General features: G+C 40.5%; 1 protein-coding gene, 1 non-coding gene and 1 pseudogene across 5 annotated transcripts; 2 read left to right on the plus strand and 1 right to left on the minus strand.

Annotated features, from left to right (window-relative positions):
• The first annotated feature begins 227 nt into the window (after positions 1–227).
• On the plus strand, positions 228–79,176 carry YIPF6 (Yip1 domain family member 6). 4 transcript variants are annotated; one of them, XM_055106095.2, is made up of 7 exons: positions 228–2,317; positions 17,208–17,336; positions 18,690–18,768; positions 23,840–23,882; positions 26,445–26,570; positions 27,840–27,997; positions 51,709–55,502. In XM_055106095.2, the coding sequence occupies exons 1-7, from the start codon at positions 2,261–2,263 to the stop codon at positions 52,095–52,097; spliced, it is 981 nt and encodes a 326-aa protein (XP_054962070.1). In that variant the 5' UTR covers positions 228–2,260; the 3' UTR covers positions 52,098–55,502. The 4 variants fall into 4 exon arrangements, with proteins under 4 accessions (XP_054962070.1, XP_014198958.1, XP_003816951.1 ...); XM_014343472.5 differs by lacking the exon at positions 51,709–55,502 and adding an exon at positions 76,173–79,176 and having other exon boundaries at positions 281–2,317; XM_003816903.7 differs by lacking the exon at positions 51,709–55,502 and adding an exon at positions 36,996–42,407 and having other exon boundaries at positions 1,024–2,317.
• On the minus strand, positions 44,568–44,674 carry LOC112438524 (U6 spliceosomal RNA). Its single transcript, XR_003026939.2, has one exon. It is a non-coding gene; the product is annotated as a U6 spliceosomal RNA (small nuclear RNA).
• Positions 79,177–105,279: 26,103 nt separating the features above from the next.
• On the plus strand, positions 105,280–110,016 carry LOC129395280 (large ribosomal subunit protein eL31-like; annotated as a pseudogene).
• The last annotated feature ends 18,271 nt before the right edge of the window (positions 110,017–128,287 follow it).

A 128,287-nucleotide genomic window follows, 5' to 3' on the forward strand; every position in this document is an offset into this window, starting at 1 on the left:
GTCAATTCTGATCATTTTTCTGGGAAATTATTTCCTTAATATTTCCTGGTTATTTTCATAGAGTTGTATGTTATAGCGTCCTGAAACACAGATTAGCCAACAAAGTTCTCCATACCTATTGACTTAAATATTAATTCCACTTCTACCACTTACAAAGGTTCTAAGTAACTTTGGGCAAGTCATGCAAGTCCTGCTGCATTGTAAATATCCATGATCTGGCAAACAGTAATGACTGTAGGTGTATTAAAGAACTCTGAGTTAGTCTGGCAATTTTTTGAGATACACTTGCAACTAAAAACATAGAATAATTCCTATTTTTGGGAGCTTGTTCCTATGCAGCCCCTTCCTTCACAACCTTCCTTCCTGATTTTCTTTCTACAAAGCATATTGTCTCACACCCAACCAGTACCCTATTAGTTAAATGGGGAGAACAGGCATTGGTAGCCTGAAATAATGCCCAACTAACCTGAGCACTGCCTGCCTCAATTGTCCTATGGCCCGTCCTCTTTTTTTTTTTTTTTAAGACGGAGTCTCGCTCTTTCGCCCAGGCTGGAGTGCAGTGGCGTGATCTCGGCTCACTGCAAGCTCCGCCTTCCGGGTTCATGCCATTCTCCTGCCTCACCCTCCGAGTAGCTGGGACTACAGGCGCCCGCCACCACGCCCAGCTAATTTTTTGTATTTTTAGTAGAGACGGGGTTTCACCGTGTTAGCCAGGATGGTCTCGATCTCCTGACCTCTTGATCCGCCCGCCTCGGCCTCCCAAAGTGCTGGGATTACAGGCGTGAGCCACCGCGCCCGGCCGGCCTGTCCTCCTCTTAACCTATCACCAAGGCTACCTTGAAATAAGTGGCCAAGAGGGCCAATAGATGAGGTTAGAAGGGGTAGAAGCGAGGGGCTTGTGGCTAGGGAGAAATAGCTAATTTTGGAGGTTGGCAAGGAAATAGCAGACGTTATCAATGGCCTCAGGGAAGTGGGACGGGAGGTAGTGATCTGGTAATCATGGGGTGGGAGGATGAGGCGAGAAGCTCAGGCTGGGGTTGGGGCATTTGTACATGATATTCCCTTGCAATTACAAAAAGATTTCATGTCTACTGGCTTAAATTTTAATATCACTTCCACCAGTATTTGTGCAAGTACTAAAATTGTGCTTGGTCTGAAGGGGAATTATCGTAAACAAAACAAAACAACAAACACCAAAAACAAAACAAAACAAAAAAACACCTCCATTCGTTTGGAATTTTGTCCCTCCACATTCCACATTCTTCCTCCTTAAATTTACTACTTGGATTGCCTATCCAAAAATATAAAACATTTTTATTTCACAGCCATCCCCTGCCTTGTTGGTTAAATGCTTAACACCACCAAAGGGCACCCAGGTATCCTGGATGCTGATGCTGTCAACAATGGCTGCCCTGTCTGACTACATTTTAGCCTGGGGCCAACGTAAACTGGGACCAGAAATACCTTGAAAGCCCAAAAGGATGAGATAAGGAAAACAGGTTGGGACATGAAGATTATCTTTTGTTTAAGTTATTGTCACAATAGTTACTCTCTTTTAGACCCTGAACATTTTCAGTACTTGCTCCAAATGGTTTAGCAACTTTTGAAGTGGGATTAACAAGTTTGGCCAATGAAGCTTCTTCCCTGCCCACCCCCAGAGGTGCCGGAGAAAAGTAATCCTGGAGGGTCGGCGTGGAGGCAGTAGAGAGGTTTATAAAAGTCAAGGAAGTGGGAAGAGGCTTGCGAGCAGCAGGAGAGGCGCAGAGTCAGAGGGGCAGGGACGGCGGCGGAGGGAGCAGGAGGTTGGGGCTTGAGCCCGTCATTCCGGCGCACGGAAACTTGAAGTCGCTCGGTAGCCGGGGAAGGGAAGGAAGAGGCAGGCTCTTTCCTAGAGGTGCCGTGATCGAGGGTCTGGCACTCCAAGCCAACTCCTGAGAACGGGAAATGGGCGGGGGTCGGTGGGGTGGAGAGGGCAGCCGTGGTCGCGAGAGCGAAGGAGCGGTCTGAGAATCCGGCTTGAGTGTTAAAGGCTAAGCGTGTCTAGCTGGACCCATGGCCCCGAAGAAGCGAGACAAGGCGACGCGGAGCTGTCCCTGACACCCCGAGGACCGAGGGACAGCGAAGGGCCGGGGCCGCCGGCCATTGCCAGGCGCCATTAGGTGACGCGGCCGTCACGCGATGACGCGCTGACCGGCAGTGGCCTCCACGTCGCAGGTTCCGCAAAGACCTGTGGGAGCGACCCGGGAGAAGGAGGGCCAAAATGGCGGAAGCGGAGGAGTCTCCAGGAGACCCGGGGACAGCATCGCCCAGGCCCCTGGTGAGCTTGGGATCTGCGACAAAAGGGACCGAGGGTGAGGCAGAGTGCCCCCTAAAGAAGTCGGGGGACGGGCTCGTGGCCTGAGAGCCGGAGCTCCTTCCGCCCGGCAGGCCCTTCCTGTACCCGATGCCAGAACCAGTCCCAACACTGCACCTGTTCTTTGCGCTAACCGCTTTGCCCCCTGCCCTCGTGGTTCCTTCCAGGTCTTTTTGTGAAACTCCGATCTTTCCTTTCCCATCCTCCCAGGTCTCGTCATCGTCCCCTACATTGTGTTAAATGGCGAACTTTAGGTGATTTCTTAAGTTATCTTTTCTTCTGCTGTCCCCTCATTTTATCAAAACCTGTCACCAGCCTTTGTTGAAGGAATAATGAGAGATTGCTTCCCGTGGGACATTAACGTTTTGTTGCTTATAACTTTAGTATTGACTTGTTCAGTGACCCCAGTAGGCCAGGTTTAACCCCTGTCGCAGCTCCTTGCCATTCTCTTCACCATACTTGTTCTCCTTTCTTATTTTTTACTTTTTTAAAAATCGAGACAAGGTCTCACTCTGTCACCCAGGCTGGAGGGCAGTGGCGCGGTCTCTGCTCACTGCAACCTCTGCCTCCCAGGCTCACGTGATCCTCCCACCCCAGCCTCCCTAGTAGCTAGGACCACAGGTGCGTGCCACCACACCAGGCTAATTTTTAGTATTTTTTTGTAGAGACGGGGTTTTACCATGTTGCCCAGGCTGGTCTCGAACTCCTGGGCTCAAGCTATCCTCCTGCCTCGGCCTTCCAAAGTGTTGGGATTACAGGCGTGAGCCACTGTGCCCGGCCATCTTCACTATACTCTCTTGCTCCTGTCTCTGCAAGGGATAGAATTTCCACTGCAAGCCCAAAGTGTGGACAAGTATTTTAAGAACACAGGCTTTGGAGTTAAACTTTACCTGGGATGGAATCCACCCACTTTGTGAGTTTGGGCAAGTCATTTTAGGGAGGGTGTTTCTTCATCTGTAAAATGGAGATAAAAATACCTGCCTCAAAACAGTTTTTAGAAAGATCAAATGGCATAATTTATGTAACGTGTCTAATACTATCAGTACCATGAACTGAGGAGTATAATGAGGTCAATATTCTGCTCCTGTCCCTCTTCTCAATGTGTTTAGTTATATAGTAGTTGCTCAGTAAATGGTTCTTCCCTTTCCTCTTTTTTTTTCTTTTTCTTTTTTTGAGACGGAGTTTTGCTCTTGTCACCCAGGTTGGAGCACAATGGCACAATCTCAGCTCACTGCAACCTCCACCTCTGGGGTTTAAGTGATTCTCCTGCCTCAGACTCCTGAGTAGCTGGGATTACAGGCGCCTGCCACTACGTCCAGCTAATTTTTGTATTTTTGTAGAGACGGGCTTTCACCACGTTGGCCAGGCTAGTCTCGAACTCCTGACGTCAGGTGATCTGCCCGCCTCGGCCTCCCAAAGTGCTGGGACACAGGTGTGAGCCACCGTGCCTGGCCCCCTTTCCTCTGTTTTGAATTAGCAACTTAACATAGTGAACTGAGCTGGGAGATCAGTGAACTTAATTCTAGTCCTAGCTCTGCTGCTTACTAGCTCCATTTGTTCACCTCTTCACTCACTCAACAAATATTTATTGAGCATCTGCTACTATGTTCCAGGCACTCCTTTAGGCACTGGGGATATGGCAATAAGAGTGAGTTGTGTTAAGTTCTATCGTGACCTTGAGTAAAATCAGGCTGAACCCCAGTTTCCTCATTTGGAAAATGGTGATAGGAACACATCACTGAATTAGAGTACTAAATGAGATAATATATACATTGTGCCTACTATGACATTGTCATAGGTGCTTAGTAGTTTTTAGTTTCTATCTTTCATTTAAACTTCTCCACCCCTCTTCTGTGAAGCTTTCCCCAGTTAACTTCAGTGGTTCTGATCACTCATTACTCAATATGCAATCCGCTTCCATTCAACAAATGTTTAGTGAACTCCCACAATGGGTAATGCACTGTGCTAGTTGCTGTAGGGAATGCAAAGGGCCTGCCTCTATGGTGCTACCAGTCTTAAGTTTTAGGGATAAGACAAGTATACAATGCTAAAATAAGGCAGTATATAAGAGAAAGTTACACAAAGAATATTACAGAAATTTAAAGGAAAATGCTATCATGTCCAGTTGGGGTGACCAAGCTACATGGTGGAAGTTATATTTGAAAGGACTTCAAAGGATGGGTAGGATTTGAAATTGCAAGTGAGTATAAGAGCTATCAATAACTGAGCACCTGCTACATGCCAGGTATTGTGCTAGACATCCTCTGCGTATTTGCTACTAAACTTTACAGCAATCATTTCAGTTAGGTGGCTTTTAACTACATTTTATGTGCAGATGAGGATATGACATGCAGGGAGGTTTGATGATTTCCCTAGGGTCTACATCCAGTTAGTGCCATGCATGAAATTTGAACCTAGATCTGACTCTGAAGCCCAGACTTATATATCCATTTATATATAAGTGGATATATCCATTCTTATATATATATGAAGCGCAGACTTATATATATCCATTTGTGCTACACAGCCTCTTGTGAACAAAGGCACAGAAGTTGGAAGGTGCTAGTATATTTATAGAACAACACTGGCTGAAGCACAGAGAATTATTAGGAGATAAGCCTTCAGAGGTAAGCCTACTGAGTTAGGGAGGCAGTATGGAACAGTGGTGGTTTGGAATGTGTACTCTGGAGTCAGCTTGCTTAGGTTTGATTCTAAGCACTGTCACTTAACTAGTGGGATATTGGGGAAATTACCAAACCCCTCCTTGCCTCAGTTTCCCCATCTGTAAAATAGAGATATAACAATACTTAGTTCATAGGGTTATTAGGTGGAATGAGTTAACACATTGGATAAATTAACACACTTAATAGAATGCCTGGCATATAATAATGCAATAAGTGTTATTTCTTATTATTGGCTGCTAACCTGGGAGGCTTAATGGGCTACAAAGAGCCAGTGGAAATTTTTGAGGAGGGAAGAATTTGAAATCATGAATTGGACAACATAATAGAGGGTAAGTTACAGTGGGGGAATATCTGGAATCTAGAGGGCCAGTGAAGCTGTTACAGTAGTTCTGGGAAGAAATGATAAGGATCTGGACAACAGCAGTGGCAGGAGACAAGAGGATTTGAGACAAGGCAGAATCCACGAGGGTTTGTAGCGTGTGAAGGAGGATTTGTCTTAGATCAGTATTTTCCAAACTTTAGTGTGCTAGCAGTCATCTGGGGAATCTTGTTAATTTGCAGGTTCTGATTCAGTTGGTCTGGGATAGGGCCCGAGATTTTGCATTTCTTACAGACTCCCTGGAGATGCTGCTGCTGCTGCTCCCAGTACCACATTTTGAAGAGCATGGCTATAGACACCCAAGAGTATAGTGACACTCTGAACAAAAATAGATAATATATAAGGAGGGTTAGCTGGATGAGGGCCTTAAAAGTTGACTAATTCAGTTTGGGACATGTTTAGTTTGAGATACTGGCAGGCCATTCAATAGATATCCAACAGGCAGTTGGACTTTAAAACATGCACTTCAGGGCGCAGAAGAGGTCTTGCCTAGAGTTGTTGATTTAGGAGTCATCTGCACAGGGTTAAAAAGACAGAATCTTGGGTAATGCCTGTATTTAGGGGGCAGGAAGAAGAGGTAGGCTGTAATAATGGCTGCAGTCTGGGGTCTTTTTTTTTTTTTTTTTGAGCTGGAGTTTTGCTCTTGTTGCCCAGGGTTGGAGTGCAATGGTGCCACCTCGGCTCACTGCAACCTCTGCCTCCCAGGTTCAAGTGATTCTCCTGCCTCAGCCTCCCCAAGTAGCTGGGATCACAGGCATGCACCACCATGTGCAGCAAATTTTTGTATTTTTAGTAGAGACAGGGTTTCACAGTGTTGGCCAGGCTGGTCTTGAACTATAGTCTGGGATCTTTGGAAGATCTCAGGCTATGAGGAAGCTGGCCCCAGGTGAAGGGGCTGGCTGGAGACCATGCCACTGGCTACCCCGTCATCCACTCCTGGGAGCCAGGCCTCTTTGAGCTGATTCCTGCTTCATGCTTCCCCGTGTTGATTCCTTTTTCCAGGATTTTGGTCAATAGTATAACCCATTTGCTCCCAGCTATTTTTTTTAGGGTTGCAGTCCCTGCTTTTATTGTGTGTTTTTTGGCCCTGCCTCTACCTGTTCCCCTTACTGGCCCAAGCCAGGCAGAGCAATGTGCATGTGTGTTTCTGTGAGCACATCTATATATGTGCAAGAGCCTGCCTGCAGATGGGAAAGGGGAGGGACATGGATCCAAGTCGCCTTTCCCGCTGAGGGCTAGACAGAGAGCAGGATCCATTAGCTGAGGTCCTGGAAGTCCTGTCTTTTATACATGGAGCTGGAGGGCCATAGTTCCTGACTCAGCTCATGGAACACTGTTGCTGATTCTTGAAGAGACAAAGGGGAGAGAGTAGGAGATCACATGGGACTTCAGTGACTACAGAGACTTCTGATACCAACTACCTGGAGTTAGGCCAAACTGCACAGGTTAAAAGCACAGTCCTCTACAAGACTGCTCTTCAGACACCAGCCACAATTTTGAGGGTTCCCAGGACCATCCTCACTTCAGAGCAAGTAGCTACAAATTCACGGGTTCCCACGTTCCGCTCAGGTTTATTTCTTTTTTGGCACAATCTCAGCTCACTGCAGCCTCTGCCTTAGCCTCCTGAGTATCTGGGACTACAGGTACATGCCACAATGCCCGGCTAACTTTTGTATTTTGGGTAGAGATGGGGTTTCACCCTGTTGGCCAGGCTGGTCTCGAACTCCTGACCTCAAGTTATCCGCCCATCTTGGCCTCCCAAATTGCTGGGATTATAGGCGTGAGCCACGGCACCTGGCCCTCCCCTCAGGTTTCATAATTCACTAGAATGACTCATAGGACTCAGAACAGCACTCTACTTAAAATTACAGTTTTATTATAGCAAAGGGATACAAATCCAAATGCGCAAAAGAGAGAGATACACAGGGCGAGGTCTGACAGGGTCCCAAACACAAAGATTCCTTGTCTTGTCCCTGTGGATTCAAGACATGTTACCCTCCTGGTTTGCTGGTATGTGACAATATGCAGAGTATTGCCAATCAGGGAAGTTCACTCATGTGTCTATAGTTTTTATTGGGGTTTCATTATGTAGGCATGATTAATTGGACCATTGCTCACATAATGGAACTCAATCTCCAGGGCCTCACCACTCCCGAAAGTTTGGGCTTATATGTTGTGACTTAAAGCCCCAAACCTCTAGTCATATGTGCAGTGTTTCTGACGTGGTTAGCCCCCATCCTGAGTCATCACCAGAGTACAAACTACGTAAGGGCCTACTGTGACTCACCTGTAAGCATAAACTACCAGAGCCCCTGTGAATATCAAAAATACTCCTCTGTCATTCAGGAAATTCTAAGTTTAGAGGCTAACTCTCAAGTACAGGGGACAAAGGCCAGCTAAATTCTTTATTATACAGTAGTGACAGAACTGGAATTGACTCCATGGGAATCTTGAACTTGAGCTAACATTTATCCAGCCCCTATTGTGTTCTGTATTAATACATTTCTTCCTCACAATAACCCTGTGATGATGGTACCATTATCTCAATTTTACAGAGGAGGAAACTGAAGCACAGAGAGGCTAAGTAACCTGCTCAGTGTCACATGGATAGTACAAGATGGAACTGGGATTTGAACTCAGGCTATTTGGCCTGCACTCTTAACCAGTATTCTCCAAATACCATGTTGAGCATTGAGTATGTGCTAGGTGCTGTGCAGTGTTATTTAGCTTTATAGCAGTATTGTTTCCATGTGAGATCCCTGTTTGACTTTAAAGCCTGTTTTTTTCCTACTGTACTACAATGCTTCTCCTAGCAGTAGCAGGCAACAGGGAAACTGAAAACAAGCAATCCTGGCACTTGAAAGGGCAGTGTTATAGTAGTGAGGAGAAAATATGGCTTCAAAAAGTGTTGGTTTTGGCTGGGCATGGTGCCTCACGCCTGTAATCCCAGCATTTTGTGAGGCCAAGGCGGGCGGGTCACTTGAGGTCAGGAGTTTGAGACCAGCCTGGCCAACATGGCAAAACCCTGTCTGTACTAAAAATACAAAAATTACCCGGGCATGGTGGTGGGTGCCTGTAATCCCAACTACTAGGGGGGCTGAGACAGGAGACTCGCTTGAATCCAGGAAACAGAGGTTGCAGTGAGCCGAGATCACGCCACTGCACTCCAGCCTGGGTGACAGAGCAAGACTCTGTCTCAAAACAAACAAAATGGGTTGGTTTACGCATTACATGCTGCAGAGTATTCAAAGAGAGTGAGGCTTGAATGCAGATCCTTGTATTTCTTGATTATGTGAGGCTACTTTTGGAGAGCACAATGTCAGTAAAGTGGTAAGAAGGCCAATGCCAGATTACAGAGGATTAAGTGCGAAAGTAAAGTTTGATCAAGCAAGAGAAGGAGAGTAGTTTGAGAGAATGGCAGAAACAAGGGAGTGATGTATTTTTAAATTTTATTACAGAAGCTTTCAAATGTGTAAATAAAATGAAGAGTAGCATAATGAACCTCATATACCTATCAACATTCTATTATTTTATTGGTCTCACCACATTTTTTTTGGCCTTTTTATTTAAAACTAATTTTAGACATATAGAAAAGTGCAAAAATAGTAGAGAGAGTGCCTGTATTCCCTTCGCCCAGATTCCTCTAATGCTAACATTGTACATAAGCATAGTACACTGATAAGAACCAAGAAATTAACATTAGTAAAACACTATTACCTATAGACCATATTTGAATTTTAGCAGGTTTTCCACTTATGGCCTTTTTTGTTCCAAGATCTTATCTAGGATCCCACATTGCATTTAGTTGTTATTTTTCCTTCATTTCTTCCAGTCTGTAATGGTTCTTCAGTCTTTTCTTATCTTTCATAATCTTTTCTGAGTATTTTAAAGCAAAGCCCAGACATATCATCTTCATTTGTAAATACTTCCCTACGTTTCTCTAACAGGTAAGGACTTTTTCTTTGTTATCATACATAACAAAACTAATAATAACTGCACTCCAGCCTGGGCAACAGAGTGAGACTCCATTTCAAAAAAAAAAAGAAAAGGTAAATTGGATCCCCATATACACCTTCAACAATTATCTACTTACGATGAATCTTCTTTCTTCTACAGCCCTACCTACTTTCTTTATTATTTTGAAGCAAATCCCAGGCATCATTACATTAGTAAATATTTGGTATGTATCTCTAAAAGATAAGGATTCTGGCTGGGCACGGTGGCTCATACCTGTAATCTCAGCACTTTGGGAGGCCGAGATGGACAGATTGCTTGAGCCCAGAGGTTCGAGATCAGCCTGGGCAACATGACAAAACCCTGTCTTTACTAAAAATTTAAAAAGTAGCCTGGTGTGGTGGCACATGCTTACAGTCCCAGCTACTTGAAAGGCTGAGATGGGAGGATTGCTTGAGCCTGGGAGATTGAGGCTGCTGTGAGCTATGATCATGTTATTGCAATCCTGCCTATGTGACAGAGCAAGACCTTGTCTCTAAAAAATAAAAATAAATAAATAAATAAGAATTTTTTTTTTGATTTTGTATTATTTTAGAGTTGCCTTCTTGCTATGTTGCCCAGGCTGGAGTGCAGTGGCTGTTCACAGTCGTGATCATAGCACCCGCAGCCTTCAACTTCTGGCCTGAAGGGACACTCTCACCTCAGTCTCCCAACTAGCTGGAACTATAGGTGTGTGCCACAGTTCCCAAATTAGAATTCTGCTTTTAAAGAGAACATAACCACAATAACATTAATGCATGTAAAAAATTAATAACTTCTTAATATATCTCAGGGTTCAAATTTCCAATTATCTCCTAAATTATATTTTTATAATTTAAAAATTGGCCCACTGCCTGTTTTTCTAAGTATAGTTTTCTGGGAACAGAGCTACACTTATTTATTTATGTGTTATCTTTAGCTGCTTTCATGCTACAATGGCAGAGTTCAGCAGTTGCAACAGAAACCATATGGCTCTCAAAACCTGAAATGTTTACTGTTTGACCCTTTACAGAAAGTTGGGTGACCCCTGCTTTAGGCAATTATCTTTTAGAATAATTAAAAATAGGAAGAAATGTCATATTTACCTTCATTTTAACTACTTTGGGAGATCATTTATTTATGTAAATCCAAGTTTCCTTCTGATATCATATTCCTTCTTCCAGAGGAACTTCCTTTAGCATTTCTTGTAGAATATATTTTAGCTTTTTCTTGTCTGAAAAATGTTTTTACTTTGACTTTATTTTTAATAGTTATTGCTGGGTTTAGAATTCAGTGTTGATAGTTTTATTCTTTTAGCACTCTAAAAGTGTCCCTCCATTTTCTTTTGGTTTGCATAGTTTCTGGTGAGATGTCTTTCTTTGTTTATTTGTTTGTTTATATTTTGTTAGAGATGTCTATTATAATTTTTTTTTTTTTTTGAGATGGAGTCTCGCCCTGTCACTTAGGCTGGAGTGCTGTGGCATGATCTTGGCTCACTGCAACCTCCGCCTCCCGAGTTCAAGCGATTCTCCTGTCTCAGCCTCCCAAGTAGCTGGGATTACAGGCACCTGCCACCATGCCCAGCTAATTTTTTGTATTTTTAGTAGAGATGGGGTTTCACCATGTTGGCCAGGCTGGTGTTGAACTCCTGATCTCAGGTGATCCACCTGCCTCGGCCTCCCAAAGTGCTCAGATTACAGGCATGAGCCACCATGCCGGCCTTTTATTGTGATTCTTATCTTTGTTCCTGTAAATGCAATGCCTTTCTCTTTGGCTACTTTCAAGATTTTCTCTTTATCTTTGGTTTTCAGTAGTTTGTGTCTAGGTTTGTGGATTTTTTCATTTTGTCCTTTGGTATTCATCTTGATTGGGGTTCTCTTGGCTTGCATCTGTCATTTGATGTCTCATTATTTTTGGAAAATTCTCAGCTATTCTTTTTTTTTTTTTTTGAGACAGAGTCTCACTCTGGAGTTCAGTGGCGTGATCTTGGGCTCTGCAAGCCTCGACCTCCTGGGCTCAGGTGATCCTCCCACCATAGCCTTCTGAGTAGCTGGGACTACAGGTGTGTGCCACCACTCCTGGCTAATTTTTAAATATTTTTTTGTAGAGATGGGGTTTCGCCATGTTGCCCAGGCTGGTCTGGAACTCCCTGGCTCAAGCAATCTGTCTGCCTTGGCCTCCCAAAGTGCTAGGATTACAGGCGTCAGCCACTGCGGTTAGCCTATATCTCTTCAGAGCCATTATCTTTCTATTCTTCTGGGATTCCAATTATTTACATAATAAGACCATTTAATGTTTTCCCATAGTTCCTAGATACTCTATTCTTTTTTCTTTTCTTCTTTTACTCTTCTCCTTTTGTTTTAGTTTGCATAATTTTGACTGACCTAGCTCTGAATTCTTTCTTTGGTATTGAGGTAACTGATAAGGCTGGCAAAGGCATTCTTTATCTGTTACTATGTTCATGTATTTCTAGCATTGCCATCTGATTCTTACAGTTTCCATCTCTTTGCAGAAATTCATCATCATTCATGCATGTACCTTTTCTACTAGAGCCTTTTGCATATTAAACATAGTAATCTTAAATTTCTTTTCTGATAATTCTAACATCTTGGTCATCTCAGAGCCTGGTTTTGTTAATTGCTTTGTCTCATAGTGGGTTGTTTTTTCATGTGAGTATGGGGGAGATAATTTGTTATTGATATTGAACGCTGGACATCATGTACACACTGCTAGAAGTGGCACATCTCTGCTGCTGAGTTGTCAGTCAGTAGGGGTTAAGTCAGTCTAGTCAGGGTTGAGCTTTGTTTGTTTTTTTGTTGTCGTTGTTGCTATGGTTACCTTCAGTGCATCACCAGCTTCAGATTCCTCTGTTGTTACCTTGAGTTTAGGGGTGGGGGTGCTATGTTGTCCCAGTGTTTTGTTTTTTGTTGTTGTTTTTTTTTTTTGAGACAGCATCTCACTTTGTTGCCCAGGCTGGATTGCAATGGCGTGATCATAGCTTACTGCAGCCTTGACCTCCTGGGCTCAAGTGATCCTCCCACTTTAGCCTCCTCAGTAGCTGGGACCACAGTTAGTTGCATGCCACCATGCCCAACTAATTTTTTAAAAACATTTTTTGTAGAGATGGGGGTCTCACTGTGTTACCCAGACTAGTCTCAAACTCCTAGCATCAAGCGATTCTCCTACCTCAGCTACCCAGAGTTGGGGTTACAGGCATGAGCCACTGCACCCAGCCCCAATGTTTTTATTAATGTTCATGTTCTGTACTCAGCTTCTGTCTTTGCCCTTGCATCTCATGGTGAGTCTCTTTCTAAGCTCTATCGCTTCCTCCAGCAGTAGACTGCTGTTGTTTATTACTCCATACTTGCTAGCCTGGTGATAGGGGCCAGGGAAAGGGGATTCTTTGTTGTCATAGTCTAGTCTCTGCCTTAGGCAGACCATGTGTCCCTGGGTCTCCTGGGTAGCACTTTCTTAGTGATCCTGTCCCCCTCCTAGCTGAAGGAAACTCTTAATGGTCTGGGCCCAGGATGGTTTCCTGTCCATCCCTTAGTAGTAGAGAGCTTTTCCTTTTCCCTTTCTCCAGCTTCAGTGAGTTGTCACCTGTGTTCTGAAGGCAACTTGTTTTTGTCTAAGTGGCTTTAAGGCTCTTTCCTTTAGGGGGCTTTTTTTTAGAGAAGAGCCTGTAAGTGGGTGTGAACTCCCCTTGCGTCTATTGCTTCCAGGGATTCTGTACTCTTGTGCTGATCCATACTTGGACTGTAGCAATTTATTTAAAATTTTATTTGAATTCTTACCCATCTGTGTGGTGTGGTGTGCAGCATTGTCTTCCCCTCATGCTTTGCTACTGTTGAGCCAGTGCTGATGTCTCTTCGTGGAAGCACCTGGCTTTCTTTAGATTTCATCCAGGCTACTTGGTCTCCCTACAACTCAGTTCTCAGATGAATTCAGGGAAAGTTATGATTCAGTAAGGTATCTAGCCTTTTCTCATTATTCTACTTGGGGAATGGTCTTTCCAGCTTCCTATATCTTAATCAGAAGTCAAATTACAGTGTTATATAGTCACTTGAAATAGGTGCTATCTTTGTGGTTGTGTGTTTATTTCAATACATGGTAGTTTCATTGGTTTAATTTTTTCTCTCAGTTTCAGGGATTGCTTCCTTCAAATTTTAATTTTGTTTAATAATTGTGTGAAGTGTTTATATGATTGCAAGTCATTTATATGGACAACATATATTGAAAAAAGCCTAGTTTCTCTCCCTGTCTGCTCTATCCTATTCCTTTCTTTCCTCTATAAGAAACCTTTAAAAAAAAATTCTATGGCATGTTTCTTATATGTAAGAAATATGAGTGTGGTTAAGAAATTGTTTTTGTTTTTACATTTTCAAATACCATGTTAAGAGTAAATCACGGTTCTTGAGAGCTCCCTCTCCCCTCTCCCCTCTCCCCTCCCCCCTCTCCCCTCCCCCCTCTCCCCTCTCCCCTCTCCCCTCTCCTCTCTCCCCTCTCCCCTCTCCCCTCTCCCCTCTTTCCACGGTCTCCCTCTGATGCCGAGCCGAAGCTGGACGGTACTGCTGCCATCTCAGCAACCTCCCTGCCCGATTCTCCTGCCTCAGCCTGCCGAGTGCCTGCGATTGCAGGCGCGCGCCGCCACGCCTGACTGGTTTTCGTATTTTTTTGGTGGAGACGGGGTTTCGATGTGTCGGCTGGGCTGGTCTCCAGCTCCTAACCGCGAGTGATCCGCCAGCCTCGGCCTCCCGAGGTGCCGGGATTGCGGACGGAGTCTCGTTAACTCAGTGCTCAATGGCGCCCAGACTGGAGTGCAGTGGCGTGATCTCGGCTCGCTACAACCACCTCCCAGCCGCCTGCCTTGGCCTCCCTAAGTGCCGAGATTGCAGCCTCTGCCTGGCAGCCACCCCGTCTGGGAAGTGAGGAGCCTCTCTGCCTGGCCGTCCATCGTCTGGGATGTGAGGAGCCCCTCTGCCTGGCTGCCCAGTCTGGAAAGTGAGGAGCGTCTCTGCCCGGCCGCCATCCCATCTAGGAAGTGAGGAGCGCCTCTTCCCGGCCGCCATCACATCTGGGAAGTGAGGAGCGTCTCTGCCCGGCCGCCCATCGTCTGAGATGTGGGGAGCACCTCTGCCCTGCCGCCCCGTCCGGGATGTGAGGAGTGTCTCTGCCCGGCCGCCCTGTCTGAGAAGTGAGGAGACCCTCTGCCTGGCAACCACCCCGTCTGAGAAGTGAGGAGCCCCTCTGCCCGGCAGCCACCCCGTCTGAGAAGTGAGGAGCGTCCTCCCTCCTCGTCCGGGAGGGAGGTGGGGGGGTCAGCCCCCCGCCTGGCCAGCCGCCCCGTCCGGGAGGGAGGTTGGGGGGTCAGCCCCCCGCCCGGCCAGCCGCCCCATCCGGGAGGGAGGTGGGGGTGTCAGCCCCCCGCCCGGCCAGCCGCCCCGTCCGGGAGGGAGGTGGGGGGATCAGCCCCCCGCCCGGCCAGCCGCCCTGTCCGGGAGGTGAGGGGCGCCTCTGCCCGGCCGCCCCTACCGGGAAGTGAGGAGCCCCTCTGCCCGGCCAGCCGCCCCGTCCGGGAGGGAGGTGGGGGTGTCAGCCCCCCGCCCGGCCAGCCGCCCCATCCGGGAGGGAGGTGGGGGGATCAGCCCCCCGCCCGGCCAGCCGCCCTGTCCGGGAGGTGAGGGGCGCCTCTGCCCGGCCGCCCCTACCGGGAAGTGAGGAGCCCCTCTGCCCGGCCAGCCGCCCCGTCCGGGAGGGAGGTGGGGGGGCCAGCCGCCCCGTCAGGGAAGTGAGGGGCACCTCTGCCCGGCCGCCCCTACTGGGAAGTGAGGAGCCCCTCTGCCCGGCCAGCTGCCCTGTCCGGGAGGGAGGTGGGGGGTCAGCCCCCCGCCCGGCCAGCCGCCCCGTCTGGGAGGTGAGGGGCGCTTCTGCCCAGCCACCCCTACTGGGAAGTGAGGAGCTCCTCTGCCCGGCCACCACCCCATCTGGGAGGTGTACTCAACAGCTCATTGAGAACGGGCCATGAAGACAATGGCGGTTTTGTGGAATAGAAAGGGGGGAAAGGTGGGGAAAAGATTGAGAAATCGGATGGTTGCCGTGTCTGTGTAGAAAGAGGTAGACATGGGAGACTTTTCATTTTGTTCTGTACTAAGAAAAATTCTTCTGCCTTGGGATCCTGTTGATCTGTGACCTTACCCCCAACCCTGTGCTCTCTGAAACATGTGCTGTATCCACTCAGGGTTGAATGGATTAAGGGCGGTGCAAGATGTGCTTTGTTAAACAGATGCTTGAAGGCAGCATGTTCGTTAAGAGTCATCACCACTCCCTAATCTCAAGTACCCAGGGACACAAACACTGCGGAAGGCCGCAGGGTCCTCTGCCTAGGAAAACCAGAGAACTTTGTTCACTTGTTTATCTGCTGACCTTCCCTCCACTATTGTCCTGTGACCCTGCCAAATCCCCCTCTGCGAGAAACACCCAAGAATGATCAATAAAAAAGAAAAAAAAAAAAAAAGAAATTGTTTTTGTTTTATTTTATTTTATTTTATATTTTATATTTTATTTATTTTATTTATTTATTTATTTGTTTATTTTTTGTATTTTTTTGTATTTTATTTTATTATAACGGAGTTTTGTTCTTGTTGCCCAGGCTGGAGTGCAATGGCGTGATCTCGGCTCACCGCAACCTTCACCTCCCGGGTTCAAGCGATTCTCCTGCCTCAGCCTCCCGAGTAGCTGGGATTACAGGCATGCACCACCACGCCCAGCTAATTTTGTATTTTTAGTAGAGATGGGATATCTCCATGTTGGTCAGGCTGGTCTCAAACTCCCGACCTCAGGTGATCTGCCCGCCTTGGCCTCCCAAAGTGCTGGGATTACGGGCATGAGCCACCACGCCCAGCCTTTTACAAATTCTTTGAACATCCTCATTCCTTCTAAAATTTCAGTATACTGTCTGCATTTCATTTATCTGCAACTGTTGCCCATTAAAAATTGTGCCTACTGGGCCAAAAACTGTATGAGAAGTCATTGCCTCTATTTTCTTAGGAATTTGTAGATTTGAGTTTTGGTTGTAATAAAATTTGACGGATGTGAACATCCTCATTCTTTCTAAAATTTCAGTATACTGTCTTGTGTTTCCTTTATCTGCAACTGTTGCCCACTAAAAATTGTGCCTACTGGCCCAAAAACTGTATGAGAAGGCATTGCCTCTATTTTCTTAGGAATTTGTAGATTTGAGTTTCGGTTGTAATAACATTTGGCAGATGAGTATGAATTTAAAAGTTCACATTCTTTATTCACTTTGAAAATTTTATTTGCTCTGTGATTGCCAGGTAACCTGTAAAGATTGTAATCAAGGTATATTTTGCTATTTCCCTGTTTCCCGCACTTGCCTTTATGGTTCATGTAATGCTCATTTTTAGCCAGCAGAGGCCACTAGAGCCTGCTAGGGAGCAGAAGTGCAACAGAAACGTGGCCATTCTAAGACAGTGATTGCTAAAAGGTCACTTTTTAATAACTTTACAATTATTATCTCAGTCTTGCTAGCTTGTGCCATGTGAAGATTTTATGCTAAATGTTGGTGGGCAAGAAGGTGTCTATGACATTTACTTTAGTTTTTTCATTATGTTTAATCTTTAAAGAAATAAATTTGAGGATTATTGTTAACTGCATTGTGTAATGTCTGTTGAGCTAACACCTACTTTCCTATGTAAAACCCTACAAAATACATGGTCCCAACTCTCTAGGAAATTATGATATATATGAGGAATGTTACAGTTTATTACAGGCTTACTTTTTTTCCCCTGACTCTTCTCAGTTTGCAGGCCTTTCAGATATATCCATCTCACAAGACATCCCCGTAGAAGGAGAAATCACCATTCCTATGAGATCTCGCATCCGGGAGTTTGACAGCTCCACATTAAATGAATCTGTTCGCAATACCATCGTAAGTTAGACTAGTTGAGAGAACTTCTGTTCAGTATCATGGGACTAAGTAACTAATGGTACTTCGCAATATTTTCATTTGGTTCACTGATTTTGAATATATTTTATATACTGAAGTTTAATATTTTATCCTAGAGATTAATTTGGTACAGCCTTTTTGGAGAGCAGTTTGGTTATAATGCATATTAATAATCTTAAAACAGCAAGGTGCGGTGGCTCGCGCCTGTAATCTCAGCCCTTTGGGAGGCCGAGGCAGGCGGATCACCTGAGCTCAGGAGTTCGAGACCAACCTGGCCCAGATGGTGAAACCCCATCTCTACTAAAAATACAAAGATTAGCCAGACATGGTGGCATATGCCTGAAATCCCAGCTGCTTGGGAGATTGAATCGCTTGTCTCCGGGAGGCTGAGGTTGCAGTGAGCCAAGATCGCACCACTGCACTCTGGTCTGGGCGACAGAGCAAGACTCCATCTCAAAAAAAAAAAAAAAAAAGTCTTAAAATGTCCAAATCTTTTTAAACCAATATATTATCATACTTCTCCAAATATAGTATAAGGAAAGTTTTAAAATGTAAAACAAAAATTTTCAACATTAAAGTATCAATATACAAAGATGTTTATTATAGCATTCTTTGTAATAGGGGAAAGCTAGAAATAAATGAACCACAGATGAGGTATTGGTTAGGTAAATTATGTTATATCTTTGTGGTGGGATGCTAAGCAACTATTATAAATTATGTTTACAAAGTGTTTAATAACATGGGTAAAATTCTAGGTGAAAAAATTAAAACAGAATTAGCTCAGTGGTGCTTTGAGAGGTTGTATTTGTATTACTGAACCCTTCTTCCAGTTTCTTGATTTTTTTTTTTTTTTTTGTATCTGGCATCTAGGATTCATTTACCAATTAAATTGGGAATGTTAAAAATTTATTTCATATATTGCAAAGAATGTAGTAGCTAGAGAGCAGGCTAATTGGTCCTTGGGACCTCATCTTCTATGAACTGAATGTCACATACTGTGTTTTGTAGAGCAGCTTTTTATAGTACAATTGTTTTAGTTTCTTTAAGCAGCCTATTGGGAGGGCTGTGTTTCTTTTTTATGGATTTTTTCAACATCAAAACAGAACAGATCAAAACAGATGTGGAAAGGTGTTAAAAGTTGGCTTAAGAAGTTAATAGAAAAAGCATACCCTACCTCTCTGGTTTGTTTGTGTAGTGAAGGAGTTGAACTGGAATTATCTGCAAAATTCAGTGAAGAGTTCACAGGAGATTGAAATGAAAGAAATTTTAGCAAATTAAGTAAGGCTGCTGACAACCTTGGTCATCACAATACAACAAGTTGTTTCTGTCTTTCAGATGCGTGATCTAAAAGCTGTTGGGAAAAAATTCATGCATGTTTTGTACCCAAGGAAAAGTAATACTCTTTTGAGAGATTGTAAGTATATGAGGTTTTTAAGGGTTTGCTTAATCTATCTCACTGTACCTTATCGTAAGTACTTTATAAGGCAAAGTCTCTGTGGTAATAAAACTGACATCATTTTGTAGGATAAAAAAATATGTAAACGAATATGTAAATCAAACTTCTGGCAGAAATTAAAAATTGATTTTATTTTATTTTTATTTTCATTTTTTTTTTGACACAGAGTCTCACTCTGACTTCCAGGCTGGAGTGCAATGGTATGATCTTGGCTCACTGCAACCTCCGCCTCCTGTGTTCAAGTAATTTCCATGCCTCAGCCTCCTGAGTAGCTGGGATTAAAGGCGCCCACCACCATGCCCAGCTAATTTTTTTGTATTTTTAGTAGAGACGGATTTCACCAGGTTGGTCAGGCTGGTCTCCAACTCCCCATCTCAGGTGATCCACCCACCTCGGCCTCCCAAAGTGCTAGGATTACAGGCAGACATTAAAAATTTAGATTGGAATCTCAGAGATTGAAAGATTTTGCTTATTATATTGTCCTCATCAATAAATATACACTGGCCAGGCATGGTGGCTCATACATGTAATACCAGCACTTTGGGAGGCCGAGGCAGGAGAATTGTTTGAACTCAGGAGTTTGAGACCAGCCTGGGCAACATGGCGAGACCTCATTTCTACTAAAAATAAAAAAACTAGCCAGGCCTGGTAGCGCATGCCTGTAGTCCTAGCTACTTGGGAGGCTGAGGTGGGAGGATTGCTTGAGCCCAGGAGATCAAGGCTGTAGTGCCGTGACCGTGCCACTGCACCCTAGCCTGGGTGACAGAGCGAGACCTGTCTCAAAAAAAAATATATATGTATACATATATATATATATATATATATATTTTAAAAAATGCTCTAGTGGTTACTACAAAATACATTTCTGGAGGCTGCTAATTTACAATATTTACATATATTACATAATATTCCTGGAAGCTGCTGACACATAAAGAGTTAATGATCTCCAAGGGAAAGGCAAATGTTTAAATTTTTGTTTGTTAGTTTTTTGAGATGGAGTCTCGCTCTGTTGCCCAGGCTGGAGTGCAATGGCACAATCTCAGCTTACTGCAACCTCTGCCTCCAGGGTTCAAGAGATTCTTCTGCCTCAGCCTCTGGAACAGCTGGGATTACAGGTGCCCCACCACCACATCCAGCTAATTTTTGTGTTGTTAGTAGAGATGGGTTTTGCCATGTTGGCCAGGCTGGTCTCGGACTGCTGACCTGAAGTGATCCACCTGCCTTGGCCTCCCAGAGTGCTGGGATTACAGGCGAGAGCCACCACCCCGGCCTAAATGTTAAATTAATATGATAGTAAATACCCGTAAACATTTAACAAATTAATAGTACCTTTATTGACAGTTTGATTTTCAAGCCTATCATTTAGTCTGATGACTGCTTTCTTTATTAGAGTTCTGTCAAAACAGACAGCATCTCATTCTGTTACCCAGGCTCAAATGCAATGGCGTAATCATAGCTCACTGCAGTCTCAAACTCCTGGGCTCAAGCAGTCCTTCTGCCAGTCTCCTGAGTAGCTGGGACTGTAGGCACACCTGGCTAGTTTTTAAATATTTTGTAGAGATGGGGGTCTCCCTATGTTGCCCAGGCTTGTCTAAAACTCCTGGCCTCAAGCAGTCTGCCCACCTCAGCCTCCTAAAGTGCTGGGATTACAGGCAAGAGCCACTGCCCAGCCAATGTTTTATTTTTTCAACTTTTTGTTAAAAACTAAGACAAAAGCACACACTTTGGTCTAGGCCTTCACAGGGTCAGAATTGGATCATTAGTACAATTGTCTTCCACCTCTGTATCTGTCCTATTGGAAGGTCTTCTGGGGCATTAACACGCATGAAACTGCCATCTTTGATGATAACAATGCCTTCTTCTGGAATATCTCCTGAAGGACCTGCCTGAGACTGTGTTATGGTTAACTTTTTTTTTTTTTTTTTTTTTTTTAGAGACATGATCTTGTTCTGTCACTCAGGCTGGAATGCAGTGGTGTGATTATAGCTCACTGTGGCCTCAAACTTCTAGGCTCAAGCCATTCTCCCACCTCAGGCTCCCATGCCCAGAGCCTGTGCCACCATGCCCAGCTAATTTTTAAATTTTTTTGTCTGGGCACGATGGCTCATGCTTCTAATCCCAGCGCTTTGGCAGGCCGAGGTGGGTGGAACACCTGAGGTCAGGAGTTCCAGGCTAGCCTGGCCAACATGGTGAAACCCTGTCTCATTACAAATACAAAAATTAGCTAAGCGTGGTGGCAGGCGCCTGTAGTCCCAGCTACTCCGGAGGCTGAGGCGGAAGAATCGCTTGAACCCGGGAGGTGGAGGTTGCAGTGAGCCAAGATTGCACCATTGCACTCCAGCCTGGGTGAAAAGAGGGAAACTCTGTCTCAAAAAAACAAAAAACAAAAAACAAACCACATTTTTTTTAGAGACAGGGTCTTGCTATGTTACCCAGGCTGAACTTTTTAAGTAGAAGTATACTCCAACATAACAATGAAAAGTATAATATAGTAAACACGTAAACCACAGTAACATAGTCATTTTTTGTCATTATCAAGTAGAGTATTATGTAGTGTACATAATTGTTCTATATTTTTATATGACTGTCAACATACTAGGTTTGTTTATACCAGCATCACCACAGACACGTGAGTAATGTGTTGTACTAGATGTCACTAGGTGATAGGAATTTTTCAGCTCCATTATAATTTTATGGGACCACTATCATTGACCGAAATGTCATTATGTGGCACATGACAGTACACTTGAATTCAGTTTTTAAGTTGAGCAGTTAAAAAAAAATTAATGAAATTAGCAGCAGTTTTATTAGAAGTGGTAGGATTATGGTTTTTTATGTCTTTTCCAAACTTTCCACAATGGTGTCAAAATTACTTATACAATTAAAAAATAAACAATATTAAGTATATAAATTTGCGTACCTCTCTTGGGTAAGGTTATATACATGTGAGGTTAAAGTTAGATGTGGAATATTTGCCTTTTTGGAATGAATTGAGGAAGGTAATTGTGCTCTAAGCTATGTGCTACTGAACTGTTGGCATACAAATCACTCAGCAGCTTTTTTTGTTTGTTTTTTTGAGACAGAGTCTTGCTCTGTCACCCAGGCTGGAGAGTAGTGAGTGGAGGTTGCGATCTTGGCTCACTGCAACCTTTGCCTCCTGGGTTTAAGGGATTCTCCTGCCTCAGCCTCCCTAGTAGGTGAGATTACAGGTATGTGCCACCACACCTGGCTAATTTTTTTGTATTTTTAGTTAGAGACGGGATTTCACCATGTTGGCCAGGCTCATCTCAAACTCCTGACCTTAAGTGATCTTCCCGCCTCAGCTTCCCAAAGTGCTGGGATTACAGGCATGAGCTACCGAACCTGACCAAATCACTCAGCAGCTGTTTTTGTTTGTTTGTTTGTTTGTTTTTGAGACGGAGTCTTGCACTGTCACCCAGGCTGGAGTGCAGTGGCACAATCTTGGCTCACTGCAACCTCTGCCACCCGGGTTCAAGCAATTCCCATGCCTCAGCCTCCCAAGTAGCTGGTATTACAGGCACGTGCCACCATGCCCAGCGAATATTTTGTATTTAATAGAGATGGGATTTCATCATGTTGCCCAGGCAGGTCTCAAACTCCTGAGCTCAGGCCATCCGCCCGCCTCAGCCTCCCAAAGTGCTAGGATTACAGGCATGAGCCACCGCATCCAGCCTGCAGCTTTTGATTGAGGACCATGTTTGCTAGACCTGATGTTGGCAGAGCCTGCAGAGCCTTTTGCAGTTTTCAGAAAGCTTTCATATGTTATTAAAGTTTAACCTTGTGAAATTACCAATACTGGGCTGTTTTTTCACCTAGAAGAATAGCAACTCTATATTAATTCAATATACTAATTATAAAAGGGAAGCAGTATGACAGAGTGGCAAGAACTTTGGTCTAAGAATCAAAAGACCAGGCTGGGTGTGGTGGCTTATGCCTGTAATCCCAGCACTTTGCGAGGCTGAGGCAGGTGGATCGCTTGAGGCCAGGAGTTTGAGACCAGCCTGGGCAACATGGTGAAACTCCATCTGTACAAAAAATACAAGTTAGCTGGGTGTGGTGGCGTGTGCCTGTAGTCCCAATTATTCAGGAGGCTGAGGTAGGAGGATCACCTGAGCCTGGGAGGTTGAGGCTGCAGTGAGCCATGATCGCACCACTGCACTCTAGCCTGGGCAACAGAGTGAGACCCTGTTTCAAAAAAAAAAAAAAAAAAAAAAAGAATCAGGCCAGGTGCGGTGGTTCATGCCTGTAACCCCAGCACTTTGGGAGGCCAGGGTAGGCAGATCACCTGAGGTCAGTTCGAAATCATGCTGGCCAACATGGTGAAACCCCGTCTCTACTAAAAACACAAAAATTAGCCAAGTATGGTAGCGGGTGCCTGTAATCCCAGCTACTCGGGAGGCTGAGGCAGGAGAATTGCTTGAACCCAGGAGGCAGAGGATGCTATGAGCTGAGATTGCGCCATTGCACTCCAGCCTGGGCAACAAAAGCCAAACTCCATCTCAAAAAAAAAAAAAAAAAAAAAAAAAAATCAATAGCCCTAGGTTCTGGTCCCACCTCCACATATAAAGCTAGGCAAGTCATTTCCTTCTCAGCTTCATTTTTTGTATTTGTGAACTGAGCATGATTATACTTGCCTTGTCTAATGCAGTCTCTGACTGGTAAAGTGCCTTGGCTATAGTCTTTTTTTCTTAGAATACGGGGTAGGGAACCTAGGTCTGCTGATTGTTTGTCCATTGGTCTTTAATTATAGCGTGCCAGCATGTGTCTTAGTAGATGGGGAGAAGGAAAGGGTGATTTGTGGGATATGAAATAAGCGAAACTGGAAGTCTATGTAAAGAAGTGCATTCAGGATTAGGGGACAGGGAGGGCAGGTGGTGGGAGAGGAGAGGTAGGAAGGCTTGGGCAGCCAAAGAGAGCCTTGATGTCTGAATTCTAGGAGGGAGAGAGGTAGATATTAGAATAAAGACAGAAAATATTACCTTCGCTTCTGTCTTTTCTTGTCTTGTAGGGGATTTGTGGGGCCCTTTGATCCTTTGTGTGACACTCGCATTGTAAGTACTTGCATTTTCTTTCTTTGTCATTTGAGCTAGACTAGACTTTTTTGTGGATTTCCAAAATTGTGGGGGATTTTGATTGAATATTTCATTTAGGACTTATATGACATGTTGTACATGTTATACTCCTTAGGTATTTAAGCCTCTAAAGTCACTTTCCAAATCAATTAAAATATGATGAAATTAGGCTCACCTTCCTTAACCAATGACATTTTAGTCTGTTTTAGCCATGTCTATTCAACAAACATTTATTTACTTATTTACTCTCCTGTTCCTCCCCATTATTAAACTAAGTGAATTAAGGTTTAAGCACCCTTTGTTTGCAAACATAATTCTCTGTAATCTTACTAAAAATATGAATGAGAATGAGAATAAATTAGGAGAGTTAAAAGCAAGATCATGTTTCAGAGTGTTGTACTTTTCCATACACATTGTAGGTGAAGGAAGAGGACGGGGAAGGAGAAGAAGGTTACACTAGAGAGATGAATATAACCATTGATAGAGCGGGAAAAAATACTGCCCTGGAATTCAGTTCTGAGTTCACATTCTGACTCTGCTGTCAGCTAGCTATGTGACTTTGGGCTACTAATAACCAATGTTTGTATAATTTTTCCCAGTTTGCAGAAAACTTTAAAATACTTTCTCTTATTTTAACCTCATTGCAAGAATTAAAATTATTTTCTTTTTCTTTTTTTTTTTTGACAAACAAGCTCAGGTTCAAAAAGGTTGAGGATTTAACCAAGATCACATAATCAGTGGTAGACCTGAGATTCAACCTCAGGTTTCCTCACTACCTATTTTGTACCTCTAGGGTTCATTACACATCTCTTCCCACCTGGTCACTCTGGGTCGCCTCTTCCGTATCTGTAAAGGGAGTGGTTGAGGGTCCTTTCCAGGCTTAACCCTTTATGGGTCTAAATTCACTAAGTTTCTTGCTGACCTCTCTAATTTTTTAAATTTAAATTGAGCATATATTAATTTAGGTAATAATGTAGAGTACTATTTCTTATGCTTTTAGTAACCATGTTAAGGGATGCAGCCTAATGCCTTGATGGAGGGGTTTATATTAGATGTCCCGAGCATATATATTTTTTTTACTTTTGAAAGATTAACCTTATAGATTATGTAGTTTAACCCCACTTAGTTGCAGAGAAAACTGGAGTCCCAGGACATCAAGTGACATATCTAGTGACAGAATTAGGATCAGTATCTGGGTCTCTTGCCTTCCAGGCTAGTTAATATTCTTTCCATCATACCATGCTGAAGCAACAGGGATTCCAGACAACAAGTGATGAGTGCTGGCCATTCTTTGCATCTGGTTGTCACGACTTGGAATGGAATATGCATATCATAGAATACAAAAGCCTGTGCATACTGCCAAGTAGCATAGCAGGGCAAGAAAGACTTACAGTGTGACTTCTCTATACTGTTTAATAAGAAGAGGTTGTGAGCTTACAGTTATTATTTTTCTTGGTAATAACACCAAGTCCAAATATTCAAAACAGTTTACATCTGTAAAATTCTTAGACAAAGAAAGGATATTTAAGTGGTTGTTCAACTACTCAATTCCAAAGCAAAACCCTTTAGTAATAATCTGTATGTTTTGATTTTTTAAAAATCAACAACTAAAAAGGTTTATAGACTGTTTCCATTTTTATTTATTATTTTTATTTTGTTTTGAGGCAGTCTCACTCGGTTACCCAGGCTGAGTTGGTGGTGTGAGATTACAGCTCACTGCAGCCTCAACCTCCCAGGCTCAAGCGATTCTCCCAACTCAGCCTTTCTAGTAGCTAGGACTATAGGCGTGTACCACCACGGCCAGCTAATTTTTTATTTTTTGTAGAGACGGGGGTTTCGTCATGTTGCCCAGGCTGGTATCGAACTCCTGGCCTCAAGCGATCTGCCTGTCGTGGCCTCCCAAAGTGCTGAGATTCCAGGCTAAGCCACCATACCTGGCCTATTTCCATTTTTAAATATCTCAACTGAAATCTTAACCCAAGAACTACAAATTCTGATGTGTCTAAAGGCTAGAATAGTAACCTAAATGCATGTAGTAGTGATATGGTGACTGTAAGCCCCTTGTACTTATGTCAGTTACACTTGATTGTTGCAGTGTTGGAATGCAGGCTCAATGTTAGAAAGTCTAACAGTTTTTTCAAGAAAATCTAGAAATTCATATTCTTATGTGAAATAAAATAGTGTCAACTTAAATTCAAAATCATCTTAAATATTATATAAGCCCAAGGCCTCATTATATATGAGCCACATTTGACCCTTCAGTTTATAACCTCTGCTTAAAAAAAAGGTCTTCAATAATTCATTTAAACATTTCAACAAGGTCAAATGGAGCACCCCTTGTAGTCCTGAGGCATTTGGAATTTGCAGTAAGGGAGCCTTGCCAAATGCTTGTGTCATTTTCCTTTTAGCACAACCTACATATTACAGATCTTCAGGTGAGGTATGGCACAGCAATCTGATTCAAAGTTTGAGAACCCATGCCTTAACTTTGTTGCCCTAAGTAAAAGATTAAGCAATTCTTACGCTGTTTCCTTTTCTCAGAATGCTGCAAAGAGACTCTGCAGATAGTGAAAAAGATGGAGGGCCCCAATTTGCAGAGGTGTTTGTCATTGTCTGGTTTGGTGCAGTTACCATCACCCTCAACTCAAAACTTCTTGGAGGGAACATGTGAGTATTATTAAAATGCATTCTTTTTTTCCTCTTGCCAGGTAGTATATCTTAGATTAAGGAAGACAGGCTAGTTAGAATTTTTTTTTTTTTTTTTTTTTGAGACAGGGTGTCACTCTGTCACCCAGGCTCGAGTGCATTGGTGTGATCATGGCTTACTGCAGCCTCTATCTCCCAGGCTCAGCGTCCCAAGTAGCTGGGATCCTCCTGCCCCAGCATCCCGAGTAGCTGGGACTACAGGCATGTGCTACTATGCCTGGCTAATTAAAAAAAAATTTTTTTTTGTAGAGATGGGGTCCCAGTGTATTGCCTAGGCTGGTTTTGAACTCCTGGGTTCAAGTGATCCTCCCACCTTGGCCTCCCAAAACGCTGGGATTACAAGCATGAGCCACCATACCTGGCCTGATATTTTGTTTTAAAGAAAAATCAAACTAAATAAGGGCCAAAGAGAAGTGTTCTTAAAACCACTACCACTGTACAGAGATAACCTTGTTAAGTTAAATTATCTTAAATTATCGGAGGTCCTTTGATAAGCTTCAGATGCCCTTTCCAGGCCCTGAAATCATAGGCAGACTTTTTTGTGTAAGAAGAGTATGTACGTTTTGGGGGGCAAGTGGTCCCTAGCTTTTAACAAATTCTCAAGTATAATAGGTCTATAAACTAGAAAGGATTAAGAACCACCATCTTAGAGGTTCAGAGAAAGATATCTGTAGGAACTAGAGCAGATCATCTGGTGTTAGATGATTGACTTTTAAGGAATTTGAGAGGAGAGGAGGAAGAGTATGGGGAAAGAAAATTAAAGCATGTACTTAATTTTTTTTTTTTTTTTTGAGATGGAGTCTCGCTCTGTCTAGGATGGAGTGCAGTGGCACAAACTCAGCTCACTGCAACCTCCACCTCCCAGGTTCAAGCGATTTTCCTGCCTCAGCCTCCTGAATAGCTGGGATTACAGGTGCCTGCCACAATGCCCGGCTAATTTTTTTTTGTATTTTTAGTAGAGACGGGGTTTCACCATGTTGGCCAGGCTGGTCTTGAACTTCTGACCTCAGGTGATCCACCCCCCCCTTGGCCTCCCAAAGTGTTGGTATTACAGGCGTGAGCCATCCCACCCAGCCAAAAGCATGTACTTAATAATTAATGTTAGGATGTAGATGTTATGTACCAAGAAGGAGGCAACATTCCGTTACATAGAGAAATCTATGTAATAAGCTGTGTCATAACACCCATCAGTTGTATTTATGATCTTTATTAATGTATTTTGTTTTTAAGATCTTTTTTTCAGAGCCTCTGTGTGCTGGGTTACTGTATACTTCCCTTGACAGTAGCAATGCTGATTTGCCGGCTGGTACTTTTGGCTGATCCAGGACCTGTAAACTTCATGGTTCGGCTTTTTGTGGTGATTGTGATGTTTGCCTGGTCTATAGTTGGTAAGTATGTACTTATTTCCACAATAACAGAACAGACAAAAACATGATTTAATGATGAAGACCAGATGAGGAGCAGTATAAGTCCAAAGTTAGATGTGAGTGATATGATTCTTGATAGTATTATCCATAGAACCCTCTTCCCTGAGTAGGCAATGATGGGGCTTATCTGAGTTGGATATCTGGACTTATAAGATGTGGAGAGTCACATCTTTTTTCTTCCTTTAAAAAAAAAAAAAAAGGTTGGGAAAGTGGATTACACTACATTTAGCCCAGTCCTGGTATATACAAGGCATTAGGTGACTTGTGGAATGACTGGGATCTTTTCCTGATAAACTAATTAAAATAAAAATAATAACATTTACAGATTGCTTATCAAAGGCCAGGCACTGTTTAAGTGCTTTATATATATTATCCCATTTAAGCCTCACAGCAACTCTAATAGAGAAATACTGTTATTAGTCCCATCTTATAGATGAAGAACAGTTACAGAGAAGTTGAGCAGCTTGCCCTAGGTTGCATTACTAGTGAGTAAGAGAGTCAAATTGCAAACCAGGCAGTCATGAACCTTTAAGAACTATACTATACCACCTTCCAGTGTAGATTGTAAGTATCATTATATAGCACTTTTCTGCTTCAGTAGAACATTTTGCTAAAGACTAGGAAGGGCCTATAGCAATGATAATGAATGCTATGTGCTCATTGTTTTTATATTCCTAAAGTTCTCTTAAGATTCCAGCTTAAATTTAGAAGTGTTCACTAGCTTCTGCTTTAATGGATAGGCAGACTGCTTAATATTTTTAAGTGTAGTAACATCTCATTGCTCTGGAACATGGTTGAAAGCTAAGAAGTAATCCAACGAAGGTCTGAGAGAGCCAGAACTGATATTCCAAAGACTGTATATTAAGCTTGGGTGCTTTTCCCATGGGGAGAGCCCCTCATTCTCTCGCTGAGAATCTCATAATTACCATAAATGTAATTATACTTACTTAGTTATCCAGTGTCCAGGCTCACAGGTGATCACGAAGTAGAATCATAGGAGAGAGAAACTTTAATTCAGCAAACATTAATCACAAACTATGCGTCAGGCATAATTTTAGGCATGGTCTTTGTCCTTGGAGTTCACAATCTAACAGAGCAGCCCGACATGAAAACATTTAAAGGCAATAGGTGTTCTAAGTGGGAAATGGAGATTTATACACAGTACAGTGGGACAGACATGATTATTCAGGAAAGATTTCCCAGAGATGTGATGATGATGATGATGATGATGATTAGTATTTGAGACAGAGTCTCACTCTGTCACCCAGGCTGGAGTGCAGTGGCACTATCTCGGCTCACTGTAACCTCCACCTCCTGGATTCAAGCAGTTCTCCTGCCTCAGCCTCCCGAGTAGCTGGGATTACAGCTATGTGCCACCACACCCGATTAATGTTTGTGTTTTTAGTAGAGATGGGGTTTCACCATGTTGGCCAGGCTGGTCTCGAACTCCTGACCTCAGGTGATCCACCCGCCTTGGCCTCTCAAAGTGCTGGGATTACAGACATGAGCCACCGCACCTGGCTGATTATTTTCATTTATTTATTTATTTGGCTAAAAATATATATATATATATGTTTTTATATTATTATTATACTTTAAGTTCTGGGATACATGTGCAGAACATGCAGGTTTGTTACATAGGTATACACATGCCATGGTGGTTTGCTGCACCCATCAACCCATCATCTACATTAGGTATTTCTCCTAATGCTATTCCTCCCCTAGCCCCCCCAACCTCTGACAGGCCCCAGTGTGTGATGTACCCCTCCCTGTGTCCATGTGTTCTCATTGTTCAACCCCCACTTATGAGTGAGAACATGTGGTGTTTGGTTTTCTGTTCCTGTGGTAGTTTGCTGAGAATGATGGTTTTCAGCTTCATACAAAGGATATGAACTCAACCTTTTATGTGGCTGCATAGTATTCCATGGTGTATATGTGCCACATTTTCTTTATCCAGTCTATCATTGATGGGCATTTGGGTTGGTTCCAAGTCTTTGCTATTGTGAACAGTGCAGCAGTAAACATAGGTGTGCATGTGTCTTTATAGTATTACCCAGTAATGGGATTGCTGGGTCAAATGGTATTTCTGGTTCTAGATCCTTGAAGAATCGCCACACTGTCTTCCACAATGCTTGAACTAATTTACACTCCCACCAACAGTGTAAAAATATTTCTATTTCTTCACATCCTCTCCAGCATCTGTTGTTTCCTGACTTTTTAATGATAGCCATTCTAACTGGCGTGAGATGGTATCTCATTGTGGTTTTGATTTGCATTTCTCTCATGAGCAGTGATGATGAGCTTTTATTCATATGTTTGTTGGCCACATAAATGTCTTCTCTTGAGAAGTGTCTGTTCATATCCTTCGCCCACTTTTTGATGGGGTTGTCTTTTTCTTATAAATTTGTTTAGGTTCTTTGTAGATTCTGGATATTAGCCCTTTGTCAGATGGATAGATTGCAAAAATTTTTTCCCATTCTGTAGGTTGCCTATTCACTCTGATGATAGTTTCTTTTGCTGTGCAGAAGCTCTTTAGTTTAATTAGATCCCATTTGTCAGTTTTGGCTTTTGTTGCTATTGCTTTTGGTGTTTCAGTCATGAAGTCTTTGCCTATGCCTATGTCCTAAATGGTACTATCTAGGTTTTCTTGAAGGGTTTTTATGGTTTTAGGTGTTACATTTAAGTCTTTAATCCATCTTGAGTTAATTTTTGTATAAGGTATAAGGAAAGGGTCCAGTTTCAGTTTTCTGCATATGGCTAGCCAGTTTTCCCAACACCATTTATTAACTAGGGAATCCTTTCCCCATTGCTGGTTTTTATCAGGCTTGTCAAAAATCAGATGATTTTGGATGGGAGGCATTATTTCTGAGGCCTCTGTTCTGTTCCATCGGTCTATATATCTGTTTTGGTACCAGTACTGTGCTGTTTTGGTTACCATAGCCTTGTAGTATAGTTGGAGGTCAGATAGAGTGATAACTCCAGCTTTGTTCTTTTTGCTTAGGATTGTCTTGGCTATATGGGCTCTTTTTTGGTTCCATATGAAATTTAAAGTAGTTTTTTCTACTTCTGTGAAGAAAGTCAATGGTAGCTTGACGGGGATAGCATTGAATCTGTAAATTACTTTGGGCAGTATGGCCATTTTCATGATATTGATTCTTCCTATCCATCAGCATGGAATGTTTTTCCATTTGTTTGTGTTCTCTCTTATGTCCTTGAGCAGTGGTTTGTAGTTCTCCTTGAAGAGGTCCTTCATATCCCTTGTAAGTTGGATTCCTAGGTATTTTATTCTCTTTGTAGCAATTGTGAATGGGAGTTCACTCATGATTTGGCTCTCTGTTTGTCTGTTATTGGTATATAGGAAGGCTTGTGATTTTTGCACATTGATTTTGTATCCTGAGACTTTGCTGAAGTTGCTTATCAGCTTAAGGAGATTATGGGCTGAGACGATGGGGTTTTCTAAATATACAATCATGTCATCTGCAAACAGAGACAATTTGACTTCCTCTCTTTCTATTTGAATACCCTTTATTTCTTTCTCTTGCCTGATTTCCCTGGCCAGACTTTATGTTGAATAGGAGTGGTAAGAGAGGGTATCCTTGTCTTGTGCTGGTTTTCAAGGGGAATGCTTCCAGCTTTTGCCCATTAAGTATGATATTGGCTATGGGTTTGTCATAAATAGCTCTTATTATTTTGAGATATGTTCCATCAATACCTAGTTTATTGAGAGTTTTTAGCATGAAGCGGTGTTGAATTTTATCAAAGGCCTTTTCTGCATCTGTTGAGATAATCATGTGGTTTTTGTCATTGGTTCTGTTTATGTGATGAATTACGTTTATTGATTTGCATATGTTGAACCAACCTTGCATCCCAGGGATGAAGCTGACTTGATCATGGTCGGTAAGCTTTTTGATATGCTGCTGGATTCAGTTTGCAAGTATTTTATTGAGGATTTTCACAGTGATGTTCATCAAGGATATTGGCCTGAAAATTTCTTTTTTTGTTGTGTCTCTGCCAGGTTTTGGTTTCAGGATGATGCTGGCCTCACGAAATGAGTTAGGGAGGAATCCCTCTTCTTCTATTGTTTGGAATAGTTTCAGACGGAATGGTACCAGCTCCTCTTTGTACCTCTGGTAGAATTTAGCTGTGAATCTGGCTGGTCATGGGCTTTTTTTGATTGGTAGGCTATTAATTACTGCCTCAATTTCAGAACTTATTATTGGTCTATTCAGGGATTTGACGTCTTCCTGGTTTAGTCTTGGGAGGGATTATGTGTCCAGGAATTTATCAATTTCTTCTAGATGTTCTAGTTTATTTGCATAGAGGTATTTATAGTATTCTCTGATGGTAGTTTGTATTTCTGTGGGATCAGTGTTGATCTTCAATTTATCAGTTTTTATTGTGTCTATCTGATTCTTCTCTCTTTTCTTCTTTATTAGTCTGGCTAGCGGTCTATTTTGTTAATCTTTCCAAAAAAAAACAGTTCCTGTATTCATTGATTTTTTGAAGGGTTTTTCTTGTCTCTATCTCCTTCAGTTCTGCTCTGATCTTAGTTATTTCTTGTCTTCTGCCAGTTTTTGAATTTGTTTGCTCTTGCTTCTCTAGTTCTTTTAATTGTGATGTTAGGGTGTCAGTTTTAGATCTTTTCCGCTTTGTCCTGTGGGCATTTAGTGCTATAAATTTCCCTCTAAACACTGCTTTAGCTCTGTTGCAGAGATTCTGGTATGTTCCGTCTTTGTTCTTATTGGTTTCAAAAAACTTGTTTATTTCTGCCTTAATTTCGTTGTTTACCTAGTAGTCATTCAAGAGCAGGTCGTTCAGTTTCTGTGTAGCTGTGCGGTTTTGAGTGAGTTTCTTAATCCTGAGTTCTAATTTGATTGCACTGTGATCTGAGAGACTATGATTTCCATTCTTTTGCATTCTGTTGTTATGATTTCCATTCTTTTGCCTTTGTTGAGGAGTATTTTACTTCCAATTATGTGGTCAATTTTAGAATAAGTGTGATGTGGTGCTGAGAAAAATGTATATTCTGTTGATTTGGGGTAGATATCTTTTAGGTCCATTTGGTCCGGAGCTGAGTTCAAGTCCTGAATATCCTTGTTAATTTTCTGTCTCGTCTATCTGTCTAATATTGACAGTGGGGTGTTAAAGTCTCCCACTATTATTGTGTGGGAGTATAAGTCTCTTTGTAGGTCTTTAAGAATTTGTTTTATGAACCTGGGTGCTCCTGTATTGGGTGCATATATATTTAGGATAGTTAGCTCTTCTTGTTGCATTGATCCCTTTACCATTATGTAATGCCCTTGTCTTTTTTGATCTTTGTTGGTTTAAAGTCTGTTTTATCAGAGACTAGGATTGCAACCCCTACTTTTTTTGCTTTCCATTTGCTTGGTAAATATTCTTCCATCCCTTTATTTTGAGCTTATATGTGTCTTTGCACGTGATATGGGTCTCCTGAATACAGCACACTGATGGGTCTTGACTCTTTATCCAATTTGCCAGTCTGTGTCTTTTAATTGGGGCATTTAGCCCATTTGTATTTTAGGTTAATATTGTTATGTGTAAATTTGATACTGTCATTATGATGCTAGCTCGTTATTTTGCCCATTAGTTGATGCCATTTCTTCATAGTGTTGATAGTCTTTACAATTAGTTACGTTTTTGCAGTGGCTGGTACCGGTTTTTCCTTTCCATGTTTAGTGCTTCCTTCAGGAGCTATTGTAAGGCAGGCCTGGTGGTGACAAAATCTCTCAGAATTTGCTTGTCTATAAAGGATTTTATTTCTCCTTCGCTTATGAAGCTTAGTTTGTCTGGATATGAAATTCTGGGTTGAAAATTCTTTTCTTTAAGAATGTTGAATATTGGCCCCCACTCTCTTCTTGTAGGGTTTCTGCCGAGAGATCAGCTGTTAGTCTGATGGGCTTCCCTTTGTGGGTAACCCGACCTTTCTCTGTGGCTGCCTTTAACATTTTTTCCTTCATTTCAGATTGGTGAATCTGACAATTATGTGTCTTGGGGTTGCTCTTCTCAAGGAATATCTTTGTGGTGTTCTCTGTATTTCCTGAATTTGAGTATTGGCCTGCCTTCCTAGGTTGGGGAAGTTCTCTTGGATAATATCCTGCAGAGTGTTTTCCAACTTGGTTCCATTCTCCCTGTCACTTTCAGGTACACCAATCAAAGGTAGGTTTGGTCTTTTCACATAGTCCCATATTTCTTGGAGGCTTTGTTCATTCCTCTTCATTCTTTTTTCTCTAATCTTGTCTTCCTACTTTATTTCATTAAGTTGATCTTCAATCTCTGATATCTTTTCTTCTGCTTGATCGATTCAGCTATTGACACTTGTGTATGCTTCATGAAGTTCTCATGCTGTGTTTTTGAGCTCCGTCAGGTCATTTATGTTCTCTAAACTGGTTATTCTAGTTAGCAATTTCTCTAACCTTTCTTCAAGGTGCTTAGCTTCCTTGCATTGCATTAGAACATGCTCCTTTAGCTCAGAGGAGTTTGTTATTACCCACCTTCTGAAGTCTACTGTCAGTTCGTCAAACTCATTCTTCATCCAGTTTTGTTCCCTTGCTGGTAAGGAGTTGTGATCCTTTGGAGGAGAAGAGACATTCTGGTTTTTGGAATTTTCGGCCTTTTTGCGCTGGTTTTTCCTCATCTTCATGGATTTATCTACCTTTGGTCTTTGATGTTGGTGACCTTCAGATGGGGTTTCTGTGTGGATGTCCTTTTTTTGATGTTGATGCTATTCCTTTCTGTTTGTTAGTTTTCCTTCTAACAGTCAGGCCCCTCTGCTGCAGGTCTGCTTAAGTTTGCTGCAGGTCTGCTTAAGTTTGCTGGAGGTCCACTCCAGACCCTGTTTGCCTGGGTATCACCAGCAGAGGCTGCAGAACAGCCAAGATTACTGCCTGCTCCTTCCTCTGGAATCTTCATCCCAGAGGGGCACCTGCCAGATGCCAGCCAGAGCTCTCCTGTATGAGGTGTCCGTCAACCCCTGCTGGGAGGTGTCTCCCAGTCAGGAGGCATGGGGGTCAGGGATCCACTTGAGGAAGCAGTCTGTCCCTTAGCAGAGTTGAAGCACTGTGCGCTGCTCTCTTCAGAGCTGGCAGGCAGGAATGTTTAAGTTGCTGAAGCTGTGCTTACAGCTGCTCCATCCCCCAGGTGCTCTGTCCCATGAAGATGGGAGTTTTATCTATAAGCCCCTGACTGGGCCTGCTGACTTTCTTTCAGTGATGCCCTGCCCAGAGAGGAGGAATCTAGAGAGGTAGTCTGGCTACAGCAGCTTTGCTGAGCTGTGGTGGGCTCTGGCCACTTTCAACTTCCCTGTGGCTTTCTTTGCACTGTGAGGGGAAAACTGCCTACTCAAGGCTCAATAATGGTGGTTGCCCTTCCCTCCACCAAGCTCAAGCATCCTAGGTCCACTTCAGACTGCTGTGCTGGCAGTGAGAATTTCAAGCCAGTGGATCTTAGCTTGCTGGGCTCCATGGGGGTGGGATCTGTTGAGCTAGACCACTTGGCTCCCTGGCTTCAGCTCCCTTTCCAGGGGAGTGAACACTTCTGTCTCGCTGGTGTTCCAGACGCCACTAGGGTATAAAAAAAAAAAACTCCTGCAGCTAGCTTAGTGTCTGCCCAAATGGCCGCCCAGTTTTGTGCTTGAAATCCAGGGCCCTGGTGGCATAGGCGTCCGAGGGAGTGTCCTGGTGTGCGGGTTGTGAAGACCATGGGGAAAGTGTAGTATCTGGGCTGGAATGCACCGTTCCTCATGGCACAGTCCCTCATGGCTTCCCTTGGCTAGGGTAGGGAGTTCCCCGACCCCTTGTGCTTCCTAGGTGAGGCGATTCCCCACCCTGCTTCAGCTCACCCCCCGTGGGCTGTACCCACTGTCTAACCAGTCCCAATGAGATGAACTGGGTACCTCAGTTGGAAATGCACAAATCACCTGCCTTCTGTATTGATCTTGCTGGGAGCTGCAGACCGGAGCTGTTCCTATTCAGCCATCTTGCCAGCCACCTCCTGTTATTTTTCTTTAAAGAGATGGGGTTTCACTCTGTCATTCAGTCTGGAGTGGAGTGGTGCAACCGTAACATACTGCAGCCTTGAACTCTTGGCTTCAAGCAGTTCTCCCACCTCAGCCTCCCGGGTAGCCGAGATTACAGGCATAAGCTGTAGCACCCAGCGAGAGGAATGATTCTTTTTTGTTTGTTTGTTTGTTTGTTTGTTTTTTGAGACTGGGTCTTGCTCTGTCACCCAGGCTGGAGTGCAGTGGCGCCATCTTGGCTCACTGCAACCTCCGCCTCTTGAGTTCAAACAATTATCCTGCCTCAGCCACCCGAGTAGCTGGGATTACAGGTGCCCGCCACCACACCTGGCTAATTTTTGTATTTTTATTAGAGATGGGGTTTCACCATGTTGGCCAAGCTGGTCTCGAACTCCTGACCTCTGGTGATCCGCCTGCCTTTGCCTCCCAAAGTGCTGGAATTACAGGCATGAGCCACTGTGCCTGGTCAGAAGGGTGATTCTTGATGAGTAAAACGATGATTAGGTTTTTCTTAGATAGACAAGGGAGGGATGGCGTTTAAAAGAGTTGATAATTTCAGAAGCACAGTTAGCTCAAAAAGCAGAGCAGCACAAGGCCGTTTACCATAGGAACAAATAACCTTACACATCTTTGTAAGCCTTTTCAGTACAGTTCAATAACTTTTCCAGAAAAGGGTAAAAAACTCCTTTTAGAAAGATTTCCATCCAAAATGGTTTAGTACTTGAAATAAGTCCTCGGCCTCGGCTCTCTGAAAAACTATGTTGCAGAATGCCTTTATCTCTGAGGATCACCAGTATAACTAAACTTTTAGTGTAATTCTGTGTTCTAGATGATGCCAAGCTCATGAATGTTTAGTAAATGTTAATAGTTGTGACAATATTACTGTATTAAACATTCCTTTTTGTTTTATCTTGTTTTGTTTAGCCTCCACAGCTTTCCTTGCTGATAGCCAGCCTCCAAACCGCAGAGCCCTAGCTGTTTATCCTGTTTTCCTGTTTTACTTTGTCATCAGTTGGATGATTCTCACCTTTACTCCTCAGTAAATCAGGAATGGGAAATTAAAAACCAGTGAATTGAAAGCACATCTGAAAGATGCAATTCACCATGGAGCTTTGTCTCTGGCCCTTATTTGTCTAATTTTGGAGGTATTTGATAACTGAGTAGGTGAGGAGATTAAAAGGGAGCCATATAGCACTGTCACCCCTTATTTGAGGAACTGATGTTTGAAAGGCTGTTCTTTTCTCTCTTAATGTCATTTCTTTAAAAATACATGTGCATACTACACACAGTATATAATGCCTCCTTAAGGCATGATGGAGTCACCGTGGTCCATTTGGGTGACAACCAGTGACTTGGGAAGCACATAGATACATCTTACAAGTTGAATAGAGTTGATAACTATTTTCAGTTTTGAGAATACCAGTTCAGGTGCAGCTCTTAAACACATTGCCTTATGACTATTAGAATATGCCTCTCTTTTCATAAATAAAAATACATGGTCTATATCCATTTTCTTTTATTTCTCTCTCTTAAGCTTAAAAAGGCAATGAGAGAGGTTAGGAGTGGGTTCATACACGGAGAATGAGAAAACATGCATTAACCAATATTCAGATTTTGATCAGAGGAAATTCTACACTTGTTGCAAAAAAAAAAAAAAAAAAAATAGCAAAGGGCCTCTAAAGAATCAGCCTCTTTGGTCCCTTTGTGCAGTCACCTTTTTGCCATGTTTAACAGCATCTTGGTTGGCACTCTAGTCTTAATCTTGCTCCTTAACTTTGAATATGCAGTCTAAAATGTCAGTAGTCAACATGTCATTTTCCTTTGAAATTCTGAATATTCCAGTGCTGGAACTTATCCAGAAAGAAGACCTCAGAAACTTAGATTGGTAGATCTCTAGTGCATATTATCATGTGGGCACCTTCTCTTAGGGTGGAATGAGGCAGTCTGGATGCAGCATAGTTAAAAGGAGCTGTTTAATATTCTCTGTAGTCTGGCCTCTTAACTAGAAAGTAAAGCTAAATCAGAAGCCTGTATTTAACCATGTGAACAGGGAGGGATTTAGTGTTCTGATGGCTGATTAATAGAACAGCTAGATACTTAGAGCATGACGTGGGATGGGATGAGTTTACAGCTGCTGCCTTTTCATGGTGAGCTTAGCAGTTTTCTCATTAGATGTGTTTTTTTGGGTTGGGGAATAGCAATTTATTTTATTGATTTTAGACTTTATCAAGCTAATTAGCTCCCCTTTAGATAAGTACATGCTGCACATGTGCACCTACTTGTACTCTCAGATATTTATGCACACAAGTGTGAAGGTTTTTCAGGGAGCAGAGCATCTGGGACAGGCTGATTCTGAGCTAAACAGGGCTCCTTTAAGGCAATATGAACTGTTGCCTTCTATAAATTGCACATTGAGGAACTCTAATAGACAAAGATTAGGTGTCAGGCAGAAAACACTCATTGTAAATATACTATTAGTTGATAAACATAGGACTTTCTTATTCCCCAGTTTTTCTTTATCATATAATTTAAATATTTATTCATTTTGTATTTAAAGACTACCTACACATAGATATATGATTCCAAAATCATACTTTCTCCATCCCCACATTAGCCAAGTGAATACAGGGCCAAATGGGTTCTTGGAATGATAATAACAAAGCATTACAAAGTGGGTCCCCTTGGTTCCAGCCTTGTCCAGAGTTTTTGGTTATATATTTCTATTTATTACAATTTACCTTTTAAATTGTAAAATAAACCTTTGTGTGGACAGAGCCAATGTTTCAATCTTGAATGAGTAAAGAAAATACTTTGGAACTGATCCTCATTTTGAAATTGGTTCTAAATTATTATCCATTTCCAATGTCTGAAATTCTCTTACTTCCTGCTAAAACTCTCTTTCTGCCAAAGTTGTTTCGTAATCTGTCTCAATGACTATAATGTAAAATTAAAGAAGTAACCATGCTTCTCAAGGGGGAATTAAAAGTGTTTATTGAATTTTACTCAGGCTAATTGTTTGGTCAGAAATTCCTAAGGCCACAGCTTTGGGGGGTTCGTGTAGATGTACATGGTGGGTGGGTTATAAATATTGGGACTTAAGGCAGCTTGTTCTATGTATTTATCTTTGCTCTTGGGTGACTTAGGGAATGATTTTATTTGATTTAACCTTCTTTCTGTTTGCCCCGAGAATACTCGCCAGTGGCGCTTGCAGTTGTAGCATTTACCCCAAGATAACTTTGCCTACGAAATATTTCGCTTTTATTATTTTCACATCATTCTAGTATATGGACTTTGGAAACAAAAGACATTGTTCTATTTATAGCATTCTTTTTTTTTTTTTTAGTAGCGGTATTTCCATTTACAAAATATAGTAACTCTTGATTACTGAAAATGTCAAATCCTAGAAAACGTAGCATGCCTATACATGATGTTAACATCATTCTCGAACAGTTGTTGGCCGAAGATTCATTTGATGAATCCAATTTTTTTGAAATAGACAATTCTGATGTTCTCTTTAGAAATAACTCAGTTTTTATCTTTTTTCACATTGAAAATCAGTTAGATTTGCTTAAGCCTCAAAGAGAATGTTTATGTAAATTGGCACTGGCAATTTTTTTTTTTTCTAAACAGGAAAAGGGTTAAATGAAGGTTGATAAAATGGATGTTCAATTGTCTTTCTGAAAGTGAGTGGCTTGAAGGGATGAATAAATATTTTCTTAATATATTCAAAAAAGTGCATTGCTTTCTGTGATGGAAGTTAAGACCTAAACGTCTGGAAGTTGTAACCCTCAACACAGCTTTTCCTGATTTGCTGCAAAGGCACATAGCTGATTATAGAAGTGAAGACGGCAAGGACGGGGACTCCAACAAAGGAAACCCTGTTGCAGGATTTGGGAACTTTCATGCTTCAGATGAAATTCAGGCATGTGAGCATCACTGCAGAATGTGGTGCATCATTGCCATCATGAGTAATCACTTGCTGCTCCTACTTCTGAGACCAAGACTCTTTTGTCATATTCTTTAGCAATAGGACAGGTGAAGACTGGATTTAATCGCTGTTCAGAGTATAAAAACTCAATTGATTCCAACATATCTGAATGTGCAGTAAAGTCTTAAAAGTCAATCGTTAATCATTAAGTCTTTTGCCTCTAAAGTCTTTTGCCTCTGAAGAGGTTTATTACATGAGTTGATTTTGATATTTTCATTTTGGTGGGGTTTTCCTGTTGTTGGGCAAGGTGGGGTCACAGGACATGGGACTAGTAAGCATTTTACTGTTTACTATATTTGTCTTTTTATAAACAGTATCTCCCAAAATGTGATTAGAAGGCTACCAAGCCTGTATTTGGACATTTAAATGTGTGCTTTATATAATGTAACTACTAACAGTATTTGGACTGCCTGTTCATTCCTGGAGACAAAAATGAAAATCTGTCAGTTCAAGTTCTTGGGTAACATCAAGTCATTAGAATTTATCTAAAGCTTATCATGATTTGATAAGACATCCATTGCATGCAGCTGTTTTAGTTCAGTGCAAAACACTGAAATTGTGATTCTTAGACTGTTTCTGAGACATTTGGATGGAAATAAATGTATAAATGTTAATTCATGTATATAAATTAGAAACACTTTTCTAGATTCTGTAGGCTTTTGTTAAAAATAGAGAATTTCTTGGGGTTTACTTAGGCCACAGAATGGCCAAATAATAATAATGACAATGATATTACTAATAATAATAGCTAACCTTTATTTGGCACTTACTGTGTGCCAGGCACTATTCTATTTTTTAAAGAATTTTTAAAATAACAGCTTTATTGAAATACACTTTACCATAAACTTCACCTTTTTATTTTTTATTTTTATGAGACAGGGACTCACCCAGGCTGGAGTGCAGTGGAGCAGTCATGGCACACTGTAGCCTCGACCTCCCTGGGCTCAAGCAATCCTCCCACTTCAGTGTCCCGAGTAGTTGGGACTACAGGCATGCGTCACTACACCTAATTGGCTAATTTTTGTAGTTTTTGTAGAGATAGGGTTTCGCCATGTTGCCTAGGCTGGTCTTGAATTCCTGGGCTCAAGCGATCCGCCTGCTTTGGCCTCCCAAAACAGTGGGATTGCAGGCGTGAGCCACCATGCCTGGCTGAAATTCACCTTTTAAGATGTACAATTCAGTGGTTTTTAGTATATTCACACACAAAATTGCACAACTATCACTACCATCTAATTTTAGATCATTTTGTAACTTCACCAAGAAACCCCAGGTCTGTCAGCAGTCAGTTCCATTCCCCCTTCATCCCAGCCTCTGGCAACCACTAATCTGCTTTCTGTCACTATTGATTTGGCCAGACACTATTCTTCTGTGCTTCTCATGCATCTCCTGTAATACCAGTGCTACAATTCTCATTTTATGTGGAAAATTGAGGCACTGAGAGGTTAAGTAAATTGCCCACGGTCACACAGTAATTTGATTTACAACAGTAATAACACATTAGATGAGAACACAGTAGGACACAATTTTGAATTCCATTTTTATGTACCTGAAATGAATACACCCCTCCCCTAAGGTATTTTCCCTATTGTTAGCCTTTGTACCCTAGGTACAAATATAGGTATTTTCCCTATTGTGTTATGTACCTGAAATGAATACACCCTTCCCCCAAGGTATTTTCCCTATTGTTAGCCTTTGTACCCTAGAACTGACTGGATGTAGATAACATTTGTTTTCAGAGTAATGGAACACTGTATCAGCAGCATCTGAGAACATAAGAACAGTTGGACATTGGAAAGAGTTAGGTTTGTTGCCCTCATCCCTCCTTGAACCTCTTTTCTCTCCCGCTTCCACCACCACCACACATATATACCCCTTTTTCTCAGTCTTAAGCATCAAACAATTTCTGCCTCTTTCTTTTTAATTCTCCCAGAGGGATGGTTAATGCATCACAATTTAACTTGTCTATTCAGGTATTAATAGTCAAGGGATGCATCTGGTTGCTTATAGTACCAGTTATATTCCTAGGACCTTAGAGAGCAGTAGTGTGAGAATAGAATGCCTTTCTATTTGGGTTAAACTATGTGGGAGGAAAAAGTAACAGAGTAAAGGCTTTGCCTTAATGAAGTCAAGTGTTCTGCCTGGTGGGAAGTGGCCACACGCTGCACTGCGCTGCTCTTGTTTACTCTGTTCTTTCAGAGCCTTTGTACTTTGCCATCACTGCTAGTAATTTCTTGGTCCTTTTCAATACTCCATTTTAATCTTGATTTTTTTCTATAAATAATAAATCTGTGAAAAATCTGTAAAAAGATTTGTGACTATTCAATGTGCAACTAAAAACACTGGAAAAAGAGAATTTGTGTGTGCCTATTCTTGTACTGAAGGCACAGATTTGCTACATACTGATTTCAGATATATTGTCATCCGACAATATTGAATGCTTTGTAAATTGGGCAGGGAGCAAGTAAGAAAGGGAAGTCACATTTATTGAGCAAATGCTGTATACCATGCCAGGCACTTTATTAGTTGCTTTACAAACAGTATCTCTGATTGACCAGCCTTTTGAGATCAGAGGCGTTATCCTTAAAGTTGGATCTGGCTGGGTTTCGAGGCTCACACCTATAATCCCAGTGCTTTGGGAGCCCGAGGAGGCAGGACCTCTTGAGCCTAGGAGTTCAAGACCAGCCTGGGCAACATAGGGAGACTCTTTCTTTAAAAAAAAAAAAAAAGTCAGACTTGGTCTTGTGTGCCTATAGTCCCAGCTACTCGGGAGGCTGGGGCGGGAAGATTGCTTGAGCTCAGGAGTTCGAAGATGCTGTGAGGTACAATGGTGCAACTCCAGCCTGGGTGGCAGGCTGAGACCCTGTGTCAAAATAAATAAATAAATAAAAATTTTAAAAAGTTGAGAGATCCGAGACTCAGGTTAAATTGCCCAGAGTCACATGGTGAATGGTGCAACCAGAATTCAAACTCAGGTTTTATGACTGCATGGCCTTTTTTTTTTTTTTCTATAGTGGTTCTTTGCCAAATTAAAACCATACCTACCCACTTAAATGAAGCTAAGCTGGGCCAATCAGGCAATTTAGGAGCTTGGTGAGAAAAACTGGGTTTTCAGCTTTCTGCTGGGGACTATACCTGTTCCCGCTCTTGACTTATAAACTACTTGGATAAACAAAATTCCGCATAGCCCTACACACATAATAGTTGAAAAACGTCATGGCTTTTATTTTTGGTACCAAATAAAAGAGCAGAGTGATCAGTAAAAACAAGAAGTCTGTGAAGTATTGAGATAATGTGTATCATCCAAGAGAAGAGGAAGGGCATTCCCAATGGTAGAGAATACTTAGGAGCAAAGATAAGAGGGAAAAAGCAGGTCTGTCTGTACAGCTGTTCACATGCACATGTGAGAGTGTGGCACCTTGTTCTGTACGTAATCACAATGCATTGTGACACTTCATTTTCCTAGCTGCCTTTATTTTACATCACTGTGCAAAGTAGATAAAGCTGATTATCTTATAGCTAAAGAAATAGGCTCAGAGAAGTATGTCCTGGGTTATAAAGTCAGTCTCAAGAATGCAATTGGTTGTTCCTCATGTTAATCCAATCTTTCATTTTCTAATGAGAATGCAAAAGTTGAAGTGAATTCAACTGAATTGGGAAATGGAAGAAATTAGTTGGCTAAGATGAGACCAAATTATTGAGAGTAGGTATTGAAAACCAGGGAATTGTGAAGTTAGGTCTTACTGTGGTGGGAAATAGGGTGACTTCAAGGGGAATATCTTGATGAAAGTGACCTCAAAGGAATAAATGGGAACATGGTGAGAAATTGGATTGGGAGGAAGGTAGAGGGAAGAAAAGAGTGAATATATTTCTAAGCTGTAAGTCTGAAGTCGGGAAGAATGGCGGGCTAACAGTTGTGGAGGTACTGACTTTGGCTGTCACAGTGGTGATATTCTACAGACCACTGAAAATAGGTGCCTGGAGGGTAGTATTATAGAAGTCATTGCTATAAATGTAAATTTGAGCTTACAGATGTGATGAATATTGAGAGAACACTGTCCCAGGCACAGTCTTGATGACAACCACAGTGCTGGATGATAGGCCTATGAAAAGGAGCCAGAAAGATGAGGAGGAGGAAGTTATGAAGCTAACACTTACCTACCATGGATTTTCACATTGCTATCTTCATCTAACACTAACCCTGTGAGATCATTCCCTCCATTTTTTTCAGAAGAGGAAGAAGTTTGGATTCAATACCTTGCCCACAGTAAGTGGCAGAGGTGGAATGTGAATACAGGTCTGTCTGAACTCCAAAGCCTTGGTGCTTTCTGCTTTGCTGTTACCACCATGCCCGATTAATTTTTGTATTTTTTGTAGAGATGGGGTTTCGCCATGTTGCCCATGCCAATCTTGGACTCCTGAGCTCAAGCGATCCACCCATCTCAGCCTCCCAAAGTGCTGGGATTACAGGCATGAGCCACCACACAGCCAAATGTTTTATTTATTTAAGTAAAAACATGGAAGTGTTGATGAATGTGTGTGTCATCCTTCTGCAGGGGCCATGCTAATATTCTCCCTATCGTTCCAATTTTAGTATATATGCTGCCTAAGTAAGCACTCCAAAAGTATTGATAGGTAGGAGATGGAGGCTCCTAGTATTTGTTCCTTATTTGTAGATTCAGATCAGGCACAGAACATTAGAGATTAAAAGAATGTTATCGATAATTGGTTCAATTTGCTCATTTTACCAATGAAAAACTGAGGCTCAGAGAGGGAAAGTCATTTACCCAATGTTGTTCAAAGGAACCAGACTAAAACTTAGTTTTTTTCATTTCTGGTTCACTGCTTTTTCTACTATGTGAGAGTACAGTAGCTAAAAGGGTGACAACCTAATGCAGGTTAAACAAACAAACAAACAAAAAAAAACAAATCCACAATTTTTTTTTTTTTGAGATGGAGTCAGAAATACAATCCAGGGTAGTGGGGCTGGTGCTATAGCTTCAGAACCAAGAGTGGGAATGTGTTCCCTTCCAGCTATGGTCCAGATGCCAACCTGCTCTCATCCAAACTTCTCGAAAAAGCTTGTCTACATTCATGTTCACTTCTCAACCAACTGCAGTCTGGCTTCATGCCCATGTCATGAACATTCTCAGAGAGTGACTACTCTCACTAAAATTGCTAAGTCCTTACCTTACTCTACTGCACTGATGCTGTTGTAAACTCCTATTCCTCCTGGAAACATTTTTCTTTCTTGTCTTCCATGACAGCTAACTCCCTTGATTGTCAAAATAGTCTATTTCTTCTTAAAGAACTCCTCTTCTTCCACCTGCCCCTTGAAACTGAGTGTTTTCTCTGCCTTCCGCTCTTTTCAATCTACAAATTCTCCCTAGATATAAAAATTCACTCTCATAATTTCACCTACCATTCAAACTATTCAAACTGTTATTTTTTTTTATTTCTCCCCAGCATGCATTTTCATCTTCTTTCTAGTTGCTTTGGAGAATTCCTCCCTTACTAGATTGACCTAGACTGAGCCACGTTACCACCTTTCCTTGATCACAGTGATTAAGTAATGAATACTTAAGCCAAGATGGGCCATTCAGAGGCCTTTCCAGGTTTTTTTCTGCTAGACCTAAGAAGCCAGACTGTCTTCCTTTTGTATTATGAGTTGTAAAGATGCAAGCCTGGGGTGGTCAGTGGCCAACTTTTTCATCACAATAGTAGAAGAGAATGAGTGTATCACAGGAAGAGAAGCTGGCACTGAGGGAAGCTTCATGAGGTTTGAGCCTGAGTCCAGCTGTGCCTGAAGGCAGTGAGCTCCATCCTCAGATGGATGAGCCAATAAGTCAGCTTGAGGAGTTCTGATGACTCCAGAATCTCCAGTTTATGACTCTGACGTGTGATTTCTAGAATGATACAGAAATAATTGCTGGACCGTCACTTGAATGTCTCATTGCTTTTTAAACTCGTCATGTCTCAACTAGACTGGGCAGGTCCCCCAAACCCTGCTCCTCCTATGTTCCTTATTTTGGAGAACCACTACTATACCTAGTTACCCAAGTCAGTAATCTGATAATTGCCCTTAATGCCCCCTTCACTTTCTTATATCCATTCAGTCACCAGTCCTGCTAATTTTACCCAACAAACATTTCTCAACTCCATATCTTACTCCGTATCCCCACTGTCACGGTTTGGTTCAGGTTCTCATCTCTTTTTTGGCCTATAGAAACAACTACGTAGGTAATCTGCTTCCATGTTGCTCTGCTCAAATCCATTTCTCATACTGTTGTCAGAGTGACATACTTCAAGTGTATATTTGACCCTCTCTTCAGTTTAAATTGCCCTACTGCCTTTGTGTCCGGAGTTGGTTCCTTCCGGTGGGTTCGTGGTCTCGCTGACTTCAAGAATGAAGCTGTGGACCTTCTCACTGAGTGTTACAGCTCTTAAAGGTGGCATGGACCCAAACAGTGAGCAGCAGCAAGATTTACTGTGAAGAGCAAAAGAACAAACCTTCCACCTCATGGAAGGGGACCTGAGCAGGTTGCCACTGCTGGCTGGGGTGGCCAGCTTTTATTCCCTTGTCCCCGCCCATGTCTTGCTGGTTGGTCCATTTTACAGAGTGCTGATTGGTCCATTTTGCAAACCTCTAGCTAGCTACAGAGTGCTGATTGGTGCGTTTTTACAGAGCACTGATTGGTGCATTTTACAAACCTCTTGTAAGACAGAAAAGTTCTCCAAGTCCCCAGTCGACCCAGGAAGTCCAGCTGGCTTCGCCTCTCACCTTCACATCTTCTTTGGGACAAAACTGAAGCTTCTTATGCCATTGATTGCAAGGCCTTCTGTCATCTGGCCCTAGCTTTCCTCTCTCCCAGCCTTGAATTCTGTACTCCTGCAACAATGAACTACTTGTTCCCAAGTGCTTGCTGTGCTACTTCTCACCTCCCTGCTGTCTCTCTGAAATGCCCTCCACACCCCACTTTTCCATTAAAAATTTTCCGGGCCTCACCTCATCCAGGAGACCAATTGTCCTCCTCGCTTTTCACCTCCTCTGCTATTTCACCTGGCTTAGGTTATTCTCTTCTGTGCCGTCATAATACCATTCATTCATTTATTTAACAAATATTTACTGAGTGCCTATTAATAGTGAACAAGACAGAGTCCTCGCTTTCACGGAGTTGACATTTTCTTGCATTCTCTTGTGGTTAAGTTCACATCTGTTATTGTACTTAACTACACTATGTTAAATTATACTCACCTGTTTACTTGTCCATATCTCATACTAGATCATGAGATATAAAAGGACAGGAATCATGTCTAATTCACCTCTTTGTCCTCAAAATCTAGCCCAAAACTTGGTACATAGTAGGCACAGTATTTGTTCAGTTAATTAGACTCAGAAGTGTCATTCTAGAAGACTAGCATAGTATTCTGTTTTGTTTTGCTATAACGGAATACCTGAGACTGGGTAATTTATAAAGAAAAGAGGTTTATTTAGCTCACCATTCTGCAGGCTGTACAAGCATGACACCAGGATCTGCTCTGCTTCTGGTGAGGCCTCAGGAAGCTTTTACTCATAGAGGAAGGTGTGTCACAAGGTGAGAGACAGAGCAAAAGAAAAGGAGAGAGGAACCAGGATCTTTTTTTTTTTTTTCTGTTTTTTTTGAGACGGAGTCTCATTCTGCCACCTAGACTGGAGTGCAGTGGCACCATCTCAGCTCACTGCAACCTCTACCTCCTGGGTTCAAGTGATTCTGCCACCTCAGCCTTCCCAGTAGCTGGGACTACAGGCATGCGCCAACATGCCTGGCTAATTTTTGTATTTTTAGTAGAGACAGGTTTCGCCATGTTGGCCAGGCTGGTCTTGAACTTCTGACTTCAGGTGATCCACTCTCACCCTCTCCTCGGCCTCCTAAAGTGCTGGGATTACAGGCATGAGCCACCACGCCCAGCCTTCTTCTTCTTCTTTTTTTTTTTTGAGACAGAGTCTCACTTGCTGTGTCACCCAGGCTAAGTGCAGTGGTGCAATCATGGTTCACAGCAGCCTTAACTTCCCAGGCTCAAGCAATCCTCCCATCTCAGCCTCCAAGTAGCTGGGACTGCAGGCATATGCCACCATATGCCACCATGGCTAATTAAAAAAAAAACTGTAGAGATGGGGGGGGGGTCCCACTATGTTGCCCAGGCTGGTCTCGAACTCCTGGACGTAAGTGATCCTCCTGCCTCCAGCTCCCAAAGAGTTGGGATTACAGGCATGGGCTATTGTGCCTGGTTGCCAGGCTTTTTTTTTTTTTTTTTTTTTTTTTTTAACAACCAGGTCTCATGTGAACTAATAGAACGAGAACTCACTCATTATCGAGAGGAAGACACCAAGCCATTCATAAGGATCTGTCCCCATGACCCAAAAACCTCCCACCAGGCCCCACCTCCAAAGTTTGGGGTCACATTTCAACATGAGATTTGGAGGGGACAAACATCCAAATTATATCAACTAGGTAGAAGGGATATTGGAGGTTTGATCTCTGGGGAACAGGGGAAGATAGACAGGTAAAGAGATACATTTAACTACAGTGTGGAAAACACTTTAAAGAGGTATGGCCAAAGGCTGTGAGAGCCCAAGGATGGAGCATTTTTATCTAATGTGTTGAGGTGAAGATGGTAGGCCATGAAGCCATTCACTCTGTATGTTGGCACTCTTCTCTGGGAAAGGGGAAGCCTGCTTCTCTGCTGACAAGGGAGAAACCATGCTCTAGATATTTAGTGTATGCTTTCACTGAGTCCTTCATATTAGCCCTGCAAGATATATATTATTAGCACCATTTTACAAACAAGGAAGCAGAGACTCAGAGGTGAAATGACTCACCCAAGGCCGCACAGCTAGTAAGTGGCAGGGCTGGGACTTGAACTCAATCTGATTCTAGAGAATGCATTCAATTAGAATCAGCTGAATATAGGCTGCATGTAACAGAAGAATCCAAAACAAGCGTGGCTTAAATAAAATAGAGGCTTATTTCTCTCTCATATAAAATAGTCTAAAGGTGGGAGGTCCAGAGCTGGTATGGTGGTCTTCTGGTCATTTGGGACCTAAGAAGATCCAAATTCCTGGTCCCACCATCTTCATTATTAGTTTCCTTTCTGATGGTCCAAGATGGCTGTGAGAGGCCAATTCATTATACCTACCTGCCAGGCAGCAGTTAGAAGTAGGGGAAGACAAAAGGGCAGTTTTTTTCCGGCCAAGTTAGCTCCCCTTAAGCTATTTCTTAGAAGTTAAACACAGCACTTCTACTTACATGTCATTGCTAGGGAGCTTAGTCGCATGGACATGTCTAGCTGTGGGGGAGGGAGGAAAGGGGGCTGAGAAATGTACTCTTTTAGCTCCATGCATTGCTATCCCAAATAAACTTGGAGTATTGCTATTAAAGAAGGGAGACTTGATACTGAGTACAGCAAGCACTCTGTTATAATTGTGTGAATAAATTTAAAGATAGTTTACATACAGTAAGTACTCATTTTTAAATGTACAGGCTAATGAGTTTTGATAACTGTTAACAGTCATGTAAGATGTTGAATATTTTCACCACCATATCCATGATATTGAATATTTTTGTTTTTAAAAGGTCTTTTGTGTCCCTTTGTAATCAATCTCTTCCAATCCCTGGCCTCAGGTATTTAGTTATCTGCTTTCTGTCACTTTAGATCAGTTCTTCCTGTTTTAGAATTTCATGTGGTCTTTTATGTCTGATTTATTTCACTCTGCATGTTCTTGCGGCCAATCCTTGTTGTGTGTATCAGTAGTCTATTCTTTTTTATTGCCGAGTAGCGTCTCGTTATATGAATCTGTTAATGGATGTTTCATCTGTGTTCTAAAATTCATCCCACATTCTCAGCAAACCCACACTTCCCATGAGCTGCTCCCTGCAGTGACTAATTTGGATAGGCATACTGACAGGCCCATTCCTGGGATAACGGGGCTACTCTGATGGGTGATTTTGGTTTTAAGGATTCTTCAACAGCCTTGCTGCACTTTTGTTTCAGAACCGCACTGCAATCTGAGATGCTTCCATCCAACTTTTCTTCTTCCCTCTCTTCTTCACTCGGGATCAGACCTACATGATGGTCTGATGGCTCTCCCAATCTCCCTTAGCTTCCCACTCATCTTCTCTCACAAGATTTTCCTTGATACATTTCTTGCATATTAAAGCCACTCTTGACGTCTACTTTTCAGAGGACACAGACTAACACGGATTATTTCCAGTGTTGTTACAGAAATGAGCATGAATCTGCCCACCTGGGGCAGCAAAGCCAAACATTGAGATTTGCACCAAGAGAAAGTGAGGCATTTATTACAGGGAGCCAAGCAAGGGGAATTGGGCAGCTCATGCTTAAGACTCAAACTCCCAGTGGCTTGCATGTAAGGGTTTTTAAAGATGGGGAGGCAGAGGTTACAGGAAAAGTCACAAATCAATACATGGAGATTATACACTGGTTTGGCCTAAAAAGGCGGCACATGTAAAAGTGGGGGGCCCGTAGATCATAGGTGGATTCAAAGGTTTTCTTCTTCATTTTTTTTTTTTTGAGACAGAGTCTTGCTCTGTCACCCAGGCTGGAGTGCAATGGTGTGATCTTGGCTCACTGCAACCGCCACTTCCCAGGTTCAAGCAATTCTCCTGCCTCAGCCTCCCGAGTAGCTGGGAGTACAGGTGTGTGCCACCACGCCCAGCTAATTTTTGTATTTTTAGTAGAGACGGGGTTTCACCATGTCATTCAGGTTGGTCTCGAACTCCTGGCCTCAGCCTCCTGAAGTGCTGGGATTACAGGCAGGAGCTACTGCGCCCAGCCCAAAGATTTTCTGATTTGGGATTGGTCAAGGTTTTCTTAGCAGAAAAGACAACATTTTCCATTTGTTGGGGGTTCAGGTTTCTGAAAAACAACTCAGGGACATATGTTAAGATTTTATCTTTAGTTTCTATAGGGAACCAAATATTCTGTGGCTCTAACTTCCTTGGCTATTATTACCTTCTTGCTTATCAGGTTGCTTATTTATTTTTCAAGGCTAGCCAGGTGCCTGGAATTTCACTTGAAGGAACACAAGGTTTTACTTTATTTTCATTCTTGGGAAACCCAGCAGGCCCACAAGAAGGGTCCCTGGCTCTGTCTCTGTTTGGCCATTATGAATAATGCAGCTATGAACATTCTTGTTCAAGACTTTTTGTGGGCTGTGCTTTCATTTCTCTTGGGTAGATACCTAGGAAGGGAACTGCTGAGTCACATGGTAAGTGTATATTTAACTTTGTAAAAATTTGCCAAATAGTCTTCCCAAGTAGTTATACCCATTTACACTCCTACTAGCAGTGTTTGAGAGATCCATTGCTCTACATCCTCACCAATACTTGATATTTATAATTTTATAAACTTAGGCTGGGTATGGTGGCTTATGCCTATAGTCCTAGCACTTTGGGAGGCTGAGGCAGGAGGATCACTTGAGACCAGGAGTTCAAGGCCGGCCTGGCAACATAGTGAAGAATAATAGGCTTGTGTATGAATGACTGTTAAGTAAATGGAGATATAAATGAACAAACATATAATTAAGACTCTCAAAGTAAAAATAAATGCAATTATGTATTCAGATTGTTCTTTTTTTTTTGTTTTGACAAGGTCTTGCTCTGTCACCCAGGCTGGAGTATAGCGGCGTGATCTTGGCTCACTTCAGCCTTGACCTCCCAGGCTGGAGCCATCCTCCCACCTCAGCTTCCCAAGTAGTTGGGACAACTGTCATGCACCACTATGCCTGGCTATTTTTTAAGCTGGAAACCATCATTCTCAGCAAACTATCGCAAGGACAAAAAAACCAAACACCACATGTTCTCACTCATAGGTGGGAATTGAACAATGAGAACACATGGACACAGGAAGGGGAACATCACACACCGGGGCCTGTTGTGGGGTGGGGGGAGTGGGGAGGGATAGCATTAGGAGATATACCTAATGTAAATGACGAGTTAATGGGTGCAGCACACCAACATGGCACATGTATACATATGTAACAAACCTGCACGTTGTGCACATGTACCCTAAAACTTAAAGTATAATAAAAAAAAGAAGAAGAAGAAAACCCTGAATCAAGATATCCCAAGGAATATCCCAATTAGATCTGACCTAAATATATGTCCTAATTCTATGGAAAACTCAACTACTAGCATATTAAAGAAAGATACAAACAAAAAAATTTTTTTTTTGTAGAGACAAAGTCTTATGTTGCTCAGGCTGGTCTTGAACTCCTGGGCTCAAGCAATCCTCTTGCCTCAGCCTCCCAAAGTGCTGGGATTACAGGTGCGAGCCACTGCACCCGGCCAGCTTGTTCTTAATAAACATTTGTCAAATTGGGTAAAAATGCAGCTGCCTTAGAAAACGGTTTGGTAGTTCCTCAAAAACTTAAACATAGAATTACCATGTAACCCAGCAATTCCACTCCTAGGTATGACCAAAAGTATTGAAAACAGGTACTCAAACAAATACTCATACACAAATGTTCACAGCTACTCAAAAGTACTGGTTCACACTACTCAAAAGGGGGAAACAACTCATCAACAGATGAATGGATAAACAAATTGTGCTATATACATGCAAATGGAATGGTACTTAGCCATAAAAAGGAATAGAGTACTGATACATGCTACCATGTGGATGAACCTCAAAACATTATGTGTAGTGAAAGAAGCCAGAAACAAAAGGTAACATATTGTAATATTCCATTTATATGAAATATCGAGAATAGGTAATTCTAAAGCTGTCTAAGAAGTGAAGAGCTAGTAATGTTTTATAGGAAATAGGTCCCTAATAGGACCAGAATCTGGAGACCTGCACTGCTCTGCCATGTCCCATTTTTTTGAAGCTTCCATCTGGATCCATGCAGAAATGCTGGAAAAATAAGCAACAAGTGGCCTGCAGATGAGGTGACAGCAAAACAACAACAACAAAATCCATAGTGTTTGATCTGTATTTGTTAATTTAGTATATTTAGGGAAGGTAGTTGGGGATTAAATGGAACTAATATTTATTCAGTGTCAACTATGTGTCAGGTACTGGGCTAAGCATTATACATTTATAATATCTTTAATTTATACAATATTTATAAACCTTTAGTTACATGTAACAGAAGCTCAACTAGCTTAAGAAAAAAAAAAAGTACTCATTTAACTAGGAAGTCCGAAGGGCTGGGTTAGCGTCAGGCACAACTGGATTCATGTGCTCAAACAATGTCATTGAGATTTGTGTGTTGGCCAGGCATAGTGGTTCATGCCTATAATCCCAGTATTTTGGAAGGCCAAGGCAGGAGGACCACTGGAGCCCAGGTGTTCAAGACCAGCCTAGGCAACATGGTGAAACCCCATCTCTACAAAAAGTCAAAAGATTAGCTGGGCGTAGTGGTACGTGCCTGTAGTCACAGCTACTTGGGAGGCTGAGGCAGGAGGATCACTTGAGCATGGGAGGTCCAGGCTGCAGTGAGCTGTGATTGCACCACTGCACTCCAGCCTGGGTGACAGAGCAAGACCCTGTCTTGAAAAAAAAAAAAAAAAAGACTTGTGTGTCTGTGTGTCTTCTCTCTGTCAGCTTTAGGGGTTCATTCTCAGACTCTCTTCATGGTGTTGCAAATATAGCCGCCAGCTACTCATAATGTACATGGTCCTTAGAACTCAAATTATACTATCTGAAGCACAGGACCTTCTCTCTCACAGCAACAATCCCCTTCAAAGGTCTCTGATGAATCCTGCCTGGGAAATGTGTACTCACTTGGCTCACTATATCCAAGGGAATTGGAGTAATCAGATTGCTCGTTTTGGGTCGAGTGCCCCTCTCTGTGGTAGTGGAGATGAACTCCTACCGATTGATCACTGGTAGGAATCACATAGCGGAGGAGGGGCAGGTCCCAAGGGCAGGTCCCAAAAGGAAGAGATGTGAGGCATAATTTCATTGTCAAGTGGGCATATCATCCCCATTTCACAGAGAAAGAAACTGAGGTAAAATGCCGTTCTCTACATTACAGACCTAGAAGATTAGAGATCTGTGGGTTGGAAGAAGCAGCATGAAAAGTGGAAAAAGGTTTGGATTGTGGATCAGACAGACTGGGTTTCACCTGGCCTTGACCATTGACTATATACATATACAATTATGGGGAGTCAATTCCACTTAGTCTCATATTCCCCATATGTGAAATGGGAATAATGTCCCTAATTCTCAATTCATTGTGAGGATTAAGCGAAATATGTATGTGAAAGCACTTTGTAATAAAGTACTATATAAATTTAGGATGTATTATTTTCTCTAGTATATTTGACAATGGGAACAGATATTTTACTTTATGTGAATTATCGGTTTCATTTTCATACATATTCACATACAGTTAAATTGACTTTTTCTTTTTTGAGACAGATTCTCACTCTGCCACCCAGGCTGGAGTGCCATCTTGGCTCATTGCAACCTTCGCCTCCTAGGTTCAAGCGATTTTCCTGTCTTACCCTCCCGAGTAGCTGGGATTACAGATGTGCACCACCATGCCCGGCTATTTTTTATTTTTTTATTTTTAGTAGAGACAGGGTTTCGCCAGGTTGGCCAGGCTGGTTTCAAACTCCTGTCCTCAAGTGATCTGCCTGCTTCGGCCTCCCAGAGTACTGGGATTACAGGCATGAGCCACCATGCCAGGCCTAAAATTGACTTTTGACAGGGTGTACAGTTCTATAGGTTTTAACATAGAAATAAATTTGTTTAATCAGGATACAAAACACTTCTATTCACCAAAAAAAATCTCTGTAGTGCTATCCATTTATAGTCACATCCTCTCCCTACCCACTAAACACCGGCAACTGCTGGTTCTGAACCACTATGGTTTGTCTCTTAGAGAATACTATAGAAAGGGAATTATGTAGTATGTAACCTTTTGAGACTGACTTCTACCACTTAGTATTTAAGATTCATCCATGTTATTGGATGCAGCAAGAGGCCATTGTCCTAAGTGAATTAATGCAGAAACAGAAAAACAAATATGGCATATTTTCACTTATAAGTGGGAACTAAATATTGCATACACATCGATGTAAAGATGGCAACAAAAGACACTGGGGACTATTAGAGAGGAGAGGTAGGGAGTGGGGTAAGCATTGAAAAAATAACTATTGAGTACTATGTTCACTCTTTGGCTGGTGGGTCCAGTTGAAGCCCAAACTTCAGCATCACGCAATATATCTATGTAACAAACCTGCACATGTATCCCAATTCTAAAAATGTTTAAGAGTCATCCATGTTTTTGTGTGAATGTATAGCTCATTCCTTTTTATTGGTGATTACCATCCCATTGTATGGATCTACCATTTTTGTTTATCCACTCACCAGTTAAAGGACATTTGTGTTGTTTCCTTTTCTGTGCTATTACGAATAGAATTGCTATGAATATTCCTGTTGAGTCTTGCGTGAATATATTTTCCCTAGGGTAATTACCAAGGAGTGGGATTGCTGAGTCATGTTGTAAATGTGCAGCTTACTTTCTAAGAAATTGCCAAGCTGTTTTCCAAAATGGCCATATAATTTCGTGTTCTGACCAGCAATGTGGGAGAATTCTAGTTGCTTTGCATCCTCAGCAGCATTCTGTATTGTCAGTATTTTAAAATTTCAGCTATTCTAATAAGTGTGTAGTGGCATCTCATAGTTACTTTGATTTACATTTCACTAATGGCTAGTGATGTTTAACATCTTTTCATGTGCTCATTTGCCATCCATATATCTTCTTCTGTGAAACATCTTTTCATGTCTAGCCCATTTCCTAATTGGATTGCTTGTACTTTTTCTGTTCAGTTTTGACAGTTCTTTATATGTTCTTCACGAAAGTCAATTGTCTGATGTGTAATTTACAAATATTATCTCCCAGTCTCTAGCTTGTCTTTTTACCCTTTCAACAATATCTCTTGCAGGGTAAAGATTTTTAGTTTTGATGAAGTCCAAATCATCATTTTTTATCAATCATGCTTTTTGTGTAATGTCTAAGAACTATTTGCATAACCACAGGTCATGAATATTTTATTTTTTCTGGTAAAAGTTGTATAGTTTTGTGTTTTATATTTAGATCAGTGGTTGTTAACCAGGTGCAATTTTGCCTGGGTCAGGAAGGATTTAGATGTATGGTACACTTTGAATTAATTTTGTGTAAGGTGTCACTTTTAGGTCAAGTTTCATTCTTTTGTATGTGAAGGTCCAGTTGTTCCAATACATTTGTTGAAAGGACTGCCCTTTCTCTGTAGAATTTGTCTTTATAACTTTATCAAAAATTAATTGGCCATATATGTTGTTATGTTATCTACTTCTAGACTCAATTTGGTTCCATTGATTTCTATGTCTATACTTTTGCTAATACAACCTAATCTTCTTGATTGTAACCCTGAAATTGGGAAGCGTGACCATGACCAGGTGTGATTTATCCCAAGAGTGTAAAGTTGGTTCAACATCCAAAAATCAATATAATACACCATTTTAATAGAATAAAAGTCAAAAAGCACATGATCGTCTAAATAGATACAGAAGGAGGATTTAAAAGTATGCAACATTCCTTCACCCAACAAATGGAAGGAATGTCCTCAACCAGATAAAGGGCATCTACAAAAAATCAACAACCAACATCTTACTAAATGACAAAAGATAGAATGCTTTTCCCCTGTGATCAGGAACCAGACAAGGATGTCTGCCATTGCCATTTGTATTCAATGTTGTGCTGGAGGTCCTATCCAGGACAATTGGGCAAGAAAAAGAAAAAAAAAAAAGGGATCCAAATTGGAAAGGAAGTAAACAATAAACTATCAACAAAAATCTATTGTATTAATAAAAATCTGTCCCTGCTAAGAAACGAGTTCAGATTGATGGTGGTGTTTAGTTCCTTTATATCTTTGATGATTTTCCACTGACTAGTGTTATCTTTTACTGAGAAGAGTGTTGATGGCACCAACTATAATTATAGTGCCTTCTATTTTTCACTTCAGATCTGTGCATTTTTGTTTCATGTATTTTGAAACCATGATTTTAGGTGCATATACATTTAAGATTGTTATGACTTCTTGGTGAGTGGACCCTTTTTTCATTACGAAATGTCTCTCTTTTTTCTTTGTAATGTTCTTTGCTCTGAAGTGTACCTTGTCTAATATTAATATAACTACTCCAGCTTTATTTTGATTCGTATTATATGGTATATCTATTTACTTTTAAAATCCCTATATCATTATATTCAAACTGAGTTTCTTTTAGCAAGCATTTCGTTGGGTCACATTATTATTTTTATCTATTCTGATGCTCTCCATCTTTTAATTGGTGTGTTTAGTATATTTACATCAGATGTAATTATTGACTTCTTTGGGTATAGGACTAGTATTTATTTCTTTTCTTCCTGTATTTTTCATGACTACGTTTTTCCTTTCTGCCTTCTGTTGAACATTTTTAGCATTCCATATTAATTTTACCATATCTATTTGCATTTTTAGCAATTGCTTGAGTGATTACAATATACAAACCTAACTTTTAACAGTGTATTTTTCAATAATATTTTACCACTTTAAGTGAAATCTAGAAACTTCATAATCTCATAGATTCCTTTCCCTTCTCTCATTTATGTTGTAGTTGCCTTATTAATTACAGGTACATAAACTGAAAACTCCATCATCAGGCTGGGCATAGTGGCTCACGCCTGTAATCACAGTGCTTTGGGAGGCCAAGGTGGGAGGATCACTTGAGCCTGGGGAGGTTGAGGCTACCATAAGCTGTGATCATACCACTGCACTCCAGCCTGGGCAATGGTGTGAGACCCTGTCTCGAAACAAACAAGCAAACAAACCTCCACCATCAGATAATGGTATAATTTTCTTTTCAAGTATGGAACATATTTTAAAGAACTCAATACAAGAATGATCTATTATTTTTACCCAGCTATTTACCACTTCTGTTGCTCTACCTTCATTTTTGGTGGTCCAAGTTTCTTTCTAGTATAATTTCACTTCTGTGTGAAAATTTTCCGTAGTAATTATTTTACAGCGTATCTGCTGGCAGTGAATTCTTAGGGATTTTTTAATCCAACAATGTTTTTATTGCAATTTTACTCCTGAAGAATATTTCAATCAGATATAGAATTCTAGGACAATAGATATTTACTGTTGTTCCACTTCCTTCTTGCCTTCCTAGTTTCTGATAAGAAATTCAGTCATTCTACCATTCTCAGCAAACTATCACAAGGACAAAAAACCAAACACTGCATGTTCTCACTCATAGGTGGGAATTGAACAATGAGAACACATGGACACAGGAAGGGGAACATCACACACAGGGGCCTGTTGTGGGGTGGGGCGAGGGGGGAAGGATAGCATTAGGAGATATACCTAATGTTAAATGACGAGTTAATGGGTGCAGCACACCAACATGGCACATGCATACATATGTAACAAACCTGCACGTTGTCCACATGTAACCTAAAACTTAAAGTATAATAATAAAAAAAAGAAATTCAGTCATTCTAATCATTATACCCCTCTAAGTAATACATTGATTTTGTCTGGTTACTTTTAAGATTTTTTTCTTTGTTTTAGTGTTCACCAGTTTGATTATTATGTGTCTGGGTATGTATTTCTTTTTTAAAATTTTTATTTCTTAACTTTTTTTTTGAGACAGGGTCTCACTCTGTTGCCCAGGCTGGAGTGCAGTGGTTTGAACATGGCTCACTGCAACCTCCACCTCCTGGGCTCAAGTGATCCTCTCACCTCAGCTTACCAAGTAGCTGGGATTACAGGCATGTGCCACCATGCCTGGCTAATTTTTGTAGTTTTTGTAGAGATGGGGTTTCACCATGTTACCCAGGCTTGTCTCGAACTCCTGGGCTTAAGAGATCTTCCCACCTCATCCTCCCAAAGTGGTGGGATTACAGGTGTGAGCCACTGCGCCCAGCCTGGGCATAGATTTCTTTGTGGTTATTCTGCTTGGGGGTTGATGAACCTCTTGAACTTATAGCTTTATGTCTTTCATCAAATTTGAGAAGTTTTCAGCTATTATTTTTCAAAATTATTTTCTGCATTTCCCTTTTTCTTTTTTCCTCCTCAGATTCTGAGGAATGTTAGGCCATTTGGTATTATCCTGCAGTTCCTCAAGGCTCTGTTAATTTTTTTACAATGTTTTCTCTGTGTGGTTTAGATTGTATCAGTATTGCTTGTTTTGCCTTCTGCCTCAGGTTCCAATATGGCTCAGCACAGCACTATTGCTAATCCTGTCTTTATTTAAATTTTGATACGTTACTCATCATGAAGTTTTTGTTTTAATTTTGATTTTTAAAAATTATGAAATTAAAATATTTGTCTTGATTACTGAGTGTTTTGGTACTCCTCCACCCCCACTTAAGTTTTGTGCCTGAGGTGATTGCCTCACCTGTATCTCCCTAGCTTTGGTCCTGTCGGATAATTTGTATTGATCTATATGATCTTCAAGCTCACTGATTCTTTCCTCTGTTATCTCCATCCTGCTATTGAGCTCATTCAGTAACTTCTAAATTTTGATTATTTTATTTTTCAGTTTTAATAATTTCCACTTGGATTTTCTTGATAGCTTCTATTTCCTTGCTGAAATTTTGATCTTTCAGTTTGTTTCTAGGTATTAGCACTTGCTTATTAAAATGGAATTTTATATGAGCTGCTTTAAATTATTTGTCAGATGTTTCCAATATCTGTATCTTCTCAGTGTTGACATCTGTTGATTCTTTTCCCTTGTAAGTTGAGATTTTCCTGGTTCTTCATATAACAAATAATTTTGAAATATATTCTGAATATTGTCAATATTATCTCATGAGACCCTGGGTCCTGTTTAAACCCTAAGGAGAATGTTGATAGTTTTGGTTTTAGCCAGCTATTGACTAGTTAAGTTCTGACCCACCTTCTATGGGTTGCAGTTTCAGTGTCCATTCAGTTTGCAAAGCCTTTGCAATGCTATTCAGATCTGCCCAACTGTGTAGTGGTGTTCTATTCTTTCCTTCCTTCTCAAAATCTGTATATGTGATTTTGGATCAGATCCATGCATATGCAGCTTGAAGTGTAAACCCAGCAGTTCATAAGTAGCTTTAAAGATCACTTTTCTGAATTCCTCCCTCTTCATAATCTTCCTGATACTTTCTGCTTTTCTGGAGCTCTCCTTTTTGATCCTCCAGCCAGAAAGCTGAGACTTTAGGAACTCTACATTGTCCTGTACTTCCTGCAACTGTGCCCATATTTGGGCCAAGTGGCAGAGGACAGAGAGAGGAAAAAATGCAAAGAGGGTTCATCTCACCTGATTGGGACCACCACAGCTCTGATGGAGAGGAATATCTCCCTCTCGGTGTTTTGCATTCTATGGGCTACAGTTGCCACCACTGCCACTAGGGATTGGGGCACAAGGAAATGAAGAAAAGGAAACAAAGGACAAAAAAGAAAAATGGAGGATTTTTGCACTGTCTCTGAACATTAAGAGACCCCTTTTCAGCTCCTTGCACCAGAACTACAGGGCTTCTCCTGAAATTCTGTCTCCACTAATGCCCACTTCTGGGTTTTTGGCCATGTTGAATTCAGACTGGGGGATACTGAATGGAAGAAAACAGTAAACTCACTGCCAGTGGTTGTCCTACTCGAACTCCAGTCTTCTTTCCTAACCCTCCTGCTACTGTTTACTTTTCAGAATCCTCCATTTGGCCAGGTTTTACAGCTGTGTTCAGTGGGAGAGACACTGTAAAATGAGCTTACCCAGAATAGGAATTCCTAATTGTTATTGTTATTATTATTATTATTATTTTTAAAAAGATTGCTACTTAAAATGATTAATATTATTTCAGAAATAAACACAATGATGGTTATCCCAGTGTCATGAGCACAGACTAAAAATTCTTAAATTACTGGCAGTACTATCTGGACAACTCCTGAAGACCCCAACTTACTTAGACTCATGCTTACTTTGCCTTGGGAATCTTTGTGACTGTTCTACTCGAAGATGATGTTAGAAGTGAAGAGAGTGGATGAGTGACAAATGCAAGGTTTTCATAGGCCTGAGCACTCGAAGAAAGCCTTATGGTGTACTTGGAAATAGTTTTGTGGCTTTTTTTCCTCTTCTTAAGCCAAGATATCCCCAATTCAAATGAAATATGTATTGTATAGAAGCTCACTATGTCAATAAAAGAGGCGGAGCAGCTCTGTATAAGGCGAAGTCGAGCACCTTCCAATGCCTCATTAAGCCCTTGGACTATATGGAGCTCATTAAAAATCCCTGGCATGGAGCCAGGTTTTGGAAACATACGTGACTATTTGTGCCACTTTGAGTAAGTCACTTCACCTCTCTGCGCTTCCTCATCTGTAAAATGTATCTAATTATACTTATCCCACATATCTACTGTGAAGATCAAATGTGCTTTCATGAGTTAAACATCTGGAAAATAACAGGTGCTTACTAAATGATAGTCTTTGCTCTTTTAAAGCCATACATTCTCAAGATACATTGATAACACTACTGCTAGTCAGGCTGAGCATAGATATGTCTTTACTCAAACTTCTCTTGGATCTTCAAGACAGAAACTTTCATCTTGTGTTGTTTAAAGCATTCTAGTCTTAGACAAACCTGAGTTTGAATCCAGACTTTTCTGCCAGTAGCTCTGTGACCATGTAGTTCCTTCTTCCTTGTTCTGAGCCACAGATTTCATACTGTAAAGTGGATATGATAAAAGTGTTTACTTCAAAGGATTTTGTGAGTTTTAACTAAGCTAATGCACTTAAAGCACTTAACATGGTGACTGACATATGCTAAAAATTGGCATAAAGATGTGGTATTTTCTGGGTGAGATGACAGATAATGTTATGCAACATGATTCTCAGAAGATCCAGGGTTGTCTGACTCCTGTGTACTCGCCTCTCTTCTGGCCATGTCTAGCAATACCTGGGTTGAAAGCTCTGCTAATCCATGAGAACTATTGTGCATATCAGTCAGGCCACTTAATTTCTCTGAGCCTTCCTTTTGTCCTGCTCAGGTTAGAAAACTCTGCTTGCCTGTCCTAGCCATGACGTACTGGGAGAAAAGGAGGTGCGTGTGATGATGTAAAAATATGTCCACAGGCTGGGCGTAGTGGCTCACGCCTGTAATCCCAGCACTTTGGAAAGCCAAGGCGGGTGGATCATGAGGTCAGGAGTTCGAGACCAGACTGACCAACATGGTGAAACCCCGTCTCTACTAAAAACACAAAAATTAGCTGTATGTGGTGGCATGCACCTCTAATCCCAGCTACTCAGGAGGTTGAGGCAGGAGAATCACTTGAATCCGGGAGGCCGAGGATGCAGTGAGCCAAGATCACGCCACTGCATTCCAGCCTGGGTGACAGAGCGAGACTCTGTCTCAAAATAAATAAATAAATAAATAAATAAAATAACTATATCCACAAACTCTTTGACACTCCTCCCTTCCAAAGGCAGGACCTAAATCCTACTCCCATGAGGATTTGCTCCTAATGAATAGCACGAAGCAGTGTGCAATTTCAGAGATTTAAGAGACTAGGTCAGAAAAGGCAGTGTGGCTTCTTCTGAGCTTTCTCTTATGGATCAGCAACTCTGGAGGAAGTTAGTTGCCATGTCATGTGGACGCCTAAAGAGAGCCCTGTGTGGTGAGGAACTGAGGCCTCCAGCCAACAGCCATGTGACTGAGCCATCCTAGAAGAAGATCCTCTATCATCATTCAAGCCTTCAGATGACAGTAGACTTGCTTATATCTGTTTTTTTTTTTTTTTTTTTTGAGACAGCGTCTTGCTCTGTCACCCAGGCTGGAGTGCAGTGGTACGATCTCAGGTTACTGCAGACTCCACCTCCCAGGTTCAAGAGATCCTCCCACCTCATCCTCCTGAGTAGCCGGGACCACAGGTGTGCACTACCACTCCGACTAATTTTTGTATTTTTAGTAGAGATGGAGTTTCACCATGTTGGCCAGGCTCATCTTGAACTCCTGGCCTCAAGTGATCCACCCATCTTGACCTCCCAAAGTGCTGGGATTACAGGTGTGAGCCACCACACCGGGCCTAGACTTGCTTATATCAATGCAACCATATGACAGATCCTGTATTAGTCCATTGTCACACAGCTATAAAGAACTTCCCAAGACTGGGTAATTTATAAAGAAAAGAGGTTTAATTGACTCACAGTTCCTACATGGCTGGGGAGGCCTCAGGAAACTTTCAATCATGGCAGAAGGGGAAGCAGGAACGTCTTACATGGCAGCAGGCAAGAGAGAGCATGTGAAGGAGGAACTGTCAAACCATTAGATCTTGTGAGAACTCACTCACTGTCATGAGAACAGCAAGGCAGAAACCACCCTCACAATCAAATTGCCTTCCACCAGTTCCCTCCCTTGACATGTGAGGATTATGGGGATTACAATTTGAGATGAGATTTGGGTGGGGACACAGAGCCAAACTGTATCATTCTGCCCTGGCCCCTCCCAAATATCACATTCTTTTTACATTTCAAAACCAATCATAGCTTTCCAACAGTTTCCCCAAAGTCTTAACTCATTCCAAAGTTAACCCAAAAGTCCAAGTCCAATGTCTCATCTGAGACAAGGCAAGTTCCTTCTGCCTAGGAGCCTGTAAAATAAAAAGCAAGTTAGTTACTTCCAAGATACAATGGGGTTACAGGCATTGGATAAATGATCCCATTCCAAATAGGAGAAATGAGCCAAAACAAAGGGGCTACAGGCCCTGTGCAAGTCCGAAATCCAGAAGAGCAGTCATTAATCTTTTGTTGTTGTTGTTGTTGGAAGACAGAGTCTTGCTCTGTTGCCCAGTATGGAGTGCAGTGGCATGATCTCAGCTCACTGCAACCTGTGCCTCCCAGGTTCAAATGATTCTCCAGCCTCAGCCTTCCAAGTAGCTGGGATCATAGGTGCACACCACCAAGCCTGGCTAATTATTGTATTTTTTGTAGAGACAAGGTTTCACCATATTGGCCAGGCTGGTCTCGAACTCCTGACCTCAAGTGATCTGCCCGCCTCAGTCTCCCAAAGTTCTGGAATTACAGGCATGAGCCACCATGCCTGGCCAGCAGTCATTAAATCTTAAAGCTCCAAAATTAATCTCATTTGACTCCATGTCACATCCAGGGCACGCTGATGCAAGATGTGGGCTCCCATAGCCTTGGGCAGCTCCTTCATGGGCTGGCGTTGAGTACCTGTGGCTTTTCCAGGTGCATCATGCAAGCTGTTGGTGGATCTACCATTCTGGGGTCTGGAGGACGGTGGCCCTCTTCTCACAGCTCCACTAGGCAGTGCCCCAGTGGGGACGGTGTGTGCGGGCTCCAACCCCACATTTCCCTTCTGCATTGAGCTAGCAGAGGTTCCCCAGGCTGCAGACTTCTGTGTGGACATCCAGGCATTTCCACACATCCTCTGAAATCAAGGTGGTTGTTGCCAAACCTCAATTCTTGACTTCTGTGTATCCACAGGCTCAACACCACATGGAAGCCACCAAGAGTTGGGGCTTACACCCTCTGAAGCAATGGCCCAACTTGTACCTTGGCCTCTTTTAGCCATGACTAGAGCTGGAGTGGCTAAGATGCAGGGCACCAAGTCCTGAGGCTCCACACAGCAGTGGGTCTCTGGGCCCGGCCCATAAAACCATTTTTCCCTCCTAGGCTTCTGGGCCTGTGATGGGAGGGGCTGCCATGAAGGTCTCTGACATGCCCCTGAAGACATTTTTCCCAGTGTCTTGGCCATTAACATTCAGATTCTCGTTATTTATGCACATTTCTGCAGCCAGCTTGAATTATCCTCAGAAAATGGGTTTTCTTTTTCTTTTCTTTTTTTTATTATACTTTAAATTCTAGGGTACATGTGCACAACATGCAGGTTTGATACATAGGTATACATGTGCCATGTTGGTTTGCTGGACCCATCAACTCATCATTTACATTAGGTATTTCTCCTAATGCTATCCCTCCCCCAGCCCCCCTACCCTGCGACAGGCCCTGGCGTGTGATGTTCCCCACCCTGTGTCCAAGTGATCTCATTGTTCAATTCCAACCTATGAGTGAGAACATGTGGTGTTTGGTTTTCTGTCCTTGTGATAGTTTGCTGAGAATGATGGTTTCTAGCTTCCTCCATGTCTCACGGATGAAGTAATCCTTTTTTATGGCTGCATAGTATTCCATGGTGTATATGTGCCACATTTTCTTAATCCAGTCTATCACTGATGGACACTTGGGTTGGTTCCAAGTCTTTGCTATTGTGAATAGTGCCACAATACACATATGCGTGCATGTGTCTTTATAGTAGTATGATTTATAATCCTCTGGGTATATACCCAGTAATGGGATTGCTGGGTCAAATGGTAATTCTAGTTCTAGATCCTTGAGGAATCACCACACTGTCTTCCACAATGGTTGAACTAATTTACACCCCCACCAACAGTGTAAAAGCGTTCCTATTTATCCACATCCTCTCCAGCATCTGCTGTTTCCTGACTTTTTAATTATTGCCCTTCTAACTGGCATGAGATGGTATCTCATTGTGGTTTTGATTTGCATTTCTCTGATGACCAGTGATGATGAGCATTTTTTCATGTGTCTGTTGACTGCATAAATGTCTTCTTTTGAGAAGTGTCTATTCATATCCTTTGCCCACTTTTTGATGGGGTTGTTTGTTTTTTTCTTGTAAATTTGTTTGAATTATTTGTAGATTCTATGTATTAGCCCTTTGTCAGGTGGGTAGATTGCAAAAATTTTCTCCCATTCCATAGGTTGCCTGTTCACTCTGATGGTAGTTTCTTTTGCCATGCAAAACTCTTTAGTTTAATTAGATCCCATTTGTCAATTTTGGCTTTTGTTGCCATTGCTTTTGGTGTTTTAGTCTTGAAGTCCTTGCCCATGCCTATGTCCTGAATGGTATTGCCTAGGTTTTCTTCTAGGGTTTTTATGGTTTTAGGTCTAACATTTAAGTCTTTAATCCATCTTGAATTAATTTTTGTATAAGGTGTAAGGAAGGGTTCCAGTTTCAGCTTTCTACATATGGCTAGCCAGTTTTCCCAGCACCATTTATTAAATAGGGAATCCTTTCCCCATTTCTTGTTTTTCTCAGGTTTGTCAAAGATCAGATGGTTGTAGATGTGTGGTGTTATTTCTGAGGCCTCTGTTCTGTTCCATTGGTCTATATATCTGTGTTGGTACCAGTACCATGCTGTTTTGATTACTGTAGACTTGTAGTATAGTTTGAAGTCAGGTAACGTGATGCCTCCAGCTTTGTTCTTTTTGCTTAGGATTGCCTTGGCAATGAGGGCTCTTTTTTGGTTCCACACGAACTTTAAAGTTGTTTTTTTCCAATTCTGTGAAAAAAGTCATTGGTAGCTAGATGGGGATTGCATTGAATCTCTAAATTACTTTGGGCAGTACGGACATTTTCATGATATTCATTTTTCCTATCCATGAGCATGGAATATTATTCCATTTGTTTGTGTCCTCTTTTATTTCATTGAGCAGTGGTTTGTAGTTCTCCTTGAAGAGGTCCTTCACATCCCTTGTATTTGAATTCCTAGGTATTTTATTCTCTTTGTAGCAATTGTGAATGGGAGTTCACTCACGATTTGGCTCTCCATTTGTCTGTTAATGGTGTATAGGAATGCTTGTGATTTTTGCACATTGATTTTGTATCGTGAGACTGCTGAAGTTGCTTATCAACTTAAGGAGATTATGAGCTGAGATGATGGGGTTTTCTAAATATACAATCATGTCATCTGTAAACAGGGACAATTTGACTTCCTCATTTCCTAATTGAATACCCTTTATTTCTTTCTCTTTCCTGATCGCCCTGGCCAGAACTTCCAACACTATGTTGAATAGGAGTGGTGAGAGAGGACATCCTTGCCTTGTGCCAGTTTTCAAAGGGAATGCTTTCAGCTTTTGCCCATTCAGTATGATATTGGCTGTGGGTGTGTCATAAATAGCTCTTATTATTTTGAGACACATTCAATCAATACCTAGTTTATTGAGAGTTTTTAGCATGAAGGGTTGTTGAATTTTGTTGAAGGCCTTTTCTGCATCTATTGAGATAATCATGTCGGTTTTGTCATTGATTCTGTTTATGTGATGGATTACGTTTATTGATTTGCATATGTTGAACCAGCCTTGCATCCTAGGGGTGAAGTTGACTTGATCATGGTGGGTAAGCTTTTTGATGTGCTGCTGGATTTGATTTGTCAGTATTTTATTGAGGATTTTTGCATCAATGTTCATCAGGGATATTGGTCTAAAATTCTCTTTTTTTGTTGTGTCTCTGCCAGGCTTTGGAATCAGAATGATGTTGGCCTCATAAAATGAGTTAGGGAGGATTCCCTCTTTTTCTATTGATTGGAATAGTTTCAGAAGGAATATTACCAACTCCTCTTTGTACCTCTGGTAGAATTCAGCTGTGAATCCATCTGGTCCTGGACTTTTTTTGGTTGGTAAGCTATTAATTATTGCCTCAGTTTCAGAGCCTGTTATTGGTCTATTCAGAGATTCAACTTCTTTCTGGTTTAGTCTTAAGAGGGTGTATATGTCGAGGAATTTATCCATCTCTTCTAGATTTTCTAGTTTGTTTGCGTAGAGGTGTTTGTAGTATTCTCTGATGGTAGTTTGTATTTCTGTGGGATCGGTGGTGATATCCCCTTTATTATTTTTTATTGCATCTATTTGATACTTCTCTCTTTTCTTCTTTATTAGTCTTGCCAGCAGTCTATCAATTTTGTTGATCTTTTCAAAAAACCGGCTCCTGGATTCATTGATTTTTTGAAGAGTTTTTTGTGTCTCTATCTCTTTCAGTTCTGCTCTGATCTTAGTTATTTCTTGCCTTCTGCTAGCTTTTGAATGTGTTTGCTCTTGCTTCTCTAGTTCTTTTAATTGTGATGTTATGGTGTCAATTTTAGATCTTTCCTGCTTTCTCTTGTGGGCATTTAGTGCTATAAATTTCCCTCTACACACTGCATTAAATGTGTCCCAAAGATTCTGCTACGTTGCATCTTTGTTCTCATTGGTTTCAAAGAACAACTTTATTTCTGCCTTCATTTTGTTATTTACCCAGTAGTCATTCAGGAGCAAGTTGTTCAGTTTCCATGTAGTTGTGCAGTTTTGCGTGAGTTTTTTAATCCTGAGTTCTAATTTGATTGCACTGTGGTCTGAGAGATAGTTTGTTGTGATTTCTGTTCTTTTACATTTGCTGAGGAGTGGTTTACTTCCAATTATGTGGTCAATTTTAGAATAAGTGCAATGTGGTGCTGAGAAGAATGTATATTCTGTTGATTTGGGGTGGAGAATTCTGTAGATGTCTATTAGGTCTACTTGTTGCAGAGCTGAGTTCGAGTCCTGGATATCTTTTAACGTTCTGTCTCGTTGATCCGTCTAATATTGACAGTGGGGTGTTAAAGTCTCGCATTATTATTGTGTGGGAGTCTAAGTCTCTTTGTACGTCTCTAAGGAGTTGCTTTGTGAATCTGGGTACTCCTGTATTGTGTGCATATATATTTAGGATAGTCAGCTCTTCTTGTTGAATTGATTTATGTAATGGCCTTCTTTGTCCCTTTTGATCTTTGTTGGTTTAAAGTCTGTTCTATCAGAGACTAGGATTGCAACCCCTGCTTTTTTTTTTTTTTTTTGCTTTCCATTTGCTTGGTAGATCTTCCTCCTTGCCTTTTTTTGGAGCCTATGTGTGTCTTATGTGTGTCTTTGCACGTGAGATGGGTCTCCTGAATACAGCACACTGACGGATCTTGATTCTTTATCCAATTTGCCAGTCTGTGTCTTTTAATTGAGGCATTTAGCCCATTTACATTTAGGGTTAATATTGTCATGTGTGAATTTGATCCTGTCATTATGATGTTCGCTGGTCATTTTGCCCATTAATTGATGCAGTTTCTTCATAGCATCAATAGTCTTTACAATTTGGCATGTTTTTGCAGTGGCTGGTACCGGTTGTTTCTTTCCATGTTTAGTGCTTCCTTTGGGAGCTTTTGTAAGGCAGGCCTGGTGGTGACAAAATCTCTCAGCATTTGCTTGTCTGTAAAGGATTTTATTTCTCCTTTAGTTATGAAGCTTAGTTTGGCTGGATATGAAATTCTGGGTTGAAAATTCTTTTCTTTAAAAAGTTGAATATTGGCCCCCACTCTCTTCTGGCTTGTAGGGTTTCTGCCAAGAGATCAGCTGTTAGTCTGATGGGCTTCCCTTTGGGGGTAACCCGACCTTTCTCTCTAGCTGCCCTTAACACTTTTTCCTTCATTTCAACCTTGGTGAATCGGACAATTATGTGTCTTTGGGTTGCTCTTCTCAAAGAGTATATTTGTGTTGTTCTCTGTGTTTCCTGAATTTGAATGTTGGCCTGCCTTACTAGGTTGTGAAAGTTCTCCTGGATAATATCCTGAAGAGTGTTTTCCAACTTGGTTACATTCTCCCCATCACTTTCAGGTACACCAATAAAATGCAAATTTGGTCTTTTCACATAGTCCTGTATTTCTTGGAGGCTTTGTTTGTTTCTTTGTACTCTTTTTTCTCTAACCTTGTCTTCTCACTTTATTTCATTAATTTGTTGTTCAATCACTGATAACCTTTCTTCCACTTGATTGAATTGGCTACTGAAGCTTGTGCATTCATCACGAAGTTCTCATGCCATGGTTTTCAGCTCCATCAGGTCATTTAAGGTCTTATGTACACTGTTTACTCTAGTTAGCCATTCGTCTAATCTTTTTTCAAGGTTTTTTTAGCTTTCTTGCGATGGGTTCGAACATCCTCTTTTAGCTCAGGGGTCTGGTGAATCATGCCCTACAAATCATAAATTCTCATCTGATGGGTTTTATTTAACCCTGTATATCATGACTTACTTTCCTATATGACTCTGGCATAACATTACATGACAAAGAAGAAAGTCAAAATATTCTACTTTGCCATATTTTGAAATGGTCCTTTGTGGGGGAAAATGTGCATTTGTAAAGAATCTATGAACATAGCTAGATCTTTTTCTTCCAGCCCCTCCCAATCCTGAAGAGATTAAGTAAGAGTCTATTGCCTTTTAAAGGTCCGAATAGGAAATCTTTGTCATCTACTGTCTCTAAGGGCAGCCACTATAAGACTACAAAAGAACCTTGGTCTCCACAATCTTTTATGTTAGCCTAAACATTTCCTTTCTATTGATCCAGGTCTTTAGACAAACTCAACCAATTGTCAATCTGAAAACGTTTAAATTTACCTAGAGCCTGGAAACCCCGTGCTTTGAGTTGTTCCACCTTTCTGAATCAAACCAATGTATTTCTTTCTTTTCTTTTCTTTTCTTTTCTTTTTTTTTTTTTTTTTTTGGAGGCAGAGTCTCACTCTGTCACCCAGGCTGGAGTCCAGTGGTGCGATCTTGGCTCACTGCAACCTCTGCCTCCCGGGTTCAAGTGATTATCCTGCCTCAGTCTCCTGAGTAGCTGGGATTACAGGCACTCACCATCTCACCTGGCTAATTTTTGTATTTCTACTAGAGATGGGGTTTCACCATGTTGGCCGGGTTGGTCTTGAACTCCTGTCCTCAGGTGATCCACCTGCCTCGGCCTCCCAAAGTGCTAGGATTACAGGCATGAGCCACTGCGTCTGGCCCAAACCAATGTATTTCTTAAATGTATTTGATTGATGTCTCATGCCTCCCTAAAATGTATGAAACCAAGCTGCACCCCAACCACCCTAAGCACATGTTCTCAGGACCTCCTGAAAGCTGTATCACAAGCCATTGTCTCTCGTATTTGGCTCAGAATAAATCTCTTCAAATATTTTAGAGTTTGACTCTTTTTATTGACACACTACAATAGCATCCAAACTTTTTTGATGACTAAAATACTTTGAACACTCACTCTTGATATCTATTTTTATTCCATTATACATGTTCACATATATGAAACATAAACAAAAATATAATTTTTAAAACATACAGTATAAAATTAAATATAAACAGTTATATTTTCTTCCCCATATTTTTTTTTATTTTCAGTAGGTTTTTGGGGAACAGGTGATGTTTGGTTACATGAATACGTTTTTTGGTGGTGATTTCTGAAATTTTGGTGCACCCATCACTCAAGCAGAGTACAATGTACCCAATGTGTAGTCTTTTATGCCTCATCCCCCTCACCCTTTCCCCCTGAGTCCCCAAAGTCCATTGTATCATTCTAATGCCTTTGTGTCATCACAGCTTAGCTCCTCCTATGAGTGAGAACATGTGATGTTTGGTTTTCCATTCCTGAGTTAGTTCACTTTGAATATTGGTCTCCAATTTCATCCTGATTGCTGCAAATGCCATTATTTTGTTCCTTTTTATGGCTGAGTAGTATTCTAGCACTCCATGGTATGAGTATATATATATATATATATACATATACTATATATATATATATATATATATATATATATATATATCACATTTTCTTTATCCACTTGTTGATTGATGGGCATTCGGGCTGGTTCTATATTTCTGCAATTGTGAATGGTGATGCTATAATCATGCACGTGCAGGTATCTTTTTCGTATAATGACTTCTTTTCCTCTGGGTAGATACCCAGTAGTGGGATTGCTGGATCAAATCGTAGATCTACTTTTAGTTCTTTAAGAATCTCCACACTGTTTTTTATAGTGTTTGTACTAGTTTACATTCCCACCAGCAGTGTAAAAGTGTAAAAGTGTTCCCTTTTCACCACATCCATGCCAACATCTATTTTTTTTTATTTTTTTATTATGGCCTTTCTTGCAGGAGTGAGGTGGTATTGCATTGTGGTTTTGATTTGCATTTCCCTGATAATCAGTGATGTTGAACATTTTTTCATGTTTGTTGGCCATTTGTATATCTTCTTTTGAGAACTGCCAATTCATATCCTTAGCCCACTTTTTGATGGAATTGTTTGTTTTGTTCTTGCTGGTTTGTTTGACTTCCTTGTAGATTCTGGATATTAGTCCTTTGTTGTATGTATAGATTGTGAAGATTTTTCTCCCACTCTGTGGGTTGTCTGTTTATTCTGCTAATTATTTCTTTTGCTGTGCAGAAGCTTTTTTATTTTAATTAAGTCCCATCTATTTATCTTTGTGTTTGTTGCCTTTGCTTTTGAGTTCTTGGTCATGAAGTCTTTGTCTAAGCCAATGTCTGGAAGGGTTTTTCCAATGTTATTGTATTAGTCTGTTCTCACACTGCTAATAAAGACTTACCTGAGACTGGGTAATTTCTAAAGGAAAGAGGTTTAATGGACTCACATTTCCACATAGCTGGGAAGGCTTCACAATCATGGTGGAAGGCAAAGGAGAAGCCAAGGCATGTCTTACATGGCAGCAGGCAAGAGAGAATGAGAAACAAGCAAAAGGGGTTTCTCCTTATAAAACCATCAGATCTCATGAGACTTATTCACTACCACGAGAACAGTACGGGAGAAACCACCCTCATCATTCAATTATCTCCCACTGGGTCCCTCCCACAACACATGGGAATTATGGGAGCTACAATTCAAGATGAGATATGGGTGGCAACACAGCCAAACCATATCATTCTGCCCCTAGGCCCAGCCCACAAAACCATATTTTCCTCCTAGGCCTCCAGGCCTGTGATGGGAGGGGCTGCTGTGAAGACCTCTGACGTGCTCTGGAGACATTTTCCCATTATCTTGGTTATTAACATTTGGCTCCTTGTTACTTATGCAAATTTCTGCAGTCAGCTTGAATTTCTCCTCAGAAAATGGGATTTTCTTTTCTATCACATTGTCAGGCTGCAAATTTTCCAAACTTTATGCTCTGCTTCCCTTATAAAACTGATTGTCTATAACAGCACTCAAGTCACCTCTTGAATGGTTTGCTGCTTAAAAATTTCTTCTTCTGCCAGATACCCTAAATCATCTCTCTAAAGTTCAAAGTTCCACAAATGTCTAGGGCAGGGGCAAAATGCCACCAGTCTCTTTGCTAAAACATAGCAAGAGTCATCTTTACTCCAGTTCCCAACAAGTTCCTTATCTCCATCTGAGACCAACTCAGCCTGGATTTCATTGTCCATATCATTATCAGCATTTGGTCAAAGCCATTCAACAAGTCCCTAGGAAGTTCCAAACTTTCCCACATTTCCCTGTCTTCTTCTGAGCCCTCTGAGCTGTTCCAACCTCTGCCTGTTACCCAGTTCAAAAGTCTTTTCCACATTTTTGGGTGTCTTTACAGCAGCATCATACTCTACCAGTACCAGTTTACTGTATTAGTCCATTTTCATGCCACTGACAAAGACATACCCCAGACTGGGTAATTTATATAGCAAAAGTAGTTTAATGAACTCACAGTTCCAGGTAGCTGGGGTGGCCTCACAATCATGGTGAAAGGTGAAAGACACATCTTACGTGGCAGCAGGCAAGAGAGAATGATAGCCAAGCAAAAGGGGTTTCCCCGTATGAAACCATCAGATCTTGTGAGACTTATTCACCACCAGGAGAACAGTATGGGGTAAACTGCCCTGATGATTCAATTATCTCCAACCAGGTCTGGGATGGTTAATACTGAGTGTCAACTTGATTGGATTGAAGGGTTCCAAGTACTAATCCTGGGTGTGTCTGTGAGGGTGTTGCCAAAGGAGATTAACATTTGAGTCAGTGGGCTGGGGAAGGCAGACCCACCCTTAATCTGGTGGGCACCATCTAATCAGCCTCCAGCCAATATGAAGCAGGCAGAAAAACGTGAAAAGGTGAGACTGGTCTAGCCTCCCAGCCTACATCTTTCTCCTGTGTGCTGGATGCTTCCTGTCCTCAAACATTGGACTCCAAATTCTTCAGTTTTGGGACTCGGACTGGCTCTCCTTGCTCCTCAGCTTGCAGATAGCCTATCGTGGGACCTTGTCATCATGTGAGTTAATACTTAATAAACTCCTATATGTACGTGTGTGTATATATATATACACATATATACACAATTATTTCCCTCTAGAGAACCCTGATACAAGGTCCCTCCCACAACACGTGGCAATCATGGGAGCTACAATTCAAGATGAGATATGAATGGGGGACACAGCCAAACCATATCAGTTATCTTCTAGAATTTTTATGGTTTCAGGTCTTAGATTCAAGTTTGATCTTTGATCAAACTTCAGTTGATCCATCTTTAGTTGGTTTTTGATCCATCTTCAGTTGGTTTTTGTATAGGGTGACAGATGAGGATTCAGAGACTGGGTAATTTATAAAGAAAAGAGGTTTAATTGACTCACAGTTCCACATGGCTTGGGAGGTCTCAGGTAACTTACAATCGTGGCAGAAGAGGAAGCAGGCATGTCTTACATGGTGGCAAGGGAGAGAGAGCATGGGAAGCAGGAACTGTCAAACACTTATAAAACCATCAGATCTCATGAGAACTCACTATCATGAGAACAGTGTGGGGGAAACTGCCACCATGATCCAGTCACCTCCCACCAGGTCCCTTCCTTGACACATGGGGATTACAATTCGAGATGAGATTTGGGTGGGGACACAAACCATATCAGACCCTGAGCCTACATTTTCAAATAAGCCACTCTGAAATTCCTGACAGACAGAAACTATGAGATAATGTATGTTTGTTGTTTTAAGCCACTGAGTTTTGGAGTAACTTTTTATGCAGTAACAGATAACTAATACAGATTTTGCTACCTGGAAGCGGGGTGCTATCAAGATATCGAGACCATCCTAGCCAACATGGTGAAACCCCATCTCTACTAAAAATACAAAAATTAGCTGGGCATTGTGACGCACGCCTGTAGTCCCAGCTACTCGGGAGGCTGAGGCAGGAGAATCGCTTGAACCTGGGAGGCACAGGTTGCAGTGAGACAAGATTGAGCCACTGCACTCCAGCCTGGTGACAGAGTGAGACTCCGTCTCAAAAGCAAAAAAAAAAAAAAAAAAAAAAAAAGCATCTAAAAATTTGGGAGTGGCTTGGGAATTAGGCAGTTTTGCAAAACCTGGAAGGACTTTGAAGACAGTATCCATAAAAGGCTAAAATTTCTTGAATAGACTGTTTGGAGAAGTCTGAGTTTTGAGGAGGCTACCAGTGGGGGGTTAAATAGAAGTAAGGAATATGTTACAGGAAAGTGAAGGAAGAGGGATCTTTGCTAAGTAGTGGCAGAAAGTTTAGCTACACTGTCACCTGAAATTATTTGGAAAGTAGAAAATGTACCAAATGAACTGGATGACCTAGCTAAAGTAACTTCTAGCAAAAGCATTGAAGGTGCTGCCTGGTTGCTTCTTGTTGCTTATAGCAAAATGTGAAAGGACAGAGACATGCTTAAGGAAGAAATGTTAAACAAAAAGGAGTGCTGGTTTTGGAGATTCCTAGATCCTCCAAGGGTAAACAATGCCAAAATTAAGAAATAGCCTTGGAACAAAGGTAAAATCCAGGGTACTCTCTGGAAAACATGGTCTAAAAATAAAACTGGAAGTATGACTGTAAAATCTTTTGTTAAAGCCTCAGAAAGATCCAAGGTCATGCTTCAAAGAGCTGTTCAGTCAAGCAACAGAACTTTGAAGAAGCTTAAGGGCACTGTCCCTCAGTAGTCACAGCAGATGTCCAATGTTAGGAAGGGCTTATCTCAAAGATATTTTTGGACAAAGCTTTGGTGTAATGGTGTAATGGGGTAAACCTTAATAAGAATCAGAGAACACTCACAAAGTTTTAAAGAGAATTATATTTATGGGAACATTTCCAGCCTGAACTGAAAGGGGCAGAGACAATACAAAATGACGAGACCTTTGGATCTCCAAAATTCTACTGGCAGGAAGAAAGCTGAAAAAATCATGCACCTGGAAACAGAGTGTTTTTTGTGGAAAGGAAAGATGACTCAGAGGATAGAACCAAGAGCCCAGGGGGGAGAGCCAAGAGGTGCAGAGAATTATTCCCAGACCGAGTCCTAATCAAGGAACTTGCAACATGTCCTTAGGTATATTTCAGAATTGTTTATGGAACAGCGACTCCTTTGTGCCTGTTTTCCCCTTTCCTTGTACAGTAATGTCTGTAGAGGTTATTCTACTCATTCCCACCATTGCATGTTGGGTGTATCCGTGGCCGATATCTTGTCTCTTTGGTTCACAGGTCCTCAGGTTGAGAGGAACTGTACTCCAGAAGCTATACTTAAAGAACTACATCTGAGGAGCCTTATGTGCACCTGGACCTGGACCTGATCTCAGTGATGAGAATCTAGACTTCAAACTGATAGTGTAATGGGATGAGACTTTTAGGGGCCTTAGGAGGAGTGAGTGTACTTTGCATATGGGAGGAATATCAATAGTTGGTGGAAAGAGGGAGAACTGCAGTAGCTGTGAAATTTGTCCACAAATTTTTTGCTACTCCTTCCTTTCAAAGGAAGACCCTATTTCCCTTCCCCTTGAGGGTGAGCTGCTTTTACTGTCTTGTTTCTAATGAATAGGATAAAGAAATTCATCAGTGACTCGCTTCTAACGAATAGAATAAAGCAAAAGTGATTGTGACATTTCAGAGACTAGATCATAAAAAAGACAGTGCGGCTTCCTCTGTGCTCCCTCTCTAGTGGAGCACTCACTCTGGGGTAAGTTAGCTGTCATGTCCTGATGGCATTCAAGTAACCTATGGAGAGGCCCACAATTTGAGGGACTGAGGTCTTCTGCCAGCAGCCACATGACTGAGCCATCAGCGAAGCGGATCCTCCAGCTCCATGCAAGCCATCAGGTGACTGCAGACAGTGGCAGATTTGATAGATGAGACTTCTTTCTAGGCAGGCTGGCCACCCTTTTCTTGAAAGATTCTGTGTGGTTTCTGGCAGCTCTCTGTGTGTGAGCAGGGAGGGGATGGCCAAACTTCCGCTGTCCTGGGCAGAGCACACCAACATATCTACTCTATCTTTTCCAGGGGAAGGGTGGATTAACTAGCACACGTCTTGTTTTAGAATGATAGCACCAAGCAAGCAAATTCTAGGAGGAGTTTTCAAGCTCCTCTACTCTCAATATGGAAGGCTGACTAAACTGGTGACTTTGAGTGTGTGTGGGAGCCACCTAGTATATCTCATGACTCAGAACTTACATGAGTCACTTCTAAGGCTAATAATGAGCTTGCAAGGTTAGAAGGGCTGTGTCTCCCTAAAGTCTGCTTTTAGACACACATGCACCAGCCTTGTGCCTGTTCTAGGATAGGTTGTGTGCTTTGTCTTGGGTACCCTGCTATCACTGTTGAGAAATTTCTCAGTCCACTGGGAGAAGAAAATTGTTCATTTCCATGCTCACACTTCCTCTGCTCTCTCTGTCCTGATTGGCTAACCATGGTACTGGGGTGAGAAAGCTGAGACTAGTGGTGTTGCTAGAGCGAGGTTGTCTTGACTTAGAAGAGCTGATTGTGAAATTTTCAGAAATTTTGCTTGCTGATTATTAGTCACAGCCATTATTAAAAATTAATGTACATGGCATGAAGCATATATGGCAAGATGTTAGTGAATCTAACTGGTGTGTATATGGGTGTTCAATGTGCTATTTTTTCCTATTTTCTGTATGTTTAAAAGTATATATTTATTTTTTAAAATTAAAAAGGCAACACAAACAAAAAAATTAATGTACATGAACTTCCTATTAAATGCATTACATTAAAACATAGATAGCAAATACTCAAAACTAATCAATCACTTCCTAGTTATTTTACTACACTCTTATCTACACTTTTTTTTTTTTTTTTTTGAGACGAAGTCTTGTTCTGTTGCCCAGGCTGGAGTGCAGTGGTGCGATCTCAGCTCACTGCAACCTCTGCCTCCTGGGTTCAAACAATTCTCCTGCCTCAGCCTCCCGAGTAGCTGGGATTACCGGCACGCACCACCACACCTGGCTAATTTGCCTGGCAATGTTGGCCATGCTGGCCATGTTGGCAAGGTTGGTCTTGAACTCCTGACCTCAGGTGACCCACCCACCTTGGCCTCCTGAAGTGCTGGGATTATAGGTCTTATCCACACTCTTGAAGTTATTTTGTCCATTCTGTATGTATGGTGGAAATACTGAATATACATATAATGGTATGCTCCTGTACCTCTGCTCAACTCTGCATTCAGTGATACAACATTGATAGCTTGAAATCAGCCATTGTGGGAGTATTTGCAGCATGGAAATCAGCAAATGCTACAGGTCTGACTTTTTTTTCTCAGAAGAGCTGGTTGTTAAGCATTTACCAGTACATCACTGGCTGGCACCCAACTGTTGATACAGACAAGGGTGGACTTCATGGCATCTCACAACTTTTTAAACTGAACCTTGTTTCAAGAGACTCAGCTAGGTGATCTTCAAACTACAACAAGTCTAAATGGATGAGATTAACATTCTCCTGCTGGAAGGACTCTGTGAAACCCTGCCTGCTCTTGCAGGTCAGGATAGGGACCATACAGAGCCATGGGTGCTGCCAATCATTCATGCATTCATGACTTAGAAGAATCCTGTCATGTACTTCTCCTAGGGCAATTTGGAGGTCAGGTCAGTGGCTGTCCAGTCTGCCTCACCAGGCAAATAGGCATTCTAGAAAGAATTGTCTGAGAGGGATGGAGAGCAGCTGCTCCATACAGTAACCACAATGACACCATTAATCTCACCCTAGGGTCTTGAGCCTTTGCAAATAATGCTACCTTGGCAAAGAATGGCAGAATCTTAAGTTTCAGGGGGTATCTCAATCTGAACTTGTGTGTGGGGCCATCTAGCACTCAAATTTTCCTGCTAGCACTCCCATTATTTATGAAAAAGTAGACAAGTGGGACTTTGATTCAGTGGCAGGATGGGATCACTACCCACTCCTGCTCAATTGCATCCGGTTGTACAATTCTAGCAGATCCAGGAACTCACAGAATCTGAACTCAGTAGGCTATTTAGCTTTGTATGCAAGAGGACTAGTGAAAGACAGCATTTCAAGCTGGACTGGGACAGTACATATATTTGGGGCTGTCCTGTTGCAGAGGGCACTAGATGATGACCAAAGGCTCAGGCTTCCCTTCCATGGTGTAGAGTTGTTGCTGCAAAGAGGCTTCCCAGCCAGGAACTACCACTTCCAAGCTCCATCGCACCTCTAGGCAAGATCATTTGACCAGCTATTGCCAATACAACAAGTAAACATGACGTGTATCATTTTAGGGCCAAAGTGATTGAGTAACAGGTGTGTGATTCTTCCCACTTTCATGTGCTTCTGAAACACTAGGGTGACCTTAAAGCCACAAGATGGCAGAGCCATAAGATGGAAATAGCTGGATCCTTTAGTCACTTGGAGGAGTGTCACAGTCTCTCTAACAGATATGAGAGAAACTTCTATTGTGCTAAACAACCAAGATGTGGTTGTTTGTTATATCAACTAGTGTTACTTTGATTAATACATGCTCTCTGGCCTGTGTAGTACTCCAAGTAAATTCTAGGGCCTTTTTATTATTATCCTTCTCAACCTCCTGAACCAAGGAGTGGTTGTCTATCTCATTCTCTAAGATATTCTGTTTCATTTAGAATGAGCCCTTGATCTGAGTAATCCTGGTACCAACCAAAGACTAAGGGAAATCAGATACCGCCCCTCCCTCCTTAGGAAATTATTCATTTGGTGATATTTTGAATCATATGCCTCATTTCAGGCTTCCAGGGAGCACACCTGTGCCAGCACAGCCTTAAGAGGGTCCCCAGCAAAGGCACAATGAACCCAGGTGCCTCGGCCTTACTCCCACCCTGGAAGACAGCCTGACAATCAACCTGCTTGTTGAGGCTTTTGGTGGGGCAGCATCAGGCCCAGTGTTCTAAGGGGGAAAAAAATGCAGAACCAAAGACAGGCCAGGGAAATCTCTTGGGGACAGTAACCCGAGACTTTGTAATATACTGTTATCCTTCCCTTCTCAGGGCCACAAGCCACATTTGCTGTCGGGTAGATATCCTGACTAATGTAGTCCACTTTCTACACTGCCATTTCAGTTCTATTACCTGCTGCCCCACTGTCTGATGCTTGCAGGAGCTTCTCTAGTTCATTGACTTGCACCGCTATGTTCTGTTGAATCAAAAACCCACCCATTTTGTGCCTTTCCCAGAGTCTTCAACTACCATTTGACCCATCTACTGCTTACCTCCATCACATAAACGGTTACAGCAGCTAGTGTTATTTTGATTGATACATGTTCACACATGAACTGTGTTGAACCAGGCCCTCAAATAGTAGCCCTGACATTCTGCCTGCTGTGCCAGCAAGACTCTTGAGCCCTCTGACCTCGTTGAGAGCCAAGTTTGATGTCTTACACAGTTCTACCGGGAACCCCTAGCCATTTCAATAATGAAAGACACTGTTTCTCTACTTTCCTGTACCACACAGTACTTGCAGGTCAGTGTCTTTGAGAACTACAGGCTGCCTGATACCTTGCAGGATGCACCTCTACCAACATATAGTCATTGCTGAGATGGGGAGGGCAGAGGGCTGCTGTCGGCATGGAACCTGATGTGGTTTTCCTCCTGCTCCATGTTCTACTCACCTTCCCTAAAGCAACCCTGATGCATATGAGAGGACCTGTTCCTGGCCTCATTCCAGATCTCTGAAACCATTAGCCACCCTCACTGCTGCCTGAGTGCCGCCACAGGAGGATGTAAGGGTTTCTCCAGCTCCTGGTAGGCAGTTGGCTCCCTGCTCTCATATCATCACCCACTTCACCACTAATAACCACCGACAGACCAGTCCAAAGAAGGAAGCTGAAATAAGAATTGCTCATTCATTTAGTCGGCAAATATGTGACAGACACTGTGCTAGGCTCTAGGGATATACCAGTGAACAAAACCAAGTCCTTCTCTCATGTAGCTGATGGTCTCGTGATGGAATACATCCAATAAACACATCACTAAATAAATTACATTCAATGGGCACAAGTGAGGGCATTTTGCTAAGTGAAATAAGCCAGTCATGAAAAGACAAATACCATGTGATGCTACTTATAAGAGGTATCTATAATAGTCAAACTCATAGAAGCAGAAAATAGAATGCTGCTTGCCAGGGTTTGGGGTAAGGGGGTAATATGGGAGTTGCTGTTCAATGGGTATGAAGTTTCAGTTATGAAAGATGAATAAGTTTTAGAGATCTGCCGTACAACCTAGTACCAATGGTTAACAGTATGGTATTGTGCACTTCAAAATTTGTTTAGGGTAGATGTCATGGTAGGCATTCTTAATACATACAAACACATAACACACACATACACACACACACACAAAACCAAAGGGACACAAGGAAACTTTGGGATGTGTTGGATATGTCTATTACCTTGCTTGTAGTGATGGTATTGTGGGTGTTTGCATATGTGCAAACTCATCAAATTGTATGCAGGAAATATTAGGTTGGTGCAATTCTTTTATTTTTTTTAAATTATACTTTAAGTTTTAGGGTACATGTGCACAATGTGCAGGTTTGTTACATATGTATACATGTGCCATGTTGGTGTGCGCACCCAGTAACCCGTCATTTAACATTAGGTATATCTCCAAATACTATCCCTCCACCCTCCCCCCACCCCACAACAGGCCCCGGTGTGTGATGTTCCCCTTCCTGTGTCCATGTGTTCTCATTGTTCAATTCCCATCTATGAATGAGAACATGCGGCGTTTGGTTTTTTTGTCCTTGAGATAGTTTGCTGAGAATGATGGTTTCCAGCTTCATCCATGTCCCTACAAAGGACATGAACTCATCATTTTTTATGGCTGCATAGTATTCCATGGTGTATATGTGCCACATTTCCTTAATCCAGTCTATCATTGTTGGACATTTGGGTTGGTTCCAAATTTTTGCTATTGTGAATAGTGCTGCAATAAACATATGTGTGCATGTGTCTTTATAGCAGCATGATTTATAATCCTTCGGGTGTATACCCAGTAATGGGATGGCTGGGTCAAATGGTATTTCTAGTTCTAGATCCCTGAGGAATCGCCACACTGACTTCCACAAGGGTTGAACTAGTTTACAGTCCCACCAACAGTGTAAAAGTGTTCCTATTTCTCCACATCCTCTCCAGCACCTGTTGTTTCCTGACTTTTTAAGGATCACCATTCTAACTGGTGTGAGATGGTATCTCACTGTGGTTTTGATTTGCATTTCTCTGATGGCCAGTGATGATGAGCATTTTTTCATGTGTCTGTTGGCTGCATAATTGTCTTCTTTTGAGAAGTGTCTGTTCATATCCTTCGCCCACTTTTTGATGGGGTTGTTTTTTTCTTGTAAACTTGTTTGAGTTCATTGTAGATTCTGGATATTAGCCCTTTGTCAGATGAGTAGGTTGTGAAAATTTTCTCCCATTCTGTAGGTTGCCTGTTCACTCTGATGGTGGTTTCTTTTGCTGTGCAGAAGCTCTTTAGTTTAATTAGATCCCATTTGTCAATTTTGGCTTTTGTTGCCATTGCTTTTGGTGTTTTAGACATGAAGTCCTTGCCCATGCCTATGTCCTGAATGGTATTGCCTAGGTTTTCTTCTAGGGTTTTTATGGTTTTAGGTCTAACATTTAAGTCTTTAATCCATCCTGAATTAATTTTTTATAAGGTGTAAGGAAGGGATCCAGTTTCAGCTTTCCACATATGGCTAGCCAGTTTTGCCAGCACCATTTATTAAATAGGGAATCGTTTCCCCATTTCTTGTTTTTGTCAGGTTTGTCAAAGATCAGGTGGTTGTAGATATGCGGCATTATTTCTGAGGGCTCTGTTCTGTTCCATTGGTCTATATCTCTGTTTTGGTACCAGTACCATGCTGTTTTGGTTACTGTAGCCTTGTAGTATAGTTTGAAGTCAGGTAGCGTGATGCCTCCAGCTTTGTTCTTTTGCTTAGGATTGACTTGGCAATGCAGGCTCTTTTTTGGTTCCATATGAACTTTAAAGTAGTTTTTTCCAATCCTGTGAAAAAAGTCATTGGTAGCTTGATGGGGATGGCATTGAATCTATAAATTACCTTGGGCAGTATGGCCATTTTCATGATATTGATTCTTCCTACCCATGAGCATGGAATGTTCTTCCATTTGTTTGTATCCTCTTTGATTTCCTTGAGCAGCAGTTTGTAGTTCTCCTTGAAGAGGTCCTTCACATCCCTTGTAAGTTGGATTCCTAGGTATTTTATTCTCTTTGAAGCAATTGTGAATGGGAGTTCACTCATGATTTGGCTCTCTGTTTGTCTGTTATTGGTGTATAAGAATGCTTGTGATTTTTGTACATTGATTTTGTATCCTGAGACTTTGCTGAAGTTGCTTATCAGCTTAAGGAGATTTTGGGCTGAGACGATGGGGTTTTCTAGATATACAATAATGTCATCTGCAAACAGGGACAATTTGACTTCCTCTTTTCCTAATTGAATACCATTTATTTCCTTCTCCTGCCTGATTGCCCTGGCCAGAACTTCCAACACTATGTTGAATAGGAGTGGTGAGAGAGGGCATCCCTGTCTTGTGCCAGTTTTCAAAGGGAATGCTTCCAGTTTTTGCCCCTTCAGTATGATATTGGCTGTGGGTTTGTCATAGATAGCTCTTATTATTTTGAGATAGTTCCCATCAATACCTAATTTATTGAGAGTTTTTAGCATGAAGCGTAGTTGAATTTTGTCAAAGGCCTTTTCTGCATCTATTGAGATAATCATACGGTTTTTGTCGTTGATTCTGTTTATATGCTGGATTATGTTTATTGATTTGCATATGTTGAACCAGCCTTGCATCCCAGGGATGAAGCCCACTTGATCATGGTGGATAAGCTTTTTGATGTGCTGCTGGATTTGGTTTGCCAGTATTTTATTGAGGATTTTTGCATCAATGTTCATCAGGGATATTGGTCTAAAATTCTCTTTTTTTGTTGTGTCTCTGCCTGGCTTTGGTATCAGGATGATGCTGGCCTCATCAAATGAGTTAGGGAGGATTCCCTCTTTTCCTATTGATTGGAATAGTTTCAGAAGGAATGGTACCAGTTCCTCCTTGTACCTCTGGTGGAATTCGGCTGTGAATCCATCTGGTCCTGGACTTTTTTTGGTTGGTAAGTTATTAATTATTGCCTCAATTTCAGAGCCTGCTATTGGTCTATTCAGAGATTCAACTTCTTCCTGGTTTAGTCTTGGGAGGGTGTATGTGTCGAGGAATTTACCCATGTCTTCTAGATTTTCTAGTTTATTTGCGTAGAGATGTTTATAGTGTTCTCTGATGGTAGTTTGTATTTCTGTGGGATCGGTGGTGACATCCCCTTTGTCATTTTTTATTGCGTCTATTTGATTCTTCTCCCTTTTCTTCTTTATTAGTCTTGCTAGTGGTCTATTAATTTCGCTGATCTTTTCAAAAAACCAGCTCCTGGATTCATTGATTTTTTGAAGGGTTTTTTGTGTCTCTATTTCCTTCAGTTCTGCTCTGATCTCAGTTATTTCTTGCCATCTGCTAGCTTTTGAATGTGTTTGCTCTTGTTTCTCTAGTTCTTTTAATTGTGATGCTAAGGTGTCAATTTTAGATCTTTCCTGCTTTCTCTTGTGGGCATTTAGTGCTATAAATTTCCCTCTACACACTGCTTTGAATGTGTCCCAGAGATTCTGGTATGTTGTGTCTTTGTTCTCGTTGGTTTCGAAGAACATCTTTATTTCTGCCTTTATTTCATTATTTACCCAGTAGTCATTCAGGAGCAGGTTGTTCACTTTCCATGTAGTTGAGCGGTTTTGAGTGAGTTTCTTAATCCTGAGTTCTAATTTGATTGCACTGTGGTCTGAGAGACAGTTTGTTATAATTTCTGTTCTTTTACATTTGCTGAGGGGTGCTTTACTTCCAGGTTGGTGCACAATTCTTTGTATATTGATTATGCTTTAATAAAGCTGTTTTAAAACTAAAGCAGAGTAAGGGGATGGAGAATGACTAGAAGAGGGGTTGCTGTTTTAGAAAGAGTGGGCACGGAAGTCTTCTCTGAGATGCTGACATTTGAATAAAGTCCTGAATGCAGTGAGATAGCAAACCATGGGGCAAGAATGTTTCAAGAGAGGGGACAGCAAGTGCTAAATGGCCTGAGATATGAATGAGCATGGTGTGTTTGAGAAACAGGATGAAGGCAGAGTTACCAGAGCCACCTTCTATTTAAATGACTCAGAACTAGTTACCCCTCGTGCCTTACACTCCCACTTATCTGTTGCCACAAGAAGGAAGTTCAAGCCTCCCATTATTACCTGGACCATTCATTATCTTCGCTTAGCTTAGTACATCTCCTAATCGACCCTTCCTTCTCCCTGCTTGTATCAATAACCTCACTTTTGTTTCTTAGGCCTAAGAGAAGCAATCAGAAGAGAAGTAGCTCATCTTCCCACAATCAGATCTGTCACTTTACCAGCATATCCTCATCCCCTCTGCTGTTCCTCTTGATACAAAGGATAAACTGACTATGCCCCAGCACTTACACCCTCCTGCCAATTCAAGGACCTTACTCCCATTAAAAAAAAACCCTCTTTCTCTTGCAATCATAAGCATTTTCTTGTCTGCTGGATCAGTCCCATCAGCTTACCAATATGTTTGTCTATACCCCATGCCCACCGCCAACTACTCCCGAATTCTCTGTTAACCTCTTTGGTGAAGCTCTGCAAAGAATTGACTGTACCTTCTGGCTCCACTTTCTCATTTCTCATTTTTTTTTCAACCCTTTCCTCTCAAGTTTTTATTAAGGTTCCCAAGACTACCATCTTGCTAAATCTTATGAACTTAGAAACATTTAACACAGTTTGTTTGACTCTGTTCTCTTTGAGACAGGTTTTTTTTTTTTTTTTTTTTTTCTGAGACAGAATCTTACTCTGTTGCCCAGGCTGGAATGCAGTGGCACAATCTTGGCTCACAGCAACCTCTGCCTCCTGGGTTCAAGAGATTCTCCTGCGTCAGCCTCCCAAGTAGCTGGGACTGCAGTTGCACACCACCACACCCAGCTAATTTTTGCATTTTTAGTAGAGACGGGGTTTCACCATGTTGGCCAGGCTGGTCTTGAACTCCTGACCTCGGGTGATCCTCCCGCCTTGGCCTTCCAAAGTGCTGGGATTACCGGCGTGAGCCACTGCCCGGCCTTTGGAACACTTTTTTGGCTTGGCTTCTGGAAAACCACAGTCTCCTGGTTGCCCTCCCTTCTTACTGCCCACTCTTTCTCAGTCTCTTTGATTGCTCCAACTCCTCTTCCTCATCTCAAAATGTTAAGAGTGACCCAAGATTTAGTCCTCAGACCTCTTCTGTCTACATTTACTTCCTGGATGAGCTCATCCAATCTCATGGCTTTAAATAACATCTTATATACGCCAAAGTTATATCTCTAGCCCTGACCCCTGCCACTAAGCTCCAGATTTGTATATCTGACTATACATATGACATCTCCATTTGGATATCTAGTAGATGTCTCAAACGGTCTCAAAAAATAGCCCCTATTTCTCCTACCTTAAAACCGTTTCTTCCCCAGCGTATCCCAATGGTCAATGATACCACTATTTATCCAGTTTCTCAGATGAGAGGCATCTTTGAATTTTCTCTTTCCCTCAAACCCCAAATCCAATGCATCAGCAGCACCTATCAGCTCTATCTCTCGCCATCTCCACTGCTATTTCCCTTGTACAAGCCACTGTTACCTTTCACCAGGAATACTGCAGTAGTTTCTTAACTGGGATCCCTGATTTCACTCTTAGCTCCATAAGGATTTTTCACACAGCAGCCAGAATAGTCTTTTAAAATTTTTGAACTTTACTCTGTCACTCTTCTAGTTAAAACTCTTCATGTGATGGCTTCTTAACATTGTATTTAAAATAAAATCCAAATTTTCCCATGGCCCACAAAGCCCTATGTAATTGGCCTCAGCCTACTTCTCCAACCCTTTCTCCTGTCTCTTTACCTTGGTCAATCAGCTTTGTCTGGTTTTCCTTGAAAGGACCAAGCTCATTCCTGCCTCAGGGCCTTTGTACTTGGTGTTTCTTCTGCGTGAAACAATCTTCCCTAAGATGTTCCCATGACTTCACTTAATTTGGGTCTCTGATCAAATACCACTTCTTCAGAGGAGTCTTCTCTAATCACTAAATCTGAAGTAGCTGCCCTGCTGTCAATCTCAATTCCCTTGTCCTGTTTCATTTTTCTTCACAGAACTCACCATACATAACTTCATGTATTTGTTAATTTGCCTACTTGTTTTGTCCCTCTTCTCCAATCGAATTTAAGCTCCTGAGGGCAGAGATACCATCTGGCTTGTTAACAACTATATTGCTAACACTTGGAGCAGTGCTGACACACGGAAGGTACCCATTTGTTGAATGGCTGAATAAATCCCACTGTTTTCTGCCTTCATCCCTCAGTCTGCACACATCCACCTAGTCTTTCACGATTCCTCACTAGGCCCAGTCCACCTAGACCCCTGCACACACCACACCCTCAGGAATTGAAAGCCTAAGTATATGATTACAGGAGACTCTGGACTTCCAGGCCCATCCAATAGACTCCAGCAGGAGGTTTATGGGCCAGAGGGATACTCATAAGAGCCCAAGTCTCCCCTTAAGTACCTCTCAGAAGCCTTGCAAACTCCCATGGAGCCAATCCAGTGCAGCCTCAGCTTGCCTAGCAAAAGCCTGAAGCTAGAGGAATGAGTGTATTTAAGTGGCCTCTGCTTATTTTCTATACTACATCTCATTCCAGAAGGGATTTGAGCCGGGTGGCTTACTTAAACATTGGGTTCAAGTCTGCAATTTCAGCACTTTGGGAGGCTGAGGCAGAAGGATTGCTTGAGCCCAGGAGTTCAAAACCAGCCTAAGCAACATAGTGAGACCCTGTCTTTACAATAAAAATAAAAATTAGAAAATCAGCCGGCATGGTGCCCATGCCTGTAGTAGTCCCAGCTAATTGGGAGGCTGAAGCAGGAGGATCATTTGAACCCATGATGACGAGGCTGCAGTAAGCTATGATCATATCACTGCACTCCGGCCTGGGGGAACGGAGCGAGACTCTGTCAAAAAACAAAGAAACAAACAAACAAAACCCTCTCATATCTATTCTTACAACACGTCCTATGCAACACATAAAAGGGGCACATTAGCACATACTCACCACTGACAGTGTTAGTTCTGCACCACACTCCTCAATTTGCTCATAGTTGATACCATCCCATTCCTCACCTTTCTGGCTTTCCAATACTTTCATTTTTGTCCTTGTCTAGTCCTTGTCTACATTTCAGACTTATCTTTTTTTTTTCCTAGCAATGACACTGACTCTTCTATGTTTGTGATTATCTGGGTTTTTTTTTTTTTTTGAGATGAGTCTCGCTCTGTCGTCCAGGCTGGAGTGCAGTGGCACAATCTCAGCTCACTGCAAGCTCCGCCTCCTGGGTTCACGTCATTCTCCTGCCTCAGCGTCCCGAGTAGCTGGGACTACAGGGGCTCACCACCATGCCCGGCTACTTTTTTATATTTTTAGTAGAGATGGGGTTTCACTGTGTTAGCCAGGATGGTCTCCATCTACTGACCCTATGATCCGCCCGCTTCGGCCTCCCAAAGTGTTGGGATTACAGGCATGAGCCACTGCGCCCAGCTGGGTTTTTTGTTTTTTGTAGAGACGGGGTCTCACCATGTTGCCTAGGCTGGTCTTGAATTCCTTGCCTCAAGTGATACTCCCGCCTAGGCCTTCCAAAGGGCTGAGATTACAGGTGTGAGCCACTGCACCTGGCCCTTCTCAGGACACTTTGGAAAATGCCTCCACTGGACTCACTCTGACTCCAAGTGAGGTAATATATGGCAACCCATAGCCTTGGGGAAATTTGGGGACCCTTTTTCTCTCAGACTTGAAAGGAATCTCCACCATTTCCAAATCCATGAATATGTGGGAAAGAAAGTCTTATTGGCTGCAGGAGAGGAGTAAAACAGTTCGCAGACACCTTGGTGTTCACTGATAACTGCCTGAATAGAGTTAGAAGGAAACAGGGCATAACAGTTGGTTTCAACTCCTAGATCAGGAGTTTGAGACCTCAGGCTGTGAAGATCCCAGCCAGAGTTCTCCTACTTCACAACGTGTACTGGCATTACAGTGACCCCAAGACTACACTTATTGGGAGAATGGGATGAAACCTGATGATTCTTTTTTCTTCTCTTGGTTTTTCCGTTTTGATGATGCTTGCTCTCCAATTATAGTTTTTGCTTTTAAATAGCTATGGGGAACTCTGAACTTCAGTTTCCTTGTTTGTAAAATATAAATTATAATCTCTATTTCTGAGAGTTGTGAGGAGTAAATGAGAATACACGTAAAGTACGGAGAACATTGCCTAGGAAATAGTAGCTCATTAAAGTATCTCTCAACTCTTCTAGTTGACCTGCAGTCAACCTCTGTTTCAGCCTTTTACTATGGGTTCTTAGGGCTTACACACAATTCTCAAACTCAAAGGAAGCTCTGATGTTACTACGTCCCTTGACAATAAACAACAGGGACAGAGATTGGTGACAGTGATTCATAGAAATTTTGGTCCCTTCCAATTTGAAGAAAAGTGGAAGCTTCGGTCCTCAATCTTGCACTGTCATGCTTTTTAGGGGCTAATGGCTTGTGAGTCATGCATAAAGCAGAGATATAAGGCAAGGGTGAGAGACAAAGTGAGAAAGAGAGAGAGAAAATAAGAAGAGATCACCTACTGGCTAGGCCAGCCAACCTCATGAGGATTAGGCCAGACCAATCACAATGCAAGAATCAGCTGGCATCTCACTGGAAAGAGTAGGAGAGCATACACAGGTGTGACAGAAGCAGCATGAGCAACAAAGAGACACAAGAATAAAGTAATAAAAATATGTTTAAATGCATGATATCATATAATGACGTTAGTCACCATTAAAGAATTCCAATGTAACCAACCTATCATTTTGAAAACTGGAAACTTAAGGTAAAGATACAAGCATTTGTCCTGTTTTTCCTAATATAGAAAGGGTGATCAAATAATAAATGTGGGGAAGTTTCTTCTTATTCTAGCTAAGAAACTAAAAAGTAATGATAGAATTAGAATATAACCATTCTAATGTAATCCCTAATTATCAGTGAATTTAATATTAAGCATTATTATTTGATAACATCACAAGACACCAGACATTATACGTGCCTCCTGTTGAAGAACCTAACACTACCAATGAAGTATTCTTGACAAAATACAAGCTAGAATCTAACCAAGCTTTTATATCAGCTATCAATTTACAAGAAATATAGAGTAAGAGAAATATCTTAAATGACACCACAGGGAGGCCTTGAGCAAAACTCTGGATGTGGGAAACTCTACTGGAAAACTGACTCAGTTTCTTCAACAAATAGACCTTAAAGAATGGGAAGAGAGAGATGGAAGGGGAAATCTATGGATTAAAGGACTTACTAGATGTTATTGAATTGCAGTGTGTGGACTTTATCTTGATCCAGTTTCAATGAAACTATATATATATCTGTATGAGACATTTCAAAAATTTGAACACTGGGAAGATAGTTGATGATATTAAAATTGTCTGTTATTTTTGAGACAGGGTCTCACTCTGTCACCCAGGCTGGAGTGCAGTGGCATGATCATGGCTCACGGCATCCTCGACCTCCCAGGCTCAAGTGATCTTCCCACCTCAGCCTCCTGAGTAGCTGGAACCACGGGTGTGCACCACCATGCCCAGCTAATTTTTTGATTAGCCACTATGTTGCCCAGGCTGGTCTTGACTCCTGACCACAAGCAGTCCTCCCACCCTGGCTCCCAAAGTGCTGCTGCGATTACAAATGTGAGACACTCCACCTGGCCAAATTGTCCATTTTTGAGACATGATAATGGTATTATGATTTTAAAATCTTAAAGTGTGTTAGTCTGTTCTCACACCGCTATAAAGAAATACCTGAGACTGGGTAATTTATAAAGAAAAGAGGTTTAACTGACTCACAGTTCTACAGGCTGTACAGTAGGCATGGTGGCATCATCTTCTGGAGAGGCCTCAGGGAACTTACAATCACGTCAGAAGGCAAAGTGGGAGGAGGCACTTCACATGGGAAGCAGGAAGAAGAGCGGGGTGGAAGTACTACACACGTTTAAACAACCAGATCTCATGAGAACTCACTCTCTATTGTGAGAATGTACCAAGAGGGAAATCTGCCCTCATGATCCAATCACCTTCCACCAGGCTCCCCCTCCAACACTGAGGACTACAATTTGACATGAGATTTGGGTGGGGACACAGATCCAAACCAAATCATAAAGTATGAATGGAATTCTATGATGTTTGGGATTTGCTTTAAAGTAATCCAGAGTAGAGGATGGGGGCATAGAATATGGTCAACAAAATTGGGCATGAGTTGATCATTGTTAATGCTGGGTAAACGGTTACATGGAGATTCATTACACAATTCTGTATTTTGTTTATGTTTAAAATTTTCCATAATAGAAAATTCAGAGTTAGGACAGTTTACTTTGGGAAGTGAGAGCTCTCACTAACATCATGAATTGCCTTGGTTAGCATCCTGATATGGCTTTGCTGTGTTCCCACCCAAATCTCATCTTGAATTGTAGCTTCCATAATCCCCATGTGTCGTGGGAGGTAACTGAATCATGAGGGTGGTTACCCTCATGCTGTTCTCGTGATAGTGAGTTCTCACAAGATTTGATGGTTTTATACCGGGCTTCCCCCTGCCTTCACTCTCATTCTTCCCTCTCCTGCCACCCTGTGAAGAAGGACATGTTGGCTTCCCCTTCTGCCATGACTGTAAGTTTCTTGAGGCCTCCCAGCCAGGCAGAACTGTGAGTCAATTAAACCTTGTTTCTTAATAAATTACCCAATCTCAGGTATGTCCTTATAGCAGCGTGAGAATGGACTAACACACACCCAGAGGTAATTATGGGGTGAGGAAAGTGGGATGAATTTACTAATTTCTATATGACTCTAGTACTTGAATGAGCAGCCCTGGTAGGGTTGATGGCACCATATGACTATTTCTAGCCAAAGATTTATGAATGGAAGTGGCATCTATTACTTTTGAGCCAGAGGACTGAGAACCTATAAGACTCTATTTCCTTCTTTCATGGCAACTAGCATAATTTGAAATAATGGGGGCAGGCACAACGGCTCACACCTGTAATCCCAGCATTTTGCAAGGCCTAGGTGGGCAGATAACTTGAGGTCAGGAGTTCGAGACCAGCCTAGCCAACATGGTGAAAACCCATCTCTACTAAAAACACAAAGGTTAGCCAGGTGTGGTGGCAGGTGCCTGTAGTCCCAGCTACTCAGGAGGCTGAGGCAGGAAAATTGCTTGAACCTGGGAGTCGGAGGTTTCAGTGAGCTGAGATCGTACCACTGTACTCCAGCCTGGGCAACAGAGTGAGACTCTGTCTCCAAAAAAAGAAATAATGGCTGCGTCCTCAGACTGGGTCTCTGAGTGACTAGGAAGAATAGCAAACAAAAAGTACAAAATGGTAGGTCTTAAATGAGAAAACTAAACAAATGGGGAGAGAAAAAGAGAATGAGAACTCAAGAACAAGGAGTGTAGCTTTTATGATATTCAAATTCATACATTCAGAGATTCAGGTATATAGTAAATTGATAAAGCAAGAACAGAATGATGCAACAAAAGAGTAATCATGGATAAGAAAGACGTCTTAGAAATTAAAAAATAATTACATAAAAATTTATTTTATGCTTTAAATTTATTACTTATATTATAAATTTATAATATGAAGTCAAGGAACATAAAGCAAAACCAGAAAAAGCTAAAAAACAAGAGAAAAGTTGAGACATGGAGAATCAATCCGACTTTGGTTTAGTAGTTGTTCTTAAAAAGATGACAGATAAAATGGAAGTGATGCAATAACTTTTTTTTTTTTTTGAGACGGAGTCTTGCTCTGTCACCCAGTCTGGAGTGCAGTGGCGTGATCTCGGCTCACTGCAAGCTCCGCCTCCCAGGTTCACGCCATTCTCCTGCCTCAGCCTCCTGAGTAGCTGGGATTACAGGCACCACGCCCAGCTAATTTTTTGTATTTTTAGTAGAGACAGGGGTTTCACCGTGTTAGCCAGGACGATCTCGATCTGCTGACCTCGTGATCCACCCACCTCGGCCTTCCAAAGTGCCGGGATTACAGGCGTGAGCCACCATGCCTGGCCCAATAACTTTTTAAAGAAGAAAATTTCTCAGAAGTGAAGAAAGACATGACTATTTAAATTGAAAGGGCTCTTCAATTCAGAATAAGTTAAATAAAAACAAGATCAACACTCCTGAAAGAAAATTATAGGCCCAGATAATTTTGAGTTCTATCAAATATTTAAGAAACATAATACAAAGGATAACACCAGAGAGGGTGGAGCAAGATGGCGGAATAGAAGGCTACATCATTTATTCCCCTCACTGAAACAAGTTTTGACAACTATCTGCACACAGAAAAGCACCATCATAAGAACCAACAATCAGGTGAGCACTCACAGTATCTGGTTTTAACTACATATTGTGGAAAGTGGCATTGAGGAGGGAAGGAGAAACATTCTTAAGTCACCAACACCACCCCTCCCTCATCCCCTGGCAGTAGAGAGAATCTGTGCACTTGCGAGAGGAAGAAAACAGTGACTAGGGGACTTTACATTGAACTCAGTGCTGCCCTGTCATAGCAGAGAATAAAACCGTGCCAGGCTCAGCCAGCAACCATGCACGGAGGGAGGATTTGGACCAGCCCTAATCAGAGGGGAATCACCCAGTCCAATGGTGGAAACTTGAGTTTATCAGAAGCCTTGCAACTGCAGACTGAAGTGCTCTGGCGTCCTAGGTAAACCTTGAATGGCAGACTAGGGCACAAAGACTACAATTCCTAGTGATAGGCTGGGCTTAGAGCCAGTGAACTAGGGTGGCACATGACCTAGGGAGACAACACCCAAGTATCTAAAGGAGTGCTTATGCCCTTCCTCCCCCAACCACAGGGAGTGCAGCTTGTAGCAACGAAAGTGACTCCTTCCTTCTGCTTAAGGAGAGGAGAGCGAAGAGTAAAAACGACTTTGTCTTGCATCTTGGATACCAGCTCAGCCACAGTAGGATAGGGCACTGGACAAAGTCATGAGGCACCCATTCCAGGTCCTAGCTCCTGAACGAAAATTCTAGACACACTGTGGGCCAAAAGAAAACCCACTGCCTTAAACAGAAGGATCCAGTACTGGCAGGATTAATCACCTGCTGACTAAAGAGCCCTCAGGCCCTGAATAACCAGCAGTGATAACCAGGCAGTACTCCATGGGCCTTGAGCTCTGAGATGTGCTGGCTTCTGGGGGTGATTCAGCACATTTCCAGTGTGGTGGCTACCGTGAAAGACTACTTCTGTTTGAGAAAAGCAGAGGGAAAAATAAAGGTGACTTTACCTTGCACCCTAGGTACCAACTCGGCCACAGTGGGGTCAAGGAACAAGCAGGCTCCTGGGGACCCTGAGTCCAGGACTAGGCCTTAGACAGCATTTCTGAACTTGTCCTGGACAAGAGAGGAGTCCACTGCCATAAAGGGTGAATCCCAGGCTTGGCAGCATTCACCACAAGCTTATAGAAGAGCCCTTGGGGTCTAAGCAAATATCGGTGGTGGCCTGGCAGAACCCCCCATGGAGCAGTGGTGGTGGTGGCCATGGGAAGAGGCTCCTCTGCTGGTGGAAAGGGGAAGAAAGAGCAGGAAGGACTTTGTATTGTGGCTTGAGTGCCAGCTTATTTGCAGTAGAATAGAACATCAGGAAAATTGCAAAGGTTTTTGACTCTGATCCCTGGCTCCCAGACAGCATCTCTGGACATACCTGGGGTCTGGGGGGAAGTCATCAACTGAAAGGGAAGGGAGTTGGGCAAGGCCCTGTGCTGTGGTGGCTTCAGGCCTGACCCAGTGCAGTCTCAGTGGTGGTGGCCACAGGAGTGCTTGCATCACCACTCCCCAGATCCAGGTGGCTCAGGAGAGAGAGAGAGAGAGATAGAGAGAATGAGAGAGAGAGAGAGAGAGAGAACTCCCTTTGTTTGGGAAAAAGTAAAGGAAAAAAGCAAGAGTCTCTGGCCAGTAATCCAGAGAATTCTTCCAGATCAAATTCAAGACCACCAAGACAGTACCTCTATGAGTCTGCAAAAACTACAGTGCTGTAGGGCTTGGTGCCCAAGTCCCTTTGAATACCTGGAAAACCTTTCCAAGAAGGCCAGGCACAAACAATCCCAGACTGTGAAGACTACAATAAATACCTAGCTCTTTAATACCCAGACACCAGTGAATATCTACAAGCATCAACACCATCCAGGAAAACATGACCTCAACAAATAAACTAAATAAGGAACCAGGAAACAGTCTTGGAGAAACAGAGATATGTGACCTTTCGGACACATAATTCAAATTAGCTGTTCTGAGGAAACTCAAAGAGATTCATGATAACGCAGAGAAGGAATTCAGAATTCTATCAGATAAATTTAACAAAGAGGTTGAAATAATTATAAGAATCAAGGAGAAATTCTAGAGTTGAAAAATGCAATTGATATGCTGAAGAATGCATCAGAATCTCTTAATAGCAGAATTGATCGAGCAGAAGAATTAGCAAGTTTTTCTGCTTACAAATGTATCTAAAAATTAAATAATAATAAAAAAGAATTAGTGAGCTTGAAGACAGGCTATTTGAAAACACACAGAGGAGACAAAAGAAAAAAGACTAAAAGACAATGAAGCATGCCTGCAAGATCTAGAAAATAGCATCAAAGGGGCAAATCTAAGAGTTATAGGCCTTAAGAAGGAGGTAGAGAAAGTAATAGGAATAGAAAGTTTACTCAACAGGACAATAACAGAGAACTTCCCAAACCTAGAAAGAGATATTAATATTTAAGTACAAAAAGGTTATAGAACACCAAGCAGATTTAACCCAAAGAAGACTACCTCAAGGCATTTAATTATGAAATTCCCAAACATCAAGGATAAAGAAAGGATCCTAAAAGCAGCAAGAGAAAAGAAACAAATCATGTACAATGAAGCTCCAATACATCTGGCAGCAGCCTTTTCAGTGGACACCTCACAAACCAAGAGAGAGTGGCATGACATATTTAAAGTGCTGAAGGAAAGAAAAACTTTTACCTTAGAAGAGTATATCTGGCAAAAATATCCCTTAAGCATGAAGAAGGAATAAAGACTTTGCCATACAAACAAAATCTGAGAAATTTCATCAACACCAGACCTGTCCTACAATAAATCCTAAAGGGAGTAGCTCAATCTGAAAGAAAAGGATGTTCATGAGCAAGAAGAAATCATCTGAAGGTACATAACTTATTGGTAATACTAAGCACACAAAATAACACAAAATAGTATAACACTATAATTGTGGTGTGTAAACTACTCAACTTAAGTGGGAAGACTAAACAATGAACCAATCAGAAATAATAACTACAACATTTTTTAAATAAATAGTACAAGGCCAGGTGCAGTGGCTCATGCCTGTAATCCCAGCACTTTGGAAGGCCGAGGCAGGTGGATCATGAGGTTCGGAGTTTGAGACCAGCCTGGCCAACATGGTGAAACCCTGTCTCTCCTAAAAATACAAAAATTAGCTGGGCGTGGTGGCACATGCCTGTAATGCCAGTTACTGGGGAGGCTGAGGCAAGAGAATCTCTTGAACCCAAGAGGCGAAGGTTGCAGGGAGCCAAGATCGTGCCACTGCATTCCAACCTGGGTGACAGAGCAAGACTCCATCTCAGAAAAAAAAAACAAACAACAACAACAAAAAGTACAATAATACATAGGAACAACAAAAAGTTTAAAAGTGGGGGAACAAAGTTAAAGTATGGAGTTTTTATTAGTTTTCCTTTTGCATGTTTGTTTAGGCAACCAGTGGTAACTTGTCATCAGTTTAAAATAATGGGTTTTCGGGAGGCGGAGCTTGCAGTGAGCCGAGATCACACCACTGCACTCCAGCCTGGGCGACAGAGCGAGACTCTGTCTCAAAAAAAAAAAAATGGGTTTTAAGGTAGTGTTTGCAAGCTCCACGGTAACGTCAAATTGAAAATCATACAATGGATACACAAAAAATAAAAAGCAAAAGAAATTAAAGCATACCATCAGAGGAAATCACCTTCACTAAAAGGAAAACAGTAAGGAAAGAAAGAAGGAAGAGAAAACAACAAAACAACCACAAAACAAATAACAAAATGGCAGGAGTAAGTCCTTATTTATCAATAATAACATTGAATGAATGGAAATGAACTAAACTCTTGAATCAAAAGACATAGAGTGGCAAAATGGATGAAAAAACAAGATCCAATGGCCTGTTGCCTACAAGAAACACACTTAACCTATAAAGACACACATAGACTGAAAATAAAGGGATGTAAAAAGATATTCCATGCCAAAGAAAACCAAAAAGGTGCAGAAGTAGCTATACTTATATCAGACAAAATAGATTTCAAGACAAGAATTGTAAGACGAAACAAAGAAGAAAATTATGTAATGATAAAGGGGTTGATTCAGCAAGATGATATAATGATGGTGTAAATATATAATATATATTATATTATATATATTATATATAAATTATATATTATATTATATATATAATATATAAATTATATATTATATTATATATATAATATATAAATTATATATTATATATATAATATATAAATTATATATTATATATATAATATATAAATTATATATTATATATATAATATATAATTTATATATTATATATATAATATATAATTTATATATTATATAATATATTATATATAATATAATATATTATATTATATATTATATATAATATAATATATTATATTATATATTATATATAATATAATATATTATATTATATATTATATATAATATAATATATTATATTATATATTATATATAATATAATATATTATATTATATATTATATATATAATTTATATATTATATTATATGATATATATAATTTATATATTATATTATATGATATATATAATTTATATATTATATTATATGATATATATAATTTATATATTATATTGTATGATATATGTAATTTATATATTATATTGTATGATATATATAATTTATATATTATATTGTATGATATATATAATTTATATATTATATTGTATGATATATATAATTTATATATTATATTGTATGATATATATAATTTATATATTATATTGTATGATATATATAATTTATATATTATATTGTATGATATATATAATTTATATATTATATTGTATGAAATATATAATTTATATATTATATATAATATATATAATTTTTATATTATATAATATATATAATTTTTATATTATATATAATATAAAAATTATATATAATATATATAAAAATTATATATATTATATATAATTGATAGATTATATTATATATTATATATAATTTATATATTAATTATATATATTATATATAATTTATATAATATATAATATATATAATTTATATATTATATTATATATACTATATATAATTATATATGTATATTATATATTATATATAATTATATATGTATAGTATATATTATATATAATTATATATGTATATTATATATTATCTATATAATCAAATATGTATATTATATATATTATCTATATAATTATATATGTATATTATATATTATATATAATTATATATGTATATTATCTATATAATTATATATGTATATTATCTATATAATTATATGTGTATATTATATATATTATATATATAATTATATATGTATATTATATATATTATATATATAATTATATATGTATATTATATAATTACATATATACACCATCATTATATCATCTTGTTGATATCATCATGACCAACACAGGAGATATATATATATATATATATATATATATATATATATCCAACCCTGGAACACACAACTGTGTAAAGCAAATATTATTAGAGCTAAGGAGACAGGCCTCAATACAAAAATAGCTGGAGACTTCAACACCCTACTTTCAGCATTGGACAGATCTTCCAGACAGATAATCAACAAAGAAACACCAGAAAATCTGCACTGTGCAACAAATGGGCCTAATAGATATTTACAGAACATTTCATCCATGGCTGCAGAATACACATTCTTTTCCTCAACACAAGGATCATGTTCAAGGATAGACCATATGTTAGGTCACAAAAGAAGTCTTAACATATTCAAAAAATTGAAATAACATCAAGCATCTTCTCTGACCACAATGGAATAAAACTAGAAATCAGTAACGAGGGATTTTGGAAACTATACAAATACACGGAAATTAAACAATATGCTCCTGAGTGACCAGTGGGTCAATAAAGAAATTAAGAAGAATATTGAAAAATTTATTGAAACAAATGACAACAGAAAGACAGCATACTAAAACCTATGGGATACAGCAAAAGCCATACTAAGAGGGAAATGTATAGCTGTAAGCACCTACATCAAAAAAGAAAAACTTCTAATAAATAACCTAATAACACATCTTAAAGAACTAGAAAAGCAAGAGCAAGCCAAACCAAAATTAGTAGAAGAAAAGAAATAATAAAGATCAGAGCAGAAATAAATGAATTTGAAAGGAAGAAAAGAATATGAAACTCAATTAAACAGAAAGTTGGTTTTTTGAAAAGATAAACAAAATCGACAAATTTTAGCCAGACTAAGAAAAAAATAGAGAAGACCAAAATAAATAAAATCAGAGATGAAAAAGGAGACATTGAAACAGATACTGCAGAAATTCAAGGGATTATTAGTGGCTGCTATGGGTAACTACATGCCAATAAATTGGAAAATCTAAAAAAAAGATGGACAAATTCCTACACACATACAATCTACTAAGATTGAACCAAGAAGAAGTCCCAAACCTGAACAAACAAATAACAAGTAGCAAGATCAAAGCAGAAATAAAACATCTCCCAGTAAAGAAAAGCCCAGGACCTGTCGGCTTCACTGCTGAATTCTACCAAACATTTAAAGAAGAACTAATACCAATCCTACTCAAACCATTCCAAGAAATAGAGGAAGAGGGAATACTTCCAAACTCATCCTATGAGGCCAGTATTACCCTGATACCAAAACCAAAGACACATCATAAAAGGAACACTGCAGGCCAATATCACTCATGAATATTAATGCAAAGATCCTTAAGAAAATCGTAGCAAATTGAATTCAACAATAAATTAAAAAGATCATTCATCATGAGCAAATGGGATTTATCCCTGGAATTCAAGGATGGTTCAACATAGGCAAATCAATCAACATGATACATCATATCAACAAAATGAAGAGGAAAAACCATACGATCATTTCAATTGATGCTGAAAAGCATTTGATAAAATTTAACATTCCTTCATGATAAAATTCCTCAGAAAACTGGGAATCGAAAGAACATACCTCAACATAATAAAAGCCATGTATGACAGACTAACATATGACACCTAATATCATACTGAATGGGGAGAAATGGAAAGCCTTTCCTGTAAGATCTGGAAAATGACAAGGATGCCCACTTTCACCACTGTTACTCAACATGGTACTGGAAGTCTTAGCTAGAGCAATCAATCAAGAGAAGGAATGAAAGGGCATCTGAATTGGAAAGGAAGAAGTCAAATGATCTGTTTGCAGATGATATGATCTTATATTTGGAAAAACTGAAAGACTCAACAAGAAAACTATTAAAACTGATAAACTTAGCAAAGTTGCAATATACAAAATCAACATGCAGAAATCAGTAGCATTTCTTTTCTTTTCTTTTCTTTCTTCTTTCTTTCTCTATTTCTTTCTTTCCTTTTTTTTTTTTTTTTTTTTTGAGACAGAGTATTGATCTGTCACCCAGGCTTGAGTACAGTGGCATGATCATGGCTTATTGCAACCTCTGCCTCCCAGGTTAAAGAGATTCTTATGCCTCAGCCTCCCAATAGCTGGGACTACAGGCATGGGCCGCCACACCCAGCTAATTTTTGTATTTTTAGTAAAGACCAGGTTTCGCCGTGTTGGTCAGGCTGGTCTCGAACTCCTGGCCTCAAATGACCCGCCTGTCTCAGCCTCCCAAACTGCTGCGATTACAGGCATGAGCCACCAGGCTTGGCCTAAAATTCAGTAGCATTTCTATATGACAACCGTGAACAATCTGAAAAGAAATTTAAAAAATTAATCCCATTTACAATAGCCACAATAAAATAAAATATCTAGGAATAACTTACCCAAAGAAGTAAAATATCTCTACAATGAAAACAATAAAACACAAATGAAAGAAACTGAAGAGGTCACCCAAAAATGGAAAGATATTCTATGTTCATAGATTGGAAGAATCAATACTGTTAAAATGTCCCTACTACCCAAAGCAATCTACAGATTCAATGCAATCCCTTTTAAAATGCCAATGATATTCTTCACAGACATGCAAAAAACAATCACAAAATTTATATGGAACCACAAAAGACCCAGATAGCCAAAGCTATCTTGAGCAAGAAGAACAGAATTGGAGGAACCTGACTTCAAATTATACTACAGAGTTATAAGTAACCCAAACAGCATAGTACTGGCGTTAAAAAAGACACATAGGCCAATGGAACAGAATAAAGAACCCAGAAATAAATCCACACACCTACAGTGAACTCGTTTTTGACAAAGGTCCCAAGAACATACATTGGGGAAAAGACAATCTCTTCAATAAATGGTGCTGGGAAAACTGGATATCCATTTGCAGAAGAATGAAATTAGAGTCCCACCTCTCACCACATACAAAAATCAAATCAAAATGGATTAAAGACCTCAAAACATAAAACTACTAGAGGAAAACATTGGAGAAACTCTTCACAACATTGGTCTGGACAAGAATTTGTTGAGTAATACCCCATAAGCACAGGCAATCAAAGTTAAAATGGAAAAATGGGGTCACATCAAGTTAAAAAGCTTCTGCACAGCAAAGGAAACCATCAACAAAGTGAAGAGACAACCCACAGAATGGGAGAAAATATCTGCAAACTATGTATCTGATAAAGGATTAATAACCAGAATATAGACGTGTTCAAACAACTCTATAGGAAAAAACCCAATAATACGATTAAAAACTGGGCAAAAGGTTTGGATAGACATTTTTCAAAAGAAGACCTACAAATGGCAAACAGACATATATAAAGGTGCTCTACATCATTGATCATTAAGGAAATGCAAATTAAAACTACAACAAGATATCATCATCAATCAGATGTTTCATCATCACCTCAGTTGAAATGGCTTTTATCCAAAAGACAGGCAATAACAAATGCTGACAAGGATGTGAGAAGAATGAACCCTTGTACACTGTTGGCGGGAATGTAAATTAGTAAAACCACTATGGAGAAGTTTGGAGGTTCCTCAAAAAACTGAAAAGAGAACTACCATACGATCCAGCAATCCCATTGCTGGGTATAAGCCCAATAGAAAGGAAATGAGTATATTGAAGGATATCTGCCCTCCCATATTTGTTGCAGCAGCGTTCACGATAGCCAACATTTGGAAGCAACCTAAGTGTTCACCAACAGATGAAGAAAGAAAATGTGCTACTTATACACAATAGAGTACCATTCAGCCATAAAAATGAATGACATCTAGACATTTGCAACAACATTGATGGAACTGGAGGTTATTACGCTAAGTGAAATAAGCCAGGCACAGAAAGAGAAACATTGCATGTTCTCACTTATTTGTGAGATCTAAAAATCAAAACAATTGAACTCATGGACATAGAGAATAGAGGGATGGTTACCAGAGGCTGGGGAGAGTAGTCGGGGGTTTTGGGGGAGGTGGGAATGGTTAATGGGTAAAAAAAAAAAAATAGTTAAAAAGAATGAATAAGACCTAGTATTTGATAGCACAGCAGGTGACTATAGTCAATAATTTAATTGTACATTTTAAAATAACTATGACTATAATTGGATTGTGTGTAACACAAAGGATAAATGCTTGAGGTGATGGATACACCATTTTCATGGTGTGATTGTTACACATTGCATGTCTGTACCAAAATATCTCAAATACACCATAAATATATACACCCACTATCCACCCACAAAAATTAAAAATAAAAAAATTTTTAAAAGAAATAAAAGAGTAACACCAAATTTACACAAATCCAGCTTTCCTCGATCTCTTGCTTATAGATAGCTGATTGTAGAATTTCTCAACCTCCATAATTGTGTGAGACAATTCCTTATAATAAATCTCATTATATATCCCAGTGCTTGTGTTTCTTTGGAGAACCTGGACTAATACATATGCCAAGAAATTAGATAAATTTCTAGAAACACATAAGCTACCGAAAATGAGTCAAAAAGAAGTAGAAAATTTGAATAGACTTACAACAAGCATAGATATTGTGTTAGTAATAAAAAAAATCAAATTCTTAACTCATTGTAGGAGGCCAGTATTATCTCTATAACAAAGTCAGACAAGAGCAATCACCAGAAAAGTACTTCAGACCAATATTCTTTGAATACTGATGCAAAAATACTCGATAAAATTTTTAGCCAACTGAATACAACAGCATGTTAAAAGCACTATATGCCAAAATGAATTAAGAAGCATATAAAAAGAAATAAACAGCAAGTGCAGTTTATATCAGAAACGCAAGGCTGATTCAACATATAAGCATGAATCAACACAATACACCATATTAATAGAATAAGGGATAAAACCCACATAACCATCTCAATAGACACTGAAAAAGCATTTGATTAAATCCAACAGCCATTAATGATACAAACCCTCAACAAACTAGGAATAGAAGATAAGTTTGCCAGCCAGATACGAGTGTCTGAAAACAAAACAAAACAAAACAAAAAACACATAGGTAACATGATACCTAATAGTAAAAGCCTGAGTGCTTACCCCCATGTTCAGGAAGTAGATGAGGTTGTCCACTTTCATCACTCCTGTTCAACTTCTATTCAACATTGTAATGGAGATTTCCTAGACAAGAAAAAGAACTAAATAGTATCCAGATTAGAAAGAAAGAGGTAAATCTCTATTTGCAGATGGCATAATCTTACACAGAAAATTCATAAAGGATACACACACGCACACCCCTATAATAGCTAACAACCAAGTTCGGCAAAGTTGCAAATACTAAATCAATATAAAAATTAGTTGTATTTCTATACACTAGCAATGAACAATCAAAATGAAATTTAGCAAACAATTCCAGAGGAAGTGACATTAGGAAGAGAGTGGAAAAGGAAGCCCTGGACTGTCCTTTCTTGCACAGAGACATCAATTCAACAACAATTCTTTATGAGAAATACAGAAACCATTTAAGAAGCTCCTGCACCCCACGTGAGCATGACATCAGCTGCATCAAAGTCAGTTAGAAAGTCTGGGGCACTAGCTCACCCTGTTCCTTCCCCTGGCTCAGCATGGAATAATCAGAAGAGAACTCCCAGCTTCTGGCTTCTCTATGGAGGGGAAAACAGAAGGCTGAATCATATATCCAATGTTCAGACAAAGGTGATGGTTAACATTAGCATGCACCCCCTCACCATGTTCTCTCTCCCTGGTGCAGAGTGGAACCAGTGGGAGAAAACTTCCAATTCCTGGCTTCTCCATGGAAAGGTAAAGAGTTGGTGGGTGTGTCAAACATTCCAGCTTTTTCAGGGGCTGTATGAGGAACTGGTTTCTATCTTGCCTGTCTCAGAATGCTGACTGAATGCAAAATATTCTAGACACCTGGGGGAATCTGAGAACAAAAGAGAGGAGGGTGTCTGGCTGCTGCTCTAAAGGACCCATGGTACAGCAGACAGAGGCTGATTCAACTCAGTGGCCTTTCCTTCATGGGTAAATGGAAGAGCGAGTGGAGTGATGCATGTGTTTAATGTTCAAGATTTTCAGGAGGCTGCCTGAGGGACTGGTTACTGTCTCACCAACTCAAAGCACTGACATAATCCAGCATACATTTTTCTAGAAATGTGGGGACCACTGAGAACAAAAAAGAATTGGATGCTTTGTGGCAGCTCCAGAGAATCTGCAGTACCACACACAGACGCTAGGGGAAGCAAAAGATTATGAGCCCCTAAAAATAAGCAAGAATATTCCTCAGGTTGGTAATTTACATACACAAATTCAGAGAAGATATATCCACAGAAAATATTTGAGAGACCCCCAGAGTCTCTAGCCAGATTGATTGATAAAGGTCTTTTTCTATACAAAGCCAGAGTGTAAAGACCAGTAGAGATAGCTATTTTTTTCAAATGCACAGAAAACAGCACCAATTTATAAGCCACACAACAAAAGAGGGTAATATAACCCAATTAAAGGAACAAAATAAATCTCAGAAACCAACTCTAAAGAAATTAAGATAGCTTCCTTTCCAACTTAAACCCAGCAGAATGGCTCCCGCAAAGAAGGATGACAAGAAGAAAAAGGGCCATTCTGCCATCAACAAGGTGGTGACCTGAGGGTACACCATCAACATTCACAAGCGCATCCATGCAGTGGGCTTCAAGAAGCGTGCCCCTCGGGCACTCAAAGAGATTCGGAAATTTGCCATGAAGGAGATGGGAACTCCAGATGTGTGCATTGACACCAGGTTCAACAAAGCTGTCTGGGCCAAAGGAATAAGGAATGTCCCATACCCTACCCATGTGCGGTTGTCTAGAAAACGTAATGAGGATGAAGATTCACCAAATAAGCTCTATACTTTGGTTACCTATGTACCTGTTACCACTTTCGAAAATCTACAGACAGTCAATGTGGATGAGAACTGAATCACTGATCATCAAAAACATCAAATAAAGTTATAAAATTGAAAAAAGTAAATTAAGATAAATGAACAACCTGACCAAGAATTCAAAATAGCTGTTACAAAGATGCTCAGTGAACTCAGGAAAACTATGCATAAACAAAATGAAAATATCACCAAAAAATAGAACACATAAAAAAAGAATAAAACAGATTTTTTTTGCTGCTGAAGAATATAATAACTGAATTGAAAAATTCACTAAAGAATTTCAACAGGAGACTTGACCAAGCAGAAGAATCAATGGACTCACAGACAAGCCCCTTGAAATTATCCAGTCAGAGGAAGAAAGGAAAAAAAAAAGAGGCCAAGAATAGTGGCTCACACCTGTAATCCCAATACTTTGGGAGGCTGAGGCAGGAGGATCACTTGGGTTCAGGAGTTTGAGACCAGCCTGGGCAAGATGGTAAAACCCTGTACAAAAATTTTGTACTTTTTGTACAAAATGAAAATTAGCAGAGTTTGGTGGCACATGCCTGTAGTCCCAGCTACTTGGGGGGCTGAAGCAGGAGGATTGCTTGAGCCCAGGAGATTGAGGCTGAAGTGAGCCATGTTCACACCACTGTACTCCAGCCTGGGTGACAATGTGAGACCCTGTCTCAAGAAAAAAAGAAAAAGAAAAAAGAAAAAGAGTGAAGAACAAAGCCTAAGAGACTTACGAGACACCATCAAGCAGACCAATATACACGATAGGAATTGCAGAAGGAGAAGAGAGAGAAAGGTGGAGAAAGCCTGTTTGAAGATATAACAGACAAAAACTTCCAAAACTTGGGAAAGAAAATGGACATCCATAGTCAAGGATCCCAAAGGACTCCAACTAGGATGAAACCAATGGAGTCCACAAGACAAATTGTGATTGAATTGTGAAAAGTCAAAGATAAGAGAGTTTTCCAAGCAGCAGGTGCAAAGTGACTCATCATATACAAGGGAGTCCTCATGAAACCATCAGTAAATTTTTCAGCATAAACCTAGTAGGCCAGAAGAAAGTGGGATATATTTTCAAAGTGCTGAAAGAAAAATACTGCCAACAAAATACATTTGGCATAGCTGTCTTTCAAAAATGAAGGGGAAGGAAAGACTTTCCAAGATAAACAAAAGATGGAGGGAGCTCATTACAACTAGATTTGCCTTAGAAGAAATGCTAAAGGGAATCCTTAAAGGTGAAATGAAAGGATGGTAAATAGCAAGGTGAAACCGTATGAAAGTATAAAGCTCTCTGTTAAAGGTAAATATTTAGACAAATACATATTACTGTGATATTGCTATGGTGATGCAGAAATCACTTTTAGTTCTGGTATAGATGTTAAAAGATAAAAGTATAAGAATTAACTACAAAATATAAAAAGATGTAATTTGTGACATTAATATCAGAAAGTGTGGGGGGATAAGTAAAAAGGTACAGCTTTTATATGTGACTGAATTTAAGATATTATCAGTTTAAAATATATTGTTATAACTATAAGATATCTTAGGTAAGTCCCATGGTAACCACAAAAAAAGTAACTATAGAAGATATAGAAAAGAAAATGAGAAAAGAATCAAAGCATGTACTACAAAAAGTCAACAAAACACAAAAGAAGAGAGAAAGAGAAGAAACGAGGCTCAAAACTCTCCGTAAGACAGACCAGGCACAGCAGTCACGCCTGTAATCCCTGCACTTTTTGCGAGGCTGAGGCAGGAGGATCACTTGAGGCCAGGAGTTTCAGATCAGCCCAAACAACACGGCAAGACCCCATCTTTTAAAAAGTTAAAAAAAAAAATAGGACACAGGGGTGGAGCCAAGATGGCTGAATAGGAACAGCTCCAGTCTACAGCTCCCAGAGTGAGAGATGCAGAAGACAAATGATTTCTGCATTTCCAACTGAGGTACTGGGTTGATCTCAATGGGGAGTGCCAGACAGTGGGTGCAGCGCACCGTGCATGAGCCAAAGCATGGCGAGGCATCACCTCACCCGGGAAGCCCAGGGGGTGGGGGAATTCCCTTTCCTAGTCAAAGAAAGGTGTCACAGATGGCACCTGGAAAATCGGGTCACTCCCACCCTAATACTGTGCTTTTCCAAAGGGCTTAATGAACGGCACACCAGGAGATTACATCCTGCACCTGGCTAGGAGGGTCCTACGGCCACAGAGCCTCGCTCATTGCTAGCACAGCAGTCTGAGATCAAACTGCAAGGTGGCAGCGAGGCGGGGGGAGGAGCACCCGCCACTGCCCAGGATTCAGTAGGTAAACAAAGCAGCCAGGAAGCTTGAACTGGGTGGAGCCCACCACAGCTCAAGGAGGCCTGCCTGCCTCACTAGGCTCCACCTCTGGGGGCAGGGCACAGACAAACAAAAGACAGCAATAATCTCTTCACACTTAAATGTCCCTGTCTGACAGCTTTGAAGAGAGTAGTGGTTCTCCTAGAATGCAGCTTGAGATCTGAGAACGGGCAGACTGCCTCCTCAAGTTGGTCCCTGACCCCCGGGTAGCCAAACTGGGAGGCACCCCCGAGTACGGGCAGACTGACACGTCACAGAGCCGGGTACTCCTCTGAGACAAAACTTCCAGAGGAACGATCAGGCAGCAGTATTTGCTGTTCACCAATATCCGCTGTTCTGCAGCCACCGCTACTGATACCCAGGCAAACAGGGTCTGGAGTGGACCTCCAGTAAACTCCAACAGACCTGCAGCTGAGGGTCCTGACTGTTAGAAGGAAAACTAACAAACAGAAAGGACATCCACACCAAAAACCCATCTGTAGGTCACCATCATCAAAGACCAAAGGTAGATAAAACCACAAAGATGGGGAAAAAACAGAGCAGAAAAATCGGAAACTCTAAAAATCACAGCGCCTCACCTCTTCCAAAGGAATGCAGCTCCTCACCAGCAATGGAACAAAGCTGGATGGAGAATGACTTTGACAAGTTGAGAGAAGAAGGCTTCAGAAGATCAAACTACTCCAAGCTAAAGGAGGAAGTTCGAACCAATGGCAAAGAATTTAAAAGCTTTGAAAAAAACTTAGACCAATGGATAACTAGAATAACCAATGCAGAGGAGTCCTTAAAGGACCTCATGGAGCTGAAAACCATGGCACAAGAACTACGTGACGAACGCACAAGCCTCAGTAACCGATGCGATCAACTGGAAGAAAGGGTATCAGTGATGGAAGACAAAATGAATGAAATGAAGAGTGAAGAGAAGTTTAGAGAAAAAAAGAATAAAAAGAAACGAACAAAGTCTCCAAGAAATATGGTACTATGTGAAAAGACCAAATCTACATCTAATTGGTGTACCTGAAAGTGATGGGGAGAATGGAACCAAGGTGGAAAACACTCTGCAGGATTTTATCCAGGAGAACTTCCCCAATCTAGCAAGGCAGGCCAATATTCAAATTCAGGAAATACAGAGAATGCCACAAAGATACTCCTCGAGCAGAGCAACTCCAAGACACATAATTGTCCTATTCACCGAAGTTGAAATGAAAGAAAAAATGTTAAGAGCAGCCAGAGAGAAAGGTCGGGTTACCCACAAAGGGAAGCCCCTCAGACTAACAGCTGATCTCTCTGCAGAAACCCTACAAGCCAGAAGAGAGTGGGGGCCAATATTCAACATTCTTAAAGAAAAGAATTTGCAACCCAGAATTTCATATCCAGCCAAACTAAGCTTCATAAGTGAAGGAGAAATAAAATCCTTTACAGACAAGCAAATGCTGAGAGATTTTGTCACCACCAGGCCTCCCCTAAAAGAGCTCCTGAAGGAAGCACTAAACATGGAAAGGAACAACCAGTACCAGCCACTGCAAAAACATGCCAAATTGTAAAGACCATCAAGGCTAGGAAGAAACTGCATCAACTAATGAGCAAGATAACCAGCTAACATCATAATGACAGGATCAAATTCACACAAAACAATACTAACCTTAAATGTAAATGGGCTAAATGCTTCAATTAAAAGGCACAGACTGGCAAATTGGATAAACAGTCAAGACCCATCAGTTTGCTGTCTTCAGGAAACTCATCTCACATGCACAGACACACATAGGCTCAAAATAAAGGGATGGAGGAAGATCTACCAAGCAAATGGAAAACAAAAAAAGGCACGGGTTGCAATCCTAATCTCTGATAAAACAGATTTTAAACCAACAAAGATCAAAAGAGACAAAGAAGGCCATTACTAATGGTAAAGGGATCAATTCAACAAGAACTAACTAACCTAAATATATATGCACCCAATACAGGAGTACCCAGATGCATAAAGCAAGTGCTTAGTGACCTACAAAGAGACTTAGACTCCCACACAATAATAATGGGAGAATTTAACACCCCACTGTCAATATTAGACAGATCAACGAGACAGAAAGTTAACAAGGATATCCAGGAATTGAACTCAGCTCTACACCAAAGAGACCTAATAGACATCTACAGAACTCTCCACCCCAAATCAACAGAATATACATTTTTTCAGCACCACACCACACCTATTCCAAAATTACCCACATAGTTGGAAGTCAAGCACTCCTCAGCAAATGTAAAAGAACAGAAATTATAACAAACTGTCTTGCAGACCACAGTGCAATCAAACTAGAGCTCAGGATTAAGAAACTCACTCAAAACCACTCTACTACATGGAAACTGAACAACTTGCTCCTGAATGACTACTGGGTACATAATGAAATGAAGGCAGAAGTAAGGATGTTCTTTGAAACCAACGAGAACAAAGACACAACATACCAGAATCTCTGGGACACATTCAAAGTGGTGTGTAGAGGGCAATTGATAGCACTAAATGCCCACAAGAGAAAGCAGGAAAGATCTAAAATTGACACCTTAACATCACAATTAAAAGAACTAGAGAAGCAAGAACAAACACATTCAAAAGCTAGCAGAAGGCAAGAAATAACTGAGATCAGAGCAGAACTGAAGGAAATAGAGACACAAAAAACCCTTCAAAAAATCAATGAATCCAGGAGCTGGTTTTTTGAAAAGATCAACGAAATTAATAGACCACTAGCAAGACTAATAAAGAAGAAAAGGGAAAAGAATCAAATAGACGCAATAAATAATGACAGAGGGGATATCACCACTGATCCCACAGAAATACAAACTACCATCAGAGAATACTATAAACACCTCTACAGAAATAAACTAGAAAATCTAGAAGAAATAGATAAATTCCTCAACACATGCACTCTCCCAAGGACTAAACAAGGAAGAAGTTGAATATCTGAATAGACCAATAACAGGCTCTGAAATTGAGGCAATAATTAATAGCTTACCAACCAAAAAAAGTCCAGGACCAGATGGATTCACAGCCGAATTCTACCAGAGGTACAAGGAGGAACTGGTACCATTCCTTCTGAAACTATTCCAATCAATAGAAAAAGAGGGAATCCTCCCTAACTCATTTTATGAGACCAGCATCATCCTGATACCAAAGCCAGGCAGAGACACAACAAAAAAGAACTTTAGACCAATATCCTTGATGAACATTGATGCAAAAATCTTCAATAAAATACTGGCAAACCGAATCCAGCAGCACATCAAAAAGCTTATCCACCATGATCAAGTGGGCTTCATCCCTGGGATGCAAGGCTGGTTCAACATACAAAAATCAATAAACATAATCCAGCATATAAAAAGAACTAAAGACAAAAACCAAATGATTATCTCAAAAGATGCAGAAAAGGCCTTTGACAAAATTCAACAACCTTCATGCTAAAAACTCTCAATAAATTAGGTATTGATGGGAACTATCTCAAAATAATAAGAGCTATCTATGACAAACCCACAGCCAATATCATACTGAATGGACAAAAACTGGAAGCATTCCCTTTGAAAATTGGCACAAGACAGGGGCGCCCTCTCTCACCACTCCTATTCAACATAGTGTTGGAAGTTCTGGCTAGGGCAATCAGGCAGGAGAAGGAAATAAAGGGCATTCAATTAGGAAAAGAGGAAGTCAAATTGTCCCTGTTTGCAGATGACATGATTGTATATCTAGAAAACCCCATGTTCTCAGCCCAAAATCTCCTTAAGCTGATAAGCAACTTCAGCAAAGTCTCAGGATACAAAATCAGTGTGCAAAAATCACACGCATTCTTATACACCAATAAGAGAGAAACAGCCAAATCATGAGTGAACTCCCATTTTTCACTCATTTGAAATTTGAAGCACTTTTCACTCATTTGAAATTTGAAGCGTGTTCCATTGCTTCAAAGAGAATAAAATACCTAGGAATCCAACTTACAAGGGATGTGAAGGACCTCTTCAAGGAGAACTACAAACTGCTGCTCAAGGAAATCAAAGAGGATACAAACAAATGGAAGAACATTCCATGCTCATGGGTAGGAAGAATCAATATCGTGAAAATGGCCATACTGCCCAAGGTAATTTATAGATTCAATGCCATCCCCATCAAGCTACCAATGACTTTCTTCACAGAATTGGAAAAAACTACTTTAAAGTTCATATGGAACCAAAAAAGAGCCCACATTGCCAAGTCAATCCTAAGCCAAAAGAACAAAGCTGGAGGCATCACGCTACCTGACTTCAAACTATACTACAAGGCTACAGTAACCAAAACAGCATGGTACTGGTACCAAAGCAGAGATACAGATCAATGGAACAGAACAGAGAGCTCAGAAACAATGCCACATATCTACAACAATCTGATCTTTGACAAACCTGATAAAAACGAGCAATGGGGAAAGGATCCCCTATTTAATAAATGGTGCTGGGAAAACTGTCTAGCCATATGTAGAAAGCTGAAACTGGATCCCTTCCTTACACCTTTTACAAAAATTAATTCAAGATGGATTAAAGACTTACATGTTAGACCTAAAACCATAAAAACTCTAGAAGAAAACCTAGGCAATACCATTCAGGACATAGGCATGGGCAAGGACTTCATGTCTGAAACACCAAAAGCAATGGCAACAAAAGCCAAAATTGACAAATGGGATCTAATTAAACTAAAGAGCTTCTGCACAGCAAAAGAAACTACCATCAGAGTGAACAGGCAACCTACAGAATGGGAGAACATTTTTGCAACCTACTCATCTGACAAAGGGCTAATATCCAGAATCTACAATGAACTCAAACAAATTTACAAGAAAAAAACAAACAACTCCATCAAAAAGTGGGCAAAGGATATGAACAGACACTTCTCAAAAGAAGACAATTATGCAGCCAACAGACACATGAAAAAATGCTCATCATCACTGGCCATCAGAGAAATGCAAATCAAAACCACAGTGAGATACCATCTCACACCAGTTAGAATGGTGATCATTAAAAAGTCAGGAAACAACAGGTGCTGGAGAGGATGTGGAGAAATAGGAACACTTTTACACTGTTGGTGGGACTGTAAACTAGTTCAACCATTGTGGAAGTCAGTGTGGCGATTCCTCAGGGATCTAGAACTAGAAATACCATTTGATCCAGCCATCCCATTACTGGGTATATACCCAAAGGATTATAAATCATGCTGCTATAAAGACACATGCACACGTATGTTTATTGTGGCACTATTCACAATAGCAAATACTTGGAACCAACCCAAATGTCCAACAACAATAGACTGGATTAAGAAAATGTGGCACATATACACCATGGAATACTATGTAGCCATAAAAATGATGAGTTCATGTCCTTTGTAGGGACATGGATGAAGCCGGGAACCATCATTCTCAGCAAACTATCGCAAGGACAAAAAACCAAACACCGCATGTTCTCACTCACAGGTGGGAATTGAACAATGAGAACTCATGGACACAGGAAGGGGAACATCACACACTGTGGCCTGTTGTGGGGTGGGGGGAGTGGGGTGCAGCACACCAAGATCGCACATGTATACATATGTAACAAACCTGCACGTTGTGCACATGTACCCTAAAACTTAAAGTATAAAAGAAAAAAAGACTACTATGAGACATTATATGCCAACAAATTGAGTAATCTGAAAGAAACGGATAAAGTTCCAGAAACATGCAACCTATTAACAGAGAATCATGAAGAAATAGAATCTGAACAGACCTATAACTAGTAAGGAAATTGAATCAGTAACTAAAAACTTTTATCAAAGAAAAGCACAGGATGTGATGGCTTTACTGAATAATTCTAACAGACATTTATAGAAGAATCGTTACCAATCCTTCTCAAATGCTTCAGAAAAAATCAATAGGAGGCAATATTTCCAAATTCCTATTTGATGCTCCAATAGCATCAAAAAATAAAATGGGAAAAACATAATTAATGAAGTCAATGGCTTATACACTGTAAACAAGAAAATATTGCTGAAAGAAGTTAAAGACGACACAAATAAATGGAAAACATTACATGTTCCTGTATTGGAAGAATTAATATTAAGATATCCAAAGCAATCTACAAGCTCAATGCAATCCCTACCAAAATACCATGGGATTTTAAATGAAAATAGAAAAACAAGCCTAAAATTCATATGGAACCACGAAACACCCCAAATAGCCAAAACAATCTTGAGAAAGAAAAAAAGCACAAGGCCTCATACTTCCTGACTTCAAAATATATTACAAATCTACAGTAATCAAAACAGTATGGTACCTGCATAAAGACAGACATATAAACCATATAAACAGAATAGAGAACCCAGAAATAAACACAGGCTATACAGTCAAATGATCTTTGGTGGGGGTGCCAAGACTATACAAAAGAGAAAGAATAGTCTCTTTAACAAATGGTGTTGGTAAAACTGAATATCCACATGCAAAAGAGGAAAATTGCACCCTAATCTTATAGTATATATAAAAAAACTGAAAATAGATGAAAAACATAATTGTAAACCTGAAACTAAAACTCCTAGAAGAAAACATGGGGAAAGCTTTGTAATACTGGTCTTGGCAATGATTTCTTAGATATGACACTAAAGCACCAGCACCAAAACCAAAACTAGACAAGTGGGACTGCATTAAACTAAACATTTTCTGTATAGCAAAAGAAACAAACAAGAGTGAAAAGGCAACCTACAGAATGGGAGAACATGTTTGCAAACCAATATATGATAAGAGAACATTATCCAAATATATCCAACATATATAAAGAACTCCTACAACTCAGCAAAAATCTCAAATAACTCAATTTAAAGAATCATCAAGGGACTTGAATTTTTCCAAAGACGACACACAAATAGCAAACAGATATATGAAAAGATGTTCAATATCATTAATCATCAGAGAAATGCAAATTAGATCCACAATAAGATATCACCTAGTGCCTGTTAAGATGGCCATTATTAAAACAAACAAAACAACAGGATTGTTGGTGAGGATGTGGAGAAATTGGAACTCTGCATTGTTGGTGGGAATGTAAAATGGTGCCACTGCTATAAATAAGAGTATGGACACTCCTAAAAAATTAAAAATAGAACTACTACATAATCCAGCAATCTTACTTCTGGGTATCTATCTGAAAAATCAGAAGCAGGATCTCAAAGAGATATTTGCGCTCATATGTTCGTTGCAGCATTATTCACAATAGCCAAGGGGTCAAAACAACCTAAATAACTATTGATGGATGACAGGATTAAAAACGTGGTATACACAAACAATGGAATATTATTCAGCCTTTAAAAAGAAGGAAATTTGGTTATATGCTACAACATGGATGAATCTTGAGGACATTATACCAAGTGAAATAAGGTAGTCATAGGACAAATACTGCACAATTCCTCTTGTATGTGGTATTTAAAGCAGTCAAACATATAGAAGCAGGAAGTAGAATAATGGTGGCTGGAGGCTTGGGAAAAGGGAAAATGCGAAGTTGCTGTTCAATGGGTATTGAGTTTTCTTCTGCAGGATGAAAAAGTTCTAGAGATCTGTTGCACAGCAATGTGTGTATAGTTAATAATGCTGTAGTGTGCACTTAATAATTTGTTAGGAGTATAGATCTCGAGAGGTTTTTACCACAGTAAAAAAGAAAACAGAATAATTTCATTTATAATAGCATCCAAAGAATAAAATATTTAGGAGTAAAATTTTGAAAGATGTGGAAGACATATACATTGAAAATTATAAAACATCATTGAAATAAATTAAAGGATGACCTAGGTAAACGAAAACAAATGCCATTCTCATGGATTGAAAGACTTAATATTATTAAGATGGCAATACTCCCCAAATTATAGTACATAGATACAATGGAATATTATTCAGCCATAAAAAGAAAGTACTGTTACATGCTGCAAGATGGATGAACCTTGAAAACATACTCAGTGAAAGAAGCCAGACACAAAAGGCCTCATACTATATGATTCCATTCATATAAAATGTCCAGAATAGGGAAATCCATAGAGCTAGAGAGTAGATTAGTGGTTTCCAGGGTATGGGGAGGTAGGAATTGAATCTAGTTGCTAACAGATCTGGTGATTATTCTTGTGATGTAAATATTCTGGTATTATATAGTGGTGATGGTTGCACATAATGAATATACTGAAAACCACTGAAGTGCAAACTTTAACATTGTAAATTTTATATTATGTGAATTATATCTCAGTTAAAAAAACACTGTGAGATACCTTAACACAGCCACCAGAATGGTTAATATTAAAAACGCTCCAAAACCAAATATTATGAATGATGTGGAGCAACTGGAAATCTCATGCACTGGTGGGAATGTAAAATGGTACAACCACTTTACAAAATTTGACAGTTCTTTTCCGGTTAAACATATGCATTTCCTATGACCCAGGAATCTACACCTAAGTTGTTACTCATGAAGAATTTAAACATATGTGCCCGCAAAGACTTGTAGACAAATACTCATAGCTGATTTATTCATAATAGCCCCCATCTGGAAATAATCCATACTTCCATAACTTTACAGACTGTGATGTATTCATACAATAGGTACTACTCAGCAATAAAAGGAATGAAATTATACATGTAACAACATGAAAGAAGCTATAACATATAATGAGTAAAAATGTATACATTACATTGTTTAATTTATCTGAAATTCTAGATTATACACTATGTTATTTCATTTCTATAAAAATCTAGAACAGGCAAAACTACTTTATGTTAGGGAAAATCAGTGATTTCTCTACAGGACTGGAGCAGGGCATTGTTGGAGAAAGGTTATTAGGGAACTTTCTGAGGTGATGCTAACATTTTATATTGTGATGGGGTTTGAGTTACACAGATGTATCCATTTTCCAAAATTTAGTGAATGTACAATATGACTTGTGCATTTCATTTTATGTAGTTTTTTTGAGACAGGGTATTTCTGTCACCCAGGCTGAAATGAAGTGGCATGATCATGGTTCACTGTAGCCTTGACCTCCCAGGCTCAAGCAATCCTTCCACCTCAGCCTTCTGAGTCTAGAGGTGTGTGTCACCATGTCTGACTAATTTTTTAATTTTTCTGTTTGTAGAGATGAGGTTTTGCTGTGTCCCAGACTGGTCCCAGACTCCTGGGCTCAAGTCAAGTGATCCTCCTATCTCAGCCTTCCAAATTTCTGGGATTACAGACGTGAGCCATCACACTTGGCCTCATTTAATGTAAATTTCTAATAAACAGCTAATCAGTATTGAACTCTAGTTAATTATATGCATGCTGATGCGTTTACAGTGAAATGTGCTGATGTCTGCAACTTACTTTGAAATGAAGCAAAACATAAGGCGAATTAATAGATAGCTGGACAGATATATGATAAAGCAACTATAGCAAACTATTCATGTTAGAATCAAAGTGATGAGTATTCACATGTTTATCATAATGCTTTCTGATTTTAATGTGTGTTTGAAAAAAATCATCATACAATTTTGCCAGAAAATCCAAACTTAGATACATCCTTGTGAAATTCCATACCCTCAATGAGAGAGGATCCTACAATCTCCCGGAAACAAAACAAAAACAAAACACAAATATGGAACAAAGGACCAAAAATCAAAATGGCACCAAAATAAGATCAGTATTGGACCTCTCCTTAGTAACTGTGGTTAACAGAAGGCAGTGGAGAAATTCCCTCAAAATTCTGGGAAAATTAGAGTTTTGCTCTGTCGCCAAGGCTGGAGTGCAGTGGCACCATCTCAGCTCACTGCAACCTCCACCTCCCAGGTTTAAGCGATTCTTCTACCTCAGCCTCCGAGTAGCTGGGATTACAGGCACCCGCCACCATGCCTGGCTAATTTTTTTTTTTTTTTTTTGTATTTTTAGTAGAGATGGGTTTTCGCCATGTTGGCCAGTATAGTCTCGAACTCCTGAGCTCAGGTGATCCGCCCGCCTTGGCCCCCCAAAGTGCTGGGATTACAGGCATGAGCCACCGCCCCCAGGCAGGTTTACCTATCTTTGAATTTATCACTAACAAAAGCTATAAGATTACTTACATAAAGGATTGGAATAATCAGTTGCCCGGGCATAGTGGCAAATCATGTCATGACTATGAGGGGAACACAGCCTTGGAATAAATTTGATACTATGGAGAGAGGCAGAAAGACTCCAAAACTTCGATGTTACCATGTAATCACTGATGAACCAACCTTTAAGCTTGCCTTCCCTATGGACTTTCTCTTATGTAACCTAATGTATTTCCTCATTGTTTAAATAAACTTGTTAAACTCTTTGTTGCTTGGAGCCAAGCATCCTGATGCAAAAAGCATGCATTACTTTTGTGAGGAAAAAATAAGTGAGTAACTTCAAGAAATAAAAAAGAGATGTACAAGAAAGTCATGAGCTAGATAGGAAGCAATCCATGAAGAATAAGAAAAGAGAATGTATTTGGTATTGATGATCAGAACATTCTTAAAATAGCATGATTTTAGAGACATACAATTAGATTTCCTTCTCTGTGGGCTCAATTACACTACATGATTCTGCAGTAAACAATATTAGTATAATCCTAATAGTGTAAATACTGTTGTTTTTGGTATTTTATAAATAATAAGCAAAGCTTAGGCAGCATAACTATATCTATAGAAAAATTTAAGTGCCATAAATCTGGAGAGTTATAAAATTTTATCTGACATAGATTCTGGAGGTAGAGAGAGGAAAGGGAATGAGGGAAAATGAGGAGTTTAAATTATCTTATGTAAAGAGAGTCAAATGATAATCTCTAAGGTGAGGACTGCCTGAGTTCCAGTACTGGCTCTACCACTTATTAGCTTTGTGAACTTGGGCAAATTATTTAATCTCTCTGTGCCTCAGTTTCCTTATCTATAAAATGAGGAAAATAATAGTACCTACGTCACAAGATTGTTAGTAAGAGAAGTAAACTAATATTGTATAAAGAGCTTAAAAAAATCTGTCATTTAGTAAGTGTTCAGTAAATATAGGTACTATTATTTCTGTTATCTATCCAGAAACTGTGGTTAAAGTATACTATTGAAAGTTACAAAAGTAATTCATAGGAGAATTTAAAATATTATTAACTCTAAAAATATGGGAGATAGGAGTAATGTAATGAGTTAATTTCTTTTTTTCTTTTTTATTTTATTTTATTTTATTTTTTTTTGAGACGGAGTCTCGCTCTGTCGCCCAGGCTGGAGTGCAGTGGCACGATCTCGGCTCACTGCAACCTCCGCCTCCCGGGTTCATGCCATTATCCTGCCTCAGCCTCCCTAGTAGCTGGGACTACAGGCACCTGCCAATTTTTGGCGGGCTAATTTTTGTATTTTTAGTGGAGACGGGGTTTCACCGTGTTAGCCAGGATGGTCTCGATCTCCTGACCTCATGATCCACCTGCCTCAGCCTCCCAAAGTGCTGGGATTACAGGCGTGAGCCACTGTGCCTGGCCTAAATGAGCTAATTTCTTACCTTTCTTACCTTGGGTAAGGTACAAGTTATTAAAACAAAGAAATAGATAAGCATATTATTTAAGGTTATAGAGTAAACCACTTGAAGAATTAAAACTAAAAATGGTTAAAAATAGCTAACTCTGGGATGTGAGCCAGGAAGAAGAGCCAGAGATTTTACTTTTAATTTCATATACTCTGTTTTGTTTGAAAATTTTCACTATTTGCATGTATTACTAATGTAAAAGTCTAATCTAATAAAATATAGCTTTTTTTTCAAGTGACTGGCTCTCTTGTTAGGCAGTAGGTGCTAAACTGAGGGTTATTTTTTTATTTTTTCTTATTATGCTTTAAGTTCTGGGATACATGTGCAAAACGTGCAGGTTTGTTACATAGGTATACACATACCATGGTGGTTTGCTGCACCCATCAACCCATCATCTACATTAGGTATTTCTCCTAATGCTATCCCTCCCCTAGCCCCCCACCCCCCGACAGGCCCTGATGTATGAGGCTCCCCTCCATGTGTCCATGCATTCTCATTGTTCAACTCCCACTTATGAGTGAGAACATGTGGTGTTTGGTTTTCTGTTCCTGTGTTAGTTTGCTGAGAATGATGGTTTCCAGCTTCATCCATGTCCCTGCAGAGGACATGAACTCTGCAGTTCATCCTTTTTTATGGCTGCATAGTATTCCATGGTGTATATGTGCCACATTTTCTTTATCCAGTCTATCATTGATTGGCATTTGGGTTGGTCCCAAGTCTTTGCTATTGTGAATAGTGCTGCAATAAACATATGTGTGCATGTGTCATTATAGTAGAATGATTTATAATCCTTTGGGTATATACCCAGTAATGGGATTGCTGGGTCAAATGGATTTCTGGTTCTACATCTTTGAGGAATTGTCACACTGTCTTCTAAAGAGCTTCTGCACAGCAAAAGAAACTATCATCAGAGTGAACAGGCAACCTACCGAATGGGAGAAAATTTTTGCAATCTATCCATCTGACAAAGGGCTAATATCCAGAATCTACAAGGAACTTCAACAAATTTACAAGAAAAAACAACCCCATCAAAAAGCGGGTGAAGGCTATGAGCAGACACTTCTCAAAATAAGACATTTGTGTGGCCAAGAAACATATGAAAAAAAAGCTCATCATTACTGGTCATTAGAGAAATGCGAATCAAAACCACGATGAGATACCATCTCATGCCAGTTAGAATGGTGATCATTAAAAAGTCAGGAAACAACAGATGCTGGAGAGGATGTGGAGAAATAGGGATGCTTTTACACTGTTGGTAGGAGTATAAATTAGTTCAAATTTTTTTCACTTTTTAAACATTTTTTCCTGTCCCTTAAAATGTCCCGTAAACATTTTATTTTATTTATTTATTTATTTTCGAGACAGTCTCACTCTGTTGCCCAGGCTGGAGTGCAGTGGCGTGATCTCAGCTCACTGCAACCTCCGGCTCACAGGTTCAAGCAATTCTCCTGCCTCAGCCTCCCGAGTAACTGGGAATACAGGTGTGTGCCACCATGCCTGGCTAATTTTTGTATTTTTAGTAGAGACAGGGTTTCATTATGTTGGCTAGACAGGTCTTGAACTCTTGACCTCAAGTGATCCACCCGCCTCAGCCTCCCAAAGTGCTAGGATTACAGGCATGAGCCACCACGCCTGGCCAAACTTTTTATTTTGAAATAATTGTAGATTCACAAGAAGACGCAAAGATAGTACATTCACAAGAAGACGCAAAGATAGTACTGATTTCATTTTACATAACTATAGAAAAACCAGAAAACTGAAATTGGTCAAGACTAGGAAACTGAAATTGGTACAACACTTGTGTATAATTCTGTCTTTTTTTTTCTCATGTATAGATATGTGTAGCCATCACAGTAATTAAGAGACAGAACTATTTCATCACCACAAAACCTCCTTCATATTATCCTTTATAGTTACATACACCTCTTTGCCACATCCCTAAACTCTGGCAACCACTAACACTAAACTGTTCTCCATCTATGTAATTTTGTTATTTCAAGAATGTTATATAAATGGAACCATGCAGTGTGATCTTTTGATATGGGCCTTTTACATTCAGCACAATATCCTTCAGCTCCATTTGAGTTTTTGTGTGTATCAATAGTTCATTCCCTTTTAGTGCTGAATAGTAGTCCCTGGTGTATGTCTTAGTTCATTTTGTGTTGCTGTAAAGGAATACCTGAGGCTGGGTAATTTATAAGAGGTTTATTTGGCTCACAGTTCTGCAGGCTGTACAAGAAGTGTGGTGCCAGCATCCACCTCTACTGAGGGTTTCAGGCTGCTTCCACTCATGTCAGAAGGTGAAGGGGAACCAGCCTGTACGTAAATCACATGGTGAGAAAGGAAGAAAGAGAGAAGGTGGACATGCCAGGTTCTTCTTAATGATCAGCTCTTGTGGAACTAATAGTGAGAACTCACCCTCCCTCCCAGGGGGATGTTAATCTATTCACAAGGGATCTGCCCCCATGACACAAACACCTCCCATTAGGCCCCACCCCCAACAACTGGGATCAAATATCAACATGAGATTTGGAGGGGGCAAAAATCTTGGGATGTTCAATATTTTGGCTTCCCTGAGCCACACTGGAAGAAGAATTGTCTTGGGCCACACACAAAATACAGTAACACTAACGATAGCTGATTAGCTAAAAAAAAAAAGAAAAAAAAAACCCTAAAAAAATCTCATAATGTTTTAAGGAAGTTTACGAATTTCTGTTGGGCTGCATTCAAAGCTGTCCTGGACCTTATGTAGCCCACGGGCTGTGGGTTGGACAAACTCGATCTAAACTATAGGAATATAGACGTGCCACAGTTTGATTAACCGTTTACCTATTGAAGGACACTTGGTTGTTTCCAGTTTTTGGCTATTATAAATAAAGCTGCTATTAACCATCATGTCCAGGTTTTGTGTGAATGTAAATGTTCATTTTTCTGGGATAGATCTCCAGCAGTACAGTGGCTAGGTCATGTGGTAATTATATGTTATAGATTTGAGAAACTGCCAAACTATTTTTCAGAGCAGCTGTACCATATTAAATTTTCACCAGCAATGTTTGAATGATCCAATTTCTCTGCATCCTTTCCAAAATTTGGTATTGTCACTGTTTTTCATTTTGTCTATTCCAATAAGTGTGTAGTGATATCTCGTTGTGATTTTAATTTGCATTTCCCTAATAGCTAGTGAAGTTAAATATATTTTCATGTAGGTTTTTTGCCATCTGCTTACCTTCTTTATTTCAGCATTTGTTCAAATCGTTTGCCCATTTTCAAATTGGATATTTGTTTTCTTGTTCAGTTTTGAGAGATCTTTATATACCCTACATATGAGATCTTTGCGAGATTTACGTCTTGCAAGCATTTTCTCCCAGTTTTAACTTATCTCTTAATCCTCTTAGCAGAATGTCTCACAGACTAAAAGTTTTAAACTTTAATTAAGTCCAATTTATACAATTTTAAATAGATTGTGCTTTTTGTGTCATGTCAAAAAATTCTTCATCAATCACTAGGTCCCAAAGATGATTGATAGCTTTATGTTCTGTATTTAAATCTTGATCTATTTTGAATTCAGTTTTATGATGTGTGAGTTTTATTTTTTGCCTATGGATATGCAGTTGTTCCAGCATCATTTATTGAAAATGCTATCCTTCCTCCATTAAATATATTTGCACCTTTTTCAAAAATCAGTTGAGCATAATTTTTCACTTCTATTTATGGGTTCCCTGTTTTGTTCCATTCATCTATATGCATCTCCCTCTGCAAGCACCACACTCTCTTGATTCCTCTAGCTATATTGTAAGCCTTACAATTGGGTAGAATACTTCCTCCTATTTTATTCTTCTTTGTCAAGATTGTTTTAGCTCTTCTACGGCTTGTGCATAAATTTTAGAATAAGCTTGATTATAAAATTGTCAAATCTCAACAAAATTGTCAACTAACCTATAAATCAGTTTAGGGAGAATTGATGTCTTTACTCTGTTGAATCTTCCAATTCATCAGCACAATATTTCTTTCCATTTATTAAGATATTCCTTCTTTTCTTCATCAGTGTTTTGTAGTGTTTTGTTTTTTAGAGACAGGATCTTGCTCTGTTGCCCAGGTTGGAGTGCAGTGGTGCAATCATAGCTCAATGTAACCTTGAACTTCTGGGCTGAAGTTATCCTCCTGCCTCGGCCTTCCACAGGCACTCACCGCCATGCCTGGCTAACTATTTTTTTGGGGGGTGGGGGTGGTGGAGACAAGGACACACTATGTTGTTTAAGCTGGTTTCAAACTCCTGGCCCCAGGCAATCCTCCTGCCTCAGCCTCCCAAAGTGCTTGGATTATAGGCATGACCATTGCACCTGGTCTGTTTTGTATTTTTCAGCATACAAATCCTATACATGTACTTTTGCTTGTTTGTTTGAGACAGGGTCTTGCTGTCACCCAGGTTGGAGTGCTATGGTGCAATCACAGCTCACTGCAATCTTGACCTCCCAGGCTCAAGCAATCCTTTCATCTCCCCGGTAGCTGGGACTACAGGAGCACGCCACCATGCCTGGCTAATTTTTATTTTTATTATATTTTTTAAGTATAGAGGAGTCTCATTATGTTGCCCAGGCTGGTCTCGAATTCCTGGACTCAAGCAATCTCCCCACCTTGGCCTCCCAAAGTGTTGAGTTTATAGGCATGAACCAGCATGCACAGCCTTACACATGTTTTTTTGACCTTATACTTAATAAAATTTAAATACATGTTTCAAGTTTATTTATCTTAAATTGGTAGACACAATTTCAGATATTGCTTCAACATACTTATTTCATTTCTTTTGGAAGTGTACCCAGAAGTGGGATTGCTGGATCATATGGTAGCTATATTTTTAATTTTTTGAGGACCCTCCATACTGTTTTCCATATTGGCTGTACTGATTTACATCCCCACTAATAGTGTACAATGTTCTCTTTTCTCTATATTCTTGCCAATATTTTTAAAATCTTTCATTAAAATTTTCTTTTATTTTAATGTTTGTGAGTACATAGTACGTATATATATTTATGGTGTACATGAGATGTTTTGATACAGGCATGCAATGTGTAATCACATCATGTAAAATGAGGTATCCATTCCCTCAAGTATTTATCCTTTGTGTTACAAGCAATCCAAGTATACTCTTTTAGTTATTTAAAAATGTACAATGAGGCTGGGCGCGGTGACTCATGCCTGTAATCCCAGCACTTTGGGAGGCCTAGGTGGGTGGATCACTTGAGGCCAGGAGTTTGAGACCAAACCGGGCAACATGATGAAACCCCGTCTCTACTAAAAATACAAAAATTAGCCAGGCATGGTGGTGTGCACTTGTAATCACAGCTGCTTAAGAGTCTGAGGCATGAGAATTGCTTGAACCTGGGAGGCGAAGGTTTCAGTGAGCCAAGATTGCGCCACTGCACTCCAGCCTGGGTGACAGAGCAAGACTCGGTCTCAACAACAACAACAAAATAATAAAAAATAAAATAAAATGTACAATTAAATTATTACTGACTATAGTCACTTGTTGTGCTGTCAAATACTAGGTCTTATTCATTCTTTCTATTATTTTGTACTCATTAACCATCCTCACCTCATCCACAACCCTCCACTACCCTTCCTAGCCTCTGGTAACCATCCTTCTATTCTCTATCTCCATGAGTTCAATTGTTTTGATTTTCAGACCCCCAGGAGAAGTGAGAACATGTGATGTTTGTCTTTCTGTGCCTGGCTTATTTCACTTAGTGTAATGACCTCCAGTTCCAACCAAGTCATTGTAAATGGCTGGATCGCCTTCTTTTTTATGGCAGAATGGTACTCAGTTGTGTAAAGTACCACATTTACTTTATTCATCTGTTGATGGACACTTAAGTTGCTTCTGAATCTTGGCTATTGTGAACAGTGCTGCAACAAACATGGGAGTGCAGATATCTCTGGTATACTGATTTTCCTTCTTTCCTTCCTTCCTTCCTTCTCCCTTTCCTTCCCTTTCCTTTCTTCCTTCCTTCCTTCTTTCCTTTCCCTTCCTTCCCTTCTCCTTCCTTCTTTTCTCTCCTCTCCTCTCCTGTTTCCTTCCTTCCTTCCTTCCTTCCTTCCTTCCTTCCTTCCTTCCTCTTTTCTTTTTGAGACAGAATCTTGCTCTGTCACCCAGGTTGGAGTGCAGTGGCATGATCTTGGCTCACTGAAACCTCCACCTCCCAGGTTCAAGTGATTCTCCTGCCTCAGCCTCCCGAGCAGCTGGGACTACAGGCACGTGCCACCACGCCCGGCTAAATTTGGTATTTTTAGTAGAGATGGGGTTTCACCCTGTTAGCCAGGATGGTCTCGATTGTGATCCACCTGCCTCGGCCTATCAAAGTGCTGGGATTACAGGCGTGAGCCACCACGCCTGGCATGGTTTCCTTTCTTTTGGGTATATATCCAGCAGTGGGATTGCTGGATCGTATGGTAGCCCAATTTTTAGTTTTTTGAGGAACCTCCAACTGTTCTCCATAGTAGTTGTACTAATTAAAATTCCCACCAACAGTGTACGAGGGTTCCCTTATCTCCACATCCTTGTCAGCATTTGTTATTGCTTGTCTTTTGGATAAAAGCCATTCCAACTGGGGTGATGATGAGATCTCATTGTAGTTTTGATTTGCATTTCTCTGGTGATCATTGATGTTAGACACCTTTAATATGCCTGTTTGCCATTTGTAGGCCTTCTTTTGAGAAATGTCAATCCAAACCTTTTGCCCAGATTTTAATTGGACTATTGGATTTTTTATAGAGTTGTTTGAGCTCCTTCTATATTCTGGTTATTAATCCTTTATCAGATACGTAGTTTGCAAATATTTTCTCCCATTCTGTGGGTTGTGTCTTCACTTTGCTGATTGTATCTTTGGCTGTACAGAAGCTTTTTCACTTGATGTGATCCCATTTGTCCATTTTTGCTTTGATTGCCTGGGCTTGTGGGGTATTACTCAAGAAATTTTTGCCCAGACCAATGTTCTGGAGAGTTTCCCCAATGTTTTCTTCTAGTAGTCTCATGGTGTGAGGTCTTAGATTTAAGTCTTTAATACATTTTGATTTGATTTTTGTATATGGTGGGAGATAGGAGTCTAGTTTCATTCTTCTGCATATAGATATCGAGTTTTCCCAGCACAATTTATTGAAGGGACTATCTTTTCCCTGATGTATATTCTTGGCAAGTTTGTTTAAAATGAGTTCACTGTAGGTGTGTATATATGGTTTTGGGTTCTCTATTCTGTTCCATTGGTCTATGTGTCTGTTTTTATGCCAGTACCATGCTGTTTTGGTTACTTATAGCTCTTCAGTATAATTTGAAGTCAGGTAATGTGATTCCCCCAGTTCTATTCTTTTTGCTCAGGATAACTTTGGCAATTCTGGGTCTTTTGTGGTTCCATATAAATTTTAGGATTACTTTCTTTTATTTCTGTGAAGAATGTCATTGACATTTTGATAGGAATTGCATTGAATCTGTAGATTGCTTTGGGTAGTATGAACATTTTAACAATATTGATTCTTCCAATCTATGAACACAGAATATCTTTCCACTTGTTTGGTGTCCTCTTCAATTTCTTTCATCAATGCTTCATTATAGAGATCATTCACGTCTTTGGTTAATGACTAGATATTTAATTTTATTTGTGGCTATTGTACATGGATTAGTTTTTAAATTTCTTTTTCAGATTGTTTACTATTGTCATACAGAAATGGTACTGATTTTTTATGTTGATTTTGTATCCTGCAACTTTACTGAGTTTATCAGTTCTAATAGTTTTACAGTGGAGTCTTTAGGTTTTTTCAAATATAAGATGATATGATCTGCAAACAAGGATAATTTGACTTCTTCTTTTCCAGCTTGGATGCCCTTTCTTTCTCTTGTCTCATTGCTCTAGTCAGAACTCCCAGTGCTGTGTTGAATAACAGTGGTGAAAGTGAGCATTCTTTTTGTGTTCCAGATCTTAGAGGAATGGCTTTCAGTCTTTCCCTATTCAGTATGATACCTACATGCGTGTTTGTCATATATGGCTTTTATTATATTGAGATATGTTCCTTCTATTACCAGTTTTCTGAGGATTTTTTGTCATGAAGGAATGTTAAATCTTAACAAATGCTTTTCAGTATCAATTGAAATGATCATATGGTTTTTCTTCTTCATTCTGTTGATATGATGTATTATATTGATTGATATGCATATGTTCAACCATCCTTGAATCCCAGGGATAAATTCCACTTGATCATGATAAATGATCTTCTTAATGTATTATTGAATTCAATGTGCTAGTATTTTGTTGAGGATTTTTGCATCAATATTCGTGAGAGATATTGGCCTGTAGTGATCCTTTTTTTGATGTATCCTTGGTTTTGGTATCAGGGTAATACTGGCCTCAAAGGATGGGTTTGAAAGTATCCCCTCCTCCTCTGTTTCTTGGAATGGTTTGAGTAGGATTGGTATTAGTCCTTCTTTAAATGTTTGGTAGAATTCAGCAGTGAAGCCGACAGGTCCTGGGCTTTTCTTTACTGGGAGATGTTTTATTTCTGCTTTGATCTTGCTACTTGTTATTTGTTTGTTCAGGTTTGGGACTTCTTCTTGGTTCAATCTTAGTAGATTGTATGTGTGTAGGAATTTGTCCATCTTTTTTTTAGATTTTCCAATTTATTGGCATGTAGTTACCCATAGCAGCCACTAATAATCCCTTGAATTTCTGCAGTATCTGTTT

Source organism: Pan paniscus, chromosome X (assembly GCF_029289425.2).
Source record: "Pan paniscus chromosome X, NHGRI_mPanPan1-v2.0_pri, whole genome shotgun sequence".
NCBI lineage: Eukaryota > Metazoa > Chordata > Mammalia > Primates > Hominidae > Pan > Pan paniscus.

Bases quoted from the DNA above. Each gene is read 5' to 3' on its own strand.
- YIPF6 (XM_055106095.2), top strand. From the start codon at position 2,261: ATGGCGGAAGCGGAGGAGTCTCCAGGAGACCCGGGGACAGCATCGCCC. The intron at 26,571-27,839 runs GTGAGTATTATT...TTTGTTTTTAAG, and splicing joins AAACTTCTTGGAGGGAACAT to ATCTTTTTTTCAGAGCCTCT. The intron at 27,998-51,708 runs GTAAGTATGTAC...TGTTTTGACAAG, and splicing joins GTTTGCCTGGTCTATAGTTG to GTCTTGCTCTGTCACCCAGG.